Consider the following 144,179-nt stretch of genomic DNA (forward strand, 5'->3'; position numbering starts at 1 on the left):
ACCATAACTTACTCAGTCATTCTCCAGTTGATGGGCATCCCCTCACTTTCCAATTCTTTGCTACCACAAAATGGGCTGCTATAAGTATTTTTGTACATATAGGTCTTTTTCCTTTTAGTTTAAAAAAATCTCTTTGGATTACAAATCTAGTAGTGGGCATATACTGTTTTACAGCCTTTTGGGAATAGTTCAAAATTGCTCTCCAGAATAGTTAAATCAGTTTACAACTCTCCCCATCAATTTTCTCAATTTTCCCACATCCCCTCCAACTTGGGGCATTTTCTTTTTCTGTCATAATAGCCAATCAGATAGGTATGAGGTGGTACTATAGATAGCTTTGATTTTTCATCTGAAAATAGCTTGTTCATATTCTTTGGACATTTTTCAATAGGGAAATGGCTTATATTCTTATACATTTGATTAATTTCTCTATTTTTTGAGAAATGATGCCTTTATTAGAAAAATTTATAAAAATTTTCATTGTTATGATTACTATATATCATCCTCCATCCTATTTCATACCCTGTTTATCCCACTATGTCTTCTTTCATCCTGTCCATCCTGAAAAGTGTTTTGCTTCTTTCTGGTCATCACTTTTCCCAGTTTGTCCTCCATTCTATTGCCACCTCTTCTCCCTGCAATCCCTTTCCCCTCCTAATTTCCTATAGAGTATGAGAGATTTCTATACCCAATTGAGTAAAGCCAATTCTAACAAAGGTAAGGTTCAAGCACTCCCTGCCTCATTTCCCCAATCTTCCTTTCCACTGTAAAAGCTTTTTTGCATTTCTCTTATATGAGATAATTTATCCAAAAATATCTCTCCCCCAACCATTTCCCCAGTGCATTTTTCTCTTTTCCATTAATTTTATTTTTTAAGGTATCATCCCAGCCACACTAATACACTGCTTGTGGAATTGTGAATTGATCCAACCATTCTGGCAGGCAACTTGGAACTATGTAATACTACTGCTGGGTTCGTACCCCAAAGAGATAATAAGGAAAAAGATTTGTACAAAAATATATATAGCCATATTCTTTGTAGTGGCAAAAAATTGGAAAATGAGGGGGTGTCCATCGATTGGGGAATAGTTGAACAAATTGTGGTATCTGATGGTGATGGAATATTATTGTGCTGTGAACTGGAAAGACCTCCAGGAATTGATGCAGAACAAAAGGAGAAGAACCAGGAGAACATCATATGTACAGAGACTAATACATTATGGCAAAATGAATTGTAATGGACTTTTCTACTAGCAGTAATGCAATGATCCAGGACAATCCAGACAAACTTATGAGAAAGAATGCTATCCATATCCAGAGAAAGAACTGTGAGAGTAGAAATGTAGAAGAAAAACATGACTGCACATGGTTTGATGGGTATGTGATTGGGGATTTTGACTTTAAATGATCACTCTTTTGCAAATATTAATAATATGGAAGTAGGTTTTGAACAATGAACATGTATAACCCAGTGGAATTGCTCATCAGCTCAGGGAGTGGCTTATTGTTTTTTTTTAATTGTTTTTTTTTTTTTTATCTTAAACCCTTAACTTCTGTGTATTGACTTATAGGTGGAAGAGTGGTAAAGGGTAGGCAATGGGGGTCAAGTGACTTGCCCAGGGTCAGCTGGGAAGTGTCTGAGGCCGAATTTGAACCCAGGACCTCCCGTCTCTAGGCCTGGCTCTCAATCCACTGAGCTACCCAGCTGCCCCTATTGTTTTTTAAGATATTATTTTCTTCACTATTTTATGTCCTCTTTACCAAGTTGTCTATTGTTTTTCCTGATTTTCCTGCATCATTCTTATTTCCTTTTCCAATTTTTCTTTTATCTCTCTTATTTGGTTTTTAAAATCTTTTTTGAACTTCTCTAGGAATTCTTTTGGGATTAAGATCAATTCATATTTTTCTCGTTGGCTTTGGATGCAGCAGTATTGACTTTGTTGTTTTCTTCTGAGTTTGTGTTTTGATCTTTCCTGCCACCAAAATACTTTCTATGTTGAGATGTTGAATTTCTTTTTTTTATTTACTCATTTTCCCAGTTTCTTATTTTTAACAACAACAAAAACTGTTAATGTTGGACTCTTTTCCTGTGGTGAAGGGAGTATTGCCCCAAGGTTCACATTCTTTGTGCTACTGCTTTCAGAGCTAGCTCCAGGTATCTACGTTTTCACTTCTTCCAAGGTAGTATGGTCTAAGGTCAGGTGTATTTAATAGTCTCCTGGCCTATGCTTTGGTTTGTGAGCAATCACAAGAACTCTTTTGTGCCCTGGAACTGCATCTAGAGTCCCCTGCTCCCCTCTGGTGGCAAGTTTACCATTTCCTTCTCCAGCTCATTTTACAGATGAGGAAATGGAAGCAAATAGAGGTAAGTGATTTGCTCAGGGTCACACAGCTAGTAAGACTCTGAGGCTAGATGAATCTTTCTGACTTCAACCCAGAAATTTATTTACTGCATCTCAGACTAATGTTCAACAAAGGGACCTTCTTTCTCTTTCTCACACATTGCATTCCACTTTCCATTTCCATACCTTTGTCCTTGGTTTGGAATATACTCCCATTCATACCTCACTTTCCTCTTTAAGATATAGCTCAAGCATCACTTTGTACACAAGACTTTTTTTTAATCTTGTAATTGCTGGTCATCCTCTCTCCTTATGTTTAATTATCTTATTTTTATGAATTTATTCTGTATACAATTATCTATGTACATGGTATTGCTCCTGATAGAATAAAAATTCTTAAGAGTAAGGATTGCTTTATTTTTTTTTTATTTTTTTTAAGGAGTATTTTTTTTTAAACCCTTGTACTTTGGTGTATTGTCTCATAGGTGGAAGATTGGTAAGGGTGGGCAATGGGGGTCAAGTGACTTGCCCAGGGTCACACAGCTGGGAAGTGGCTGAGGCTGGGTTTGAACCTAGTACCTCCTGTCTCTAGGCCTGACTCTCACTCCACTGAGCTACCCAGCTGCCCCCCAGGATTGCTTTATTTTGTGTCTTTTTATCCTTAACATTCAGCACAGTGCCTGGCATGCGAAGACTTCTCTGATAGATGAGAACAGTTTGTTCCAGTGGCTACAAAGGTGGAAGAAGCAGGTACTGTGGAGCTTTTATAGCTTGGTTAGATATTGAAAAAGCCAAGTTCATTCACTCCATCTTAAGCCATAACCAGTTATCCTGAATTTCAACTTGCCACTGTACTTCAGTGAACTCTGATAACTTTGTGCAATTTTGCCTCACTTAAATCCAATTCATGCAGAAGTCAAAAGAAATCATTATGATGCCATTTTGGTCCTCTTTGAGTACAAAGGACAATAATCAACCAATCATGGAGATAGTATAAATTTATCTATTTGCTCTTGAGGAATTTAAGACCCAGATAAACCACAACTCATGGTACTGAAAATAAACTGGCATGATGGCTGAGCCACTCTCTGAAAGTCCATAGAAGAGGTGCTATAGGACTGGAGAAGAGTGAATGTTGACTGAATTTTCAAAAAGAGAGGGAAAAGGATCTGTAAAAAGAAGCTGGAAGGTTTAATTTAATTCCTGACCAAAACAAAATTTTTAGACTAAAGGACTGGTTAATGAACATCTAGAAAAGGAAGCAGTGATCACAAAGAAGTCATACTGCACTTAATCATTTTTTTATAAGAATCTTGTAAATTTAATTCCTTTTCAGGAAATATCTAGCTTTCCCCCCATTCTCACATGAAGCATATGTCCCCCCAAATATTTTATCAGTTGCTAACTAGAAGGATCTATCCTCTGATAGAATAGTTTACCTCGATGTTAGCCAAGCATTTGCCAATGTTTCTCAAGCTAGCTTTGTGGAAAAGACAGGGATATGTGAGTTAGCCTTCAGTGGTTAGGGAGATTCAGAACTTGAATGACTAGTTAAACAAGCCGTTATTAAGCCTGTATTTCAAATTGAAAGGAGAAATGCTTGACCCTGTATTTTTCTCCCACATTTTGCACTCTGCTTTCCATTTCAATACCTTTGTCCTTGGTTTGGAATGCTATTTGTATGAAGTTAAACATGTCATGATTATTAAATTTGAAGAGGATACAAAGAGAGGAGATATAGTTAACATCAGATCATAGAATTTTAGAGCTAGAACAGGTTTCAGAGATCAACTAGTCCCAAGGTTTTTTAACCTGGGGTCTGTTAATATTAAATTTTTTTTGATAACTGTTTTTTAATATAATTGGTTTTCTTTGTAATCCCAAATATTTTATAACTTGCAAAAGATTACTTTGCCATTGGATTCCGTGACACAAAAAAGATAAGAATATTTCAACTAGTTTAATCTCATTTTTGAGATTAATAAACTCATGTTATGCAACTTCAAGTGGCTACTTTCTGTTGCTTGGTGATCCTTTTGTTTATCTGTTTATGCCTACATTCTCTTCAGTGAAGCTTTTCCATTTTCAAATCAAGGTGTCTGTCCCTTCCCCTCACCTAAAATTCAGCAAACATCCCTTTTTAACCTTTTCACGAGGAATTAAAGTCACATTTATTATGAGTTGCTTCACCTTGTCATCTCCAAACCTGTATGTATATCTTCACCTTCCCTCTCCATTATTTCTTGTATGGAGGACTTGGTGCCCTTTGACATGCTTTTGACCCCATTCCTTTCTTCTTGACCTCTCTTTATCAATCATTCCTTCTGTCTTGTGCTTTCATTTTCTCCCCCTGTAACCATGGTTCCTCATTCTAAACCCTCTCAAATTGCTGTGCCATTTTTCTCATTCTCTCTACTTGCATTTCCAGATATAACCTCTCTTGTTAGCTTCAATACTAGTATCTCAAATTCATTGGGTCCCCAAATGAACTCATCTTTCCACCTTCCAGCTCATTTCTTGATTTTTCTAACTATAATGGAACCATAATTATATTAATCACATCTTGAAACATTGAGTCATCTTTGAATCTTTCTTATTTCTATCCTTCTCCTTGGGCTTCTATCCAACTACTTGCCAAGTTCTGTTCTATCTATGCATTGTTCCATCTGTGCTCATGTTTCTATTATTGCCAACACTTTGGTTCAGGCCCTCTCACTTCAAATATTGCAGTAGTTTTCAAATGGATTTCCATATCCCTGGTCTCTTATTCCTCCAAATCTATCAAATATGCTAGTATGATTAATTTCTATAAAGCATAATTCCATTCATGTCATTTCTCTCCTCCCAAAGGCTTTTCCCCCAGAAAGTTTTCAGTGTGTTCTAATTGCCAACAAAATAAAGTCTAGAACCCCAAACATTCAAAGTTCTCCACAACATGGCCCCAGGCAATCTTTCCAGATGACCTCTATTCTTTTATATGTTTGCTATCCAGTCATGCCTGTGTCCCCACTTGAAGCTTTCTTGACAAGGGCGCTGGAATGATTTGCCATTTCTTCAGCTCATTTTATAGATGAGGAAATTGGATGAGGGCAAACAAGTGATTTGCCTGGGGTCATACTATGAGGGTCTGAGGTCAGATTTGAATTCATGTTTTCCTGGTTCTAGTCTTGGTACTCTTATCTCCCTTACACGTATCCAGTAGACTGCATACCCTGAATACAGCTACATTTTCCTGTTTCTCCATTTCTGCTCATACTCTTCTGCTTGGAATGATCTTTCTTTTCTATCTCTGCCTATTATAATACTAAATATCCCATCTGATATGACCTCTCCCTTTTTGAACACCCATAGCACTTTGCATCTCTCTTATCATATTTTGCCTTCTATTTATTTCTTCTTCCACTAGATTCAATTCCTTGTAGGGATCTTTGAATGCTTTGTATTACTTATTACAGTATCATATATAATAGACATATTTATTTGTATTGTACTATTTGGTAATGTTTTGAGGATCCTTGTCGTATCAGAAATTCAGGAAGAATGGGATAATTCAAATAACATTAAATATACATTAAGGTTTAATTAATTTGATCTTGTGGTTTCAGTTTTTCCCTACTGTTATTCTATAGATGGTAAGTAGGTGGGCAAAAAAGCAATGATTTAGCAAAATATTTTATTGATGTCACCATGTTTTTGCTATAGAGATTACATCTACATTTTAAATCTTCAGGGATTCAACAATCTCTTGGTAGCTAAATTATGCTGAAAAAAATCTTTTAAAGTACTATCTCAAGGACATAAAGGGAAAAACTCTTTGAGTATGACTTGTTTAGATGATTTAAAGGAATGATTTTCTTTACAAATTGGTTTTGATAGTATTCCTATGCATTGTTATCACTGCTATTTTAACTGTATTTTCACAATGAAAACTTATTAAGCCAATGAAAAATTTTTATTCAAAATATAAGGAAGTCAATAAAAACAACCATCTTGAATAAGCATAAAGATATCAACTATGCCATATGACAAGTGATAATTATTGCCTGTGCACTTATTTACATATGCTATAATCACATTTAAAATAAGTGATTAATCTAAAAAATTTGAGGGCATACATTATGCTGCCTTTAAAACTTATATATTTATTCTTTTGCCATCAAAACAATCTGTTATTTGTATTTTGACAGGGGACTGACATTTTGAAAGGCACATTCATGTTTATAGACAAATAGTAAATGCATAATACTTACATGGTAAAAATATTGTAAAAAATTTACTTCATTAAGAATAGAAAACGGCATTCATTTGAAGTCTACAGGGCTGTTTTAAAACTCAAGTGTAGGTAGCCCAAGGTAAACTGAAGTTTATTTTGTAATAATGCTTTAATATTCCCAAACAGAATAGTTCTTGACAGACGAAATTAACCAGAGAAATATGCCAATTCTGACTTCATTTCCATCTCCCTGAATGATTGCATTCATTCTCTTTAGCTTTAAAGATCTTCATTCTACTGTTTTTCAACACCCGTTATAGAATTCCAGCTTGCTTTTCACCTGTCTCCTAACAGTTTATAACATAGATGGCTGGATCCAGTCCATTGTTCCAATTGTATATAGCTTAAAAAGCTCTGCAGTATTTTACTCTTTCCATTGTATCTGGCTTCCTTGAGTGCTCTGCTCACTGCATTTTACTTGTGCTCTCTGTTTTCTAAACCCATTTATGCCTATTCTTTCTGCAGAGACTTGTTCATCAGGGAGCTCAAATTGACTTCTCTCCTTTCTGTTTCCCTAACTAAAAATGCACCATTAAGGCTGATTGAACTCTTTTGAAGCACTTCATAAAACTGAAAGGCTGTCAGAAATTAGGCTAGCAGTGTTTGCAAATACCTGTTTTCAGCTAAATTGATAGGAAGGAATTAGAAATAATTGGAAACTTTAAAATGCTATTGATATATGTTCACAGGTTACTTTTTTTAAAAAAATCATTAAAACGCTTGCAAAATATTTTTGGGAACAAAACCCCAGAACTCCTGCCCACTTCCCTTCCAGTTTAGAAAGTAAAGAACAAAAATGGATCAGTGAAAACACAAAGATGATTTTTAGAAATTCTTGGAAAAATATCAAGCTAATGTTTTTCAGTAAACAAGACATAACAATGCTAGCTCCATAGTTGAGAGCAAAATTGCTTTGAGTTACACGGTTCTATTTTTTTGGGGGGGGAGAGAGGGTTAAGGGCCAATCAAATTATTATTCCAAAGTTTAAGAATAGTAATTAAGTGCATTTTCTTGACTTTTTAGGCATCATCTTTAAGAACATTTTTTTTCCTTTTGAAGAGCTTATCAGGTATTGTAAATGAAAACTACCAAAACAAACACTTTAGCTGAAATGAAGAACAGATCTTTTAGGAAGATCTCACGTCTTTCATTTTTAAGTTGTATACTAATATAATTAAACAACAATTTTATAAAATTATCACCAGCTGTTCTGTGGCTTTCTGGTCAATATTTATGAAAGGAAAATAAGAACAAATACAGAAATGTTTCTACAAACATTACAGGATCTAACACAATGACACTAAAAATGAACATTCCCTTTATAGGCAATATCCTAAAAATGAGCATCCCCTTGATATCTATGAATAGCAGTAGTAAAGAGAATTTCAGATCTTAGGAGTAAAGATCATTTCTCCCTCTAAACTTGATTGGAGGTAAACTAACCAATTGTTTCTGGTATGTTTTCAACCTAAAAAGGACACATGAAAAAGATATAACAAAAAAAGTATAGGTATAGGTATCTAATTGTTTTGGATGATTTTTGAATCATTTTGTAAAGATTTTGAATGTTTTTGTAGCTAGAATTTTTTTTGGTGGTTTCAAAAGCTAAAGAATTTCATAAATTTAATATAAATAGGCATAGCTTAAATTTTTATTTATATTTGAAAAAATGTTTACTTTTGCCGAATAGAAATTTCTAAGCTCTGAAACTATAGGTGATTCTTTAAAATGTCTTTTGCATGATTTTGCAAAATCTGATCTGGCAAGATAGAAATAAAGATTATGATTATATAATACTTTCAATGCATTGTATTTTTTCTAAAATAGGAACTTAAAGTGGGTTCAATAGTGGTAATTATATATTCTACATTGTGGAACTGCCTTCAAGACTAGCAAATTTTCTTCCACAAATACTCTTTGGAAGAAAGAGGCAACATAATCAGCAAGAAAAATAATTAAGTAACCTTCAGAAGCTATGAGTTTTATAGTAGAGGCATAAGAAGAATCTGTCAATTTCCATTTTTGTATGTGTTAGGTTCATTGTGATCCCCAAGAAGCCTTGCAATGTGTGCTTACTCCTATACTTACTGACATGATGAATAATTTGTTATCTTTTATGGAAACAGTATTTTGCAGAATTCATGAGAACCTGCAATACAGCTAAGGATAAGATTTTTAGAAAAAAATTAAATGCTTGGTAAAATGTGGCACTTCATGAATAAAAGCCAATGAAAATGACAGTACATTAATATGTAAGCATTCTTTAAAAAAAAACAAAATAAATCTTTATTAGGAAAATATAACTACCCAGAAAATGCAAATTATAATGATAGTAAATAAGCAAATGAAATACTTCATTTTTTGACCAAGACAAATGAATGAATGAAGATCCTTTTACATACAAATAGTTCTTTTTCCTTTGCTTATTTAACATTTGTAGCAAGTTTAAGATAGCTATTCTGATGCCTTCCTCAGGGCCAGAAATCTCAAGTTAGGCTCACTCTATTATTTCTAGGCCCCAGACTCAGTGCTGTTTCTCATTTCTGATGAAATCTTAAATAAGTTTTTTCAAGAGTGTCAGATGTTCTATTTCTTTATTTTTTAAATAAAATTTTGATAGCTTTTTTTTTATGCCACCGAAATTTATTAAGGGGTTCTTCCCTTACAGAAAGCAATGCATTATAACAAAGGATTTTTAAAAAGAAGAAAATAACAGTTCAACAAAACTAGCTAATACATCAAAAAAGTCTAACATTGTCAGTTGTATTCCACTTTCAGTCTTCCAGCATTGCAAAAAAAAAAAAAAAAAAAAAAAAGAGGGAAATAAGCATTCTTCTAAAACTACTTTTATGTGCATATGTATATGCAAAAGTACTTGGGGACACACAAACCTGAGTTTTAAAAATTTTTATTTGATGGAAAATAATTTTTCTATCTAAACTTAAATCTGTCACTATATCTGTCATTACAACATTTGAGAGCTAGATATTAGCAAAAACCTATCTTTCTTACAAGATAATTATTTTAACATAAAATAATGATATTCATTTATTATGTGGTGCTTAAGAGTTTATAAAGTATTTTCTTAATTCTAACCACGTGAAGTAGATAGGAAACAGATGATTTAAAAACAGCATTTTCTCCAATGTTCTTTCCAATAAAAATCATCGTGAGCCTGATTGATCTGATTTCATATTTCATATTCTACTCCATTCCTTTAGGGGCCTGGAAATAACCTTGCTCCTAATTAGGCTGCAATACATTCATCATACTTGGAATCTCAAACCTTGTTTAGCCCCTTGGATTTAAATATACCAAAAAATTCTGTCTGATTCTTGTACTTTCTAAGTCCTTTTGCTGGTAGTTCTATATTTTAATAGTTACAAACTACATGGATGTTAAAAATTAGCACCAAGTTTAAAAGCGTCAAAATTACTAAAGTTATGACTCTTTTGAACAAATTCACTAGTTCACCTCTGACATTATTTTAACTTATCAGAGAACGGTCTTACTTTGCTCAAATAATTTAGAGTTTATTTAGTCCGTTCCATTTTATCTTTAGGATGTGGAAGTTGAGGCCCAGAGAGATGAAGTGATTTTCCCAAAGCCTGAGACCAAGAAAATGGTAGGGCTGGGATTTGAACTCGTATCTTCTGCTCTCAAAATATTATAACAAATTTGTTGTTTTAAAAAAATATAACATTTTCCCCCTTGAAAGCTATAAATAGATGATTTAAAAATCGCCATAGCCTTAAATGACAAAGTTTAGTTCAATGGAAAAGAGTAACTCAAATTATTTACCACTTATACGTGTAAAAAGAGAATGTGACCTTCCAGCAAAAAGGGTGTCCATTTCTGTTACTGCAGTTCTGTGGTCAGCAGAAGTACCAGAGCTGGCTTTGAATTTGCACAATCCAAGGATCAACCACGACACCTTCTGGAAGACATTGGAACTGCATGGATTTTTTGAGGGGTGGGGGGTTATTGTTTTGTTTTTAAATAGTCTTACACCCATGTAAATAGCATTGAGGTTTAAAAACAAGCAGAATAAATGCACATTAAACATTGAATAACTAACCTCTTCAAAGGTCTTGGTACTTTGAGAATTAGATATGCAGTGCTTAAAAAGAAATTACATATACTTTGAATTCTGTAAGGTCTAGAATAGTTTTAATGCTATTTATTTTTAAAATTGTAAGATTATAAATGGCAAATATTTTAGCAAAAAGTTTCTTCTATGTTAACAGAGAATATTGTGAAAATTACATCCCATGTTGAAACAAAATAATTTTCTATGGATCTTAAGGTCATTAAGCTAGTGTATTTCAAAATACAAAAAGAGAAATTTTGCAACTTGTTTTATATATTACATTAAAATATACAAGATATTAAAAAACTGCAGCTGATTGCTTGAATTTACTATACTAAACCTATGTATGTAATATAATTTTAAAACCATTGAAAATGGAATTTAATCTTTAAAAATAAAAAAAATTTAGAGGTGGTCACCCAGATTAAACATGCACTTTTAGAATTTGAAATTATTTGTTGTGTGCCTATTGACCATACGTGACCACCATCAAGTTCTTTCTCATTTTTAGGAGCATAAGTCAATGAATGATTCTTCAGCAAAATTCAGGTTTTTACTGGTGTACATAATTCTGCATCTGAAAATAAGTGTGAGATCATTTTGCTTTAAGTGGTAGCCATATTTGATAAGGAATGTTCTCTTGGCTTTTACGAAGCCCTAAATATATATGTGTGTGTGTGTGTGTGTGTGTGTGTGTGTGTGTGTGCACGCACATGCCTCTTGTGTCTGTGTGTGTATACATGTATACTCCAATTCAAAGTTGTTAATTTTTTATAGTTTTCTTTCAGTAACATGTGCCTGGCCAGAATATTATTTCTATGCCTTAAGTAGCATGGAACTAAAAGCTTGACTCTGCTTTGTAATTTCTTTGCATATCTACTTTTTAAAAAATGATGTGAGACATAGCAACTCATTTTTCTTTTAGGTTCAAATATACAGAGAATAGTTCCTGAGAACTGGATTAAAAGTAGGAGATGTTAGCAAACATAAACCACTAAGGGTGAGATTTAGATTATTGCTATATGGAGCTAGAGAAGATGAAGTTATCCATATATTAGTTTTGAATTTCTCCATTAACACAGCGATTAGCTTATTCACATTTTTCATTACCCACCACTATCTGCTAGCTTTTATTTACACTGTTACAGAACAGATATAGATTTCTTGGTTCATGTTCATTTTTCTTATGCAAATTACATTCGATTTTGTCTGGAAAAGTTGTTGCCAGGCATCCTGTAAGAAATAAAATACTTCTTAGTCACACTACTTTGGACTTGGTTTCTTTAAGAACAGCTAACTTGCAGAATAATAAGATAGTCATAATTCATATGGCATGGTTAATTTGATGAGGCATGTAGAAAGAGGCATAAGAATCATATTTGAGAGTAGAGAAAAAAATTCTAGGTTCTATTTTTAGTTCCACTGCAAACTAATATTTGTTTGAGAAGGTTAAGTGGTTATTATTGCTGCTGCTGCTTCATTGTTGTTTTCCTATGTACAAATAAGCAGAGCCGAACACGGAAAGATTACTTTCCCTCCATGTTTAGGTAGGGGTGTTTTTCAACACAGACACTATTGACATGTGTCTGAAACAAATAAAGTCACCTGTTATATTTTAAAAACCATTAAAAACCATTTTCTTTCTTCCTTCCTTCCTCTTTCTCTCCTTTCTTCTTTTCCTTCTTTCTTTCCTTCCTCTTCTATCTTCCTTTCTCTCTTTCTTTCCTTTGTTTTTTCTTTCTTCCTTTCTCACTCTCCCTCAATCATCTCTCATTATTTAACTGATCTATAAATTGCTTGAGATGGAAAGTCAGATTTATAGGACTGAGTAGGATTTAAAGGTGTAATAAAGAATGACATGCTATGGATTTGCAAAGATGTGCAAAACATCTGCCCCACATAATCTCAGATTTGAATTTATGTACTCTTTTATTAATGTAAGAGAGTGACTCATTTTTATATTCAATATGCTAGAATAAGTAGCTAATTTTTAAGGGAAAGTTAAAAAAATGATATCTAAGTCATTTTCCCTGCAATAGTCCACTCAACTAAGAATTATTGTATACTACCTTGACAAATTTTAAATCTTTTGTGTATTCTATGTGAACTATTTTTTACTAAAAATTTTTAATGACGCTATTCTTAGATGCAGAAAAAATTCAAATGGAAGGTGGAAATGCTGCTAGAGAAGAGTAATGCCAAAAGAATCAGGGGAAACCATATTATTTCATAGGGAAATAGAATTTATGGCTAGAAGGAGACATTAAAGATTATCTAATTCAAACTCCTCATTTGAAAGCTTTACCTTCCATCATCTCGGTTGCCTTGGTACATCTGTGAAGAACGAGAAGCAATGTTTACTTGTGACATAAAAGTTGGTGAGATATTTACTCCTCTGAGCTGCTGAAAAGTTATTTCTGCATTGACACTGCGAGGATTATTTGTCATATTTCCTGTATTCCTCGTTTTTCTGTCTGAAATACAGAATTCATGTTGTAGAAATAATAAAAAAATTATTGCTTTTGCATGAGAAGCACAATATAATTATTTAGTTAGCATTATTCTAGATGAATTAACTCTAGATTACATGTTCTCAATATTTTAATATACTTTTACCACTTGGAATATTATTATGCTATAAGAAGTGATAAAAGGGACAGAGTCAGATAAGCCTGGGAAAATTTGTATGAACTAAATAAAGCAGAACCAAGAAAATAATTTAAACATTACTATAATATTGTAAAAGAAAGATGTGAATTATAATTAATTCAATGAATAACCATAATTCAAGAAGACATTCTACCTCTTGACAAGAAAAGTAATGTATTATGTTAAGAATGAGACTGACATCTAACATAGTCAATGGGGAAATCTGTTTTTTTCCACTATTCTTAATTATTATAAGGGAAGGTATTTATTTTTCATTTGTTTAGGGGTATGGAGAGTTATGGGAGAGAGTAGTTATAATGATGTCCCGCTAAAGAAGAAAAGAACATTAATGAAACATTTACAAAATTCGCCGAAAAAAGCCAAGCAAAGCTTAGAAAGAAATATGACAAGTAGATAAGTATGGGAATTTCTGTTAAATTTATTATATACTTTAAAAAACTTTCAAGCTATACATAATTGAGATTCACAGTTTCACATGGAATTTTCTTTTTCTGTTTTTCTTTGTATATGTAAATGATTGTGGTTTTTGATGGCTGCCAAGTTCAAAATTTTAAAAAGACATAAATGCTGACAAAATTATTTTCCACCTCAGATGACCACCCTTGGGGCAAGCTATTTTTGTAAACTGGTTTTAGTAATGTCTTGTTGCCTTAGAGGTCAATGCTACTGGTAAAAACAAAACAATAAAGCTGTCCAGCTGCAACTAATTTAAGGAGTGCTGAAAGATGGATCTAATTTCCCTTCTACATATATCTTTGGTCCTAATTCCCTCCCATGTCTTCTAAGCAGATGTCCCCCACAATTATCCCCCGTCCTCCATTCTTCAAACTCTCCCTATCTATTGGCTCCTTCTCTGCTATCTACAAACATGCCTATGCCTTTCTAGCCTTAAAAAGGCCTTCATTGGCCTTATCACATTTTCAAGTTATCTTCCCATTTCTCTTCTTCTTCTCACAGCCAAACACAGTTAACTCTTATTGCTTCCACTTTCTCTTCTCTTCCTCACTTCTTAAACTGGTAGTATAGCTTATGGTGGTTGTCATGCAACTGAAACCATTCCCTCCAAAGTCACTCAATCGAAGCACCTGTTCTCAGTCATTTTTGAAGTCTCTAAATATTTCACATCTTTTCAGATGATCACTCTTCCCTAAATATTCTTGTTTCTCTGGGTTTTTAACAACTTTGCCCACTTTATTCTCCTCCTCCCTGGCCAACCACTCCTAGGTTTCTTTTGATCTATCATCTTCTGTACCCTGATTTATGGCTGTGGGTCTGCTACAAGCTGTCCTGGGTCCTCTCATCTCATCTTTTCTTTCTACATTTCCTTTCTGCGATCTCATTACTTCTCATGGGATTAGTTATCTTTAAGCAGATAACTCATAGGTTTATATAGTGCCACTCTCTCTCCTGAACTCCAGTTCCGTGTCTACTATCTATTATGTATTTTGAACTAAATGAGGTACCTTGGATTTAATATATTTAAAACAGAATTAAATGATCTTTTGAACCTCTTTTGAACTTGGCTGTTTATCAAGGGTTCTACCAAATTATGGGAGTCTATATAATCAGTCCATATCTTCTCATTCTTCCTCCTCCCACATATTTAATTCATTGTTAAGTGTTATTAATTTATCCTCCAAGACATATTTCAAACCCATATCCTTCCCTCCAGGCACATGGCTACCATTCCATGGTGCCAACCCCACTGGGCTGCCAGAAGGCTCAGCAGAGGTACCAACAGACATGGAGAGGCACAGGTTCCTTCTGGCTGGATGCTAAAACCAGGTGGGAACATAGAGCCACCATTCTAGTCTGTCTTGGTGCCAATCCCAACTTCCTGATAGTTGTAGGCTGAGCTCTTCCAACTTCTTAGTGATGGGAAATCTATTTCTATATCTACCTCCTGCCATGTGATTAATAAGAGTCATCAACCACAATCCTTTCAGTAACATGGACAGAAACTGAGACTGACCCTCTGCCCTGTAACTGCATCCTATGGACCACAAGGGTTCATCCCCTATCCTGGGTTGCAATCTAGGTACTCCCAAGTACTTCTAAACATCCTAAGGCTCTGTAGGACTCTCCATCCACTTTGCAGCTGAGCTCTCCTCTATCTGTTGCGTCTCACAATTAAAATGTGAGCTTCTTGAGAGCAGAGACTATGGCCCTGTTCTGCTGTATTTCCAGTGATTAGTAAGAGCTTTTTCATTCATTTATTTTCATTCATTCATTCATTCATTCATTCATTCATTCATTCATTCATTCTCCTTGGTTCAAGTTCTTCTCATCAGTTGCTGGATTACTGGAACAGCCCACTTATTGATCTCCATGCCTTAAGACTCTCCCTCACCCAATCTAAACTACATGGCTGCCAAAAGTGAGATTTAAAGCACATGTCACTCTCTTGCTTAATGAACTCCAGTGGCTTTTCATCTCTAAGATCAAATAGAAATGATTCAGTTTTGCCTTTAAAACTCTTGTACTGGCCTTCACTTATTACATAATACTACCTCTCCCACTTCCCTACTCTACTTTTCGGCCAAACTAATTTTCTTGTTCTTTACAAAAAAACCATCTCCCATCCCTATAACTTCTGGACAAGCCTCATACCTGCAACATACTCCTTCCTTACTCCTAACTTTTAGAACCCCTAGTTTTCCTCAAAGCTCAGTCCAAGAGCCACTTTTTTCTTGATTACTCCAACTGCTTACACACCCTCCCCGCTACTCTTGATTTTATTTTGCATAAAATGATGAGGTCAGTTCTTATGAACATTCACAGTGTGCTTGGCCTATGCAATCCTTACACAAAATTGGGAGTTTACTAACCATGTGGTGAATTCTGAGTCTTTTTGCCTATTTCTGTCAAAGGTGCCTACACAAACCATGTTTGTTTTCCATCCTTATCTTCTTACTTATAGCATCAGAGCTAAGGTGAATTCAAAGGTTAGCTAGGGTCTTGGCTTTTTTCTTGCTTGGCCATGTTCCACTTAAACAATGGTATAATATTTTTAGACTCAGGTCCTCCCACTTAAGGCTGACATGTAGCCTGTGAATATAGACTTCTGCATTTTTTCTTAGTCTTTTTTTCTTTGTGTTTATACTTTCCTGTTTTAGGTGAAAGAAATCAGAGTTAGCTATGACATTTTGAGCTTCAAAAAATCAAGAGTCCAGGAATTGAAGTCCATGCTAGGATTTGCTAGAAGCCAGATGGAGAGTGGTGAAATCCCAAGTGATTTGCTCAGCCAGATCAGTAGTATCATCTATTCATATTGGTTGTGCTGAGTTTGGAAGTGAATGTGATGGGAATGAATGTTATTTTGCAACTATACTACTGGAATTCATTCTCCCCAGTGACTGAGGTGACATAGAAGACAGCTTATGCTCAAGTATTGGCTAGGAGAGACAGAGAATGTTTATGCTTCTATTCTTGCTATATCCCATTGTAAAAACTAATTGATGATAATTGTCCTAAGGGAACTGGGGCACTATTCATTGGCATTTAACAGTGAGGCAACACACTAGAATGGGGGCTTGAGCCAAAAGCAATAAAGATACCCCATGGTTACTTGGGAAGGGATCTGAGGACCTCTGAGGTAGGAGAAATTATAGCCAGCCTTGCTCTAGGATGATGAGTCCAGAATACTTCTATTATTATTATTATTATTATTATTATTATTATTCCTGTTGACTCCTTAGGAGCATAGGGCCGCAACCATCTCACACCAGTGGACTCTGTTCTGGGCAACTTCCCCCAGCTGGGCCCATGTCATTCTGACTGTTTTTGTTTCATTTTCCGCAGATCTTCGCCAGGTCTGTTTTGGTCTTCCAACTTTCCTCCTCCCTGAAGGGTTCCAGCACAATGCTTGTCTGGCTACTTGTCTTCTGGTTTTTGTAGCGTATGTCCTATCCATCTCCACTTACGTTTCTTTATGTCCTGACTGATGGGATACTGGATTGTTCTTTCCCAGAGACTAGCATTGGAGATCTTTTCAGGCCATCTGATGTTCAAGATGTAGCGTAGACATCTGTTAACAAAGACCTGGAGTTTGTTGGTGTTAGCGCTCGTCACTCTCCAGCTTTCTGATCCATATAGGAGGACGGCCTTTACATTGGTATTGAAGATTCGGAGCTTATTGACGAGGGACAGTGCTTTGGAGATCCAGACAGACTGTAAGGTGTTAAATGCCTGTCTGGCTTTGTTGATTCGGTTTCTGATGTCCTCATCTGCCCTGCTGTCCTTACTGACTATGCTACCCAAAAAGGTGAAGTGGTCTGTCTCCTTGATGTTTTCTCCCTGTAGTTGGATTGGCAGGTCCTGTCTGCTGTTGACTGTGATCACCTCAGTCTTCTTCTTGTTGATCTTCAGACCTGTCTTCTCCGCTTCTTCAGAGAGTTGTGCAAGTTTGGCTTGTGCATCCTGCTGCTTGTGAGAAAGGAGACAGATGTCATCCGCGAAGTCAAGGTCCTCAAGCTGTTTGGTATGAGTCCATTGAATGCCCGTATTGTTGTCCTTGGTAATTCTTCTCAATACTTCTATATTTTTATATAATATCAAAGATTTAGAGCTATGATAGGCATGTGTAACTGGAAGGAACATCTAATACAATTTCTTCACTTTCTAGTTGAGGAAACTTGAGGCCCATGGAGTGGTTTAGTGACTAGCCCAAAGCCATGTTGTCTTTCCAGATAGAATATAAGTTTCTTAAGGGAGGGACTATTTTATTTTTGGCTTTGTATTTCTAGCCCAATAGCTCATAAATAGTAGGTCCTTATTATTTTTTTGATGGATTAATGTGGGCAATCATGGAACATTCAGGTGAAAATTGTCTGAATTCTTATGAAGAATTCAAATCCTTTATGCCTATATGATATTACATTCTTTAGCCTGATCCCTAGACTAGGTCTCTGTTCACTCTTCAGACCTTGTTTGATTCTGGTACCAACTTGTGCTTCTGATCTCAGAATAAATTTATAAAGTAATAGAATCTTAGAGTTGGAAGAGGTCTTGGGAGGTCACCCAGCCCAACATTTACCTGAACAAAAATCTCTACCCCTATCAAAGAAAGGGCATCCAATCTTTGTGTGAAGATCTCCAGTGAGTGGGAAACCTTCTTAGGAGCCCATTCCATTTTAAGGAATTTTTCCTTTTATTGACATGAAATTCCATCCTCTGGAGCCAAGCATAACAAATCTAAAGCTTTTTGCCATGGGACAGTACTCGAAATGCAGACAGCTTTCATGACCTGACCCAAATCTTTTCTTTTCCAGTCCTTAACTGGCACCATCTCAAAGCCCTTTCCTGTAGTGATGACTTTCTTCTGGATGCTCTCCAGTTTATCTATATCCTTTTAAAAAAGGAGTGACCAGTACTGAAAATAATATTGAGATGTCATTTGAATAGAGTAGGTTCAGTAGGACTTTCACCTGGATACTATTCTTCTTTCAGTATATCCTTAGATTGTATAACAGTTCTTTGGTCATCATATGACATGTTGGTGTTTCACAATGAGCTTGCAGTCCACTAAAACTCAGAAAACTTTTTTTCAGATGAAGATTCTATCTTGACCATGAAGATCTTATTTATGCTTGTGAATTTGAGTTTTTTGAACCCAAATATGTCTTCATATTTATCTGTATTAAATTAAATCTTAATACATTTGGTCTATATATACTAACACTATTGCCTTTGACCTACTAGCCAGGACATCTATGTATAACTAACTTCACCAGTTTAGACTTTCACAATAAGTCACAAGCTTCAGTTTTAGCTCTTTTTAAATTTTTTCTTCCCAGTGAAGAAGTCTTCAGCTTATACCATGGAAGACATTAGCTTCCATCCAAAATTGGACAATGCAAAGTCATGAAGCATACATAAAATAATTGTGGATACACCAGAGATACGGATTTTAGATACAGACTCAAATTGTGAGCAAATGTGCTCCTCTCACATTCAGATGTTTGAATAGAAGCCTAAACTCAAGTATTCAAATGGATCACAGGATCATGAATGTAAAGCTGGAAGGGACTTTGGAAATTACTAAGTTTAGTTCCCTCATTTTATAGATGAAGAAACTGAGATCCGGCAAGGTGAAGGAAGGGGCTTGCCCAAGGTCACACTGGTAGGAAGAATTAGTCAGGATCTGAATATGGCTCACCTCGGAGAGGTGAATAGTCTCCCCTAGTGATATATATCATGACTCATCTATACCTCACTATCTTGTGTAATATTCATCCTTCCATAAGCTTTCTAGACAGGATCGGCTCAACATGCTTTTCCTTTGCCTGACATCATGAAAATACCACAGGGATACATGGACTTTCCACTTGTTATCTTTCACTCTTGCCACATGGACAGCCAATATTCCCCCCAATCATGAGCTTCTTTGATTATAATATTTATTATAGTTCTTCATTATAAATTCTTATTTATTAAGTGCTTTTGTCTGTTCACACCTACCATGAGTCTTTCCATTGTCTCTGAGTGATTACAGAGTGAAATTTGAGTGATTTCAATTCTTTTTTTTTTTTTTGAAGACTATGGTGTAAGTTTTAAAATTAATATTCAATGCCTCCTAAGTATGATATTTATAAGGATTTATTAAAACAAGGGGAAAGAGTCCCAACTCACCCTTCACTACACCACCTCTGGTGCCAAAAGACCCCCATGACCATGCAAAAACACCATTTCAATACAGTCCGCGAGAACCAACGACCAATAGGAAAAGGCTTAAGGAATTATGGGTATGGTGAAGGGAGTTTGGGTAATGTAGTTTAAAGGGGTACAAAGTCTTTTCAACTTTAGATTGGTATTCCATGATTCACGTCCATACTATACCATCAATCAATTATTAATATTAAAAGATAGACCTTTTTTTCTGAGTGAAGCTTGGGGCATTAAAATTGCTGTAGCACATCTAAGTGGCACAGTGGATAGTGCCAGGCTTGGAATCAGGAAGACTCATCTTCCTGAGTTCAGTTCTTCCTCAGATACTTATTAGCTGTGTGACCTTGGGCAAATCACTTAATCCTGTTTGCCTTCAGTTCCTCATCTGTAAAATGATCTGGAGAAGGCAATATCTCTGCCAAGAAAACCTCAAATGAGGGTCACGAAAAGTCTGATGTGACTGAAATGACTGACCAATATTACAAAAGGAGCTGTTTACATTTTTCCAGAGGCAATCTCTTCCTTCAGTTTAATTCTAGGACCAACTCAACCACTTTCAATGTCTGTCCAAGTCACGTGTTCATTCAACCACATATCATAGTTTGGGTAATAGGCATTCTTCATTCACTTGATTTTTCTTGAGCCAAACTCATTTGAGTGGCTATGAATATTATCTAGGAGGCTCTGCAATGACACAAAGCTTGATGTAATAGCACAATGCCGTCCATAAACTGAACTTCTGGAGAACCTTATTATCTACATGGAATCCTTCTTCAACTTGCATTCTGATCTGAATTTCCTCCATAAGAGTGGTGAATACCTCAGAGAAGCATACATCTCCCTGTCTTTATCACATCTCAGTAATGAGAGGGTTCTTGAACAAGTTTATCTCGCTTGTTTCCATCTTTCATGGTATCTTGAACAAATACAACAAATTTTAGAATCTTCCAAATTACACTGCTCATATAAAACTTGATCAAATACAAAATGTTTAACAGTGGAAAGTACTAAGTACCTTTAAGAAATGGAAGTGAGAGTTTAAAAAATGAAGTGTTTCATTACACTCACCCTTATTACACTCACTGGGTAAAATATTTTCATTTACAGGAGTAAATGTGAAGTCAGTTCCGAAGTAATGGCCAAGTCCTTCATGCAGAATTACATTTGTTATCTTTATGGGAGGAGCTTTCACTTGGCCATTTTGTCCACAGTCCACTGGAGAGCTGGCAACAGGAACAAACTACATAATAAAATTGAATGAATTAAAAATGCCTCATCTCCCAAGTTCTGATTAATAGGTTTAGCCCTCCCTACAAACCTATGTAATAGGTATTTCTGGCCCTAAACTTTTAGAGAAGTAGAATTTTTGTATTTGGGTGGGCTGAGCTTAGGTGACAATTTCTGACTTCTTTCATGTCTCAACAAACTTTATTATAGATTCTACTTTGTAACTAGTCCTACAGAAAAATACACATTTTCTGAGACTGACCATCATCCCCACTCTCCCAGCGACCTCTGGATGAGAGTTTCTCTTCCATCTCCATAGTAAAATAGAATATTGAAATAATATGTAGGTTGTGAAATTTTCTTCTGAAATATAAAAGCATAAAAATATATTTACATTAAGATGTTTTAATTTCTTCCTTTCTCATATGGCCTTAAAAACAATAGACTACAAATAACAAATCTGAAATTTTTTTCTATTTGTTCACATGAATAATCAAAATAGATAAAAGTTCAGTTCTGCTATAAGGAACCAGAAAAAAACAACAAAACAATCTTCATCTCTGCTTAGCTTTTGAAGCCCTTTACAAATTGGCTTCCACCTACTTTTCTATTGGATAATCTCCTTTCTTTACTCTACATCCAGTCAAACTGGCAATTTTGCTGTTACTCACACATGATGCACTATCCCAACTCCTGGCTTTTTTAATGGCTGTCTCCCATATCTGGAATGAACTCCTACCTTACTTCTATTAGAATTTCTAGTTTTCTTGCAAGTAGTCAAGTGACATTTTATTATCTGTATATACCTCCTTCCTGGGTGTCCTCTAAGATTTTGCTTTGGCCTTCTATTTGCTATTTACTTTGTTGACTTTTGGTCCCATGAGTTTAATTATCTCTAAATAAATAACTCACAATCTATTTCAGCCTTAGTTTTTCTCAATCCAGCTGAACTCCCTACCATGTAGATATTGTATATAAACTTATTTATCCCTCTTATTAGAATGGAAGCTCCATGAGGGCAAGGACTATATTTCATTTTTGTCTTTTTATCTGCAGCATCTAGTACAATGTTTGGAAAACAGTAGATACCTAATAAATTCTTGCTTGCTTGAGTTCTTTTGAACTTCAGTAGAAAAGAGGTTTCTCGTAAAGATAAAATTTTACTTGCCTCCCTCACTTCGTTAAACGGGCATCTTTGTAATTTCAAAATCTGTCCAAATAAGGGTCAACTTTGAAATAAGATGTTTCCTATATCAGTTTGAAAGTAAATTTAATTTTTGTGCATAAGCAATGTGCCACAGATAAGGTATTCACATGCATATCTTTGGATATATTTTAAAAATTAATTGGTAAGTAATGCATCTTTTTTAGGGCAGGTTGAGATTTATGTAATCTTTCCTACAAACAGCTCCCGGTGAGTAAACTCCAACCCACAAAGCACTGCATATTGGCAACTGTTCTGCAACTTGTAGTCTTCAGAGTCTCTTGAGTTATGGAGAGGTTAATTAAATACCTGGGATTACACTTGCCATATGTGTTAGAAGTAGGGCTTGAACTCATCTATTCCTGACTATAATACTAAATGTCTATTAATTACATCATGATGTCTGTGGAATATGTATCACATTAGAGATTCTGTTCCTTTAAGAATTTACTAGCACTGATCTATCAATAAATATATGGGATATCAAGTCCAAGTCCTTGACAATAAAGACCTAATCATTTTCAATTTAAATAATTTAGAAATATGAAGAAGAGACCTACAGGTAAAAGAAGTTTTTAAATTTTTAATTAAAAATAACTCAAAATAATAGGGATAAATGATTATATTTTAAGCTGCTAGGCATAATCTGCAAAAAAAAAAAGTTACTGGTAGCTCTGGAAACCACCTTGTTCCCTGGGGACTCCTGAAGAACTCCTGCTTCTGTGGCTCCTGAAGAACAAGGCTGTTTAGATCATAACAATCAAAAAGTATACATAAACCATACTAAGTATAAGTATTAGGGATAATTTTGCCTATGTAAAAAATAACTATGTTGTTATATTTGGGTATTCTTTTAAAGGTAAAATTAAGATATGAACTCATAAACAGCTTATACCTCTGTAAATAATAAAGGGTTTGTTCTGCTTGATTCTCTTCTTTGTATCTTGAACAGTGATGAAAATTCGTCCTTGATATAAAGGAATCTTAACCCCCTTTCTCTCCCAACTACCTCTCCCCCACCATAACCTCTCTCCCATGTTATCCATATTTCAGGTGTCAGCTGGAGATGAGTAGATGAAGAATTCTTAATGATGTGCTCCAAGTGGTTCTTTTCCTGCCTGCCTAGTCCATGTCACCTTTTTCTGCTAGAGGAATACATGCAGCAGAAAAATAAATTGTCATGGGTCTTTCTTCCACCACTGAGTTGGAAGAGGAGAGTCATTTCTTACCTCTTACAATCACCTTTCACTGGGAAAATAGCAAACAAAAGCAAGTAGATTGGCTAAAGTTAAATCACATGTCACCAGAAATGATCGAACTATGTTCAATAGCAACTAAATAAATATTAGTAAAGAAACTATAAAGCCGGTCTTAAACATAATTAAAACATTTGTTAAGAAGGTGTTGGTATTATAGTATGTGTTTGATAAGCATTTTTCAAACTTTCATTTTATAATGGTTTATACTTTTAAATAAAAAATGTGAAAATAATAATAATCATTACTGAATTTTTCCTTGTTTGGGGTTCAGAGAAGTGAAATTCAGCTCTTGCTCTGTCATCGTAATTTACAGCGATTCCATCTAACATTTGTAAGTTAGGCAATCGATATATCAGCATATGTCGATGTGAAACTTTACGAGAAATCTGAGGAAAAGTAAAATGACAAGTAATCATTTAGAATCATTTTCAGTTAAAAATGCAATCATATTAGAGAAGCAGATTTTTCCTAGGCATCAATAAATGAAAACTAGTTAACATGTTTTCCAAATGTAAGAAGCTTATTAAAAGTTTATTGAGTTGAACAGTTTAATTTTCAGTTCAATTCTCAAACTTCTTTTACGCTATTTGAAAAAATTAATTTCTGAAAATGTCATTGAAGTTGCCATTCAGAGTCCTGGGCTCTCTTGGAAACATCTGTTTTGTTAAGGATAGGGCTTATCAATTTGCTGTAAACCACCCTTCACTCTCACCTTGCTCAATCTTCCTTCTCACCCTGCTTGGGGAGCCTCATGGTGGTGACTAGAAAAAAGAATCAGCAGTATGGGGGGGGGGACTGTGCTCAAAGGGAAAAGGATGAGAAGACAATGGCGGTCTTGCTCTGGATAGAACTGGCTGTTTATTCCATTTAGACAGCTTTGATGCAAGAAAAGCCAAGGTCATCAGCAATCATAGGTGTTTGCCAACAACCAGGCAGTGAGATTATCAAACCTACTAAGTTCTCGCTTACACCAGATCCTTCAATCCAGCTTGAGTGACTTGAATGAGCCAAGACCCTAAATCCATAGTTCCTCCAGCTGCAACTGATGACCAGCCCTACAGAAATATCTAGAGGAACACCATGGGAAAAACAAGGGCACAGACTGTGTATATCCTAGAACTCCCTGGTCTTGATTCTGTGTGTATGTGTGTGTGTGTGGAGGGGATTTGGATCAAGGAATAGCAATTATTATGTACCAGATATTTAAATATTTTATTTATGGATTATGCTCCAATTATGATAAGCTATTTTTTTTACTGTTGGATAAGAATACTGCATATATCATACCAGCATGTATATATATCTGCTTTTAGGGAAAACGAATTCCATTTATGTCAATGTCATGTGACTAGGACTTATTGATAATACAACTTAGCTAAAAAGAAATTGGAATGAACCAATGATTATAGGCTCTGAGCTGATGTTGCTTGGAAATAATAACTGCAAATCCACAAACCCCTACAAAAAGTGGCTTTCCTCACAGAGGAGGCACCAAGGGATGGCAGATCTGCTACCTCTCTACTATAGAGAGCATGGCTTTAATGAAGCACTTCCACCCCAGGAAAGGTGTACACAAATGGCCACGCTGAATATGGCACTCTTTGGTCCTCTGTCCTAGAACTCAAGCAAATCTGTTCCCATAGGTAACACGCTTGCTATCATTTTAAACCTTTTTCTTACTCACTCTTTTGATCTCATGGCTTTCACTGAGACTTGGCTCCCTCCTGATGGCAAAGTCTTCCTCATGGCCCTTCCTAGCTATGTACTTTTACTACAGCTAGTAGTACACACTAGTTGAGTGGGGGAGTTGTAGTATTCCCTGTTTTCTTTTTCCATCTTTCTCTGTTTTACAATTTTTAACCCAGTTCTTAGTCTTCTCTATGACCTTAATTCCTCTTCCCCGCAGTTATCCCAGGCCATTGGTCTTGCTTTGGCTACACTCTCCTCAATGCCCTGTCTTGGCTCCTGGGTGAACCAGTTCAACTCAATATTATCTTCTTCCCGTAAGCTTTTTTGCCCTTTCAACCAGTTGCTGATCATGCTTTGCCAAGTCCCAGCCTTGGACTACTCCTACTCTCTGCCACCTTCATTTCTATTCATCTGCTACTGAAAAGAGTTGGAAAACATGAAACTAATGCTGACTGGGTCCACTGAAAATTTATATCATATAATTTCAGCTAGACTCTTATTGTTGAGCAAGCTCTACACACCTCCTTAATTGACTCATTACCCTACTTGCTACAGTAGTTTTTCTAAACCTTTCCATCTCTCTTCAAACCTCCCATGTTATTCTCTTCCCCACTTCCTCTCAGCTGAGTACCTTGCCTCATATTTTATTGAAAAAAAATTGAGGCCATTCATTGAGAGCTCATTCTTTTTCCTTTCTTCTTGTTTCACGTCACTTGGATAGCTATTCCCACTATCTCCTCTATCAATCTCACATGAAGAGATGGCTCTGCCCCTTGCAAAAGGCTAAACATCTATAAACCACACTCACATTTTTTCAATCTTTAAAAATCCTTCATTGCTATTCCTGTTCAATATTATCCCAATTTCTTCCTTTTTGCAATTAAGATCCTTGAGAAAGCTATCTATACTTGCTGACTTCACTTCTTTTCCTCTCTTTCTCTTCCTAAGTCTAACTTCTGGCCTCATTGATTGTTTGAATGAAACTACTCTTTCCAAAGTTACCAAATGATCTTTTAATTGACAAATCTAATAACCTTTTTTCTCTACTTTCATACTTGATCTTTCATGTCTCTGTAGTTTTTGGCAGTGTTGATCCCCCTTTTCTCCTAGAAACTGTCTAGGTTTTTGTGACACTTTCTCTCCTTTTTAGTAATGCTACCACCATCCTTTCAGTTACTTAGGCTTGAACCTAGCTGTCATCATGGATGTCTCACTCTCACTCACCCAATACTTGTCCTTCCCAATCCCCCATAACTAATCTGTTTCCAGGTTCTACTGATTCTTTCTTTGTAACTATTTCTCTCCCTCTATCCATCCTTCTCTCTCTCTCTCTCTCTCTCTCTCTCTCTCTCTCTCTCTCTCTCCCCATCCATCTTTCTTTTTTTAAAATTAAAAAAATCTTAATAAATTTCCACATAAGTTTTCTTTCTTTTGACACAGTTGATGCTCTGGTGTAGGCCCTCCTCACCTCATGCTTAGACTACTACACTAGCCTTTTGGCTATTCTCCCTGATTCAAGTTTCTCTTCTCTCCAGGCTATGCTCTACTTGGCCAAAGCAATCTTTTGACAGTTTAAGTTATGTCACTTCCCCTGTTCTCACTCCCCACTCAATAAATCCCACTGGCTAACTGCTTTCAGGATTAAATATGAATTCCTTTTGTCTTTTAAAGTCCTGCTTCCCATGATTCCTGCCTCCTTCCTATGTTACTTCTTACACTTCACCCTTCCATATAATCCATAATATAGTGTATCTTCTGTTTCTCTTTTAAGACACTCTGTCTCTTGACTCTGTATTTTCTTTCTCTTTTTTAAACCCTTACATTCTGTCTTAAGAGTACTGGTTCTAAGACAAAAGAACAGTAAGGGCTAGGCAAAATTGGGGTTCAGTGAAATGCATCACACATTTGGGAAGTTTCTGAGGTCAGATTTGAATCCAGGTCCTTCTGACTCCAGGCCTGGTGCTACCTATTTGCTTAGTATTTTCACTGACTGAAAATGCTATCCTTGCATGAAAGCCTTCTCCTCCTCTCTCTGTCTCTTGGCTTTTCTGGTATCCTTTAAATGTAGTCTAAAATTCCACTTTCTGCAAGAAGTCTTTCTCTGGCTCCCTTAATACCAGAGCCTTCCTTTTCTGATCACTTCTAATTTCTTCTTACATTTCTTGTTTTTCTTTCCTCTTGAGAATAACAGCTTCTTGAGGGATGGTACATTTTTGCCTTTTTTTTGAGTCCTCACTGCTTAGCACAATTCTTAGCAAAAGAGTAAGCACTTCAATGCTTCTTAACTTGTTTTAACTTCTTGAATTACACCATTTGGTGATTAAATTGTAAGCAGGTTGTGTTTCAAAAGTTCATTTGTAAACAGGCTTTTCAGGACTCAAAGTATTTTTTCCAAATGGTGACTAGATGCTCAAGCTAGCCCACAAATGCCTATTTAATTTGTAATATTCTATACTTTCCTATTATTAACCTGAGTTCTAGGGTCCCAGGAGCAGTGAGCTATGTGTTGAAAGAAGGAAAAAGAGAAAAGGAAGATTTCTCACTATTTCTTGCATTTGGTTTGCAAGCATAGGAAATTTGTGCATCCCTTTCTCTAACTCTCTTCCATGGTGAGTGTTCTTACCATGTTTTAAGTACTCCTAATACATACTCTACTCAAATTTGTTCTTTATCCTTAGAAGGATTTCTTGTTTCAAAATTTAACTATATCTCTTATCTGATGAAAAGTCTTACTCCTTCAGACAAAAGGCTTTTAACTAACTGTTAGAAGCAACATACCTGAACTAATTAGAGTGATGGCCAATTCACTTCTCAAAAATACTTGAATTTTTAACAAAATTAATATTTAAAAGCATAAATCACTATAAATCAGTAAAATTACAGGGAGTACTAAGAGTGAAGTGGAGAAAAATCAGGCATTGTCAAGGAAAATATTTTTGGATAAGTTTTTTCCTTCATCTGGAAAAAAAAGAGCTTTGACTCTCATGGTCATCTGTCCTAAGTCTATCTCACCCTGGTTCTCACCTTCCCTCATTCCCTAGATAATACACACAGATGGGAGTGACTCCCATTACACTAGCAGCTCAGCTTCAACATGGTGGTGATAGAAGTTGGGGGGAGGCCATTTGTATATCTGGTCATTTTAAATAGAATGTTTGATCCAATAACTTTTTCCTGAGAGAAAAAAACCCCATAGTCATGGAAAAGCAAATTATTGTACATGATTTTATGGTGGTCAGGGTGAAGGGTTTACTATCTTTAGAAGGAGAAAGTACACCTATGCTACTCTAGAGTTAATTTAAAGATGTAAGAAGACAAATCAAATCTACTCTTGGTAAAGACAAGCAACTAATAGCTTGCCTTTAAAAATTATTTTAACACTATGCCATCCCAAACTTTGAAGCATTATGGGATGAAGTATAACTAAAGGACAATGGACACGGAAGAAAGTGATATCGATATGGATTCAACATATAAAACAAGACACAGATTTTTGGGTGATGACAATTTGGGACTTTGTTTTGTCTGACCATACATATTTGTTAGAAAGATTTTTATTTTATGTTGGGGAAAGGTGAGAGGGAAAGAAAATAAATGCTTGTTAATTGAAAAATAAAATAAATTTAAAAAGTGTCATATGACTTCTACTTAGCCTTGGAAGGTAAAAGATTAAACAATGATGGATAACAATGGAAAGTTTATTAAGAATATTGATTTAAAACACATAAATTATTCTATGTGCATTATATAAAAGTTAATAACTACTGAATAATCAATATTTATAATTTTTATGTTTAGAGCATTTTTAATGAAAAATTAAAAGACAGTGGGTAGGCATTTACAAATGATTTTCAATACTATACCCCATCTTTAGGATCACACTGACCAAAAGAGTACAGAATCCTGCTGTGTATGTTGCTTTATTACCACACCAAAAACTGACTTATCCTATTATTTTAATGAGTCTTTTCCCATCAAGAATGTCTAAATTCTTGTTTCTTCTCACAGAATTCTATTTGTAGAAAGAATATTACAAATGAAACCTTACACCCAAGGTCACAATATCCACCCCATCATTTGTCTGACGGCAACTACTAGGATTACAAATACAGTGTTGTAGAAATTATCAGTTTAAAGCAATATGTATATGTATAAGCATATATGTAAATATATTATATATCTTGTATATATATGCGCTTATACATATATATAAAATNTTTATAATTTTTATGTTTAGGGCATTTTTAATGAAAAATTAAAAGACAGTGGGTAGGCATTTACAAATGATTTTCAATACTATACCCCATCTTTAGGATCACACTGACCAAAAGAGTACAGAATCCTGCTGTGTATGTTGCTTTATTACCACACCAAAAACTGACTTATCCTATTATTTTAATGAGTCTTTTCCCATCAAGAATGTCTAAATTCTTGTTTCTTCTCACAGAATTCTATTTGTAGAAAGAATATTACAAATGAAACCTTACACCCAAGGTCACAATATCCACCCCATCATTTGTCTGACGGCAACTACTAGGATTACAAATACAGTGTTGTAGAAATTATCAGTTTAAAGCAATATGTATATGTATAAGCATATATGTAAATATATTATATATCTTGTATATATATGTGTATATATATATATATAAAATTCTTAAAAGCAGAACTTCAAATGAACACTGTGCATATCAATTTGCTCCTCATAGTAATGCATATGGTAATGAGACCCCCGTATAAATTTTCTAGAGATAAGGATAAGATTCTAAAATGAAAACCATACATGTTACTGAAAAAAATTTTATCTGCTTAAAAAACAAAGTTTAACACTTAGAAGTGTTGGTCATAAGGTATTGGTTATAAGATAATATATTATTAGATATAAAATAATAATGGTGAGAGCAGTACCTTAAAATATTTAGATTTAAGGATTTTATGTATTCTAAATTCATTTCAGCAAAAATATATTCTCCTTGGAAATTGGCAAGATTTATGGTTAAAGTGGACCACTTTCTTGGAGGAAGGTAACACGCAGAAAATTCTAGTTTCAAATAATTTGTCAGCTTGTCAAATTAGATGGATGAGGGAAAATCTACATTTTTGTAGGGCTTATATCCATTTTTTTTACTTCTTTAAAGTTTATTGAAAAAGATAATTCATCTCAATTCTTCTTCAATTGACTATAAGAGGTAATACTTTTGTTATTTTATAAACATATACGTAGATTGATTGCTCTGGTGAACTCTATCTACAAAAGTGTTGTATTTATTGATTTTAATATATTTGCTAATATATCAAAAAACACTGAGCATTTCAAATGGTTTCCATAGTTAAAAGAATATTTTTCCACTTGTATAAAAATACACATATTTATAAAACAGCTTAATTAAAATTTAGTAATGTTATTTTCAAGTAAATGAAGGTGAGAAATTTAAATAATTGATTTTAAATAGTTCCCCAATATAACCTTGCTGAATTAAGGTATCTTATATCCAATTTAGAGCTAGAAGAGACCAGGGTGAGGTGTGTGTGTGGGAAGAGTCCATCAAATTCAACCTCTTCATTTTGCAGATGAGGAAACTGAGCTACAGAGAGAATAAGTAGCCTGTCTGGGAATACAGCATTAATAAATGACTGAGGAAGGACTTGAATTCAGGTCCTCCTGACTCCAAGTCCAATGCCTTATTGATTATGGCAGGGCATTTCTTGATAATGATAGCAGATAAGTGCTGCAGCAGATAGTATACCATTTTACAGATGAGACCACTGAACCTGAAAAAGGTTAAGTGACTTGCTCATAAAGTCATGTACCTAAGCAAAGTGTCTGAAGCAAGATTCAAACTCATTTTTTTTTGGCATTAAGTCCAATACTCTATCCACCAGGACATCTAATATGTTATTATTATTATTCTGCTGTTTTGGTTGTATCTGATTCTTTATGACCTCATTTGGGATTTTCTTGACAAAGATCTTGGAGTAATTTGCCATTTCTTTCTCCAGCTCATTTTACGGATGAGGAAACTGAGGCATACAAGGTGAAGTGACTTGCCCAGGTTACTGAGTGTCTGAGGCTGGATTTGAACTCGGAAAGATGAGTTTTCCTGACTTCAGGCCCACCTAGCTGGTCCTAGGACACCTAGTTACCTTCCACCAAAATTGCCTAATAAATTAAAATGTAAACCCCAATTATTCTTAACAGTAGGGCTGACCAGCAGCAAGATTCTCTTTGGTGCACTGGCCTTATCTGTCCATTCATTTCCTAACCTTCCTTGCTTACATAAGGGGGCCAGAACATATGGGATGACCTGTGTGGAGCAGAGATGAGTCAAGCTCTTCCTGGCCATTTCTGAGCATAACCATCTCGTGCTCTTGGTGATGACAACAGGGGGAAATGGCTGTGCCAAAGAGAACCGACTCCTGGGCCAGGAGCTACCTAGTCTGCCTAGAAGGAGAGATAACTTCCTCCTGTACTGTTTTCTTCTATCTCCTAAACCTTTGGCTTAAGACTGGCAATTCTGCCTTGAACTTCTGGGTGGGAGGTGGGATTTCTTCTCTTCTTCCCCAACAGCTTTGGTGGTTGCTGGCCCATGGCAAAGAGCACATGTGTTATTGCATCTGGACCTAAAGCTCCTAGCTGGCTTTTCTGTTTTGTGTTTCTTTCCTTGAGCAAAGGTAACTGAATAGCAACTTTTGAGATAGACATTTCCAGTTTTGAAAGTTTTTCTAGGACTGAAGTTGGTTTGCATGTGGGGGTCACCGCAAGAGCCTTCTTAGTAGGAGAGAGGATCCTAGTCCTCTAATCTCAGGAAATCTGTTTTACATTTCTTTCAGGTATTTAGTATCTTTATTTCTCCTTTTATTCCTCCACTGCCCCACGAATAATTGTTCTGTGAGTTATATATATCTTCCTATGAATTTAAGTCCAGGAGATATTTACATTTAAATATTATCTCTAATTGAGGAATGAAAGGCTCAGTTAAAGTCCTTTCTGGAATCTTCAAATAGTTGGGGAGGTATTTTGGGGAAGTCAAGGAGACCCTTCTTGCTGTTACTGAATTTAACTGTAAACTTTTAAAGATGCTCTGGGCTGGATTAATTAACGTCAAAAAAGAAAGTGAATATACTCACTGGATTGCCATATATTGTAAGCTCTCTGAGGGAAGGAATAAACTCAAGCTTTTCCAATTCTATCAAATCCTATTAAAAAAATGAACAAATTACCATTTGCCTAGCTTCAACATTTTCAAATATAAGACAATGAGAACTAATTATAGCCTCAGTTTAGAAACCTTGACACAGATACATTGTATGAATGTGAGACTCAATAGAAATTAGAATTTTTAGACATAGAGGTTTGTAACTTTTTTTTTTTTAGCAGTGGAGGATATAGTTAGAAGGGAATTTTGAAATTATTTATTCCTAGATTCTCATTTGTTCAGTTGTTTCAGTCATGTCTGACTCTTTGTGACTCCATTTGGTGTTTTCCTGTCAAAGTTACTAGATTGGTTTGCTATTTTCTTCTCCAGTTCATTTTATAGATGAGGAAACTAAGGCAAACAGAGTTAAGTGACTTGCCCAGCGTAACACAATTGGTGACCGTCTGACTAAGGGTTTGAACTCATGTCTAACTACCTCCAGTCTATCCAACTACAATACTTTGCTATACAGATGTACATTTACAGATAGGGAAACTGAAGTATAGAAAGGTTATGTGACTTGCTTAAGCAAGCTAGGTGATAGCAGATTTGGGACTAAAATCCAGGGTTCTTGGTTCCTACTTAAGGAGTCTTTTCATTACTCAAATGCCAAAAAAGTAAATTTTATTTATATACTCATGTTTATGATTTATATATTTACTTATGCCTTAATATTTTCCTTCATATTCACTGACCAGTTTGGGAGAGAAGAAAACTCTTCCCATGCATACCCCCCCTTTTTTTTTTGGACTGTGTATATGTATCATCCAAAAATAAAACTCCCTAAACTATATATGTTAGTCGTACAAGCTTGCCAAATAAAATATTTCTTTTTTTTTTTTTTTTTAACCCTTACTTTCCATCTTGGAATCAGTACTCTGTATTGGTTCCAAGGCTGAAGAGTAGTGAGGGCTAGGCAATGGGGTTAAGTGACTTGCCCAGGGTCACTCAGCTGGGAAGTGTCTGAGGCCAGATTTGAACCTAGCACCTCCTGTCTCTAGGCCTGACTCTCAATCCACTGAACCATCTAACTGCCCTCAAAATAAAATATTTCTGTGTAAGCTAGTTGAGGCACAGACAAATGTGGTGAATGTAGGAGACAACAGATATTACTGCAACTTTGGACAACTCTTGGAACTAAGAAGAGTCCTTCCCCTCCCCCACATGACTTAATTGCATTATTCAACTTGACTGATTTCATTGCCAGAAATATATCATCAGAAACCAAAAAAGGATGAGTGGGCCACTTAGCAGAAGTCCATATTCTTCACAGGGATCCCTGTAATGTTGGAGAAGGGTGAGACATGCTGGGTGAACTTCCAGAGGGAAGGTTTAAAGGAAGATGATATGGTAAGGAAAGGATGGATTTCAGCCTGTATAATTGGATGGAGTGTAACCACAAGGATAAGGTCAAAGATTCATTATAGTATTAAAGCTTGTGCATAACAGAGTATTTATTTACATGGAATAAAACATAAGCACACTTCAGGTAACCAAAAATGCAACACTGGCAAAATTCTCATTACAAAGTTCCCCTTGGAGTTCCTATATGGGAAAGTTCCTTTAGAATGGGAAATTCACATCATGAGGTAAGATTTAAAAGAAAATATCTGATACCTGAATTTTGTTATATCCTAGGTACAGTTTTTCTAATTTTACCAAAGGCTGCATATTGGTCAGTTCTCGTAGTCTGTTTTCTTCCAAATGAAGTGCCACAAGAGCACTCGGCTTAACAAAGGCACTCTCACTGATAGCTCTGATGCGGTTGTGGTCCAGTACCAATTCTTGAAGGGCTGGCAAATTGTCAAGTCCTTCAACTTGACTAATTTCATTGCCTGCAAGAAGATCAAATGGGAATAAAGTGTCAGTGGGGTTTCTCAAATTGCTCTCATCTTTCTTTGTTTAGGTATTTTCTTTTTTTTTTAAACTTTTACCTTCTGCCTTAGAATTAATATTAAGTATGGGTTCTGAGGTAGAAGAGTGTTAAGGAATAGGCAATTGGGATTCAGTGATTTGCCCACAGTCACATAGCTAGGAAGTGTCTGAGGCTAGATTTGAACCCAGAACATCCCCCCCCCTCCCCAGGCATGGCTGTCTATTCTCTGAGCCACCTACTTACCCTCACAGGTATTCTTAAAAATTCGAAATTACAGCCCAAGACAATGAACAAAGCAAACATAAATCATAAAGTAAGGATGTACACAAAAAAGAGAAAAATGGTCTAAGATATTTTCCAGCAGTCAATATTGACTTGGGCATAGTACAGAGATGGCATGGGTACTGTATTAGATAGGGAAATTCCCTTCCCCCTTTCTGTCCTTGTGACTCCCAAGTCAAAGAACATCAGATAGCTACTATAAAGACTATTGTCCTCGAATTGTCCTTTAGGTTGAGATAGAAGAAGAGATACACCTCTAGGCCACACCTTGATAGCCTAAGCCCTGAGGGTCTCTGGTAGACCCTTCACCCCACAGAATACCTAAGTGCTTAGGACTCTAGTCAAGTCCACACCATGACATAACCTCACTTACACACTATTGTAAAGAATATAAAATCCCTGAATTGAAGCATTCAGGAAGCAACTCCTATAGTTCCACTCATGCTACCCTGCCATGTCTTGGAGAACAACCCCCCCCAGAGTTGTTCCACTCATACGGTCTTTCAGGCAAATAATTCTATGTAATCAATTTCTCTTTTTTACTTTTAAACTAAATTTTGGAGTCCTCTCATTCTTGAGAAAGATATCCTTCCCAAACCCAGGGGTTCTTCTCCCCCATATCAAATATTATAAAAATGATTAGTTTTTAAAACTCCCTTGACAACAGTCTTAGAGTGAGTCTCAGTCATGGTTGCAAAGAGCCAGAATGATAGATAATTTAATTGTTTACTAACAATAGTTATGAATAGAGTCCAAGACTGAAGGTAAGGGTATTTTTTTTAATGTCATACAATCAAAGTTGCTTTTTATGATCCTTTCTATCCCTCATTTTGTCAAGTATTCTTTTCCTAATCTATGGCTACAAAAGGTATTTAACTCTGCTGTCTTAGTTTTCTTTTGACATGATCTTATAAATCTAAAGGCCTTATCCATTTGGAGTTTCTTGTGATGCTGCTTTTACAAACCTAATTTTTGTCAAATTACTTTCCAGTTTTCCTAGTGGTTTCTGTCAAATAGTATCTCTCCCAACCAGTACTTGGGATCCTTAGGTTTATTAAACTCCATGCTATGTTTTTTGCTTCTGGATCTTATTTATCTAACTTGCTTCACCAATTAGTTTTTCTCTTTTGAACTAGTAACACTTTTGATGGTTACTGTGTCATAGAATATAATGAAGTGTGATACAACTAGGTATTACAGGAATGAGTTCTTTTGTCCCCACTTGTCCCTCCTCTACCCCATCATTTCCCTTGAGATTCTTTGCCTTTTATTCCTCCACCTGAATTTTGTAATTATTTTGTCTAGTTGTATTATCACTTGGTGTTATGGCAATGAAGATGTAAATGAACTTAGTACCATCTTGACCACCTGGCTTTTTAGTTTAATATCTTTCATAACCAAATCTCTAATTTTTTTGAAAACCATATGTTAGGAATATCAATCAAGAATGCCAAATCAGACTAATATGCTAATAAAATGTTTCACATTATCAGTTCTATTACTTACCCTGGAGAAAGAGAAATTTTAAATTTCTTAGTCTGTTGAGCTGCAATTGCACCAAATTACAAATTCCATTGTATCCCAAATGAAGAACTTCTAAACTCTGCATTATTGGAGGCAAATGCTCAGTAAGACTGGAATCCCTGAAAAGTATAAATATGTATGAGCCCTGGGCCATAATTTCAGATGCAATGTCTCATCAACAGACCAAATTCTTACATATGCTTAATGCAAATTGATTTTTTTATAATTGAATTGTTTTAAAATTCAGAATGTTCTCTTTAATAAACAGATATAGATAACAGCATGCTTTAGTGGCTAGACAGTAACCTTCCAGCTCAGGGAGATTCATATTTGGATCCTACCTTGGATTCTTAGTAACCTTTGTGACTCTGGAGTTTCCACAGCGAGAGTTTCCTACACCAATAAAATTAAAGGTGCAAACCAAGGAAGATTAGGCCTATATATATATAGGCCTAATCTTCCTTGGTATATATACATATATTCAACTAAAAGATCATTGTACAGAATATAATTTAAATACAAGAATAAATTTATTAATGAAGCTAGAGTAAAAAAAAATCCTACTTATAGCTAGGAATGGTGACACATGTCTCCAATCCTAGTTATCAGAAGGAAGCTTGAGGTTGAAATCTTGACTCTGAAAGCTCTAAGTTCTAAGCTGCAATGGGCTATATGAACTGGATGTCTATACAAAGCATGGCCTCAACAGGGTGGCCTTCAGGATCCAGAGGTCATAGAGATAAACCAGGTAGGAAAAGAATAGGTTGACATTCCCATGCTAATTGGTATTGAGATTGGATGAATTAGATGAACCAGTGTATAGCCTCTGAACTTCCAGTCTGGGTGAAATAGGTAGACACAATATTTGGAAGGGGAAAAAAAATTCTACTTGCAGTCTTTTGAATTTGCTATGTGCCAGTAAAATTTACTTTGAATCTTATTCTTATAAAAATATATGGTAGTATACAATAAAATCCACACTGTTTTACTTAAATATCAAATATATCTTCCTCAGAAATCCTGGACTAGTTACATGAAAAATGAGTCATTCTGAGTGGAAAAGATAGAGGAAACTTGCATAAAGTATTAAATTCTTCCTAATCTGACAGATTAATGCAATAAAATCCAAAACAGAAGAAATTTTATAACATTTAGTGAAATCCCAATAACAGTTAAAATCATAAGCCCTATATGCCTCAGGTTAAGACACTGCATCATATATTAATTTGCTCTTAAAATTTTAAATTTAAAATTGAAATTAAAAAAAACTTTGTGAGAAAGACGAATTCCATATTTATCCCATCAGCCAAATGCTTTTCATATAATAAACACTTAATAAACATTAGCTGAAATACTATGATTTTTAAATTACTGGCATAAAATTCATTTTCAAACTCAAGATGAACAAGGATACTAAGAAGTATAATGGTTTTAAAACTGTATTGCTAAAGTAAATAAACTGGAGAGCTATTAAAGACAGCAATAAGGACTAAAAAAAATACAAATGTAGTTGCCAACGTATAAACAGATTATATACCAAAACATTGAGTTGAGTGTTTAGGATTCAACCATTTTCCTATGGAAACAGCATTATAAATCATAGTAAGTTATCAAGTCAATTAACAAGAGCCAACTTAGTCAACAATATGGGTACAGTGGGGTACAACAATGTGGGTAATGCTGCTAATAATTTTGGGCCCTTTAGTTTTGTGCCTCCTAAGCCCAAGGGGAAGGCTAGGGAACTATTTGTACTGGAAGCTGGGAGAGGGGGTTGAGGCAAAGACATCAGCATTTGTGTGGATCTCTAACAATGAGAGAAAGAAGTAGCAGCGGCTCTAGCAAGAACACTGGGGAATAGTTCTTGTGTCTGAAAACTGAAGCTGTAGCAAATGTTCCTTAACATGAATCATCAATAACATGGGAATAATCTTGAATCTGAAATTGGTAAATGCCAGAGAATATTATTCAAGTACTAGTAAGAAGAAACACTAGAAGGATTATTCCATTATTAAATAAGGGGCTTTTATTAGTCATTTGGGAAATAAAACATGGTAGGTAACAGGGATAAGGTCTCAAAAATCTGTAACAATGGGTTGAATCTAATGAGATTAAATTTAAATGACAAATATGTAGGGTAAAATCTTATGCTTAGGTTAGAAACATTAGGAAAGAGGACTTCTGTTTAGTTAAAGCTCATATGAGAAAGACCTGAGAAGATTTTGGTAGGCTTAAGAAGCTCAGTGAGTTTAATGAAGCAGCTAAAAAAATTAATGAGTTCTTGGGCTTCACTAAAGGAGGCTTTGTGTACACAAGGAGAGTCAGTTGTCTTGTGCAATTCCCTGGTTAGATCATATCTGGAATGCTGGATACATTTCTGGGTGGTATATTTTTAGGAAGGACTAATTGTTCCAAAACACTTATAGAGGGTGTTATTAAGGATGATAAAGGAATTCAAAAGTGTGATATGCAAAGAGTGATTAAAATTGCCCCATTTAATCTGGAGAGGAAAAAACCTCAGGGGCACATGATTATTGGCTTCAAATAAATAATGGGCTCTTTTGTAGCCAGAGGAATAGAACTGCTTTGCTTGCCTCCAGAGCCTAGAGGGTAGAAGTAAGTGGCTGGAAGTTATAGGGAAGGAGACTAGATGAAGATGAGAAACAACTTCTTAAAAAACATAAAACTTTTTAAAAGTGGAATGAGTCCCTTTAGTAGTTAGTGAGTTCCTTATCACTGGAGGTCTTCAAGTGGAGGCTGCATAAATTCTTGACAAGGATGCAAAAAAGGGATTACTACTATGGCCTCTACTGGACAGTCTTGAGGTCCCTTCCAATTCTGAGATTCTACAATTACAGAAGATAGACTCAAAATATATTGAATACATAGACTCACTATGGAGAGGCTGATTTCCGTAGTTTTGCTTGAGAATAGTGTGATAATTGGATTAAGTCTACACTGCCCATCTTTAGATTTAATCACCAAAGGTGAGAGCACCTTCCAATTCTGGGAGGTCCTAAACCATGTGTGCTAGAGTGAGTAACCAATTAGAATTGAGGCACTGCCCCTACGCTTTCTATGAGAAAGCATCTATTGTGATTGGACACGCAGGTTAAGGGAAGGCACTGGAAGTGATATATATATATATGTGACCCCTTTGAAAGAGGAGGGAGAGTGAGGCTGCCACTGGTGTGGTGAAGGAGACCTGAGGGAGCTTTGCTGGTTCGTGACCAAGACTATTCCATGTGGTGAGTTTAAAGATTGAATCTTCCTGAACTTCTATTGGGAAACCTCCTTTTATAGACTCTGTGAGTGGAGTTTGCTCCATTCACCTCCGGGCCTCAGGTCCTTTAACTCTTGGCTGAGGGTTAAGATATATTTGGACTAATCAGTGAGATAGATTCTTAATGTCTTTCTCTCTCTCTCTTCTCTCATGTAAATACATTTACATAAAAGTCAATTTTGAATTGAGATTATTTTTAATTGAGAATTGATAATAGTTCAGTCCTCTGGCGACCACCTTTAATATATTGAACCTGTAAAACCCCTTTTTCTCCATTACAATAGGAAGTTATGAATGAATGAATTGGTGTAGGAAAATGCAGTTCTAAATAACAGAAATTTAAACCTACAAGTATTTTATTATGTACCTTTGAATCCTTTCCACATAGAAAGCACTCAATGTACTTTTTGAATGATGATAATTTGAGGCAAAGACATTTCTTTAAAATCATATGAATTTTTAATAGCATTACTATGTATTACTGCTATATTACTTTTTTCCTATTCATTTTTTTATCTAATAGACATTATTTTTTTTAAAAAACAGGCTCATACAGCACCTGTTTCCTTTTGGTACTGCTTGTTGTCCATATCCACTGGAGGTTACCTTTTGATAGAGAAGCTGCCTATTGCTTAAGTGAGTCTGAGGCTTTATTCGGGGTATTATTGATTCTATGTGATTATAGTTGAGACACAATACCTATACAAAGCAAAACATATAAATAAAATATTACAACAAAACCACATTTTTTCCCAAGTCTGAAGCTAGCTTGCTTACCACCAAATGTAAAAAATGACAAGGTGTTCTCATTCTGAAATGTGATAATATTTTAAAATACTGGTGTTAGAATTAATGTCAATTTTTATACCAGTCATTCATTTAATTCTGAAACCATAGCTATAAGATACAGATTAAATATTTTAACCTTTCATCTCTCTGGACATTCTGCTAATCTCAGGTCATTAACATATCTGAAAAATTAAATTAGGAAGATGCAGGTAGTCAACTATGTGAATCAAAGGTAGATTAAAACCCTCAACTACCAAGAAAAAAAGATTTTGTTTATAAATCTTAGAAATAAACTATAAACACAGAAGATCCTTTATTATATTTTGACTTGCTATGATACTCTGGTCATGTCTATAAAGTATTGCCTATTATCTAAATCAAATTTAAAAAGTTCTCTTTCTTTGTCCCCATTGTTTTTTAACATTGATTGATTCTTAGTACTAACACTCTATAGTTTTATTACAACTATATAGATTTTTGTCTTTCCCTTAAAGAACTTCTGTTAATATAATTACATATTTATCTGAACAAAGGGCCAAAGGGCTGCAATGGTATGCCTTGGGGAGCTCTAAGCAGCCTTGTAAAGGGTAGGTAGTTACAGATAATTACCAAGTCCTATATATTTTATTTTGAGTATCTTTGGAATATTTGAATGTAAGTGTATCTGATATTTTTAAGATTCACAATATTTCAAATAAAATAATGAGGTAAAAACTTGCAAGATGCTAAAAAGCTGCCCAACTTTCCTATCTTGTGCCCCAACCAATTTATATTAGTAATAGATAGAATTATCCCTCTTATTAAGGTAGAAAAGACTGAACTAATATATTAGTATAATTTCCCTAGGTTTAAAACACCTTTGATCATAGCAGACCCAGGGAAGGAAGAAAGGAGACAGCTCTCTGTTCTAGGAGATTTGATTTTCTCTAACCTCAATGAAGATAATAATAGCATCAGTAATAGTTCACATTTATATGTGTTTTACAGTTTATAAAGTGATCTCCTCACAATACTGCTAATGTTTTTCTTTTACAGATGATAAACAACAACAACAACAAAAAACTGAGGCTCAGAGTTTATCTTGACTGTGTCAAATTGCTAGTAATAAGTAGAAGGACTGGGACTAGCACCAAAGTCTTTTGACTACACGTCCAGTGTTCTTTCAACAAAATCCTCCTCCTCATGTTAATGAAAACTTACATTTACATAATAGTTTTCTGTCACTGAATAATGCTTTACATTCATCACCTCTTTTGATCCTCAAAACAGCTGTGAAGCATGCAGCATAAATTGTACTTTATAGACTGAGACAGAATGAGATTAAAGGTCTTGCTGAATAAATTGTGGAGCTTTTTGCTGGGTTGTATGTGGTTGGTGCACACAGAAGATGTGAGAACAAATTAATTCTGTCCACTATTCCACTAGGTGGCTATATGCTAGAGGTTGCAATGTGTTATTCCTGGAATCAGGAAGATTCTTCTTGAGTTCAAATCTGACCTCAGACACTTTCTAGCTGTGTGACCCTGAACAAGTCACTTAACCTTGTTTGCCTCCATTTTCTCACCTCTAAAATGAGCTAGAGAAGGAAATGAAAAAACACTTGAATATCTTTGCCAAAAAAACTTCAAATGGGGTCATGAAGAGTTAGAGACGATAAATGATCGAATAACTATTCTACTGCTGATGTTTTAAAGTTCTGAAACAGATCTTACACTCAGAGAAGATTTAGAAATGAGTTTAGATAATCGACTGAAATTGTCATAGAAAGTTGCACTTGTTCATAATTAATGAGTGGTAAGATTAATTTTATGTTTAAAAAAGAAAAGTTTAGAGAAGTTTTATTCCAAAGTAACAGACTACAAAAGTTGCAACAATAATTAAAATTTTTATGAATTTACCTTCACATTAGGCAGATAGATTAAGCCACTGAATGAGGTAAGGTTGTTGTTCTGTAAATTCACATTACTTATATTTCTGAATTGATCAACTGGAATCAGATCCACGGTTCTGTATTTTGAAAAATAATTATACTTTTATAATTGGTGTTTTATCAAGGTTAAAAATTTAGTAAGGTTCATTCCTTTTGTATTTGGGCAAAGTGACCTCTTATCAAAGTCTTCATATAATTTCTCTAGTATATATGTAGTATTTAAAAATTCAATTTCATAAGTGTTACACTTTTGGCATAAATTTATCTAAACAAAAGAAAAACACACAAAGACTAAATTTATATGTAAGTGTTAGTTTCCCAGAGGATACCTTTTGTGATGTAGGTAGGGTAGGGTGGGACCAGAACTCTCCTGGATGGGATTTATTATGTAGATATAAAGCTAAATATATAGGAGATTTGTGACTTCACTTAGTATAATCTGATCTTAGAGGCATTGCTTCTAAAGATCTTTAAGCCTTAACCTGGAACCACTTTTGTGAGTATAGAAGCATTTCTACATAAAATAATAGAATTCTATTTTCCATTTTAAAAGTACTATAATAAAAAAATCATTCAGTATTAAGGTTAAACAGCAAAGTACAAATTTGGAGGAATTGCCCTCAAGATCTTGGTGTTTATCAGGCTCAGAAGACTTTTTTCAACCTCAGTTATAAAGTAAGTGGCCCTAGAGGTAGCCATTTCTATTATGTGAAAAACAGATGACTTTCATTAAATGCACATATAAAGTAATTCTCATAAAAATACAGAAATAAAATATAAATGACTGGTTATATTATTTACAAGAATATATCTACCTATAAAGACTGGATGTAAAGTTTTTTATTGTGGTATAATGAAGTTGTAGATAGAGAAGCTAAAGAAGATTAGGACTATGGAAATAGAATTATGCATACTCTCTAACTCATAGCATGCATAAAGTTTTACATTGCACCTGCTGAGAGCACTCCAATTTGTAATGATTCTTAACTGCCAGATTACTAGTGCACTGCTCTTCTTTAGTTTTCTCTCCTAAATTCTTATTTAATTCAATGAAGAAAGGAGTTTCTAAAAAGGATGCCAAAAAAGAGCTCAATCTCTTCTCTTTCCATTCTTTGAACAAAGGATAAACATAACAATTTTAATAACAATATGAAGAATCACAATTGTCAATGAAAGCAATTAGTACATTTGGAAGAACAAAGTTACCACTGCTGCTAACAATTTTAGGTGCGCCCTACATCATAGACAAAGAGATTTTTGAAACAGTGTTAGGAGAACAGAGTACTTTTTTTGTTGGCCAACTTTTAATCAGAAACAGGGAAATCTAACAAAAGTTACATTTTTAATGAATACTTTACCATAGTATCTTCTAATTTAGGCTGTATACTATACACAAATGAATATTTTAAAATTACCAGACCTGATAGTAGATGTGGTCCAATTTAATTCATGCATTTGGACGAAGCTTGAATGTCCTTGCCTTTCTGCAATCATGTCGGAGGTAAGTCTGCCACCAAATAAGTCTTTTGCATTCTCAATCTCTGGCAATTCCTAAATGAATATATTTAAAAAATTATATTCTCTTCAAGATGGCAAGTTCAGATGAATTTTAAAAGAACTATCACTGGTTGTATGTTTATTGACATCACTGAAAAAATTCAGATTCCCTTTTAAGTAATTAACCACTCAAATCCAAACAATCAAATGGGTCTGTAATTTCATTAATGTAGATATTTTCTCAATATTTACATTACATGGGAATATACTTCCCATTATGTTTCATGTTTCATGTTAAACTAATCAACTATCAACCAATCAATTAACAAGAATTTATTAATGTTAGTCACTGTGATAGGTAAAGGGGGACTACAAAAATAAAAACTAAAAACTAGTTCATATTTTTTTCAGAAGTAAATGTGATGATAAAATTTCTCCTTGGGGGCAGGGCCAAGATGACAGCATAGTAGTAGTAGCCTTCTGAATCTCCTTCCAAACTGATCATTACAAAGTGTCTCAAAAGTACAGAAATCAAAACTAGACAAGGAAAGGGGCTCTCCCACTGGACACAACTTGAAAAGGAGGAAGCAAGTGGTGATTCTCATGCTACAAGGGGGTGAAACTGCACTAATAAAAGTGCAAGCTGACCACCCCTCCCCCACACCACCTACCACACCAGTTAGAATAAGGACCAAAGGAATCTCTAAATTCTCAGGAGCTGGCTGAAAGCACCACAGACTTACCCCTGAGGGTTGTACTAAGCTGTGGCAGTGAGACCAGAGGTAGAGGGAGCAGGGAAGATAGCCTCAGGGCAAGACACTTTAATGTTCCTGCTACATAAAGAATATCACAGATCTACCTGCTCTCACTCAGGTCTCTGACAGGGAAGGGAAGATACTACCAAGGTAAAGCCCTGAGAGACAGAAGCTAAGAAAGCAATGACCACCAACATGCAGGAATTCCAATTCTCTAGTGACAAAAGGAATAAGCAATAGCAAAAAAAGCTCTTTACCTTGGAAATTTTCTATGGAGAAAAAGAGCAAAACACAGAAGCAACAGCAGGGAGTAAGAAATAAGCAAACACTTCCAAACTTTCCAAAAAAAAAAAAAAAGAAAGGAAATTGGTCACAAGCTCTGGAGGAACTCAGAAGCAAATGTAATGTATATATACGTAAATGCAAAATATATACAAAGTGAATGCAAGATAATTGGGTAGAGAGAAGAACTGGAAAAGGCCTCTTATAGGAGATGGTGTTTGAGCTATGCTTTGAAGGAAAATAGCATTTCTAAAAAATGTAGATGAAGGGGCAGCATTCTAAAAATGATGTTAAGGCACAGAGACATAAAGTGGAAAGTCAGACATGAGGATCAGCAGCACACAGGCAAATGTGGAAGAGAATGAATCACATTTATTAACACATTATATGCTAAGCACTTGGGATACAAATACAAAAGTAGGATCATCCCTACTGTCAAGGAGTTTACATTCTAAATTGGAGGGGTACAGGACAGATAGGGGAGTGGTGGCCAGGAAGGATATTTTGGTATGAGAAGTCATAGGGATAGTGAGTAAGAGTGAAAGGCAGTGGATTAATATGCTCTTTACAGTAGCAACCTACTTTTGTCTGAATTGATTATTCTCAAAGATAAAGGTGAAAAACTGGAATGGGATTAGGGGAGAGAGAGGTTTTCCTTATATGGCAACAAAGTTGATGGGCAGAAGTTGGTTGGGTTGTAATAAATGGGTCAGGGGCCTTATGCTGGTAATAAGGGTAGCAGGAGGATGGTGCTAGTTGGAAGGATGGAGTGAGCTGTATCCAGGCTGGGCTTGAAACTTGTTTATAAATGTAACAAGGAACCAACCCAGGAAACTGAATGTCAAGTGAAACTTTCACTACTAGACACCAGGCTCCTTTAAGATATCAAATTACCAGCCCCTTCCCTGCTGAGGAAGCAGCTTCCTATTGGTAAAAGTTAAGCTGATGGGAAGTGGATGTTGAATTTCCTGCCCTTCAGTAATGGAGTTGAAACTGGTCAGAACCCTTCCTGTTGCCTGTTCCTAGTTGACCTTAAATGGTAGTCGAATAATCAAATAACCACAGAATTCTCAGGGTTAAGCCCAAGGGGTTTATTGATAACAGAGAAAAGGGAACAAGACAGTTGAAAAAGGGTTAGGAAGTACTGAGATCTAAGGATGAAAGGTATATCTGCCTAAGGTTGCCAATAGGTCTTGTCTGGATGGTCTTCTGCTGACCTAGGGCAGACAGCCCTGGGTCAGAGTGATGTGGTCTCTGGATAAAGGTTTTGTCAGTTGTGCTAATAGTATTGGTAAATTGTTCTACAGGATTGGTTTAAACCCTACTCTACTCTAGGCCTAAGCTACCCACATTCTCACTCCCACCAACCCGGGGCCCCAGGGGGTAAGGGATAAGTGAGTGATCAGGGGAGAAGTCAGGGAAGAAAGCACCCAGCACTGGGTCTCTAGGGCTTTATATACTCTTGGCTCCACTGGCAATAGGTGCTTTGCCCTATGTCTCATGCCACTGTCAACATTCTAACCAGGGCAACTGACAGGTTGTCCCAGGCCAACATGGTGCAGTTATTAATCCTATATCACAAAAATGTGGAATATGAACTATGATTGAGATTGGCTAGATGGTCATGTCAGTTCACACTCATGTACTTACCAATGAGGATAGCATGAGACCCCCCCAAAAAGGGTGGCCTCTTGAATTCTGCTGGTCTGTAGGGTGCCGTGACAGGTTGGAAGTCAAGAAGATGAACACACTAATCTGGAGAGTATGTGAAAGGGGATAATGTGTAATGCTGATCTCTGGAAAGGTAACCTGGAGCTATGAAAGTCTCTAAATGTCATACAGATGAGTTACTTTTGACCTCAGAAAAATAGGGTAGCTGCTGAAACTCTCTGAGGCGAGGCATGATGTGGTCAGACTTGTACTTCAGGAATCTCTTTGGCAGATGCAGAGAATATCCGGGCACTGGTGTATACATGTTGAATGGCCTAGATAAGCTAACAGTATGGAGGATAGTTGGGAGGACTTTGCAAGATATGGTGAGGGTTTGAATGGTAAGGGGGGGAAGTGTATGCAAGAATTATTATAAAGGTAGAATCAGTAGGACTAAACTGGATATGAGAAACAAGAGACAGTGAGGAATCAAAGACTATGAACAAGGGTTACTGTAAGAATGGTGCTACCACTGCAGAAACTGGATTAAAAGAGAATTCAAGGCTGAAAGTATAATAATGTGTTTAGACATGGGAGTTGAGCTCACTAAGGGAGAAGAATATTTACATTAAAGGGTCAGTCCCACAAAAGGAAGTATATCTAGAGAAGAAAGAGAAAGAATATTTAGAGATGAAGAAGGAAAAAACAAGTGTATAAAAAGCATCAATTAATAAGCATTTGGTAAATGCTTGCTTTGTGTCAGACACTGTAATAGATTCTAGGGATAAACAAAGAATAAATTAATCTCTACTGGCAAGAATCTTACATTCTAACAAGGGAAGACAACAAGTACATAAATAAATATAAAGAGAATAAATGCAAATGAGCACAAAGCAGTCAAACATAAGGTAGTTTGGGAGGGAGATTATTAGCATTTGGGGAGATCAAGAAAAACTTCATATAGGTGGTGCCTGAACAGCTTCCTGAAGGAAGGAAGGATTCCAAGAAGCTAAATGAAGAGGGGGTCCATTCTGGGTATGGGGCATGATTAATGGAAGAGAATGTCAATGTGAAATGAAGTATTATGTGTGAGGAAAAGAGGAGTTTGTCTGATTTCTTGTGTGGAAGGGGGAGTAATATCCAGTGAGGCTCAAAAGATACATTGGGCCCAACCTGTAAAAGGTTTAAATATAAACAAAGTTGTTTATATTTTTATCATAGAAATAACAGGGAGCCACCAGAGTTGACTGAGTGGAGAATGAAACAAGCAGATATAAACTTAACAGAAGCCACTTTGGCTGAAGTTATGTAGGATGGACTAGAATAGGGAAGAAATTTGAGACAGGAAGACCAACTAGGAGGCCACTGCAAATTTAAGATGTTAAATGAGATGTAATGGACCTGAACTAAGGTGGTAACTATTTATGTTAGTATACAAAAGGGGAAGGTTATATGCAAAAGATGTGGAGAAATGATTTGGTAGTTTGACTATCAGAGACAGAGGAAAATTAGGAGAAAAAGATAATGCTGAAGGTATAAATTTAAGTGTCTGGACCTCGCAGGAGCATCCATGGTTAGGAGATATGAAAATATCAAGAATGATAAGCTGGGGCAGGTAGTGGATAGAGTGCCAGGCCTGGAGTCAAGAAGACTTGGGTTCAAATCTGTTCTCACAAACTTTCTAGATGATTGATCCTGGGAAAGTCACTTAACCCCCATTTGCCTAGCCATTGCTCTTCTGTCTTAAAAGTTGTTACTGAGACAGAAGATTAGGGTTTGGAAAAAAATGATAAGCTAGCAAAGAAGTCTGAGGTATTATCAGACAGAAAGAGAACAAGATAAAAAAGTGGTACCATGAAAATCCAGAGAAGAGAGGATCCTAGATGAGAGTCAAGCACTCATGAATTGCTTAGCTGGATGTGAATTTGGTGGGAACAATGCTATATAAGAACTGAGCTAGTCACTTAGGTCCCTAGCTTTCTCCTCTTTCTCAAGGTGTTGTTTGGAGAGTGTGCCATTGAGGTATAGGGGAAATGCCTGTAAAATGCTCATATTATACTCTGAAGAAAAGATTATCCTTTGTAAAAACTAACTGATGTCAAGTGTTTTAATGGAACTAAGATGCTAGTCCCTGTCACCTAATAATGGAGGGAACCAGACCCACTAACCCTTCTGGGTTACCTGCTGGAACTCTAAGGAGAGATAAAGTAGCCTGGTCCTGGAGAGTCAGTGAAACTGTGCTTGTTAAACACATACATATACACTTATGCTACATATAGTACATATATATTATAGAACCTGGCATATAGTAGTGCTTAATAAATGCTCTCTCTAAAATTTATTTTAGAGATATATAGAGATATAAAAAAGCATTTATTTTATCATCTAGAATACTATATATTCACACATAAAAATTCACAATTTTAAACCACCTCTAAAAATTAGTTTTTTAGGCTTGCATTTTTCTAAACTTAATGAGGCTAGGCATCATAGTATAAATGTTGCAAAGCTCAAGATGATTATAGCTAATTAATTTGAAAATACATGACTTGTGCCAAAATACTGTAGTAAAAACAACTCACTACTGAGATTCCATCCAAAGCTTTGAGATCTGGAAGGTGGAAGATTACAAACAACCGGTAGTTTTCTTGATTCCATACAATAAGATTTCCACACATGTCTAAAATGATGAGATTGTATAAACCCTAATAAAACAAAAAACATTTTGAATTCACATAAAGTTGCTCTGTATGCTTTTTTAATTCTCTGAAAAACTTCAGTCACCCTGATCATGAATCATTAATTGATTCTATACTTGAGAAACAATGAGGCACATGCATTTGCTTCATTAAACCTCTTAGGTCACTAGGGTCTCTTCCTTTAATACTTGAAACACAATGATGGGAAGGTGATAGCAAATCATTACCCATAAGAATTAGATAAAGGAACTAATGGTGATGTTTAATTGCAGAAGAGGAAGATTTAGGAGAATATGATAGTTGTCTTCAAGTATCTGAAGGCCTATCATGTGGAAGAAGAATTAGACTCCTTTTGATTGAGTCTGGAAAGCAGAATTAGGAGCAATGAGTGGGATTTACAGAGAGAGGAAAATTTCAGCTTCATAGAACAGTAAGGGTTGGGGGCAAAGGCCCTATCAATTTTGGACCAATGAATTTACATGTGATAGGGCCAAGAATTCTGGCTGAGTATGAAGGAGACAATTATCTTACCTTCTGGGCCCTAGGCCTATTCATATATGGATGATCAGGAAAGATTTAGATTTCAGAAACCTAGGAGTCTCAAACATATAGAACTGATTGGAAATTATTAGGCAAATAACATTAAGTTTATAGCCTACCTTCAGAGATGAAAATTTGGGGACTTTAATGAATATTCATTATAAACTACAAGGAGGTCTCTGATCATAGGGAACAAACCCTGTATCAGGAAAGTAGCAAAATAATCAAAGCTAAGGACCTTGGTAGGTGGGACAATCTTTTTCTTTATTCTAAAGAACTTGGTATCTGGGTATGAGAATCTACTGTTAGGTGGATGGGTGGTCTCTGAACTCCAGACTCTGAGTAAATAAAAGGGAGAAGATTTTTTTTCTTGGTCTTAGGGCAAGGGTGTGTGAGTGTATATGTTTTCTAAACGACCTAACTAAAAAAAAAATAAACAAAATGTATTAAAACCTTTGACTGACCCAAAAGATGGGCAATGGAGAAAGTATAATTAAGTAGCAATCACAGAGAATACACTCCCACAATCCAACGGAGGCTAAAAGACCAGTATCCAATAGATATGTGCCCAGATATCTGGTAGAGTATGGAACACCAGTAGAGAACAAGCTCGACTAGCAGAGTCTACACAAGAACAATTTTGTTAGGTATTGGCAGGAACAGCATGATGTCATCCTTTGAAGGCATTTGTGGCTCCGTGGTGTAGAGCCTTGAGATGTCCTTTTGTATATACGCATTGGCCACATATATTCTTTATGTGCATTTCTCCTTTTTTTTCTACCTGCACACCCATAATTCTAGTTGATATACATATTTATGAGAAAATATGCCACAGGTTTATGGGGAAAATATTTTGTTGCTACTTTTCTTACAATGTCATTTCATTAAATGCCTTTGCTCTCAAATAATTGTGTTCTCTGACCAACTATTACTGGCAAATATACTGTTTATATACAAGTTATAATTTTAGGGTGTGCAGAACCACAGAGTACCTTGAATTTGGGATACTGTCCATGGGGGGACCTAGACTGTGAATTGGGCAGTGTTTTTAGCAGCCATATAATGGACCCTTGTGCTCCCTAAGGAAAAAACTTCTTGACAACTGGAGCTTTATAAAAATAGAACTGGTTACTTCAGGAGATACTAAGTTCCCATTACTACAGTTCTTCAAGAAGGGACTGGATGACTATTTTGTTGGGGAAGTCATCAAGGTAATTCCTGTTTGGTTTAGGTTGGACTAGATGACCTCTAAGATCACTTACAACTGAAGAGATTCATTAATAATATGGTTCTGGGCAATTCAACAATTCATAAATGTTTGATATAGGTACTTTCTCCATCCATGCAGACTACAATTCCTTAACACCTTACTAAATACTCTTTATGAGTTTCTGTGACCAAAAATCTCTATCATCTGGTTACAAATCTTTTGGTGATGAAGAACCTCTTTAAATTATTGTTTGAACAATACAGGACAAAAGAAGAAAAGGCTGGATATGATTTCCATGAGTGTCTAAGGAACTCCACTACTCCTTTCTCAATACCACTGAAAAAAATGAGGCATTTTTTTGAAGATCTAACTGTTGACAATTAATAAGACAGGGTATCTGTAACCTATATTTGTTCTCTTAACCCAATAGGGATTTTCACCATGATACATGGACTCTCTCATTGGGATATAAGTAGGTATGTATGCATGTATGTATATAAATATACATATACTTATATTCATATATGCCTACACTTAAATACACATAAAAGATTTAAATGTATCATCAAATCATTACAAACACTAAAACATTAAAACTTACCTTTAAATTGTAAATCTCTTGGTTGGTAGCGATAAAATTATTGTTTATATATAATTCAATTATGGTATAAGCTTTTTGCAAACCAATCAATGAAGTGATCTTGTTATTCTCAAGTGAAAGGTAATGAAGATGAAGCATATTTTCAAAGATGTGCTTTTCCAACCCAGTAAGGAGATTATTATTTATGCTGAAACGGGTTAGTTTGGTCAGTTTTGAAATGCCTAGGAAAATAATCAAATGCAAGAGAAAATTCAGCACAAAAGAAAAAAATAGGATTTAAAAGTGAAGTTCTGGCTGTATCCCTGGCATTCTTTGGCAGTAACAGAGAACTTGAAAGACCCTGAAGAATTAACTTCTCATTTTATTTTCTTCTATGAAAAAGGAAAAGATCATAGATATGTTTTTGGACCAGTCATATTTTGCTTTTCTCAATTGAGCTATTCTTCCTTAAATGATTAGAAAAGGTACTATTTAGGAAATGGAATTTCGCTTTCAATTCATCTTGAAAGAGAATGAGGACAGCTAGGTAGCACAGTGGACAGAGTGCCAGGTCTTGATTCAGGAAGTCCTGGGTTCGAATTTGACCTCAAACACTTCTTAGCTGTGTGACCTCGGGCAAGACCAATTTTGATCATGAATGCCTAGAGTTCCTACGTATTACCAAAGACCTCTTGTTATTTTCTGAAGATTTCCAAATTATTCAAAGAACTAGAAAATGGCAGAGTGAATGAATAGTGATTATTAATGCTTTGCTATTATTATTTAGTATCATTCAAACTAATTCTATCCTGGTTCCACCAAGTAGTGTATTTGAAAGGCCTGAAAGAATATCTTTGTTGTTTTGTGTGTCCTAAAGAATGATTGTAGAGAAATACAATATAGCTCTGTTTAATAAAGTCACAAAATCAAAGGAGTAGGAAGTCTAGAATAGAACTTCCATTTAAAAAAAAAAACTCCCTGGCATGGATATCATGTTCATGTATGCTCCTATAGAAAAAAGAGGAGATAGCTATGTTCAAATAAAGAGTAGATGCATAGTAAGAATATAGATTAAGACTAGCAGCAGACTAGTCACTCTCCCTTCTACTAGGATTAAGAACAGTTATATAACTGTAAGGACAGAAGGAATAAGGTTTGCTCTCCTCTCTCTGTTCAGAAAGGTTCATGATTAGCACTATGCTATTTAGGAATGGATGGAAGGTTTTAACTTAATTAAAATTATAAGATTACAATAACTATAACGAAACAATCACAACTGATATTTATATCTGAATCCGATGCCAGAATTTTCCGGGCCTTCATGGAACCCTAGTGTTTTACATAAAGTACATAGAAATTTTGTGAGAACACATCAATGCAAAGACTTTTAACCTCTAAAATATAAAATTATGTATGTGTCAAAATGTGGAAATATTTTGGAAATAAACTTAATAATTTTTTTCTATTTTGCTTCAAAATTCACTTGTTTCTTTTTTCTCCTGGATAAGTGGGTGTGTGTAGAAGGGTAGGGTGTCATACCCCACCACAATCTCTTAGATTAGCATTTGGATTCCCTCAATATATTTCAGGCCCTAAGTATTCTTTGATCAATTTAGTTTGGGTATTGTGATATGAAATTTTAATACTTATTTTTCTTTTTGTGTAAATATAATGCAGAGGTGGGAGAGCATGAGAGGCAAGAGAACACCTGATCAATTTAGCAATATTAAAGTATAAGAGCCTTTGTCTGAAAGGTCATATCTCTTAAAGATAGACACATATATGTTTTAGGCCCTTACCCGGAGGGCATAGTGAACACTTCTTATGACCAGGTGCTGCTTCCCAGGCAATTGGAAAGCTGAGAGTAAAGGAGAGGATTCTCGTCCAAGGAGCTGCCCCAAGAGTGTAATGAGAGTAGGAGAGCTCTTATTTAGTGTTAGCAAGACTTGCTCAGTCTCCTCAATGCTGAAGCAGAGGGAATGAAGAAGAAGCTGTTGGAAATGCATAAAGAGATGGCTTTGGTAGTTCTTTAGTTGCACAGTCCCCTTTGAAAGGAAGAAAGGATGGGAAAAAAGACATAGAATAGGCAAGATAACTTGTTTACTTAGTATCTTGTAGTATGTTTGCTGGTCTTTTAGGTCTCCAACTGCTAAAATCAAACTTAAATAAAGAGAAAAATCTTGAAAAAGAGGTCAGGATAATTTTATCCTTCTCCTGTGCCTGAAATTTTGAATCAAGCTGAACATTTTGCACTGCCTCTCACTGTTGTTAAGGCTTTAGTTAATCATCTTGACTCTACTCGATGTGATCCTTATGAAAAATTTCATTTTGTTTCAAAATCTGTTGAATAATTTTTGTTTTTCTTCAAGTCTATAAAACTTCAAAATACAATTTTTCAAATACACATTTTAAAAAGCATTACAACTTTTTTCTTTTGTTTCATGTTTTCCTTCTTGGTATGACAACAGATCTTCAAGGTTAGAACAGAGGCGTATAGCAAGAGTTTGAAGGATATAGAAGCAGCCACCTGAGCATGTTCATTTTTGTAGTGGAAAGAACTTTGGATAAGAGTACCTGGGTTCAAATTCTGGCTCTATCACCACCAGTATTACTTGGGCAAACCACTTTATTATTCTGTACCTTAGTCTTCTCACCTGTAAAATCAGGGTTTTGGACTTGATTTTCAAGGTCTCTTCTAGCCCTAAATTTGTACTCTAATGTACTTCTGTAAACAAAGCACCTTTTGTTACTCACGTCCCCCTAGAGGAGTTGCAATTCTTTGATTCTGATGCAAAGAAACTTATTATAAATTTCCTATGACTTCTTGAGAGAGTCTTGGCCATACACTCTTAGATCTATTTCTGGAGGAGGCCTTAGATAACATCTAATTCAACCAACTCACTCATTTAATGGATGAAGAAGCTGAAGCTCAGAGAGATTAAGTCTTTTTCCCAATGAGGTAGAAAAAGAAGTAAGTAGCAGAGCCAGGATTCAAATCCATGTTTTGAAAAACACTATTATTTTTTCTTGATGTATTTAAACATTTATACTGCTAAGATTTCTCATTTCTGAAACCCATTACCTTCTAGCTTTGAGATGCAGTTTCCATCTAAAGTGAGCTCTTCCAAATTAACACAAGAGTCCAAACCTTCAATTTTTGTGAGATTATTATTGCAAAATGATGCCCATCGCAAATTCACCAATTTTTCCAAATTAGTGATTTCAAAGAGATTTTGTCCATCCAAGTTTAAGGTAGTTATCTATAAAAAAATATTCTAAATGAATTTAGTCAGTTCTTTAAGAGATCAAAATATTTTAAACAAAATTTTAAGATAAGACTATTGATACCTAATGGTTCATGTTTCATATGTGCATACATACATTAAAGGAATTCTATTATAAAAAGAAGTATAAAACTTAAGACATAATTTATATAAAATTAAGTTATGGGAGACCCAAAGGTGTGTTGGTATAACATCTGCACATGTCCAGGAAGTGATATGGGTAGACCAGGAAGCAGTGGACAAACTCTAGGGTGGTAAGAAGGATTGCATTTTGTGTACAGCTCTGCCACCATCTAACTATGCAGCAATCTCCAAGCCTCATTATATCACTCCAGACATTGTGGCTGAATTCTATTGACTTTCTTGAAATTGCTAACAAAGGTCCATTTCTCATGTGTGTGCCTCTGCATTCTCTATATCCTCAATTCTACCTTCTAGAATCTTTCACTTATTTAAACATTCAACTCATGCATTCCTTTCTGTATGAAGACTTTGTCAATTTCCCTCAATTGCTCATGCCTTCTTTCTCTTCATTCCCTCCTTCATTTTTTATACATAGCAGTAGGGTATGGAGGTGTGGTGCTGTATTACAGCAGAGCAGAACAGTCACAATTTTCCCTCTTCCTCTCAGTCTCTCTCTGATATAGGGTGTAGTGACTACTTCCTTTGGGCTTGACTTTTTCTCCCAGCCTTTCCCATGGCCCCATCCCTTGGGAAGGACTTTTATTTTTCAAACCAGAAATGGAAGAAAAAAGATTGTAGACCTTCTCTACCCCTCTTCCCCTCAACTACAACCTAGCTAGTTACAAGAGAACAATATAGTTTGACTTATAGCTACAATTGTTTGTTAGCTGTGATCAGTAAAGCCAAATTGATAATTATCTCTTTTTTTAATCCTTTAAGCTCTCAGAGAACTGCTCTGGCAAACTATTATAGTTATAAATCCATGTCTCTCATTCTCCTGGGCACTCCCCAATGACTCTTCTTTGCTGCACTGGAACAAAGATCAGTAATGTAATATTTACCCTTATTCATCATATTTTAAAAACAAAATCAAGATAAAGACAAACAAATTTGTTAATTTTGGGAGATAGGTACACACCTACTTGGGAAGAGGGAGGAAGAGGAAAGAAGAGAGGAAATGGAAGAATCACATTTTGTGGGTCTAATAGAGGATGGGGTGGGGAATTTTTTTTTTTTTTGGCTATATTGCATCTACCGTAGTGCACCTTATTCACCCTCTAGATGCCATGAGCTCTAAGGCTGGATTCTGGGGCTGCTTCCCTCCATAACTTCATGGCTTACAAAGGTAGTTCTCTTCTGTCCCTACTGTTCTGATGCCAGAATGTTCTCTCAGGTTTTGTATACTTATGCTTATAACCCCTTGGGCTGGGTGGGTCAACCTGTAAGAGCCCTTTCATAAATCCCCAAGTTAGGGCAAATTCTTAAGGTAATCAGGGAAAGAAGCACTGTTTTTTTTTTCCTGCCTAAACCAGGAAGCACCTCTAGCATATTAATTGCTTTGACAATGCCAAGTCAGGGTTAGGGATTTATTCTACATATACTTATATATGTATATGTTATCTTCTCTGGTAGAATATAAGCTCTTTGAAAACAACGACTATTTAATTTTAGTTTCTGTATCCCCTGCTGGCACACTGGAGGTGCTTAATAAATGCTTATTGGTTAAGTGATTTATTTCTTCCTTTATTTATATTTTCTAAAGTTCCTTCTCTTTCTAACATTGTTATTTTATTGGCCAAGGTTACAAAATGGAGAAAGGGAAAATGGTTACAAGGGCTTATTAATATGAATTAATTTTACATTTTTAATAATGTTCTATGGATTTTGTCAAGATTAAGACTTAGCATTTCTTATGACTATTAGGAAACTGACTTCTACTTTTTAGAATTTTACTTTGTAAATGCAGTGTTTGATAGCTCTCTAGTTGTATGGTCCCCGTTTGAGAGGAAGCAAGGATAGATGCAAGACAGACTATCTTAAACCTGATGAAAAGAAGAATCCAGGAAAAGGGGTGAAGATGATGTCTGCACTGATGTGCAGACAACTTGATGTGTAGATAAAAGTTCAATACAGGGGGCAGCTGGGTAGCTCAGTGGATTGAGAGCCAGGCCTAGAGATGGGAGGTCCTAGGTTCAAATCTGGCCTTAGATACTTCCCAACTGTGTGACCCTGGGCAAGTCACTTGACCCCCATTGCCTACCCTTACCACTCTTCTGCCTTGGAGCCAATACACAGTATTGACTCCAAGACGGAAGGTAAGGGTTTAAAAAAAAAAAGTTCAATACACAGCCTATTTAAATACATTTGGGATAATGTTTAATGTTATTCCTCTATTCTTAGATTAAGTTGCTTGTGACAGAAATTAAAGTTTCATAATGAGCCCCAAATGACATGATGTTCCAGTTGACTTACATTGTGATATAAGTAAAAACTGCAACAACAAAAAACAAAATCAGAAATTGTCAGGACTTCTGATCTGCATTCCTTCTGCTGCAACTAAATGATCTTACCTGTTTTTACCTATTGATTCTAATCTGTTCACATTTCTAGACAGTTCCTACCCTTGGTAGGAAGTAAATAGACACATCCTGGCTCCTTTCATATTGATGATTACCTGTAGCTCTGGCCCAGATTCCTTGCCTGACTTCTGATTCCCTTATCTAGGCTTCTTGTCTTAGGTCTTGATTTCTATAGGCCTAATATACTGACATTTCACCTATTAATCTGCCTATTAACACTCCTGCCCCAATACCTGACACTGATCTAAAGATACCAAAACATTCCCTTTTGAGATTATAACCTGATCTCAGATTCCCAGTTCTGTGTGACTACTAGTTTCTGGCAGACTACTTTACTTATGCTTTATCTAGGTTTCTTTGTTTTGAATAGATTTTCTGATCTAGAATACTGATTTCCATGCTCCTTTTTTATCATCAATGCTCACAAAAATCAAATATAAAAGCCTGATGATAAGTAAGTTACCATAATAGCATTAAATTTTACCTTAGAATACCAATTTCCACCTATGAGTAAAAATGGTTCTGATTTAGTCATCTGTGTTAGAATTTTGGCAGAAGGCCAGATGCTAAGTATTCGTGGTCGAACTTCTTCAGTCCTGGAATGGTGTGAGAGGGTTAGCTAAAAAAAACCAACAACAAATACTTGATGAATAAAGGAAATAACATTCAGAGGCCTATCACAAGGAATTTTTTGTTTCATAATCATCATAATAATGAACATTAACTGTTTTGGGGCTTACAAAGCATTATATATATATATATCATCTCATTTTATCATCACAACTCTGGCAGTTAGATATTATTATCATTCTTATTTTATAGATGAAGAAATGGAGTAAAAAAAAGGTTATGTGACTCGCCCAGGATTATACAGCTAGTGAGTATCTGAGGCGGGTTCTGAATTCAGATCTTTTCTGATTCCAAACTCAATGCTCTAATCCACATGCCACCTAGTTTCTCAATAAAATAAAATAACATTAAAAAATATTTTTAAGAGTGGTCTATATCCTGTGCTTTTATACCTTTCTCTATTATTTAGAATATGATTTTAGATGCCTAGATTCATTTTTTCAACTTATTTTTCTATCTAGTAAAAATTATTTCTTTCATGAATTTTGACCAAGTTTAAAATTATATGTGGTTATATCTACTACACACTACTGTCAAAATTTTTTCTATTGGCATCCAATATTCCAAAGATACTTTGTCAAAAGTGTGGCATATAAAAAGAAGAGTAAAATTATCCTTGGAACTTATTAAGGGAAAGTAAGACATAAATAAAACACTTATTAGTATATTTTGATTCTTTTTGGCTATGAAGTACAATTAAATTCAATGATGGAGAAGCAATTCACTTAATACTATCTCAAGAGCTTAAAAGTCTTCAACTACATTCAAGTAATTTATTTGTTTAGAAACTCTAGGAAAGAGTTAAATTGAGTACATAGGTAAGATATATAGAGGGAACATCAGAAGAGGAGTGGGCTTTGAATTATCCAGTAGAGTCATCCCTATAGCTAATAATAGACTCAAATGAAGCATACTTAACAAGAGAAAACAAAATTAAAGTAGCATAATATCTTAGAAATTAAAAAATATACTTGTTTCTCTGATGAGCAAGGTCATGGGCATGAATTTGGTATTTAACAGGGGTTCTGAGTTAATTATGGGGAACAAAAACACATCAAAAACTGAGCCTGAGGTACCACTGACTCAGGCTCTATTATTCCCATATAAGATAATAGTTTCAATACAGTTATGTTTCCAAAGGTTGATGAGATGTAATTGGTGGGGAAGACAAAAGAAAATTTAAAAAATGAACAATCTAGAGCAGGGGTTGGCAACATTTTTGGCCGTGAGAGCCATAAACGCCATGTTTTTTAAAATGTAATTTCATGAGAGCTGTACAGTGCTCACAGTGCGTGCTCCTGTAACAGCGCCTGAAAAAAAATTGACTTTATGGCTCCTGCAGAAAGAGCCATACCTAGCCCTCAAAAGAGCCAGATATGGCTCAAGAGCCATACGTTGCCGACCCCTGATCTAGAGGATGAAATGTATCATGTATTTTTTCAGGATAATAATAGTATCCTATGAATACTCAAGAAATATTAAACGGATATATCCAACCTGGGTAATCCTTGTTCCAGCAATAAAATTTATAGCTGCATTTGTTTCTTCTTCAGTAACCGCAAGTCCATTTAAATGGGTAAGAGTCTTTAATCTGCCAATAACACTTGGTCTTAATGTGGCTGGCTTAGGAAAAACAAAAATAATTTAATTTTAAAAAATATTACAAGTGATATTATGTAAGAGAGTGTTTCATTCTTTTCTATATGATTAACACATTTGTTAACTACTACTTTAAAATTACCTACATCTTAAAGGATAATAGTATTTGTATAGTGGTTTGAGATTTGCAAAATGTTTTACAAACTGTTATAAGTAAAGTTATATGTGTGTGCAGAAGGCAAAGGCATGGGATAGCAGCATGTTTGCTCCTATCTACTGATTCCATTCATGGGTTTTGCAATTGTATACAAGTATAGATGGATTGTTATTGTGGCTCTAGGTAAAATTGAGAGTGTGTTTACTTGGATATTCAGAGATTTGGAGATGAAACAAATGATGGTGTTAATGCAAGTAAAATTAGAAAGGATGGAAAAATGTTTTAATGAAAATCTGGTTAATAATAATGGTAATGGTAAAAATGTTGGTTTTGATTGTAAGAATGTTGTTATGCTTGGTGTTAAAAATCCAGAAGGAAGTGATATGAAAGCTAAAACTCCCAATAGACTAGAAAGGGAAATAGAGGCACTTGACAAAAATCCTGCTTTCCTGTTCCCTTTAAGGGATATGCCTTTCATTTCACTGGAACATGGGGTTTTGCATCTGAAGTCTCATAAGCAGTTCTCTGTGGCGGAGCCAGATGCGATTTAGCGTAGAACAACAAGATTCTTTGATGAACCAAATAAAGTTATTAGAGAGTTTAATAGAGCAGTAAGAATCTATGATCCTGACTAAGCGGATTTCTTCTTGCTTATGGAGGAATTACTTACAAAAAGAGAGAAGCAACAGTTCATTGAACAGACAAGAAATAATCCTCCTTTAACACCACAGCCTGAACACTATGAGGAATTAGATTTAAATTCAGTGTCAAATTATAGAAATTTAAAATAGGCAAAGGAATCCATAATTGAGGTGATAGAAAGAAACTAGATGACCAGATACATGGTCAAAGTTGGAGAAAGTAAAACAGAATATTGATGAAATACCATCAAGTTTTTTAGACCGGTGGCCAGAAGCAGCAGAATTGCAATTAGGATTAGATGTGCTTTCAGAAGAAACAACTGCACATATTAAAAGGTTATTTGTGAATAATGCATGCTCTGTAGTGAAGAATTTTTTTCAAAAATAATTGTCAAGACTGGGAATTACTAAGTTTAGAAGATCTAAAGAGGAAGGCTACCTATGTGTTAAGGATAAAACTAATGAGGATAAGGACACTATAATTGAGGACTTAAAGAGACAATTGAAAGAGGCTAATGGAAGGGCAAAAGATAGAAAATTAAAGAAGTGAAAGCTGTTGCAGCATTAAGATCAGTGCAACCTAAAAATCAGTATGTTTCTGGAGAAAGGAAATATGGAGCTCAGAGGTGTTATCTATGCAATCGTTTTGGACACTTTGTGAGAGATTGTTGCTGTAGGGGACAATTCTCCAGGCAACTAAATAGAAGTAATGGCTATAATAATTCATATAACAATGGATGGAGACAGAATTTTAATGGATGGAAGAATAATGGGAATAATTATCAAAGATAGATTAATTCAAATGGTTGTCCTAATGCATGTTGCCAAGGAGCTCAAGCACTAGATCTCAATACAATGCAGGATTGGGTAAGATCAGGAGAAAGACCAAAGTATAGCCAAGTAGTTAGTGGCCAGAAGGGCAACCAGAATAAAGGGGCATGTTCATTATGAAGGTATACCCGGAGTTCTCAAGTTTTGGGTGAATCAATGAAAAATAGAGTTAAGATTAATGGTATTAGATGTAATGAGAATAAAGTTAATGAATTTGTAAATAATATAATTAAAGAAAAGGAAATTATAATTAATGTTAATGAATGTGAGGAAAAAAGAAAATTGTGATGTAAAAATAGTTGAAAATTCTAATGATTTTGTAATAATAGAAGATAATGAAGAATGTAAAATGGATAAGGAAAATATGATTGTAAATATGAACAATGGAACTAAGGTAGAGGTTAAGGGGACCAATGAGAGTAGTGTTAAATTTGATGAAGGTGATAAAGATGTAAAATCCTGGGAATATTATGCAATTCAAGCAGAAGTGTGTTTGGATAGACAGGAGATGAGTGAGCTTTGTATTGATGTTAATATGTTAGCTCCAGTGTTGGAGACATTCCAACCACCAAATAGCACAGAACCATTTTGCAATAGTTACAGTGTCTATGACTATAGGAGGGGAGATTTATGATCTTCTGTTTGACACAGGAACGAGTAAATCAGCATTGCAAAGTTTTCCTGAAAATTGTAGAGCTGTTGGTATAATGGAAGTAATAGGAGCTACTGGAAGACTTCAAAGAGTAGCAAAATTACAACCAAAAATGATTACTTTAGGTCCACTATCTGTGGAACATGCATTTCTTTGTATGCTAGAATGTCCAATGAATATCTTGGGAAGAGATTTATTGTGTAAACTGTGGGCAATGATCCATTGTACTCAAACTGGAGATATTTTATTACATCTTCCAGAAGAATCTCTAAAAGCCTTCCCAATGCTTTTCTTAGATTCAGTGAGTACAGAGGGTGACTCAGGTTCAGTTTATCCACTACTTGAGGCTATCCCTAAGGGATCTTTGGTCAAAGTCTTCTACCTATGTCAGTTTATTGAAATCAGCTACTCCAGTCAGGGTGAGGATTAAGGAGCACAAGTAACTTGTGCACCTCAATATCCCTTGTCTAAAGAAGCAATTGAGGGCATAAGACCAATCATAAAATTCCTAATCCAACAAGGGATCATTATACCTTGCTTCTTAGAATTTAATACACCTATTCTCTCTATTAAAGAGCCAAAGTAGGATGAGAATGGCAGACGCGTATATCATTTTATTCAAGAATTAAGAGTTGCCAATAATTATGTGATCAAGACTCATTCTGTTGAACCAAGTCCAGCTACTATAATTTCTTCCATTCCAAGCCAGGTAAGATATTTCACTTTGGTAGACTTATGCTCAGCTTTTTTCTCAATTCCCATTCATGAGGATTCTTAAAAGATCTTTGCTTTTACATGGGAAAAGACATAGTGGACCTGGACTCATCTACCTCAAAGGTTCACAGATTCACCAAGCCAATTGTCACAAATTTTAGAGATCTTAAAAGCATACAATTCAAAGAAAGTAAATTGGTGCATTTTGTGGACAATATTCTTCTTGCATCCCCAAATGCAAAAGTGTAGAGATAGCAAGATTCTTTTGTTAGAATTGTATAAGTGTGGGCATAAGATCTCCAAAGCAAAATTATAGTAGATTTTGCCTAGAGTGCAATATCTAGGTTTTGTGTTATCAGAGGGTTCAAGGAGTACCACACAGAAAAGAATAGCTGATATCCAAAACTGACTGCTCCAAAGACCAAAAAGTAGCTCAGAGCTATTCTTGGAACAACTGGGTTCTATAGACAGTGGATACATGGTTACAGCGAAATAACTAAATTACTCTTACAGAGTTGACCAAATCTCCAAAAGGACTTTATTAGTTATGCTGAAGTTAAGAAGAATAGAAAAGAAGGGATAAATGAGAGTATATGGAAGGATAATAACAGATGTTCCAAAAGCTGAACTATTCAACTCTTGTTTTAATTTTATTTCTTAACCCAGGAAATTGATCTTGAGAAGGAGGATGGAATAAAAATGATTAATAGGGAATTGGCATCTGAACTGAGGAGAAGGTAATAGAACACTTAGCTTCCATTAAAGAGTTGCCAAAAACTACTTCCTAGGGTAAGAAATGACAGAGTGACAGAGGAGTCTGCTAAGTATCTCTCAGTTATCTTTGAAAAATCACAGCAAAAATCATAAAACTATAAGTTGAGAAGGGAAAATACTTGATTTTCACAATGGGAAAAAGGTAAACTTAAAAACTACAGGACTATGTACTTGACTTTGATTCCCAATAGAATTATTATAGAGATAGTTTATGAGCAATTAGAAAGGGAAGTAAGTAGTGACCACTAAGAGCTATCATGGCTTTATCAAAAATAAGTCACCCAGACTAACATTACCTTTAGTGATAAGGATATGGACCTTGTAGATCAGGGGAACACCACAGTCATACTAAGCTTACATTTTAGCACATTTGACCAAATCTCTCATGCAATTTTCTAAACAATATAGAAATGTAGGTAGATATGAAGTACTGCTACATGGATTTGAAGCTAGTTAAATTAAGCATGAATAGATTTATATTATCCTAGGAGAACGTATTAATAGGAGTTTTTCAAATCTATCTAGCCTTGGCCTAATAATTTTATTAATGGATGAAGGCAGAGATAGCATATTTGTTAAGTTTTCAAATGACACAAAACTAGGATGGATCACTAACACACTATATGATAGTTGGCATCCAAAGGATCCATTAGCTAGGCCATTGGGTCAGATTTAATAAAATGAAATTTTAAAAAGTGATAAGTGTAAAGTTCTATATTTAGGTTTGTAAAAATCAGCTTTACAATTGAAGCTTGGATCAGCAACAATGTATATGAAAATCATTAAGGTTTTAGTATACAATAAACTAATATAAGTCTGCACTGTGACATGGTGTCAAAATTCTATATGTCAAAGCACTTTATAAGCCAATAAAAATGTGTACTATATAAATGAGTTATTATTATTAGGCATTCAGAGTGAAGAAAGTTATAGTTTTGTTGTATTCTAATCTAGTCAGATCACTTTTGGATGATCTATATCCAGCACTAAAAACTATATTCAAGAGGGACTCTGAGAACCTGGAATTTTCTCCCCAAATGCTTATTTCTTTCCTTGCTAGAAGAGTAAGCCCAGGAAGAAGAGAAACTAGACACCATGATGTATAAGAATTATTGGAAGAACTGGGGATGTTTAGCCTGGGGAAGAGAAAATTTAGGGAGAAAATAGTTATTTTTTTCAAGTACTGGAAGCATTATTATAAGGAAAAGGATTTGACTTATTGCTTAGCCTCTAAAACCTGAATTAGATCAGTGGGTGGAAACTGCAGAAAAGCAGATTTTTGGCTTGATATTAAGATGAATTTCCTAAAGATTAGAGTTGTCCAAAAGTCAAATATACTTCTTTAGGAAGTAGTATGTTCCCTATCACTGGAAATCTTCAGGTAGACATTAGATGATTACTATGTCAGGAGGTTATAGAGGGCATTCAGAATCATGAATGTGTAGGGATTAAAAGATTATAGTAAAGTTTTAACAATAATATCATTGACAAGTCTGAGAGAACTGAAGTGGTTTATGCCAGAAAAGAAATCTGAGATTTATTCCTGGCATAAACTTTTGTTTATTTTGAATACTAAATTTAGTTCATTTTATCAAATCCTTAATTGGTAGCAAATTTATAAAAAAAACAGCTTGTGTATTTCTTATAAAATATCATTGAATGGTGAAAGATTGCACTGAAACAAATATTATAGTTGTTCTGCTCATCATAAGGGAATAGAATATTTTATTTTTTAAAGTTTTAATTCTACATTTTTTTCCTATTAAATTTTTTATTTTTAAATTTTTTCCATGATCAGATGATTCATGTTATCTTCCTCCCTTCATCCCACCCCCATCCCCCACCCCCTTCTGGAGCTGACAAACGGGAATAGAATATTTTAAAATAAATATATCTGATACATACCTTCTGCCAAGGATTATGTCGAATATCAAGATTGAGAAGATTTGAAGTATGTTTGCATAAAATATTAATTTCATCTCCAGTTTTTTTCAGTTGATTCCAGCTTAAGTCTAAATATTTCAGTTTCACTAGACCTCTAAAACCTTCAAGAGTTATCACATGGTTGTGGCTTGCATCCAAATATTCAAGATTATACTGAAAAAAGATGTACAATAATGATGTCACTGCTACTGCTAAAACATAACTATTTACATTAATATAGTTCTTTTTCTATACTCAAAAAGTCTTATATGTGCTGGAAGGCTAATTCTCATAATGGTCATAAGTGAATTTTTCCAAAGAACTTTTACCATTTATTATAGATATTTTCTTACTGATTCTTATTTTACCCTTACCTTACAAGATAAATAAGAGGAAAGTTGCTTTAACTTACTTTAAAAAAAAAGAGCAAAGGCACAAAATTAGTTATATAGAGTGGATCCACAGTAAAGAAGACATTAGGAAATGCACTTCTTCAAATCAAATCAGTTTTTAAATTATATTTTATATTCATATAGCCTTGTAAAAATACATTCTACATTTTACAGAGGTTGAAACAAATCCAGATAAGTTACATTAGTATAATTAACCTTTATATAACTACCTCTGTAACCTTGGGTAAATCGCCAAAATTCTCTGTACCTCAGTTTTCTCATCTGTAAAAAGGGAATTAGAATTGATGATCCCTAAGGTTCTTTCCAGATTGAAATCCTTTGATCCTATAAATATATCAATTCAGACCAAATGAGGAAGAGATTCTAGGTATAATGACTCCAAATCCATTCTCTATCAGTAGTTACCAGAAAAACATTTTTCATATTTTAAAAATAGAATATTAAAGTACCCTCAGGCAAGACAGATATTATTTTCTGCAACACTGGAATCATCCATAATTCCACATTATCTTTCATTCTTCCATATCCAAACTGCTGCCAAGGCCTCTTGATTTCACCTTTGCAACATCTCTCGAATATTTCCCCTTCTTTCCTCTGACACTGCTACCAGTTGGGTGTAGGTCTTTATCATTTTATACCTAGATTATTGCAATAGCTTGCTGGTGGTTCTGCCTGCCTCGGGTCTTTCTTCACTCTAAACCATCTTCTATTTAGTCACCAGAGTGATTTTTTCCTAAAGCACAGGTCCCATGATGTCCCTCTACCTGAAATGTAACTGCTCTTCACCTCTGCCTCAAAGATGCCTTTTCTTCCTTCACGCTGTAGTCCAAGCACCACATTACATAGGGACACTTCCCTGTTCCCTGAACTGCTAGTGCTTTGCCTCCTCAGTCATGATGTAATTATTTTGTATTTGATCTGTAGGTATTTAACATATATACATGTTATCTCTCCTGTCTGAATGTCAAGATCCATGAAAGGAGGGATCTTTTCACTTTTTGCACCAGTATCTCCATCACTTAGAAGAGTGTTGGGAACATAACTGCTAGGCATACTTTCTCAAATTCATCATCTCTTTTCCTCTCACTCCACAACTAGCCTTGCTCATAGTCAATACCTCTTGCCTGGACTATTGCAATCATCTTCTAACTAACTTCTAAATAACATCATCTAAATCACCTTTCCTTCAGTCCCTCTTCTCTCTATTCCATACTCCACAGATACTGACGTGACAACTTAAAGCAACTTTTTGAACTCCCCCACCCACCACAATAAGCTCCAGTGTTTCTTTAGCACCTCTAGGACGGAGCCCAACCTTCTCCACTGAGCATTTAAACCCTTAACAATCTAGCTCTTAACTTCCATTTTAGACTTATTCAACATTACTTCCCAATTATATCATCTATAGGTCCACCCAAATTGGACTTCTTGTTGTTGCACAGACAAGATATCTAATCTTTTGATGAGGTGTCGCAGCTCAAGCTGTCTTTCATGCTTGAAATTCACAGCCTCCACATATTTGCTTCTTTGTACTGAATCCCTAGTATTTATCACAGTGCCTGTGATATCCATGTCAATATGAAAGAAAAGGAAAACAGTATAAAGGAAAATGAAGATTACCATGTGAAATCTAGATAGAAAGGATAAGACCAAAAAGAAGAAATAATGGCAAAGAGATCCAAATAAAATAAAGTCATAAAGGAGATAATAGATGGGAAATGATAAATGAGGAGGAAGGGAATGAGGAAACAGAAGGGCTTTTGGAGGCTATGGAGTCTAATTCCTTCATTTTTCAGAAGATGACACAGAGGTTAAAAAGTTAAATGACTTGCCTGAAGTTACAGAGAGGTTAGTGTTTGAGATATGATTTGACCTCAGGTGTTTTCCCCACTCTAAGCTCAGCATTCTATTATTGAATCATCTAGTTGCCAGAATCTTATTTACAAACAAAATTTGGCCATTACAAAAGGATGAATTTATTTTATTTAAAGAAAGCAATGCCAGAAAAATTATTTCTTACCAAATAGTATACATCATCTAAACATGTAAATTCATTAAAGCTGATAATGAGTTTTTGGAGCCCTGTTAACTTGGAAAGATCCCTCAGTTTAGTCAAGCTGTTTCCATGCAGATTCAGACTCTAGAAGAATGGTAAAAATAAAATAAAATATTATAAAAAATTAATTCCATACTGCTTTAGTTTTTTTAAAGCTAAAGATTTAATTTCTATATTAGAAAAATTTTAAATTAAGTATTATTTTATTATAAAGCATTCCAAAATGTTTATAGCAGTTCTTTTTGTGGTGGCAAAGAATTGGAACTTGTGGGGATACCTATCAGCTGGGGAATGGCTTAACAAATTGTGGTGTATCATTTGGGATGCAATGCTATTGTGCCATAAGAAATGTTGAGCACCTGGGAAGACTTATATGAACTGATGATGATAAGTAAGTAGAACCAGGAGAATATTATACATAATAACAATAATATTATACAAAGATCAACTGTGAATGACTACGTTATTCTGATCAATATAATGACCTAAGACAATTTATAAGGATTTAGAATTAAAAATACTATCTACCTCCAGAAAAAGAACTGATGGAGTCTGAATGCAGACTGAAGCATAATTTTTCACTTATTTTATTTTTCTTGCCTTTTTTTTTTTTGCAAAATGGCTAATGACAGTAATATGTTTTACATGATTCCACATGAATAATTCATATCACACTTCTTCCCTTCACAATATGAGAGAGGCAGGAGGGAAAGAATTCAGAACTCAAAATTTAAAAAAAATGTTAAAAACAATAGTAATATTTTAAAGTATTGGAAAATATTAAGTATTGCAAATTAAGTATGTAAGCATTGTTAAAATTAAGAAGCTAGTCATTATATAATAGTATTTTACATATAAATATTTAATGTAATAACCTAAAAAGTGAAAAAATTAAATAGGAAACCATTAAAAGATTGAATTCTGTTCCTGACCTATTTAATACTAATTAATTCTTTGATCCTTTTTAAAAAATTATTTTTTATTGTGAAAATATATTAAGATAAAAATTAAGAGTATTTTAGAGTGAAAGAGTGGTTTTAAGTTGACCTAATTATAGGAAAGGAAACAGAAAAGTAGGTATTAAATTCACTGTAAAATGCTACAATATCAGCAAGTTATGGAACAGTAATTAGTTTTCTGAATGAATCAAAAAGCAAAAAATAGGATTAAGTTTCAGGGTAAACTTTAAAAATCAGTTCACTGAATCCAAAAGGTACTCAGTTCCTTGCAGGAGGAGCATAAGATACATAGATATTAAGAAAGGGAAAATATAAGAAGATACTTGGATCTGAGAAAGCAAAAGTATAGGCAGAGACAATCAACATATAGGGATGAGGACTGGACCATGGGCACTGATCTTGCATGAGGTATGTTGGAAGAGAAGCTGTGTTGCTGAAACCATGGACTCTAGATTCTTAGGTGAACATGCTCATACTCTATCACCCTTCCCTCTTTGGATCTCTTTCTTGGAGCCAGCAGTTTTTTTCCTTTGAGCATGGGAAATTTTTTTAATCTTTGTTTGAAATGTTGACTTTTTATTTATAAATTGTGGTAATCACCAGCAATTACTACAGGAGTTTGAACTTCCTGGAAATACAAGTGAGAGGAAATAGGAAGGTGTGAAACATTTCTAGAGAATAGAGATAGTTTTAAATATTGAAGTGTTTTGAGAAAAGCCTGGTCTCTATCCAGGGGCTCAGAACTAATAAAAAGATAAAGAGAATTACATATCTTTTATTACCTAGAGTAACAATCAGTAAAAAAAGAAAAATGTAAAATAGTTATTAATCCCATTCTGTACCACTGTGTTACAAATAAAAAGAATGAAACAATCCATATTTAGAATGAGCTTGTATTCTAATGAAGAGATAAGTAAACATGTAAATAAATGCAGTACAATATAAAGAGTATAACTATACATATTACAAAGTGTAAATACCAAGTAATTTGGGAGGGAGGGCATTAGCAGTTTGGGGGGGATTAGGAAAGGTTTCATGTATAAGATAATGTCTGAACTTCATCTTAAGGAAAAGAGGGATTCTCTGAAGTGGAAGTATGGAGAGAATGCATTTCAAGCATAGGAGACTGCAAACACAAAGGAGATGGGAGTACAGTCACAGAAATGAGGACTAGAAGGCCAGTTTGACTGGATTGCAGAGTGTAGGAGGGGTAATAATCTACAGGGAGACTGGAAAGATAGATTGGGGCTAGGCTCTGGAAGTCTTTAAAAGCTATTTTATTCTAAGGGCAACAGGAAGCCACTAGAATTGGTTGAATAGGGTGCCACATAGTCAGATCTATGCTTAAGAAAAATTGTGTCAGAAGCTTGTAGAAAGGTGGCAAGAGATGAGTCCAAGTGGCCAATTGAGGAACTTTTACAATAATCTAAGCAAGAAGTGGTAAAGGCTCATATTAAGATGGAAATTATGTGTGTGGAGAAAGAGAGTTGGATATGACATGTTGGGCAAGTAGAAACGGCAAGATATGGCAAATGACTGGCTAATGAGATGAGGAGTCAAGGACAATGCTGAGATTACGAAGCTGAGAGACTGGAAAGATGGTGGTGTCTTTGAAAGAAATAGGGAAATTTGCAAGAGGAGAGGGATTAGGAGGAAAGATAATGAGTTAGAATCTAGACATGTTGAAGTTTAAGATTTTACACTGGGAGAGCCAGTGTGAAATGCCTAATAGGCAACTGGGTCATAAAAGATTGATGCTCAAGGAAGATTCTAAGCTATATATGTAGATCTAGTAGTCAACTACACAGAGATGATAGTTTAACCCAGGAAGGCTGATGAAATTATTGAGATTACAGATGGAGAAGAGAAGAGGGTCAAGGACAGAACCTTGGAGAACACTCTGAGTTAAGGGTAATGACATTAATAATGAACTAAGAAAGGAGGAGTGATCAGACATGTAGGTGAACCAGGAAAGAGAAAAGAGTATCTTTGAGGAAAGGGTTATTAAAGGTGTCAGATAGGTCAAGAAGGATTAAGGCTGAAGAAAAATCATCTGAGAAAAGTCCTTTTTGATCTCTACTTCTAAAGTGATGGTGGCCAAGTGCTTAAAAAGGGGGCAGGGAGGCTGAGGATGTTAAGAATCACATTTTTAGATTGTCTAGAAACATTAATGTTGATACTCTAAATGTGAGGTCTTTGTCCATTGACCAATAAGTAGCCATCCTATTAGAGGAAAAAAAATATTGATCTTGACATTCTTGATATAAATCAAACAAACAAACAAAAAAAATTGCAGCTAAATGAAAGAACAGTTCACAGGTTCTCCTTGTAGAAGAAAATAAAGGAGTTGGTGTATAGCTAGTTTTATTGTTATGTCCGATAGAAATTTGAAAAATAAAATCATTCAGTAGGATACTTGGTCATTCGGTATAAAGGTGCTTGTGATGAACATTTGCAAAAGAACAATTATAAGACAACTGATGTTCTCTCTCTATATATATATATATACACACACACATATATAAATATATATTGATATATAATTGATGTATATATATGTATGTATGTACATATTTGCAGAAGATAAAGAAGCAGAGATATTCCCTTAAGAGGAAAATAATAGGATCATGGGATGTAGAGCCAAAAGAGACCTCAGAAATTATTTTGTTCAATCTCTTATTTTATGGTCCACAGGATCACACATGTTTAGAGCTGAAAATAACACTTCTAGTCATCTTGCCCAACCACCTCTTTTTTTATAGATGATGAAATTGAGGGTTAGAGATTTAGTTAAGTGTCTGCAAAGGTCACGTGAATAATATATTGGGAGTCAGTATTTGAAAAAAGTCTTTGGACTTCAAGTGAATTACTCCTTTCACTGTCTCCCAGTATGATCCAAATTAAATCAGCATTAATCTCCCCCATACTGACTTAAATGCTGAAATGAGCAGAGAAGGATGGCAAAAATTAAGTTGAAAACATGCCTCAGGAGTGGGGGTCCCTAAGCAAGAATTAAGGTTGTAAATATTAATAATCCAGGATTCAAGAAAAATAATTTTGCTTGCAATTAATCAATAGGAAAAAGACCATAGAGTTTATTCATTCAACCTTAAGTATGGAAGAGGGAAGAACATCCTGGGTTTGAAGTTCAAATCACATATTTATTACCTTTGTGGTCCCAATTTCCTCATCTTTAAATGAAGGGAATGAATTAGATGACATCTCTGATCAATTCTAGTTCTGAATCTATGATCCCATGATCCATCCCTGAAGTCAAAGCTATTATATGAGGAACACAACTGCCTTTTCTTTTTTTTTTTTTGTTTTTATTTTGAATATTTTCCCATAGTTACATATTTCATGTTCTTTCCCTCTCCCCCAAGCCCCCCTTAGCCGATGCACAATTTCACATGTATCATTGATCAAGACCTAATTCTATATTATTGATAGTTGGACTAGAGTTATCGTTTAATGTCTACATCCCCAATAATATCCCCATCAGCCCATGTGTTCAAGCCACAACTGCCTTTTCATTCACAGCTCTCTGACTCTCTCTCTCTCTCTCTCTCTCTCTCTCTCTCTCTCTCTCTCTCTCTCTCTCTCTCTCACACACACACACACACACACACACACTCACACACACACACTCACAGCTCTCTTCACAGTGAGATAGAATTTAGAATAATTTTGTTACTAACAGTCTCGAAATAGAATTGCCTGCAATTCAGATACTGATAGCTTGTTCTGTAAAACTGAAACTTCTTTATAGCATGCTTATTAATTCTTAAGAATGTCTTGTTTTTTTTGTATCTATGTATTAAATAAATATAATCTACTTGATTATTCAGGAATTAAAATCATTTTGTCCTCCAAAACCCTTCATCTTACTTAGAAACAAGAAGGTTAAATTGTTTTGATATGTATTTCAATTCAAGTAAACTATGAATATGATCTAGACCTCAAATGTCAGATGCTGATTCCAAGTTCTTGGTTCTGGACTTCAATTAAAAATTTTAACAATACTTACCATTATTTGGCTGTAAATATTAGTCTTGGTAAATGAAAGTATTACTTTTTCATCCAAATTATTAAGTTTTGTTCTAGACTTTAACTTGGGCTCCATTTCTATAACATCCTCATCAATTTTCAAGTCATGAGACAATACTGATCCATCTATATTTTTTTTTGCTCCTTCTGCAATAACATTGTTGAGTGTAGAAAATAAAGAATGACTCTTGACCTAAGCAAAGAATATTTATTAAAATATGTTTAAACATTAATTTATGTGAAATAGTACTATTTTTGAACAGATAAAATTAGAATTTTAAAAATTTAAGATTTTATTAGTAGCAAGAGAGGTAAGTCACTAAAACAATGAACCTCAGTTTCTTGAGTGGCTCAAATAAGTTAATAAATATATTTTATACACCTTAAAATGCTATATAAATTTCAGTTATTATTATTAATACTACTAATTTGTTAAAAGAAATTTTTACTTCTGAGTAGTGGTATTTCTGATTATGAGAATCATAGTAGTTCTGATATGAAAATCAAGAAATGATGCTCTAGTTAAAAGTTCCCATATTTTTTTTCCATCATCTATTCTGCAGATGGATCCTATTATAATAACATTATTATGCTGGTTCAGAAATAATACATAAATAAAATCATATCACATACTTGAAAAACAACTATGCATACTATATCAACAGCTGAATAATTTAGTTAACTCATTAGCTCTGTATCCCCAAAGGAGTTTTGTTGCATTTAAAAAAAGAAAGAAAACAACACATACCAGTGTTATGTACTCAAATTCAATAATGTACTCTGGCAAGACAAGGTCATGATCAAACACAAACCACTTGCTCTGCCGAAGGTTGCAGTTGCAGTTTCTGTGTGACAATAAGGAGCCTAATGTAAAAAGATCACAATTTCAAAATAGAATAAATTTTTCCATTTCAGTTTACATGTAGCAAAAAAGTTTAAATAAAAACATATCTCTTAAAATTATGTATGTATTTTCTTTTTCTTTAAATGAACTCCCCCAACACCCATATTCAGGCACATGCATTTGAACTATTTTTCTCAACACTATGATTAATGTTGTTTTATTAACAATATTTTAAAAATTGTTTTACTTTTTCCTTCCTTGTACTCTTTATCTTTTTTTACCTACTTACCCAGTTCTTCACATCTTTTTGTCAGATATATAGCACACACTACATCAAACCCTTTATTGCCTCAATCAGTACATTTACATTCTTTGATGACTTTATTAGCTTTCACATTTCCATACCTCTAGGTTGGGTACATGTAATATTGTATACATGCAATAATTGAGGAAAAGAGAGATAATGAAGGAAGAAGGAAAAGGGTTGAATCAGTTCATAAACAACGAGTCATTTTTTATGGAAAAATTTAGTGTTGTGAAAATTAGGAATTAAAGAGTTTAAAATGTCTTACTAAACACAAATGGCAGACATACTTAGTAAACACTTCCGAGGCATGAATACTGAATTAACCAGTGGATAGTTGACTTTACAGATAGGATCCTGTTCACGAGCCTGAATGCTACGTCCCAGAAAAACTTTTGCCATTATGAGTATACCTAAATGTGGAAAAACATACTTTTTACTCAGAATATAATAATAATTTCATGATATTATAATCTTGTTGCTCATGTTTATGAAAACATTTTTGCAAAGTTTCCCATAACTGAATAACTCCAAAGCTTTGTCAAAAATAGTCAGTGAGAATATAACAATTTAGGTATACTTTATTTTTAAAAAATTTAATCAAAAGAAGAACAATCTATTGTCAATTAGGTTAATTTCTCATTTAAAAGGGGGTTACTTTGAGTCATTACACAAATTATGAATCCAAGCAAATCATCACTGTGCATATTACTCCCTGGGACCAAGTTAAGAGTTTAAGGAATATTACATAATATGAATTACATGTTATCTGGATTAAATACCATTGGTTCTCTCTTATTGTGATGTAAGTGAGGAAATATGGGAGAAAAGAAATAGCAGTTAGCAATATTACCTCAAGAGGTAATAATTCTCTGAGTCTAAAAAAAGTATGTGATCCTTGATTTCTGGTTAAGCAGTAATTGGATAAAGGATGTAAAATACATGTGGTCTACATTCAGGTTACCTGAGCAGAACAAATAGGCTTAGAATAAAGAAGACTGTTTTTCCCATTCTTATACTTACATTAAAAGGGGTCAGGATGGAAAGGCAAAACCTTAAGAGAAGGTGAGGTACTACAAGGTAAATAATATACGAAGAGACTGCTCATCTCATCTATTAGCCTCCAAACTCAGTCTTAGGTTGTGAACCCTAGAGAATTTTGATGCTAATATGTTCCCTTCTACCTCTGAAGAATATTTTGTGGTTTGCTTTTTCCAGATTCCAAGCTATGGACAAAAAGGCTAAGGTTGGTGAATTGTTTCATGGACAGTTACTATATAGAAAGCTCAGATGTGTCATGATATGCCCCACTGTGCATACATACATGTAAAGCAACTGATATCACTTCAAATTTGGTCATAGTTATACTTGGGATTATGAGGAAATAAAGTCTTTGTGGACAATTTTTCAGGGCAATATCCTGAATGACTGCCTGCTGTCCTAGGTAATGTTTTTTTTTTATATACTTTGTTATGCCAAAATAACATGGTCTAAGTTATTCTCTTTCCTAAAAATGTGGAATGGATTCATTTTGTTCTGTTTCCATTAAAAAATTTTAGTATTACTAAAATGAATTAATGTAGAAAATTAAATTTTATTTAAATTGGATAAAATATTGAAATGAGGCTCATTCCATTTAAGTGTTACACTGTAACAGAAAAGAAATTGCTCAGGTAAAAAGACAAGAATGAAATATGGCTTTTTTAAGATCAAGTTTGAATTTATGAATACATATGATAACTTAAATAAAATGTTAGCGCTATAAGGTTGTGAAATATTCATTTACATTACCATGCCTGTACAATTCTGGATCAAGAGAGTTTTTCTTTTCATCTTTCATTTGCTTCTGTATAAATTCGATTCTGGGACATTCACACAGACTAAGACTGTTAGCAAGGATTACAGCTTCTCTTTTGTGAGACTGCAAAGATTAAAGCAAGGCTTGAGTATGTTCACTTGACTAGCATTTTTTCAGTTTTTGTATCTTCTAAATAATAATGCTTATTATTTCATTTGAAAAGTATCTATGAAGCACACTTGAAGCATCAACTTATTTGAGGGGGATGAAAATCATATAAATGCAATTTTATTCTACAAGTATGTAATATAATACAAATTATGTGAAATGTTCTAGTTGAATATAAAAATAGGTTTGTTAAAAATGGTCTAAAGCAAAAGATTCCTGGAAAAATAGCCAAAACAATGACTGATTATTACTATATGTAAGGGACAACTGAATGGCTCAGTGAATCGAGAGTCAGGCCTAGAGATGGGAGGTCCTGGATTCAAATTTGGCCTCAGACTCTTCCTAGCTGTATGTCCCTGGGCAAGTTAATTAACCCCTATTGACTAGCCCTTACCACTCTTCTGCTTTGGAATCAATATACAATAATGATTCTAAGATGCAAGGTAAGGGCTTAAAAAAAAGACATTACTATATATAATAGGTACAATAGCATTATAATTTTTAAAAAATTCCAATAAGCCTGTATAGCATGCTATTGCTTAAGAATATAGGTCTTCTGATGTCAAAATCTTATTCATAATTTATACTATTCATTCATCAAATCCATTAAACTTTATTACCAATATCTTATTCTATTAGACTGTAATATTCTTGAGGAAATAATACTGTTTTTCATCTTTATATATCCAGTACAAAGTCTTATAAATATTAGAGGCATTAAGGAAGTTAAATACACTAAATTTCCACAATTTGCAAAGCATCTTGGATGTGCATTCTATAAAATTCAATTGAAAGTTATTAAATGCTATACAAAGCAGAGTGACTTACTAGGTCCTAAGGATACAAAGATGAAATGATTCCTTCAAGGAGTTTATAATCTTTATTTCTCATATATTAAAAAAATAAAGTAAAAAATATACTTCAATATGCACTTAAGAGTTCATGAATTCATTCTCTGGAGATGGATAGCATTTTTCATCATAGGTTCTTTGAAATTGTCTTGGATCATTGTCTTGATCAGAGAAGCTAAATCTTTCACAGTTGATCATAGTTACAATATTGTAGTTCTGCTGGTTCTGCTTACTTCACTTTGCATTAGTTAAATGTAAGACTTCCTGGGTTTTTCTGAAACCATTCTGCTCATCATTTCTTATATCATAATATTATTCCACCACAATCATATATCATTCCTATTAAAAAACACTAGAAAACATGACTTATGATGAAAAAGGATATCCACCACCATAGAAGGAACAGATGGAGTTCAAATACAGAGTAAAACATAGCATTCTTCACTTTATTTCCTCCATGAATTTTTCTCTAGTGTTAAGCAGTATGTATCTTGTTTCACAACATGACAAACAGGGAAATATGTTATATGATAATATATGTACAACCTATATCTCATAATACCTGCCTTCTTAGGGAAGGATGGTAGGGAGGGGAAAAATAAAGAATGAGACATAGACTTTTGGACATATGAGAATTTGGAATTATGAGAATTTGACATATGAGAATTCTCTTGGATAAGCATATTTATTATCATTTGTTACATACCTATAACAAATATTTTATTGTCAAGTTATATATTATATTATTATATATATAAATAGAAGTAAATGGTAACAAAAAACCTAGAGAACAACAGAATTAAATACTATAAGATTAGAAGTTAAGCAAAGATGTTCACTATCAACACTTCTATTCAGTATTGTACTAGGAAATGCTAGTTAAAACAACAATAAGAAATTTAAGGAATTAAAAGTGGTAATGAGGAAATGATGGTATACTTAGAGAATCAACCAGGAAACCAAATGAAACAATGAACAACTTTGGCAAAGTTGCAGGATATAAAATAAGCCTAAATGAATAATCAGCATATACTACCAATAAAGTCCTGCAGCAAAATATAGAAAGAGGAATTCGACTTAAAATAATTATAAGTCAATATAAAATACCTGGGAGTCTACCTTCCAGGACAAACCCAGGAACTTTATGAACACAACCACAATAAAAAACACAACTTGTTCAGTCTTTTCTAATCGAAGGCATCACTTCAATTTTCAATTCTTTTCCACCACAAAAATTTTTGCATGAGTAGTCCTTTTCCCTTTTCTTTGATTTCTTTGGGATACAGATATTCTAGTGGTATTGCTGGGTCAAAGGGTATGCACAATTTTATTGCCCTTTGGGTGTAGTTCCAAATTGTTCTCCAGCAATGGTTGGACCATCTTAATAAATATCATTTGTTGAGAACTTCTCCCTAAAGAGGAGAAAAATTTTCCTTAACATCTTTTGAGACACCTCCTAGGTTGTTTCTAAGTGGACATTAGGAAAAAAAATAATAATATGTTCTTTGATAAGATTCTGTTTATGTAGAATGGAGAAAATCTATACTGACCATTTTATTCCTATTTGTGTGGTCACTGATCTTTTTACTGATCAACTACTGATCTTTCTTTCCTTGACACACAAATGTTTCTCAGGTTGTAGTTGGCTCCTTTTCCCTACCTCTTCTAAGTGTTCTGGGGAGTAGCCTGGGGCAATATGAATAACTGTCCAGTGGTTTGAGATGAAGGTGGTATATGAACTGAAAAAAATGTGGGGTGCCTAGCCTCAGCAGAAGTTCTGACATCAACAGGAGATACTAAACATGGAAAGAACAGTTTCTATAGTCAGAAGAATTAGGTTAAAAACTTAATCTTTGTGATATTTCAAAAGTCACTTAACTTATTTGAGCCTCAGTTTCCTCATTTATCAAATGAGGAGTCAGACAATGTAGCCTTTGAAAACTCTTTGATCTTTGATCCTACCCAGGCACTGAGAGTTGAGACTCAAGCTGGCAAGCATTTACCAAAATAAGGTGTCACGAGCCTACATGTAGCTAAGGAAAAAGATCTGCTTGCAAGGTATGCGAGACTGCATGGTTCCAATTGCACCAGAGATCTCTCTTCAGGGAGCAATGCACCACAGATGCATTAGAGGAGCGCTCTGGTCTGGAGAAGAACTTTTGAATAGAAAATATACTCAGTATGGTTTTTCTACCCATGCTGTTAGAAAGCTTGTCCTCTGAGAAGAATAGGTATAATCTGCTATAGGCTGAAGAGAACAAAATAACTGCAACAGCTGTGGTCAACAATAGGTAAAGGGGCTAGATTTTAGTTATAGAAATAATGTTGAGTAGACAGAGGGCTGAGGGCATGACTACCAAGGTGGAGGGAGGGAACCATGACTACTCTCTGATGAAGCCCAACCAGTGTAACATTTGAAACTCTCTAAAACATGATTTTTGTTGAGTTGTACACTGTGGTTATCATTACTTTCTACAGGCCTGGATGGGAGTCTTTTTGGATTTTGTTAACTTGTAATTAAACAATTCATATTTTGAAACTGTGTCCTTTTTAGGGTATTTAGTGACTATGTCCTGTCTTTTTTGCAGTGGTGGGGGTAGGGCAGGGAGGAAAGGAAGAATGGAGCTCTCAAATACAGAGGATCTCAACATCTCGGTGGGAAAAATGAGCCAAATAAATTATTATTATTATAATATTCCCAGGCTTTTTGTGTTAGGAGAATCTATGACAGAATGTTTAGCTTTGTAATACACTTTCTTCTAACTTGCTATTTGATGTAAGACACTTTTGGGGGGTTTACACTTGATATTTGCTAGGTTTACAGAAACCCCTTGTCTAGAAATGCTCTTTACAAATGCACACCATCATCTTGTAGACGACATTGTTTTAGAATATTGCTGAAGTACTGAGAGGCTTCTAGACAGTTAGAATGGGTCACAGGCAGGGTTGGACTCTAAGGGTGGCCCTCTAACTCTTTAGCACAAGCAATATTCTAATATTAATATTCACCAATAGGAGAAGGGGGTCAGCATGATAAAGAGAAATGTCATTGTCTGAAGACTATAGAGGTTCACAGATGTTTCCATGTAAGAAGGCCACAGGTATTAAGGCAAGTTCCTAGGTAAGAGCTCCACCAAGGTACGGTGTTCAAGTCTAGAAAGTTGAAAGTGTAGTTGGAAAGGGAAAGCACTTGCTTCCCATTTATATCTTGCTGTTGTATATGCCTCTTCTCAATGTCATCCTATAAGTTTATCAAAGGAATTCCATCCAATGTGCTAGAAGTTGTCTTCATGTTTTCTTTATATACCAGAAGAGCCCAAGGGCTGTCCATCAAGGGATCCCTCACTTTTGCTATGTGACCAGACCACTGTTGTTGTTGTTTTTTCTTTTTCACTGATTTCTCTGATGGCATCTTTTATACTATTTCTGAATTATTTCCAGCTTGTAATGTGTTTCAGACTGCTCTCACCTGTCATGTCCTTTTGAATAATTCTCAGCTTCATTTCTTTAGAGATCTCCTCTGTCTCAAAGTCATACAACACCCATAGCTACCAGTGTCTTGTGTTGATGCCATTATACAGTCCTCTCTTGGACCCAGTCCTCTTTTGGTGCTTTTCTTCATTGCTTCTTTACCAAAGATCTTAAGCCATCTTAATGGCTTGATACTGGGCATTTTGCTGTTCTCTGTTAAATGTGTTTCAGTTCTGGTTGGTCTTTAGCTATCTAACTTTCTTCAAGGTCACTTAATACTCTGCCCTACATCAACTTGGGATGTTGTAGTTAGCATGCCTGTTTTTTTTTTCAGGAATAACTCTGTCAGTTGAGATGCCTAACTGAGAAGAGCAGAAAAGAGTTTCATAACTATTGAAAGAAGTTTAAGGATAGAAAAGCGTGGGACTCTGAAGAGAGCACTCATTTGAGGACTATAAATGGCAGAGTAGAAGGCAGAAAGTATAGTAGCCCTCTTTGAAAAAGAGATTTGCTAACCACAGCCCTTACCAGTGCTGTCACAGGGACTAAAAGAGCCCATTGACAGAGTTTTCCTCAACTAGGTAGCACCAGAAGGTCACCAAAGCCCAGGAAGACATTAGGCCTATTCTTTGAAATCTGCTGTTTTCATTTTTACTTTCTTCTCTATTGTCTCTTATGAGTCTCTTTATTCAGCTGATATCTAACCTATGACCAGAAACTCATTTTAGTTCTTAGGTTTTAACATATCCTTCTGCATAGGCAAATGTTCCCAAGACTTGACTTTCTCAAACAAAAAAGGAGTGGAGAGAAATTGTGGTGATAAAACTGTTTTAATATTCCCAAACCATGTTCCTTTGTTTTATACAAAAAAGCATAAATTAAAAGGCTTTGAACCTTTGAATCACTTTTCCTCTAGTAACAGACTTTTCTCTTCCATGTCTCCTGCACTGATGTTTGCTCTTTTATCCATTCTCCTTTTTGGGACATCAATGGCTTACTTAAATAGAGCTGGCTGGCATTATTTTCATTTTTGACCACTTTTATTCTTTATCTGAGTTGGCATTTTTTATTTCTATTCTAAAAACTAAGTTTTGTTCACCTGTAACACAAAAGGTTACTTTGGGGAAATATTCCTACAATGGTAAACACTAGTTTTCTTTCAGTTAAAAACAGAACTAACTTCTTTTGTGTGATGTTATTTTGTGTTTGTCATATCTAGTGCTTCATAATACTTTTCTTGAAGGAAATATTCATGATATAGAAATGTGAGGATTTTTAACCATTTGCATCTTTTTTGGTCTTTCCCATTTTAAAATCCCAGACCAGGCTTCCAAACATGTTGTTAGTTGTCTTTTCCTATGCTCAGCTTTGTAGCAGAGTCAATAAATACCAAGGAATGTGTTGATTTAATCTGGAAAATCTTAAACAGTTCTTTAGAAAATTTTTCTATCTCTTCATCCTCTACAACAGATGTTAGTACATAAACAGCAATTATCTTCATTGTGGTATATTTGGAAGTGCTTATCGTGAGCACTGCAATAGGAAGTGAATAATCATATCATAAAAATCATGTATCCTGCTTTTCTTGGGTTCATGATAAAAACCAACAATGCCAACTTCTTTATGTCTTCAAGGAGAATCAGCTATCTTTTCATTTAGCTGCAACTCTTTTTTTGTCTTTTTTTTTTTTTTTTTTTTTTTTACAGTTGGGCCCCTACTGATACCCATTCCTCTCCTATAAATCAGCCAGTTAGAATTTATTAAGCACTTACTATGTGTCAGGCACTGTGTTTAGCACTGGTGATACAAAGAAAGACAAAAGACAGACCTTGCCCCCAAGGAGTTTGTAATCTAATGGGGGAGACAACAAGCAAACAAACACCTGCAAAACAAGCTATATACAGAATAAATAGGAAATAATAAACAGAGGAATAATAAATAAATAATAAACAGAGGAAGTGAGAAATGATAAATAAATAATAAAGAGGGAACAGGAAATAATAAACACATTTTAAGAGAAATTTAGGAAATGCTTCATGTAGAAGTTGAGATTTTAGTAGAGACAAACCCAGGGAAGGGGATAAGTGGAGAGGAAGAAGGAGGGCGTTCCAGGTACAGGGTAGAGACAGAGAAAGTGCCTAGAACCAAGAGATGGAGTATTTTGTCTGGAGAACAGCCAGGAGGCCAGTCTCATTCCATCACTCAAGTACATCATAAGAGTATAAAGTAGATGACTGGAAAGAGAGGTGTGTGTGTGTGTGTGTGTGTGTGTGTGTGTGTGTGTGTGTGTGTGTGTGTGTGTTATGAAGAGCTCTGAATGTCAAACAACTGATTGTGTACTTGATCCTAGAAGTGATAGGGAACCAAAGACTTTATTGAGAATTGGGAATGGGGAATGACATGGGAAGACTTGCACTTCAGGAAAATCACTTCAGTGGCTGAATGAAGGATGGATGGAAGAAGCAGACAGACCCAGCAGTCGGCATGTGGAGAGGAGGGCCTGCACCAGTATGATGGCAGAGAGGGGGGTGTATTTGGGAAATGTTGCTAAGGTGAAATTAACAGGCATTGGCATCAGATTGGATATAGACAGAGCTATCTGAGTTGAGGATGACACCTAGCTGAGGAGCCGGGGGAATTGGAGGACAGTGTTGCCCTCTACAGTAATAGGGAGGGTAGGAGGAGGAGTAATTTTATGGGGAAAGATAATAAGTTCAATGTTAGACATAAGACATTAAGATGTCTGTTGGATATCTAGTCTGAGATGTCTGATAGGTATTTGGTGATCCAAAACCAGAGGCTCATTGAGAGGCTAGGGATGGATAAGTAATTTGTGAATCATGAGCACAATTCGTGGAAGTGGATGAGATCTCCAAGTGAAGTAATATAGAGGAAGAAGAGAAGACTTAGTTCAGTGTTGTCAGATGACTGGTAATTAGCCTTTCTTAGAATCAAAGGTTTGGAATTGGAAGGATCCTTAAAGATCATCTAGAGAACAATCTTCTTCAAGAAGGGGAAACTGAGGCCTGCAGGTGTTTTGTCAATTGCCTGTGGTCACCTATGTAGTAAGTGGAAGAGCTAGGATTTGAACCTAGGTTCTCTGACTTTATATCTAGTGATATCTCTACTATACTACACTGTACTTTCTGTGTTTAGGAAAGAAAGCAGAAGTGCTATTGCTAGGGCTATATTTGGACTTTCTAGTTGGGTAGAATTCCTAGAACTTGCCCTCCATTACGAGGACTTTCAAGAACCCAAATGACTTCCATGTCACAATGAGGCATTAGTGTAGTGCTCTTCAGATATTTAACAATGAGTTACTGAAATAGCCCTTTATAAGTTAAAAATTAAAAGGAAGAGCAGAGGAAATCACATAAGCTGCTTGGCTGATATTCTCTTATTATGGTTTATTAGGGAAGCATAATTTTTATGAATTAACAATTACCTTTTTATAGAGCAGCAGTTAACAGGATGATATAGAGAGAAGAAAAAAGAATATGGGAGTAAGGCTAAATCTACAATCAACAACCACATAACAGGCCAAGAGAGCTATTCTATTGACATTTTCAGTTACCCTGTTTGTTTCACTCTCTTTGAATCCTTTCTCAAGCATTTGCAGCAGCTGTTTTTTCTTTAGGGGAACTTCTGGATCAAAAATATAAAAAAGGTATTCCATCATCTTTCGGTGGTTCCTTAAGAATAATTTGAAAAAAAGTTTAGAACTGATATCATAAAAACGCAAAAGGAACAAAAAGAAAGTACTATTAAATGGTATGTATTCATCTGCAAGGTGTAAATTAAAGGAGGCAGTTCCTTTAAAACAAAATTAAACTATGACAAAAATATTCTTTGTAAGATTAAACTTCTTACTCTGAATCATTAGCATCATCATTTTCCACAAACTTTTGGAATTTCTCCTCAAATTTCAGTCTCAGAATACGGTTGTTCATTTTAAAAATGCGATTTATTTTTATTCCTGTAATACCATATGCTCTGAAGTCCCAGGTACAAAACCGTGACAGAATTAACTCATAGCAGCAATTAAACCTATATGGAAATAGAAAATATGCACGATTAAAGAAAATCGCACATTTTCCTTTCCCAACATATTAAGGGAAAGAATTCCATGAAATATTTATTTTACTTTTTTCCCATTGGAGAAATGTTCTATCAAACAATATAGCTATTTTATTGAAAAGTTTACATACTTATGGTGAATTGGTTGAGTCCTTCATTCTGCTTCTGAGATCTCACTCTTTACTTTTCTTAAATAATGGTTTAATTCTATTCTGGGCAGGAATTATCCACCTTTTAGAGTCGAGGAAACTAAGGCAAATAGAAATACAGTGTCTTGTCTAGGGTCATAAGGTCAACAAGATCTGAGGTAGAATTTGAACTTGTCTTTCTGAGTCTAAGGTCAACACTCTATCTATTCTGCTAAGATAATAAACCAGTGGGACCCTACAATTGAGCCCTGTCCTTTGAAAAGCAAAGATGAAAATAACATTTTGTTCTAAAACAATGACTAAATTCTTTAACTCCATCTTTAATCTCATAAGTCATAAAAGTCCCACCACAATCAATTCTCAAATCATCAATTTGTTATTGTTGTTCAATTATATCTAAACCTTCATGACCTTATTTGGGGTATTCCTGTCAAAGACTTTGGAGGGCTTTGCCATTTCCTTCTCCAACTCATTTGATAGATGAGAAAACTGAAGCAAACAGGGCTAAGTGACTTGCCCGGGGTTAACAGTTAAAAAGTATCTGATGCTTCCCAGTGAACTAAATAGCTTTATAAAAAATAAGAAGTTGATCTACATAAAGCATAGGAAATAACTAATTGCCAAAGCTGAAGTCATTCCAGAATTTTGAGTCACTGACTCTTTAGAGCAAAAATGAACACCAAATTAGAGGAAAGAATAAGATGAGAAGAAACTGTATGAATTATAATAGCTTTAAAACTAATATATTTTTAAGCTGTTAAGTCTGAAAATATAAAAATAGATAACATTAGAAGCATTGGCTCTGATTAGTCTTGGATTAATACCACCATCCCAGTCTACCACTTCTACTTGTTAAATGGAGGTAGAAGAAGTCATATAATCATAGCATTATATTAAATTGATGCCATTCATACTCGACTGGTCTCTCACTTGCAGAGGACCTTAACTTCTTCTGAAGGAAGATATAATTGAGGTCAGTGGTTGTATGCTCCTTTTTCTCTTATATTCAAAATCAAGTGATATCATTCTACATTCTTTCCTTCTTCCTACTGAGCGAGATGGAATGAAATGTGTGATTCCCAAAGTAAAATATTTGGTTTGCCTTTCCGCCCCCCAATATTCTCAGAGCAGAGGCTCCCAGTTGGCTTTCCCAGGGGAAGCATTTGGCTTGTTGCAATTATGTTAAATTCAGAAAGAACATTTGATTGTTTATCTAAAAATTCCCAGGACAAGTCTGGGAGGAGGTGACTAATAGCAGGACAAACAAGCCTGGGAAAAATATAAAAGCTCAAGGATGAATGACACAACTTAGTTCCTTATCTCGTGAGAATATTGGGGGTATGTAACTGTTGTTGGGGGTACCTAATTCTTCTTTTGCATATTGAAACCTAGTCCACGTGCTCAAGATTTGTACATCATAGCTCCCCTCCCAATAAAGGGAGCTGAACTACTTCAACGATACATATATCTTTTGGTGACTGCTTCATTGATATATATGGGTCATAGAACATCATGATTACCTAAAAGAACAAAAATTATAGGTGATTCAAATAACAAGGGAGAAGCACATGATGGTCTCAATAGGTTATAGAACACTACTTCAATGATTTGCCTACAAGAAATATAGATAACCATCACATGTATTATCAAGAAAATACATGAAGAGAAAAAGGGGGCAGATAGGCCACATAGTAAGAAATAACAGACAGAAAGCTTAAGTTTTGTATTGATAGCCACAAAATGTTAAAGACCTAAAGGAAAGTCTCCTCCGTGTTAGGAAAAATCTTAATGAAGCTCTTATTGAATGATATGGACAAAAACAGAACAGGATGATACAGCTTGTATGAGTTGCAATCTGCCACAGTAAAGAGGTAGATCCATAGAACTTGATGAAATACTATTACAGAAAAATTTTAGGATCGGTTAAAAATTAAAATTATACATAAGAATTTTGATATTCTACCTCAGTCAAATCCCAATTAATGTAGATTCTTCCCCCACCTCATACAACCCTATCAAGAAAAGTTGGATGAATTCTCAGTCCATGTGATCTGTGTACTTGTTAAAAGCAATCAATATTAACATACACCAGACTTTCTTCTCACTATTAGCACATATGCAAATGAATAAATGGCCTATTTATAAAGTATAATAATGAAACCACGCTAAATTAGTATGTACATAACAAGGCTAACGACACATGGCTATTTAATAAGTGAATATAAAGTATTGTGCTAAATGCTATATATTACAAAATACATATGATAGCCCCTGTCACAAAAATATTATAATTAAGTTAATTTGCAGTTACTTAGACATTGTTTTCCAAGTGGCATAAACTATTTACATGCATAATACTTGAAATATAACATTTCTATCAATTTATGAAATGTATGTTACATATTTTTCATCTGTTTATAGTCTCCATAAATAGATTGTAAGTTTCTTGAGGGCTAAAACTATATTCTATTGTGATATCAACTCTACATAAAACAAACACAATAAAATGTTGGTGACTGACATCAGAACCAATTTCATTGGTAAGAATCAAGAAAGAGATATGTAGAGATTTTTTGGAAACCACAATGATTTTTTTTTCTTAAAGGAATTACAAAAAGGTGATTTTGGTAAAAAAGAACATGTTTGATTTTATTTTTTGCTTTTTGTTTTGTATTTGGGGTTCTATCCAAATTCACCAGTTCTATGTTCAAATGCTAGATCCTAGACGAGAAAAATAAAAGAAATTAGTATTTAAACGTAACTGAAACTATAAAATGATTTCTTAAAAACTGGCAGAGGCTATAGCCTTACTAATGTGCAGTTAAAAATGTTCGAAGTACTGGGAGACTATATCTCCCAGGGCTCCCTGCCACAACTTCCTCAGACACCTCCCACTTATTTTGTGGGAGGTGTCTGAGAAAGTACAAGAGAGAGGCACCAGTGTTTCTGGCACCTTTTTTGGGGAAGTACCTTTTCCCCAGACCAAGGAGATTGTTTTTTCCCCTCAGAGCCTTTCCTAATGTAAATAAACCTTGCTTATTCTATCCCTAAAGTGTGACCTGATTTTATTGAGCTCGATGGGCTCCGGTCAATTTCCCCACCAGGGGTGGGGGCTACACTGGCTACCTTTCCTTCCTATTCCCTACCTTCTATTCCCATCCTTTCTCCCATCCTCCTCCTTCCTTCCTTTCACCCTGCAATACTAAGATTATACTGATGCTGACAATAGTACTTAAATTCTGTCAATATATGTATGATTTTTTTCACTAATAAAGTGTCAAAGCTATTCATATTTTAAAAAAAATATATATATATATTTGTTAGTACTTTCAAAAACCAATTAAAGCTATTGAGAAATTTATTTACTTGATTACCACAATTATCTAAGTAGATCTTAGTCATTTTACTTTTACATAAATTTCTTTTTTTAAGAGCTAATTTTGTATCAAGTAATAGAACCAGTTGATATAATTGTGTTTCACATACACTGAACATAGGTGAAAATCTAAAAAGTATTATTCAGACCATTTATTTTTCAAGAGCCTTTCATTGCTTACATAGGAATTAGCATGAATTTTGGTTATGCCATAAATACCTAGCAGATTCTAACATATTTGTGTATACATTTTTTCTTTTTTTTTTTTTAACCCTTAACTTCTGTGTATTAGCTCATAGGTGGAAGTGATAAGGGTGGGCAATGGGGGATCAAGTGACTTGCCCAGGGTCACACAGCTGGGAAGTGTCTGAGGCCAGATTTGAACCTAGGACCTCCCATCTCTAGGCCTGGCTCTCAATCCACTGAGCTACCCAGCTGCCCTTGTGTTTACATTTTTATAAGCACTGTGTATGCTGTGAGCATTATTCAATGTACTTTGATAATCTCAACTTTTGTTCTACAGTTTTGTCCTCCTGGTTCTTAAATGCCTGCCTGCCTAGTTTCAATGCATATTTTTCTGTTACCTGAAATATCTATACACATTCTGACAGTCCTCTTAGTTCTGTTTTGATTGTGGACTCCTAAGGATTTCTGTGGGTCAGTCCATATTCCTACCAGCTTTCTACTCTTCACTCCTGGGCAATTTACTTTTAGAGTTTTAATCCACCACTACCCCTGGCACTGCTACTAAGACCCATCAGATCTTTTCAATTCAAATTATAGTCTGCTCATATTTATTTGAGTATTTGAGTAGTCAGAAAAATTATTTATAATTCTATATTAAATTTCAAACAGTCTTACCAGTCATGTGATGTTGAGCCTTCTTCAAACTGGATATTCCCCACTGTTTCCAATTCAATGAACAAAAATGGCACTAGTAAACCATGCTTTTTCTTCTTTCGTTTGACTTCATTTTGATAAAGTATTTCAATTCTATCGAAGAAAAAAATATAAGGATACTGCAATGAATGAAAGATTATAATATACACAAAATATACTTTACAATAGTAGTTTTATAAGTTAAAAAAATTTTAATGTGACTTTTGTGATCCACAGAGCTTAAAATGTCTTTTTTTAAAAACCCTTATCCCTGTATAATTGATACTATGTATTGGTTCCAAGACAGAAGAGAGGTAAAAGCTAGGCAATTGGGGTTAAGTGATTTGCCCAGGGTTACACAGCTAGGAAGTGCTTAACGTAAGATTTGTCCCAGGACCCCCCACCTCCAGGCCTGGCTCTCTATCCACTGGGCCATCTACCTGACCCTAAAAATCTTCTTTAATGGGGAAAAAGCTCCAAATAAAAAAATGAAGTTTGGTTCTAAAATTTGATTATATATAATAAATTTTTTAAAGTGTTCTATCTTTAGTAATTAAAAAGACCACCATAAACTTTACTAATTTCCCAACTATAGTAATCTTATCTTACTTAAGACATAAATAAGAATAAAGTCATATTCTTAGCCACATTTCCTATCCCTTTTATTTCTAGTGGATACTGCTGATCTGAGTTTATGTCAAAACAACAAATTGTCATACATAATGTGCTATTCATTCAGAAGCATATTATTCTCTATTAAACGCTATTAAGACAAATAAATCTGGTTATCTTGAATCTGACTAACCAAATGATTCTAGATCACATGATTCAAATTGTAGTTGAACTGATCCAAAGTGAATTAAAAAATTAAGGCAGCTTTGGCCTCAGTGGCATCTCTAATATTTTTTAGTCACCTCATTTGCATTTGAGCCCTAAAGTCTGGTAGGGTACCTTTCCCCCTATTTATTGGGTTCTGGCATTCCTAAAAATGCCAGTGAAAGAAGTGTGATTGGTGAGGGTAGAAACCACTATCTTAAAGGTAAGGACTAACTATGTATCTAGGGACTGAACTAAGAATATATATTTGTTTTAATGATACTATGTTGGAAATATTTTCTATTACTGAAGCCATAGACTTGATTTCAATTTCTCATCTACATATCTGACATTTTTAGCATAATGCAATGTTTTAAAATGCAGCATCTATGTAATTCAACAGACATACTCATCTAATTTTTTGTTCCAGAATGCTATTCTTTCATTGAGTGCATTTCGTTTTTCAACATATTTCTTTTCAAAATTTGTTTCCTCATTGGTCATTTCACTGTTAGATTTGTCATAGTGAGCCTTTTTACCATGATGAGATTTTTCACTGTGTATTTTACCATTTTGTCGTTGTTCTTCTAATTCCCATTCCAGCTGCAAAAAAACATGCCATGTCAATAACAGTTAAAAGTAAAATATAACATAACAAAGCCCATATTTGCATGATAGGCATAACATTTTTAATAGAATTTAAGATTTTTCAATTCATTAAAATATACACTAAAGTCCTACTCACCGTTTATGTGGATGTCCTACAGTTCTCAAGTATTCCACTAAAACATAAATAGCCTGTGTGCTTGTTGTCTGAAGACCAACCTACATTTAGAGCGATTCCTCACCAGAATAGCTACCAGATGATGAATTTTGTTGGCCATAACAACTCATATTGCCTACACTAAGGTAAGAAAGACTTGAACTCTTTAAATAGTATCATACACAGATACAGCTTACATATTTGGAAGAATTGAATTAAACAGTTAAAACTCTCTATTTTGACTTAACCCAGTATTAATCTAGCTGGTGTGAAGAATGTTCTCAAAGGCTCTGTCATCAGAGGTCTGAAAGTTGAAGAATCCATTTAACTATTGACATTGACAAATATCATGTCAGAAGTTTGATTTTGACTTTCTATTTATAACAGTCAACAGCATTTTATTGTCTACTATGTGGACAAAAAAAGAGTATGGATATTTTCATTATTCTTGATTTATTTAGCAAAAGAATACAATAAAATAACTTTGTATCATGAAGAAAACTTTAAAATAATATAAACTGAGTATACCAAATGTGGAAGTAATGCAGGCAGGATTCCCTTGCTGCTTCAGTTGTCTTGGAAACAGGAATGCCTCAGTTTGGGAATATTTTCTCAGGCAGAAAAACATTTCACCTGCAAGTCCTTTATATTATAGGTGGATTTCCTGGTTAGTATCCATTACTCCTAGTTACTGAGCTGTCCATTGGCACAATTCAATTAAATTAAACAAATATTCATTAACACAACAGGAACTTAAAAATTCTTGGGGTAGGATGTACATTTTTATTTCAAAGTAAAAAATTTTGTATTAATTGAAATAGAAGACCTTTTAGTATTAAGTATCTATTATGTGCAAGGTACTGTAGATGCCAGAGTTGCAAAGAAAGACATGAAAAAAAATAGAATTTGTCTTCAGGTTAAATGACTTCTACTGGGGGACATATCATGTAAAAGTAATAATATAATTTGATAAAGGAAAGAACATAATAACTGAGGACTTATAAAAGACATCCTAGAGTATGATCTCTGAGGCAAGACTTGGAAGAATTCTGAAATGTAGTAGTAAGTGGGGAGAGCACGCATGGCATAGTGGACAATCTGTGCAAAGGGGGAAAGGTCACAGATGGGATGCCAAGCCTGGGAAATGATTGGTAGGCCAGTTTGTTTGAGACATAGGAGAATACATAGAGGAATAATGTGTAGGTTACAGACATAATTTTGAAAGGGTGTTAGAGATACTGAATATTTCTGGCTGGCAGAATGCTAGATTTGTACTTTGGGAAGATTATTTTGGCATCAGCATGGAGGATAGAATAGAGGAGGGAGACCCGATGGGAGATCATTCAACAGTTCAAGAAAAAACTGAACTAGAGTGGTGACTATTTGTGGAAAGAAGAAGTTGGATATGCAAGATAGAGAATCCACAAGACCTGACAACTGATGAAGGGGATGTAGGGAACAAAGGAGAGGCTAATTCTGAGTTCTGAACCTGGGTGATTAGAAGAACAGTGGTACCATCAAAAGAAATAGGAAAGTTTAGAGATGGGCTGACTTAGAAGGGAAGATTAAAACTATTTGAAAAATAGTGATTTCTAGATATATCCAGATATAGAAATTGAGTGGTAAATTAAAGTTCAGGAGTGCAAGGAAGCCTAGATAAATAATTTGGGGAGTCATGTCTAGTGCTGATAAGTAATATCAAAACAGTAATAGTTAGCATTTATATAGCACTTTAAGGATTGCAAAATACTTCATGAATGTCTTTTTTTTGATGCAACAAAAACATGTGATGAAGGTATTATTATTATCTCCATTTTTACAAATAAGGACACAGGCAAGCAGAGATTAAATGACTTGCTGGAATTCACATAGTATGGGTCTAGGGCTGGATTTGAATTTGAGTCCTCTTGACTCCAAGTCTAACACTCCATCCACTGTGTCATTTAGCAAATGAACTGAAAATAAATTCAATTACCAAAGGTGAAAAACTACAGGGAGAGAAGAGGGTCCAGGATAGAACTATGAGAAGACACCCACATTTAGGGTTGCAGATGATAAAAAAGCAAAGGTCACATAGAAAATGTGCTCAAAGAAATAAGAGATCCAGGAAAGAACAGTGTTATGAAAACAAAGGAAAGACAAAGGGATGTCAAAATGATAAGACAGAATCTAAGGAGTTTGGAAGGGTGAGAAATGAAGGAGCTAAAATGAGAAGCCTTTTAGAGAAGATTGATATGCCTGAATTTCATTTGATTTTGCTGTTTTTTTAGTTTTAGTTGTGTCTGACACTTCATGACCCTATTTGAAGCTTTCTTGGGAAAGAAATTAGAATGGTTTGCCATTCCCTTCTCCAGTTCATTTTATAGATGATGAAACTGAGGCACAAGGTTAAGTGACTTGCCCAGCATCACACAGGTCGGAAGGGTCTATAGCCAGATTTGAACTCAGAAAGAGGAATCTTCCTGACTCTAAGCCCAGCACTCCATCCAGTGGGTCATCTAATTGCATTTTACTTAATAGATGACATTAAAGTTTTTCAAAAAGTGATGGTAATATACAACAGAAAATGCATTCAATAGGGAGCAAGGAAAATTCTTGGGTCATTTCTCACCAGCTAAGAGACTATGAACCAAATCTCTTAGCCTGTTTGCTCTTCTGCAAAATCTCTTACCTTGCTCATTTCAAAGGATTCTGATAGGGTTCAAAATAGGAAATGGAAAAGTGTTTGTAAACTGAAAAACACTACATAATACATATGCATGTGTGTATATATAAAACAAACACACACATATAGGCTGTAGTTATTCTTTATAATTATTCTTATTTCAAGGTAGCTTTTAACCATTTTGTAAATAAAAAAGAATGAAGCATTTATTAAATGTACAAAACAAAGGAGGCAATTCAAAAAATGTCAAAAAGTATGACAATTCTTGCTCTTGAGGTGCTCATATTCGAATAGGGAAACAATACATGTGGAAGAGTTTATTTAGCTAGAGGCTAGAGGAAAGGTTCCATGGCCCTTAGCAAGCAATCAGAAAGTTGTGACTTTTCTTTAATGTCATTTCCAAGGATATCATCACATAAGTTTCTGATGTGGAAGCAAGCTTTTGAGTGTCGGGGCCTTTGGTGGCAAGAATTTTTTAAAAATCTTTAGAACATGTGCTTTAGTACCTACAAAAGTAGTTGTCAGGATGCGCCTCCACAAGGGTTGCTTCCCAGGATGATGGCTATAGACAATGGGTTGGAAGAACAGCTTTCCAGGAGATTCTTGAATGATGACTTGAGGTATCTAAGCTCCTTGGACAAAGATGATTCCTTTTCCCCACCTTTTTTATTATTAAGGTATGTTTTCCGTAATCTTAACTGTAATCATGGATCTCATCCTACTAAGTTATCTCAGTGATATCCATTAGGTCAAACTGACTTCTTGCATTGAGATTGCTAGTTCCTGTCACCTGTAACCTTTAGTTGTGCATATTTGTTGTAGACAGCTGAAGCTTTGGATTTGGATTCTTACTTGGATTTTTTTCTCCTGAGAATTCTGAGAGTTTCTAATTCTGAAGTATGCAGAAGTAACTGGAACAAAATAAAATAAACTACTGATTTATACAATAGTCCTTTCAACTTATTACATATTTCAAAATAACTTTTAATGTGGAATAAGTCCTCTTTTTGCTGAAATGTCTTGGTTTACATGATGACAGAGTTCACAGGATCTTGACACATATTCTTTAACTCTTGGCCACAAAATTACATTTTTATCACATGGATATTAAATGTACTTTTGAAGAACAGTTCATTTCCACAAGCTTAGCACATAGGTTTTTTTTAGGTTTTAAATTGGGTCAGTTCCAGGACATTATTTTGTTTTCATCTTTTAGGTAAATTTCTTAATCTTTCAGAACAGGTGGAATGGTGCAAGATCACATTGGAATTGTTTGAATCTAGAACAATTCTGCTCTCCAGCATAACAATATGTTTGTCAGAGTTCCTTATTTTCTTATGGGCATAAGAGCACAAACCCCACTGGAAGTAAAAACAAATGTCCCCAATTTTTTTTTGCTTTGAAAACTTTACAATCTGATAAAGATGTATAGATCTTTTAAGCTCACACCTGTCTTCTGGCTACAGAATTGCTATAATCTTGAATAAAAGAATGAGTTTCATACATAAAAATGATCTTTTCCCCAATCTTCAGCATTATAATCTTTGTATTATCTTGTGCTAAATACAAACATTTTTTCTTTATAGGAGCAATAAACAACTTTTTTTACTTGCTTTCTCACTGTTCTCCTAATTCCAAAAAACCCATGCCATCTATAGAGGAATCAGTAACAACCCCTCAAAGTTCCAGGTCTCTCTGAAAGTCTTTGTTTTCTGAGAATTAGTCTGTTTTGCCACAAAAGCATGTCAATATGTGATGTTTTTCAATTTTGTCCACACTTTCCTTTGTACTTCAGTAATGATGAATCCTGTTTTACTGTGGTCTTAAATGATTATCAGACACTTGATTTTTCCCAAACCAATGCTTATACAATATCTTTAAAAGTTACTGACGTGTGTTCTTTAAGACATTTCTTTTGAGTAATAGCCATTATTAAAAATATAACAAAAGAGGGCAATAAAATTTGTTTATGGCATGAAATCCAGAACTCAGCTAATAGACAGAGAACTAAGTAAAAGGTCAGAAAAACTGATTAATCTGGCTTTGCCTGGTCAAGTTTAGACAGAAGAAGCTCATAAGCATGCATGATCTATGCTGATATAAAATGAAATAATGTCAAAATTATTCCTTGTCCCAATTAATTTGCACATTTCTGATTTCTTTTTACATTTCATTTTACATTTACATTACATTTTACATACATATTCCATGGTATGTTTGGTCATGATACACAGTCTCTTATGGAGTTAAAAATAGGAAATATAAATGTACTTTTAAACAGAAAAACCCTACATACTGTTTCCCTTTCTTTTTCACTTTAAAGCACTTTTGATAAACTTTAAAGGCTCCAGGTAAATAAATTTTCATCTGCCCTTGTTAGGCATAACATATAAAAACCTAGATAGGAATCCATCATTCCTATATTTTAAAACATAGTCCACAGATCCAAATCTTTTGCTCAGGTAATTTTACTAACCATCTGTTCACTTCCCAAAACTGCCTTTCTCTTTTGACTCTATTCTATCTGACTGAAAAGTGATGAAAATAGCACTTGCATCCTTTAACCTTTAATTGACTGCTCAAAGCTTTATAAACTTTAGAAAAAGTTTTGTGTATTCATGAATCACTATAAGACTATCACTGTCATAAGATTTGATTATGGGAGATTTTCTGTTACTTTCTGAACAAATGTCCCAAGATGAGAGATTGATTTTCTGTTTTTTCAGGTTAACAAATTGCTGCCTCACTTCCCTGAACACCACTCTTATTCATTGTCTTCTCTCTTTGACCTTACTGGATGATCTCACACCTGATGGCACCTATGGATCCACAAACAGTTACTTTCTCCTCAGAGGATTTGACTGCTGTATCTTCAGGAAAGGCAGAAGACATGTGTATGTGCATAACTATTTTACAGAACTGAATTTATGTAGGAGTCAGTTTTGCAAAGATATAGAGATTTCTGTTTAGAGTCAAGAACTGTTTTTGCAACCTGCCTCAGATATTAGCTGTATGAAGAAAAAAAGGGAGGGAGGGAGGGAATAAGCATTTATCTAGTGCCTACTATATACCAGGCACTATTGGCAAGTGATTTTTATGGATATAATTTCATTCAGTCCTCATAATAACCCAATGAAGTAGGTATTATTATTATTATTTCCATTTTACAGTTAAAGAAACTGAGGCTTGGAGAAGGTAAATGACTTGCATGAGGTCCCACAACTAATTGCCTGAGGCTGGATTTGATCTCAAGTCTCTTGATTCCAGGTCCAGTGCTCTGTCCACTGTGCCACCAGACAGCCCTACACTGGGCAAATCATTTAACCTCTCTGAACTTCAAGTTTATTATCTGTAAAATAGAAATAATAATAGCATTTACCTCAAAGAGTTGTTGTGAAAGCCAAGTGAAATCATATATGTAAAGAGCTTTACAAACTTTAAAGTGCTCTACAAATATAAGCCATTATTGCTGGCCTTTATATTGATATTAAAGTATTTGAGAATGCCTGTAACATGAATGAGTGATCAGGAATATGTTCATTACTTGCTAAATCTGTCATTACTAATATATAAAATTAATACATATATGCATATATGTATATACTATTTTATACATCTAAAGCTATGACTTCAAATCTTTAATTAGATAATGTAAATAATAAAAATACTTAAAAAACTCTGATCCTACAGTCAAGTATAAAAATCTGATTCCTAATTCATTAAATTCATCTTGCATTCAATAAAACTGAAGCTGTTAAATTTCAAATGATCAGATTATACCTTTTGGGTCTCTTTTTAAAAAATTTTTATTTTGTCCCATAGTTACATTTTTCATGTTCTTTTACTCTCTCCTCCAAGCCCCCCAACCCCCCTTAGCTGACACACAATTCCACTGGATTTTACATGTATCATTGATCAAGACCTAATTCCATATTATTGACAGTTGGACTAGAGTTATCGTTTAGTATCTACACCCCCAATAATATCCCCATCAGCCCATGTGTTCAAGCTGTTGTTTTTCTTCTGTGTTTCTCCTCTCACAGTTCTTCCTCTGAATGTGACTAGTTTTCTTTCTCATAAGTCCCTCAGCATTGCTCTGGATTCTTGCATTGCTGCTAGTAGAGAAGTCTGTTATGTTCAATTGTACCACCGTGTATCAGTCTCTGTGTACAATGTTCTCCTGGATCTGCTCCTTTCACTCTGCATCAATTCCTGGAGGTCATTCCAGTTCACATGGAATTCCTCCAGTTCTTTATTCCTTTGAGCACAATAGTATTCCATCACCAACAGAAACCACAATTTGTTCAGCCATCCCCCAATTGAAGGACATTCTCCCATTTTCCAATTTTTTGCCACCACAAAGAGCATGGCTATAAATATTTTTGTACAAGTCTTTTTCCTTATTATCTCTTTGGAGTATTCCAAGCAGTGTTATGGCTGGATCAAAAGGCAGATAGTCTTTTAAAGCCCTTTGAGCATAGTTCCTTTTGGGACTCTTAAAACGATGAAATCCAACATATTCTAATAAAAAAGGCACCATGGTATACAATGAAAAAGTTGTGGTTTGGTTTAAAATTCTTACTTTATTTTATATCCTAATAGCAGCAAGGAAGTATTTTAGCAGGGAAACTAGAAAATATATACTGCATATGCCTCCTTAGTTTCCAATAAAAATGCAGCAGAAATATAGCTTAACCAAATTTACTGCTATGATACATTCATAGAATTATACTAATAGACTCATTTTTAGCTATGACTTTTTATGTATTTTGTACATAAACCTGATTTCTTTTTTGTTTGCCAAAAATCATTAAGCACAAAATGTAACTAACTTAAAGTCTTTGACCTAGTACTTGAATATTGTTATAATGAGGGAATTCAAATCTTTAAAATGCCTACATGTGCAAAGCATGTCTAAGGTATAAAAAATATAAAAACAAAAAGGTAGTCATGTTTTCAAGGAACTTACATTCCACTAGAGAATATAACACATGAACAAATTAAGAAAAAATCATTCATTTAGGAGCACAGGAGTACTAGCCAGGAAGATCAGGAAAGGCTTCTTATAAGAGATAGTATCTAATCTGAGCCATGAAGGAAGCTAAAGATTATAAAAAAACAGAGGTGATGAGTATTTTACACTTATATTCTTGTTATAGGAGATAGCATAGGAAAAATCTCAGGATCTAGGGATGAAATGCTGAATTCTGGGAATAACAAGTAGTCCAATTTGGCTAGAATATGAAATATGAGGAATATTGGGAAATAAAAATGGAAAGGAGCTAAACTACATTATAACAGGCTTGTAATGACAGGCAAAGGATATTATGTTTTATCCTAGAGTCAACAGGGGCTCACATTAACTTAAAAAAACACAAAACACAAATTACCATTATGTTTTATGGATTTTTTTAAATAAACAATTCCTGAGTTTTGAAGGCCACGAGGAGCAGGAGTTTGAAACCTTTGCTATAAGATGATTATTTTGGTGGTGGTGGTACCTTACAAACCTAAATGCTAGTTCTAGATGTGTAATACATACTTATTTTAGAACAACCTAAAATAAAATTTTTCTTATTCAATTAAAAAAACCCAAATTTGCAGTATTACTGTTTTTGCTTTTCCTAAACTAATCTCTTTAGAATTAAAACAAAATTAAAACTCACATTTTTTATAATGAAACTAAATAATTTTATACGTTCTTCAGGCAATTTCTGCAATTTGCATTTTCTTTCATTCAGCTTTTCAAGTTCCTCATTAAGGTTCCTATGAACAGTTTTTATTCGCATAGTATAATACATTATTTTCTTCATTGCCGTTGTCTAGAAATGAGAAGAAAAGCAAATAAAAATTAGACTAAGTCCATGAACAAAATTATAATTAAAAATATTGTTTTATTGATTAAACCAAACATTTGTGATCAGGGCAATTTCTGTAACATGCTCTATACAAATACTCCAAAGACTTAGCCTATATTATTTTTGGTTACAATGATAGTTAAGGGAGGTGATGACTTTGGTCCTACCACATTTCCATTACTATGTTCAGTTTTATATGCTACATTTTAGGAAGAAATTTTATATTCTTGCTAAAACTGAAAGTCAAAGATATAAAGAAGTTGTAGAGAAATGGACAGATGGCTAAAACTTTTTCTTGAAGAGGAAATAAAGGAGTTAGTGGAGCTCTTAATGCCTAGAACAACAGGCATTTAATAAATTCTTATTGAGTTTATTTCATTGACCTTCAAGGGTACAAGAAATTACATTTTATGGGGCATTTTTATCATCTTACCTCATGATTCTCATGATGAGAACAAGTTAAAGAATATTATAAAACAACTGTGGCTTCTGTGACATTTTTTGCAGTGAGTTTAAACAGAGGAATTTTATAAAGAAATTGTCAGATTCTCCAAACTAAGTCAAAATATACCTTTATATCTTAATAATTTCAATTTGAAGAAGGACGTTAAGCAGGGCAGTGAAAGGCATGTTGGAAAATATGATTTAGAATTATGAAATGAAAGTGACTAACCACTTTTGGATTCCTCAGAAGTCCCACATTTGTATAACATTAACACTTTCTTTAAGAAGAGAGCTGTGAAGCACTGGAAATACTATGTTAATAGGGAAGGATTAGTTACTGATGTGAATAATGTAATGCAGGGTTTCTTTACCATTAAATACACATTTATTAAGCATCTTCTGTGTGCCAAGAACAGTGTTAAATGCATGGAATACAAAAAAGAAGAAAAAGACTGTCCTTTCCCTCAAGGAGTTTACATTCTAATGAGGGAGACCACAAACATATATAAAGCCTCCTTACACCTATCAGACTGACTACCGTAACGGAAAAAGAAAATGATAAATGTTGGGAGGAAGTGGGAAAATTGGGACATTCATGCATTGCTGGTGGAGTTGTGAACTGATTCCACCATTCTGGGGAGCAATCTAGAACTATGCCCAACGATTTATAAAACTGCATTCCCTTTAAGCCAGAAATACTACTACTAGGTCTGTATCACAAAGAGATTGAAAAAAAAGAGAAAAGAACATATCTGTAAAAAAATATTTAGAACGGTCCTTTTTGTGGTGGCAAAGAAATTGAAATTGAGAGGATGTCTATCAGTTGTGGAGTGGCTGAACAAGTTGTGGTATATGGTTGTGATGAAATAATACTGTGCTATAAGAAATGACCACCAGGAGGATTTCAGAAAAACCTGGAAAGATTTATATGACCTGACGCAAAGTGAAGTGAGTAGAGCTAGGAGAATCAGCAATATTGTACAATGAACAACTGTGAATGACTTAGTTATTGTCAGCAAATACATTGTTATTGACAGCAAATACATTGCTTCAAGACAATTCCAAAGGACTCATGATGAATATCCACCTCCAGGCAAAGAACTGATAGAACACAGGAATACAGATTAAACCACTATTTTCACTTTAACAATTTATCAGCTTATGGAGGAAGATGGAGGATGCCCCTGGTTAATTTTAAAGATGCCTCATAAGGGGGAAATGTAATGGAAAAGTCTCAGATCTCCTCTTTAGGGACCCCCTTATGCTCTAAGGATTGGCTTTGCAAGGTTCTCACAACCTGCTACAAAGCCTGCTACAAAGGGTTGATGGATAGCCTTTCCTGCACCTGCTAGAAAAAAAGTTGTTCCACTTCATAGGGCACTGTTACTCCCCATGCTGTGATGTAACAAATCCATGATGGATAGCTATCTTTGCCGATGTTCTGATGCCTGTACTTGCCTGCCATGTAACCCATTGTGCATGTATCATGTAACCCATAGTAACCCCTGATTGGGTATGTAATCTAGAAAATACCTATAGTCCCTCACCTGGGGCCCCCAGCCCTTAGAGGAATGAGCATGCATAACAAACCTCCTTCCTTCCTTACTTTTGAGTGACAACTGGGGTTTCCTACATGGCTAAACTGAAAATTCCGCAATACAAATGGTAGAATACACTACTTGCCAATTAGACCTAATTACCTTATGTAGAAGATATAAAAGGGAAATTCAATTCTTTGTCAAGATATTCAAAACAATAGGTGCTTCATCAGAAATAGGTTGGTCTAAAAGTGTCACAGTGAAATAGAGAACTGAAGGATTATACAAAATATTCGGGTAAAAAAAAAAAACTCCAACACACTTTTCAGCAAAAGTTTTTAGAAAATTACAAAAATTTTAATTCCACAGAAGTGTATCTAAATTATTCATATGATTAACAATCTTCTTTAATACATATTGTGGACACACAACTACAATAAGAAAATTACTCAACCAGACATGTTACGTTAATTAAGTTTAGTTACATTAGTTACATTTATGGATATACTTACATCAGCCAGTTCTTTGATTTGTTTTGGTGACACATCAAATGTGTCAAGTCTTTGAAGACGAGGCAAATGATATAGCACATGTGTAGAATAATGACAGAGCAGACAAACTGGATTAGGTTTATATTGAGGATCATTCAGACTCAAATCTTTTAAACGGGGTAACTTGGTTAGGTGAGTGAGTTCCTAAAATAATGACAGTTACAAAGCATTAATCAATGGCCTAGATAAGGTATCTGAACATATAAAAAAGACTACATCTATTAAAGTAATGGAGCATAATCATATATGTACCTAAAATGTAAATGCGGTTTGGGTTTAGTCATTTCGGTCAAATTTAACTCTTCATGACCCCTTTTGTGTTTTTATTGGCAGATACTGGAGTGGTTTGCCATTTCCTTCTCTAGCTCATTTTACAGATGAAGAAATGGAGGCAAACAAGATTAAGTGATATATATGCCCAGGGTCAAAAGCTTGGAAGTGTCTGCGGCCAGATTTGAGCTCATAAAGATGAGTCTTCCTGACTTCAGGCCTGGTACTCTATCCAATGCGCCAAACTAGTTGCCAGAAATACAATTTAGCTATCTATGGGTGTATTTCTCTAGTGAGAAAATTTTGTATTGGCTAAACTATATGTTGAAAAACCAAAAAATTTATGTCCAGTTGTATGTTATTAAAGAACATGAAAAAATAATTACTACAATATTCTAACAGAGAGTTTGGAACTATTTACTTCTATGAAGGGACAATTTGATGGATCTGTGATCTCATTAAAAGAAAAGATCATGTTGTATAGGGAAAAACACTGAATTTTGAGTCAGGCCATTTGGGTTTGAATCCAGCCTCCGTCACTTATTACCTGTGTGATCTTGGGCAAGTCACTTTACGCCATTTCCCTACTCAAGAAGCTCTAGTGCCTCCCTACAGTCTTTGTGATACTCTTGTCTGGCATTCAAAGCCCTTCATGAACCTAGACTGCTTGCTTGCCTTATCATGAAAGCAACATTCCCTGAAACTTCTTGGCCTTTGCCTAGAATCTACAAATAATTAGCTGCTCTGCTATTTCTCTAGCAGAGCTTAATTGTAAGTGATATCTCTGGAAAACTGCTCTGGCAGCTGTTTTGGGGCAGCAATCTTCATCTTCGAGAAGAGTTGTTCTTTTCTTTGCTTTACTAGAATCTTGATAGCAACAGCAACATTCAACTACCTTTCCTTACATCACTAAACTTTCTTCTTTCTAGGGTTCCATTCTCCTTGACTTTCTTCTTCTTAAAGAGCCCTTCCTTTGACTCTTCTTCCCCTTGTCATGTAGCCCAAAGTCCTTCTTCAACTTTTCTTCAAATTTACCCTTTATAAATCCAATTCCTATAATTTTTTGTAATTCAAAAATCTTTCAAAATTACTTCTTTTTAGCTTCAATTTAACTGCTTTTGTTGCCTCTTACTTGACCCAGCCTTCTCATAAAGCTGGAAGTGAACAAACCAGCTAATGTGATTATGGGCAAGTTGGTTAACTTCATCGGAAATTTTAGAATTGGAGAAGGGCTAGGTAAAAAGCTCAGTGTTGGCCATTGCTGAGTTTAAGCTGTACTATCATTACTATTGAATGCTGAGATGTCCAGCAGGCAGCTGGAGATGTGAGAATAGAACTTGGGAGAGAAGTTAGGGCTGGACAAGTAGATTTGAGAATGATAAATCAAGAGATGATAACTGAAACCATGGAGTTAATGAGACTGACAAGTGAAATAGTATTGTGGGAGAAGAGAAAGCCCAGGACAGAACCTGGGAACCCATGCTTAATGGACATGAGAAGGACAAAGATCCAGCAAAGGAGACTAAGGAGGAGAGAACCAGGATAGAGTAGTATTATGAAAACTTAGGAATATGGAGAACAGGGTGATCAGCGGTGTTAAGGGCTACAGAAAGACAAGAATGTTGAAAAAGGTCATTAGATTCAGCAATTAGATCATTGAAATCAGTGGATTAAGAGTAGAGTGAGAGGAGTGGAGGCATACAGTGTAGAAGGTCTTCTTAATGAGTTTACCTGGAAGGATAAAGAAACCCAAGATGATAGTTGGCAAGGACAAATGGATTGAGGACTTTTTAGGATGGAGAAGACAGGGGCATGTTTGTATAAGTAGAGATGTGGTCAGTAGATAGGGAAGAACTAATGTGAAGTGAGAGAATAAGGATGACAAAGGGCTGTCTGCTGAAAAGATACTGTTTTCAGACCTCTTTTACCTCCATAATTGGTGATCTCATCCACTTTTTTCTTTTTCTTTTTTAATTTTAAACCCTTAACTTCTGTGTATTGACTTATAGGTGGAAGATTGGCAAGGGTAGGCAATGGGGGTCAAGTGACCTGCCCAGGGTCACACAGCTGGGAAGTGTCTGAGGCCGGATTTGAACCTAGGACCTCCCGTCTCTAGGCCTGACTCTCAATCCACTGAGCTATCCAGCTGCCCCGATCTCATCCACTTTTATGGCTTCAATTATTACTCCTGAGCAGATAACTATATCTGTAACCTCCAAATGCTGCACCTCCACAAGGCTTTCCTTCTCCCTACCACTTCAATTTCTGTTGATGGCAGCACCCACCACTTTGACCCATAATTTAAGAGTCATCTTTGATCCTTCCTTCTCTTAATCCCCACATTCAAACAATTGTCATCTCCAGTTTATTCCATCTCCACATTATCACTCACATTTGCCCATTCTTCTTAATTCTCACTTCAAATACCCCTGCTCAGGTCCACTTCTCTTTCTCAGAGATTACAGATATAGTCTCTCTTAGTTTTTATAGCACCCTTTAATATGTGGCTCTTGGAATGGGGTCATTTGTGCATGCAGAGAGGTTTGCCTAGGCAAGAAGAAAGTCTACCTTTTTCATGTGAGATACAGATGAAGGAGGAGATTGTGGCAGAAGGCATCTAAGTGATGTGAAATGAAGAGAAGGGGATAAGAAAGAGCCCATTAATGGATGGCATCAATATTTTCAGTAATTTACAAGCCAAGGTTCTCCGCTGAGGTGAGGTGAACAATGAGATATTTGAGGAACAATGAAAAGATTAGCAAATGCCTGTAGTGATTAGGAGAGTAAGTCTGTTTAGAGGGTGAGGACCAGTAGAGATTATATAATGGGTCCATTAGGCATGGTTTTTGGATTTCTTCCATCTTATTTTAGCAACACATAAATAGGAATGAAAGCAGTGAATAATGGGAGTAATCCAGGATAAGGTCTAATAGAACAATGTTTACTCCAAGAGAAAGCCTTAAGGGATTCTAGAGAAAAGGCCAGTGTAGAATTGAATTGATTCACGAAGTAGTCAAGAAGAGAGGAGAGTGTAGTCAGGGTAGAGGTGATGAAGTTGGAAAGAACGGAGGGGTTGGAGGTCACAATGAGGATGAAGAACAGGGTTTAAGATTGTAAACAGAGGAGAAATGGAATGACGATTGTGATCAGATATGAGAATTTCAGAGTTAATGATTTGTTGAAGGACCTACCTGTACAAAAATATTAATAGCTATTTTTCTAACAATAGCTCAAAACTATATGTAACCTACATATACATCATAGTATATTAATATAATACAATATTGTTATGCTATATAATGACAAATATGAAAAAAGACCTAAAGTGTATGACTTCAGACAAACCATTTGACCTCTCTGAATATCAATTTCCTCAACCTTAAAATGAACAGCTTTGACCAGAGAACCTTTAAGTCCCAACCAACCCCAAGATCTTTTTCTCTTAAGTGACAAAAGAATGTCAGCAAAATAACAACAAACACATTGGCTTATAACAATATTTAAAAACAACAACAAGGAAATGGATCTTTGGAAGGCATTCAGCACAAATAAATTTAATTTTTTCTGTCAACATATATATGTATATATATAATTGCAATCAAATTAAGAATAATTTGTATATTAAGGTTTTATCTGAAGATGTATTACACATTTAAATTTGTCCCAATTCTTTATTTTTATTTGTTTATTTCATTTATAATAAACATTTAAAAAACAAAATGCCATTAATCTATCACTGGTAAAATTTTCCTCCTAAAATTTAAGTTTAAAAGATCAGGACATTTTTTAAACAGACATTAAGACTTGTGCTTGTCTTAATTGTTGAAGGTCCCTAAGACCCACAGAGTAAATTGCCTGGAGTAACTTATGGGGCAACAACTAATTAATCTACCTTCCAATAATGTATAATACATTCCATTTCCATCAGCAAGATTGCTTCTTAACCTACTTTTTTTCTTTTTCCAAATAAAAAGGAAATGTTTATTTAGACATACCCTGAAAGAACATATTTGATTACCAGACAGGTTTAGTCTTTCTATTCGTTCGTTGAGGTCCAAGCATTGTCCTTTATTGAAAAAATATACATATAGTAAAACAAGAATGAAATGTCATTTTATTCACTGTGATATTTTTATGTAACACACAGAAAAAATTAACATTTTGATAGTATCACTGCAATTAAAAACTGATCAATCTGTAATCATATATCATCACAGAAATAGGTTAACATGCCTCTTACAAAAGAGTAGACTAAAAGTCAAAAAACCAACATTAACAGTATAGGGATAGGGAAGTAATCTGTGATTTCACTAGTATAGGGAACACCCTGGTGAGGACATTCTCTCTACTAGTAGAGTTTGGTACCTTCCCTGTGTGTGGAGTGTAATTTTTTGGGGGGAGGGCTCATCCCCCAGAAATCACTCTAATGAGCAGACAGGAGACAATAAGATACTGGCAGAGAAAGGCTGCTTTATTTGAAGAAAACAGCAGACAGCAGGGAAAGGTGGAAAAAGGGGAGAAGAATGGAAGGAAAGGGATTCTGCCCACACAAGCAGCTTGCTCAGAGCAAAAATGTCTTCTTTTCTTCTAGGTACAATCACAGACTTTTATAATAATCCTGATGCAAGATTTTCCTCTCCTCTGTCTAATCCCCCCAAAAGGGGGGTTGTGACATTTATAGTCTTGAGCTCATGATTTTCAACATTACATACCCCTAAAGACCCTTACGATCCAGAAAAACAACATGACTATCATGGGATTCCCAGGCTGGGACCATAATGATACTTTTAAAACTTATTGTACTTTCCCTCCTTCAGCTTATCTTATAGTTTGGTTTTCTTCCCAGGGTATAGATAAACTCTTCTCGAGGTTTTTGAAAATAGGTCAGGAAAACAAGAAGTTTTACTGGGGTTGGGGCAGGCAGTTTTAGTCTAAGGAATAGTAACACTAAGGGGTCTTGAGTATTGGGGTTACAAGCCAAACAGTACTCTGAGAGTCTGAGAGAGTTGCCTGGGACACCCCAGAGGTTAAATGATTTGATCAGTCATTTATATGGGTCACATATAGGACTTGAACTCAAGTCTTCCCAGCAACATTAGGCCATATAGCCTCTTTAAAATAACTTAGTTATTTCAGATGCAAAAGTAAACATTACCTACCAATGCTACTTATAGAATTTCCAGCAAGATTGAGGTCTTTCAAATTCTTCAAATTTTGCAAACCCTATAAAATTTAGGAAAATTATAATTTAGATGAAATCATAAAATCTGTATTTGTAAATCTTGAGATAATCAGTTTTCCAATTTCTTCTCTGATTTCTGAGGATAAGTTCTCCAAAAGAGTGCAGAGATTCCTTCTTAGCAGCTCCTTTGGGAGGCTTTTGTAGAAAGGCAGGGGGAGAATCAAAATCTTATTACTTTCCATTATTCTCTCATAATTGTTCTATTTTCTTGAGTAAAAATGTCCACATTTATTAAATCATAAATATGATGATTAGTCTAGATGATTTAAATTATATTTAGTTTTTATATCTTTAGCTAAAATATGGTGTGGGACATTTCTTGAATATAAATAACATTGCTTAAATTTAAGCTCTATAAGAAATTGGTCTAGTTTACAGAAAACAAAACAAATCTCTTCACAGTACTCATCCTACCTCAATAGCTCTGATTCCATTGTGATTCAACCAAATGACCTCTAGCTTTGTTAGTAGCTCCAAATTTTCTATTTTGGTAATCTTATTATAATACAAGAATAGTTTTTCCAAATTTTTACATTCTTGTAGACCTTCAATTTTCTGTAGAAAAGGAAAAAGATGATCATTTGTGGAAGTTATTTCAAATTCAGATTTTTCTCTTTAAGATAAAAGTGTTAAAATCTAGTCTTAATTTTTAAACTCAAAGAAAAAATTGGTCTCGGTGTGAAATCACTGCTGACTAAAAACTGGAGGGAATGACACTGAAGTAACTAATAATTATTGCTGGAAAAGCTTTAAAAATATAAAAAGACACCTTTTCCCTCTTAATTGCCCTCTCCCTCCTACCCCCATTCCAGGTATAACTAACACCACAAAAGTGAATCAATTCTCCTTATTTACAGATGGTGTGCAGAGAATCAACAATAGAATTGTGTGAATAGTTCCACTAAAGCATTAAGATACAAAAAAATGTACAAAAACCATCATTTCCATATAGAACTAGCATAAATGCAAAATATAAAAGGAGAATAAAATAAACTTCATTTAAAAAACTACAAAACATAAAATATTTAGATATTAACACAAGATTTATATAAATACATCCACAGTTTTTAGAGAATTAGTCACTGATAATTATTAGACTGTCAATATAATGAAAATAAACATTAATATACAGATTTAGTATTATAGCAACCAAAAAACCAAGAGTTATACTTCATAGAATGAGACAAAACAATAATAAAATTCACTTGTAGGAGCAAAAGCATAGACTGTCTCAAGGAAAAATTAAAAAACAAACATAACAGGAAGAGGTCAGATCTCATAGTACATTACAAAGAAGGAATCATCAAAACTATTTGGTATTGGTTAAAAACAGAAAAGTAGATCAGTGAACATATATAAATATAATATTAATAATATATAATAAAATTAATAATGTATAATTATAATAAAAAAGAATCAGAAACAACTGAAAAAAGAGTAGTTTTCCAGAAGTATACAGTATATTTTAAGCCCCAAAACATCAATTACTGGAGAAAGAAGTATCTATTTGAAAAAAAAACAATTGGGAAAAATGGAAATTATTTTATGAAAAATTTGATGTAGAGCAAACCTAATACTAGATATCACAATAAGCTAAAAATGGTCACATTAAAAAAATCTGATACCAATATAAAGAGGTACTTTTCACAATCACATTATTCTTAACCAAAGATTAGAAATGATAAAAACTAAATAGACATTTTGACTACATTATAAAAGGAGGTTTCAAAGAAGGAAAACCAATGAAAACAGGGAATGAAAAAATAAACTATTGTATGTAGAAAAAACATTTTCAGCAAATATCATTGATAAAAGTCTGATACAGAAGGAATGTTATTCAGTTCAACTACCTGTTCCAGCCCCTATCCTAGATTACCCTTATCATATCTATTTTCCCTTTTAAAAATTCATGAGAACCCTTCAGCCAATCTTTTCACTCTTTGAAAATCATGCTGTCCACAAAAGCTGTTCTAAATTCTTTCTTCTTTCATAAATAAGTCTGTATGCTACTTCTATTTCAAAAGAGAGGTTCTAACCTCTGATATAAAATATTATTGTTCTAGTAAGTATCACTTTATATTTTGTACTATTAAATACTATTGAGGAAATAAAGGCCATTCAAAATGAGCTCTCACTTCACTATTTTATACTTCAAAATCACTGAATCTCCTATTCTTTCTTCTAGTCTCAAGATAAAGAGGACTCTTCAAGGACTAAGCCCTCTACTTGTGCTCTAGATCCCCTCTTCTCCAATCTGCTCCAGCAGACCACCTAGCCATAAATTTGTTTTTCTCATTCTCAATCTCCTGACTCCTTCCTTGTGTCAAATGCAGCTACTATGAGGCAATCTTGCTGTGATTGCAGTGCTACAAACTGCTGTTTAAAAAAAAAGGAAAAAAAACTGGCTACACCTGGAACCTGAAATTTTGACCAGATGTTATCACACATCAGGATATGGATATTTTGTAATACAATTTAACCCTTGAGCACTCCTCCCAGTTGCTGGCCCTCCAAGCAGCCTTCTCAAAAGACTTTTGACTGTAATGCAACAAATTCTCCAAGCAGCACCTTGCAAGAGACTCACTCTCAGGGGAAATGTATTAAAACTCCTGTTTCTCCAACCCTAGTGGGCATGTTCCTTGTCTTGATGATGTGTCCCCAACTGTAATCCCCTTGCCTATTATTGCTACTTTGGTAGTCTTCTTTAAAGCTGATACTTGCTACCTAAAAACATATTCATCTTCCTCATCTTTTAAGAAACTTTCACTATTGTTTTTATTTCCTTTTCATATCACAGCCAAGTTCCTAGAAAAATACATGCACTTTTATTAACTCTACTTTCTCTCCTTTCTCTCCTCAAGCCTATGCTTCTAAGGATTCTAACCTTATCACTCAATTGAAGCTTCTCTTTCCAAGGTTACCAAATCTCTTAATTACCAAATAGGGCAATTAGATAGCACAGTGGATAGAGTGTTAAGACCTGGAGTCAGGAAAATCTGAGTTCAGTTCTTGCCTAGTTGTGCGACATTGGGTAAATGACTTCACCTGCATCTGCCTGTTTCCTCATGTGTAAAATGAGGATAATAACAATATCTACCTCCAGGGATGCTGTGAGGATCGAGAGATATTTGTAAAGCACTTAGCACAGTGCCTAGCACATAGCAGATGCAATATAAAAGCTACTATTATTATGGATATAATGGTCTCTTCTCATTATTCATCTTTCTTTTTTTTTTTTTTTGTTCCTCCAGTCTTGCTGCTTCTTTTGTTTTTGTTTTTTGCTAGATCATCCTTTGTGCCCTACTCTCCCATGTATGAGTGTACCTCAGGGCTCTGTCATCAACTTTCCCTCCCTCTCTATCATATTTCTCTTGGTGATCTCATTAGCTGTCATTAAGTTAAACTATTATCTCAATGTAGAGGACTTCCAGATCTATGGATCCAGACTTTCTCCTTATCTTCAGTCTCATGTCACCAACTGCATAGTAAATGTCCACAATCATCTTAACTTCAACATGTTCAAAACATAACATCTTTTCTCTCAAACTTTCACTTTTTCCCAACTTCCCTATTTTTGCTGAAAGCACCACCATTCTTGTGGTCACCATGATTTTCAACTTCAAGGGCAGTCTCAGTGATTCACTTTTCTTCACCATAATAAAATATCAATTCTATCTCCATAACTGTCTCATCTGTCCCCTTCTCTCCACACATGCTTAAACTCAACCTTGTTCAGAACCTCACCATTTTTCATTTGGGCCTTGGTGCAATGACCTCTTATAAGTCTCATCCTATCCAGTCTCTCTGATCCTATCCATCTTCCACAGATGTAGTAGTGATATCCCCAAAATGCAAGTCTGACTAAAATATTCTCTTGCTTAAGTAAGCTCAAATAGTTATCTATGATTAAATATAAACTCTTCTGCTGGCATTAAAATCACATTGCTCTTTCTCTGGCCTATTGCTAACTTTCTAAACATGCCATTCCTGATCCTGCCTTGGTGTCTTTTTCTACCATTCCTGGAAATCTTTAGTTCCTCATTTTCTCCATGTAGAATTCACAGATTCTTTTCAAGCAGAAGAGGCAATTTGGTAGGGCAGTGTAGAGTGCTGGACCTGGAGGCAAGACATGGCCTCACACCCTTACTAGCCATGTGACCCTGGATAAGTAATTAGAGCTTAAGTCATTGTCTGTCTCATCTGTAAAAAGGAGCACTTATCCCAGGGTTGGTGTAAGGATAAATGAGAAAATATTTGTAAAGTGCTTTGTAAACCTTAAAGTGCTTTATAAATGCTAGCTATTATCTCAAAGCTATGAGTCCTATCTCGATCCCTCCAGGAGCCAGTCTCCTCCTCTTAGAAATTAATTTGTATCAAACAAAACAGTACGAATTATCAAGGGCCTGCTATACCTGGGCCTGGGTTAGATGATGAGGATAAAAATACAAAAGTGAAATAATTTCTGACCTTAAGAGTCTTACATTCTATTTGAGGAGACAGCTTGTAAGTATACATCCATAATGTATGTCTATGTGTTATATACTTCAAATATATATAGAAAATGTATATACATACACGTATATAATCAACATATCATCTCCTTAATAGTCATTCTATTATGTAATATAGGTATACCTGTATATGTGAATGTATGAATAGATAGGTATATCTACAAACATATATATACAAGAATATGTGTGTATAAATACAGTTTATATATATATCTTATTTTTCATGACATAGCAGTGTCTGTGCTAAATCTTGAAAGAAGCTAGACATTCCAAGGGAATATATGACAGGCCTGGGAGACAGCCTAAATACACAGACATATAAATAAAAGAGGGAATATATAAGAAACATCTGGATAGCCAGTTTAGCTAGACTACAAAAGTTGGGAAAATAGAGTAATATGTAATAAGTCTTGAAAGGAAGGTTGGGCAGATTATATAAGGCTTTAAATGCCCAGAACACTATATTAGAGACTAGAGAAAAGAGGGAACCACTGGAGTAGAGGAGTGAACTGCAGCAATCAGTCCCCTGTTTTTGAAAAATCACTTTGTTAGCTATATAAAAGACGGATTAAAATAGGCAAGGATATGAGGCAAAGAGACCAATTAGAAGGCTTTTGTAATAGTTTAGGCAAGAGGTGATGAGAACCAGAAAGGATTTTGTGTGAAAAAACAGGATGCATATGTACTTTGGAATAAATGACCTCTAAATGCACAACATGGTCTATTTTCAGTCCTTTGGCACTGAACTCCAATCAGAAGATTTTATATTTAATCCTGTAGGTAATAAGGAGCCACTGGAGTTTACTGAATGGGAGGGGAAGGAAAGTAACAGAACCAAGCTTGTACTTTAAGAAGATCAACTTGACAGAGGAGTAGAGGATGAAAGAATGTAGGAGGTCATCCAACAGGCTATTAAAATAGTCTACTCTTCCATCAAAGAGACTTAATTTTATATGTAGATCACAAAGTTAAGTTTAACTTGATGCAGTCAGAATCCCTTCTTATAAATTAAACCCCCATAGCAAAAGGAAGAGAACATATTTGTAAGAGGGAAATTACTACTATGTTCAATACTCAGTGAGGTTGTGCCCTTGATATTTGGCCAAAGAACAAAGACCAGAATTGGTAAAGAAGTTAGTAATATTGTCCAAATGGGATTATATTTTGGAGTCTATACCATTTCTACTACACAGAATAGCATTTTTAAAAAAATTCAACAGAATCAAGCTATTCAAGTTAAAGATAGTTTGTGCAAAAGAGGGGAGAAGGTGGTAAAATTCGATGAAAATTGGTAACTTCATTTTCTATATGAAGGAAAAAAATGGAGTATACTGAATTCTTATTCTGGGGAAACTGGGGCTGATGTTTTTAAATTCCACCCATCCTGCCTGCCATCTCTACCTCCAACAAATTCTAAGGAAAGGAATAGGTACTTTGTATTCCTGGTCCCACACACAGAACATAGATCTAGATAATATGTCTTCTAAAGATACACTTTTGGAGGGGAGAGAATGGACACAAAAAAATAACAAATCCATAAATTAGGTATATTTTCCACTCTAGGAAAAAACCATCCTTGTAAGTTGTACTGGTACCATAAAATTTTTGTGCTTTTCTATAATCTTGAGGATTTAAAAATGGAAAATATTACTTTTGTAGAATTTATGAGAGGTTAAAGAACTATAAATAAATAAATATGTGTAGGAGGTTAAATACATTTATAAAAATATATGTATAATTTTTTCTCAAAGCAAAAATATGAAATATACATAAGAACATTTAGACCTACCGTTAAATGGCATTCTGCAATCCAAAGTTCTTTAAGCAATAAACATGACTCCAATCCTGAGATTTTGGAAATATTTTGAGCAACTACTGTGAGACTTGTTAAATTAGGAAAAGATGCTAACCCTACAATATATGGATACCCTGAAAAAAACATCTCCAGTTTCAAAGTTTCTGGTCCTTCTTGATCAATTGCATCAAAACATAAACCATTGCATGTGCACTGTTATAAAAGAAAAGATTCAGTTATTATATATTATCTGACAATTATTCTGCCATTACAGAGTATAATTCTTGATCACTTATATATTTTTTCCTCTCAAGACAAAACTGCAAATCATCCTACTTACACATTTTATTTCTGAGCTTATAGAGGCCAGACTCATGGTTAGAAATCTGGCTTATTTCTTTCTCCCAGAAGAACAAAAGAATTCCTTTTAATATCCCTTCAACCCCCTTATCATTTCTGCTTTCCTCCAAATCCTATACTTTTCTATGTATGTCATATGATGAAATTTGGATTGGACTTACCAGTTCTTTAACGATATCGTCTTGGTTCAGGTTTTCACTTTCAATCATCTTCCATTAAAAATAATAGACATAATAAAGTATCTGGGAAAATGAAAATCTATACGAGATATGAACAAGTTTCTCTAAAATTTAATAACTGTTTCTTTAATTTTCAGTTTTTCCCTTTCAATATTTTATTTCCAAACATGTCATTTATAAAGTATAGAGAGCATAGCTTTTTAAAGTGAGAAGACATAATTAGTCAATCAGCAAGTTTATTTGAATGACCACTCTGTACCCAACACTAAGTTGTATAGAAAAACAAAACAAAGACACTGTAAATATCTTGAGGTCTAGACTTTTGATTCAGTTATTTAGAACTTTTTTGTTGTTGTTTTGCTCAGAGCACTTGTAAAACTTTGCATATACTTCTTATAAACTATATAAGTATTTTTCTACCATTTGAAAATATCCTTATAAAATTTCAGTTGCTTTTGTGGTTCTTGGGAAGCACAAAAGAATGTTTTATATACACACATAATTGAAACAGTTATTAAATATTTATACATAGTAAATGCTTAATAAATGCTCTTTGATTCATTCAAATAAATTATCTGAATTATCTCATTTTTTCACATAAGAGGTGTTCTATTCTAGACTAACTCTCCCTCAAATCTGTATAATGAGGTCAATTAGGCCACAGATGGCATTGACAAGCTGTCTTTTTCCAATATGGGGGCTTATTTTGTAGAAACCAAGGTCTTCCCTGCAAAATGAGGCTTTAAATTCTTGGAGCTGCACCTTCTACCAAACCTGGCCATAATCTGGAGAGGGTACAATGGATCACTGCAAATCCATCTTCTCTAATGCTTAAAGAGTTTAAAATACATGCCCTACTGACATGCCTTCTACAAAGGACGGGACAATTAGTATACTTATTTCTCTCAGCCCAATTCTGGGAATGTAGCAAGAATTTCAGAAAACTCTTTTAAAAAGCAGCTTGGTGGTACTGTGGAAAAAGTGTGGGATTCAAACTTTGGAAGACCTTGGACATCGTCTTTGTGACTAGTCTCAATTTCTCCATCTCTGAAATATGGCTAACAATAGCACCTATCTCAGAGTTGCTAAGAGGATCAAACGAGATTACCTTATGTTTAATGCCCGCTTTATAAGTGCTAGCTAATATTATTTTTCTCTAAAGATGGACATTTAGGTGTTCCAGTGCATAGAGCACTATCAGGAGTCAGGAAAACTTGGCTTCAAATCTTCACTCAGACACTTACTACCAGTGTGAACTTTAGCAAGTTCCTTCACATCTGCTTGCCTCAGTTTCTTCAACTGTGAAATGGGGATAATAGCACTTACCTACCAGGAAAATCAAATGAGATAATATTTGTAAAAAGGACTTAGCACAGTGCCTGGCACAGAGTATGTGCTGTGTGAATGCTTATTTCCTTCCCCTTTCCTCCTCCACTCTAAAGATGACTTGGTCCCCATAATAGTAGGGCTCTATGCAAATGCTTATTCCTTTCCCTTCTTCTCTGCCCCTCACTCTAAAGAGACCTGAGACTCCATAATACTATATAAATGCTCATTCCCCTCCCACTCTAAAACTAGGTCTCCATAGTAGGCATTATATGAATACTTATTCTGGGAGGTAGAGCCAGGATGGTAGAGAAGCACTCAGTTAAGTTCTCCCAACATTTTCCTCCAAACAACTTTAAAATAATGCCTCAAATAAAATTAGAGAGTGGCAGAGTCAACAAAATGTCAGAGTGATTCTTCCAGCTGTGGTGAGGAGCAACTGTTTGAGAGGCATTCTGAACAATATTATTTTCAGCTCCAAGGGCTCAGGGATGGTGGAAAACAGTATTTTTTTCTGATCCCAAGGAAGGAGGGGCCCTGAGACGGAACATCAATTGCAACTCCAAAGGATCATAGGTCTGAGTAAGTACAAGGGTACAGACAGAGAGCACTGATCTCCCTCCGGATTATACCACTTAGAAAACATTGAAAACTTCCAAATTCCCAGAATTAGTTCTGAAATTAGCAGCCTGAAAAAGCCTGAGGCTTGAGACAGAGCCCCCTGTCTCCCATATCAGGAACAGAAGCTAAGTAACAAAATGTTCCAAACTAAGATATTGGGTAGAAAGTGAGCAAACAACAACAAAAAAATTTGATCATAAATAGTATTATGGTGACAGGGAAGGTCAACACACAAATTCAGAAGAAAACAATGAAGTCAAGAAAAGCATAACTAAAGCCTCAAATGAAAATGAAAAACAAGTCTGACAAAAATTCCACAAAATTAACCAAAGAGAAAAGGAGGTACAAAAAGTCACTGAAGAAAATACATTGTTTAAAAATTAGAAATTGGGCAAGTAGAAGCCTAGAAACAATAAGACAAAGTCAAAAGAAAGAAGAAATTGAAGCAAATGTGAAATATCTCATTGGAAAAAATAACTAACCTGAAAAATAGATCAAGAAGAGATAATTTAAGAATTATTGGATTAACTGAAAGCCATAATAATAAAAAAAGAGCTTAGACATTAGATTTCAAGAAATTATTGAGGAAAACTTCTGATATTCTAAAACCACAGAATAAAATAGGAATTTAAAGAATTCATCAATCAGTTCCTAAAAGAGCTTTCAAAATGAAAGCTTCCAGGGGGGGCAGCTGGATGGCTCAGTGGATTGAGAGCCAGGCCTAGAGACAGGAGGTCCTAGATTCAAATTCGGCCTCAGACACTTCCCAGCTGTGTGACCCTGGGCAAGTCACTTAACCCCCATTGCCTAGCCCTATAACAAATAAAAAATTAATACAGAAGGATATATATAAAAGATATTAGGGTTTAAAAAAATTTAAAAAAAAATGAAAGCTTCCAGGAATAATATACCCAAATTCCAGAGCTCTCAAGTGAAAAATATTTCAAGCAGCAAACAAGAAATTATTCAAATACCATGGATCCATAGTCAATATCATACAAAATTCAGTAGCTACCACATAAAAGAAGCATAGGGTTTAGAATAAAATACACCAGAAGGCAAAAACCTGGGATTACAACCAAAATTAATCTACCTGGCAAAACTGAGAATAATTTTTCCAGGGAAAAAATGGGTATTTCATGAAAGAGGACTTACCAGTATTTCTGATGAAAAGACTAGAGTTCAAGAGAAAATTTTACTTTCAAATATAAAACTCAAAAGAAGCATAAAAAGCTAAACATTAAAGAGAAATCATAGGGGATTCAATAAGTTTAAACTTTCTATGTACCTTTGTACCTTTCTATATGGGAAGATGATACAAGTATCTTCTAAGAATGTTATCATTATTAAAGCAATTAGAAAGATTCTACATAGAAAGGGAATGAAGCAATAAGTTGATTATGTTAGGATGATGTAAAAAAAATGAATAGGCAAGAAGGAGGGATGCCCTGGGAGAAGGGGTAAAGAAAATAATGGTGAAAATTCTCATACAAAAAGGTGTATAAGGAAGAACTTTTATAGTGGAGGGAAAATGGGGTAAAGGGAAGGGCTGGGCAATACTTGGACTTCACTCATATCTAAATTGAAGAACAAATCATAGAAAAAAATCAATTTTTTCATTAAAAAGAATGAGACGACATTTCAAATTTGTGGGATGAATGAAAGTACTGCTTAGGAGAAATTTTAAATCCCTAAATGTTTACATCAATGAAAGAAAGAACAGATCATCAAACCTGGCAGGCAAGTAAAAAAACAAAAAAACTAGAAAAAGAACAAATTAAAAATTCCCAAATCAGCATCAAAATGAAAGTCCTAAAAAATCAAAGGATAGATTGATAAAACTTTAAGTAAAAATGTCATTGAACTAATAATAAAACTAGAAGCTGGTTTTTATTTAACCACTCCACCCCAGTAAAATAGAGGTTCGGTTAATTTAATTAAAAAACTAAATTGCTAATATCAAAAATGAAAAAGATTAATGTGCCACCAATGAAGATGAAACAAAGCTATTATTAGGAATTATTCTGCTCAATTATATGCCAGCAAAACTGACAACCTAAGAGAAATTGATGAATATTTATAAGAACATAAACTGTCCAGATTATAGAAAAGGAAATAGGATAATTTGTCTTAGAAAAAGAAACTAAACAAGCCATCAATGTGCTCCCTAAGAAAAAAATCCCCAGGACCATGTGGATTCACAAATGAAATCTACAGAATATTTAAGGAACAATTAATCCCAATACTATATAAACTATATGCAAAAACAGGTAAAGAAGGAGTCCTACCAAATTCCTTTTATAACACAAATTTTGTCTTATTTTTATATCTATTAGAGTAAAAAAAGAGAAAAAACTATAGACCAATTTCCTTAAAGAATATTAATGCAAATTTTTAAATAAAATACTAATAAGGAGATTACAGCAATATATGACAAAGATCATATACTATGATGAACAGATCGGATTTGTAACAGAAACACAGGGCTGGTTCAATAGTAGGAAAACAATCAGCATAGTTTACTATATCAATAACAACAAAATGATCTGATTATCCCAATAGATTTAAAAAAACTTAGACAAAATGCAATTTTGCACATTCCTATTAAAAACACTAAGAAACATAAGAATAAATGAAGTCTTTCTTAAATGGTAAGTAGTATGTATCTAAAACCAAGAGCCAGCATTATTTGTAATAAGCATAAATGAATACTTCCCCAATAAGTTTAGGGAGGAAGCAAAGATATCCATTATCACTATTTCAGTATTGTACTAGAACTGCTAGGGATGGCAATAAGATGAGAAAAAAAGGAACTGAAGGAATAAAAATGGGCAATGAGGGAAAAAAACTCACTCTGCAGATAGTATCAATCTTAAAAGAGCATCAACTAAAAAACTAGTTGAAATAAATATAACAAAGTTGCATGCTATTAAATAAACTCATACAAGTCATCAGTATTCCTATATGGTACCAATAAAACAAAGCAAAAGATAGAAAAACAAATTTCACTTAAAATAACTGCAGAAAAATTGGGAAAAAACTTGTTACAGCAAGTTTCTGATAAAGACTCAATTCTCAAATATAGAGAAATGAATAAGAATTTACAAAAATAAGAGAGCCATTACTCAGTTGAAAAATGGTCAAAGGATATGAACCAGTAATTTTTGGAAAAAAGAAATCAAAGTTATCAATAGTCACTACTGATAAGAGAAATTCAAATGAAAACAACACTGAAGCACTGCTTCACACTTATCAGACAGACGAAAATGACAAATACTGGAGGGGATGTGGAAAAACTGGGACATTAATGAACTTTTCATGGAATTGTAAGCTGATTCAATCCTTCTGGAGAACAACTTGGAACTAAGCGCAAAGGCACATAAAACTATCCCTATTCTTTAACCCAGTAATACCACTACTAGATCTATATCCCAAAGAAATCAAAGAAACGGGAAAAGGACCTATTTATATAAAAATATGTATAGTAGTTCTTTTTGTGGTGGCAAAGAATCATTAATCAAGGAGATGCCTATCAATTGGGAAATGGTTGAACAAGTTGTGATATAAGATTATGAATGATTATCATAATGATTTCAGAAAAACTTGGGAAGACATAGGAATGGATGTAAAGTGAAGTGAGTAGAACTAGGAGACCGCTGTACATAGGTAACTGCAATACTGTAAGGACAATGATCAATTGGGGAATTAGCTACTCTGATCAAGACAATGATCAAAGAGAATTCCAAAGGACCCAAAATGAAAAAAGCTGTCCAACTATTGAGAGAGAATTGATGATCGAATTCTGAATGCAAATTGAAGCATTTATGTTTTTTAAAAAACCTTTATTTTTATTGTTTTATTTTGTTTGTGATTTCTTTTGCACTATGGCTAATATGGAAATATGCTTGGCATGATCTCACATATATTATCAGAACCAAAATGCTGGCCTTCTCAAGGAGAAGGGAGGAGCAAGGAGAGAATCTGGGACTCAATTTAAAAAAAATGATTGCTAAAAAAGAAAAAAAAATGCATATTCATTTTCTTTATCCCTCTCACTCTAAAAATGACCTGGGTCCCCAAGTGGGCTCCAGATAAAAGTTTACTCCTCTCCAGTCCCTCGTCTCACTGTAAAGACAACCTGGAATCCCATAGAGGGCGCTATATAAACGCTAATTTCATTCCCTCTCATTTTTAAAATGACTTAAGTCCTCTTCACCTCCCTCAATGACCAAGGCTCCCGAGAAAGGAAAGCATCATTAGCCCCACTTGCAGGGAGGAGGAGGACAGCGGATACCTCCCACCCCGGGCCTTCCGTTGGGCTTCAAACCCCTTTTCAGAGAGAGTCGCAAAGTTGAGGGCCGAGGGGTACACTCACCTTGTTCAAAGTGGGTCGGGGGCTTCCAGTGTAATTCCAGACCGTCCCTGACTCTTTCCCGAGCTCCCAACCTTCCCGCTCTAGCAAGCAAGGGCCCTGGTTCCAAAACCCTGGCCTGCTGCGTACTAAGAGCCTCCTCCCGTAGGCAAGGAAACCAAGAAGCTTCTCTGCCCCCAGCCTCGCTCCAGGCGCGGGCACTCACCCCCACCCCCCGAGGGGCGGGGGAAATTGAACTAGCAGCCAACCAAAGACACAGGTGTCACGTGAGGACGAGCGTCGACCAATCAACTAAGGGAACCAGTCAGTTACTTGCTCCAAGTTGGGTTGCGGTCAGCGTAAAAGAAGAGTTGTCTTAACACTCAGTTTTTCCTTTTGGACCTGGTTTTCACTTCAGCGGTATAAACGTTCTGGGCAGAGATGAGGATGTGCCCTCGTCGTGGTCACAGAAGTAATGAAGTCTTCCGGAGTTTCTCAGGCACCCTCGGGTCTTTAACTCGTGCCCCACTGATAGGAATAATCTTTCATCTACGGTGGTTTAGAAGGATACACTCACGAGAGAATGGTGCTGTGAGATCACAAGGCAACACTGAAGGCTGGGGACCCTTGGGGGCAGGGCAGAGGTTCCGAGCATTCTTAGATGTAGGGAAGGGACTTTAGAAATTGAGTACCCCAAACCCAGCATTTTACAGAAGAGGAAACGGAGGCCCAGAGAATTGGAAGTGAATTAAACAGGGTCACCCAGAAAGAACAGAGCTAAGGTGCAATCTAGGTCTTTTTATTCCAGGTACAGGACTCCGGAACATCACATCGACTACTCTAGAGCAGGTTTTGTGCCATGGGACTCCTTGTCAGAATGTTTTATGCGTTATACTTAAGAACTGCAAAGGGAACCGTTTATAATGAAAAAGTTATCTAAATAGTTTTTAAAAAGGTCGTGTATCTTAGATTTCTTAACCGCTGCTCTAATGGCCTCAGTGTAAAGAAATAAGTGGAATTGGCATTGATTTCCTTTTCCTCTCCTAAGAATTTTCTTGTTCATTAGGGCTTTGGCTATTTTGTCTTAGTCATTTCCAAATAAATACAATTGGAAAATGTGTTCAAGAACAAAAAGGGGGTGGGAAATAGATTTTTTTTTAAACTCTTAACTTCTGTGCTCCTTGGTGGAAGAGTGGTAAGGGAGGGTAATGGGGGTCAAGTGACTTGCCCAGGGTCACACAGCTGGGAAGTGTCTGAGGTCACATTTGAACTTAGGACCTCCTGTTTCTAGGCCTGATTCTCAATCTACTGAGCTACCCAGCTGCCCCAGGGAAATAGATTTTTAAAGGTGGTCAGAGAGGCTAAGGTTGAGATATCTGTAAGGGTGATGTAATTTCATATAGATTCATAATATGTGTTGTGGGCTCTAGTATCTTTTGGAGTAGAAACTTTTGGAATGTTCCATTTACTCAGTTAATCAGTACCATATTGGGTCACCAGGTGTCATCCTTATTCTATATAACAATAGTCGTACATCCAGCATACTTTACTGCTGTTTGGAAAAAGATTGAGACACATGATTTGAAATATTTCAATTTCTCAGTTAGCAATGTACCTTTATGTACTCCTATAAATTGAAAACGAATAACCAACACAATTACAATTATAAATATATGTATGCATATGTAGATTATAGATATATAGCTCCCATTGTCATTATTGATGGGCACTTTTGTTACCTATTCATTCCCTAGTTAAAAGAAATTTAGAGTGTAGAGATAAAACAAGTCTACTTGAGATTAGCAAGGTGAATTTTGAATTTTTAAATATTTGAACAAAAAGATAACAATTTTCAAATAGAAAAGTGTTCATTTTCACATAGTTGCTGTGACTGGATTTATATTTGGGAAAGATGTCTAGAATGCTTAGGGAATAAACTCTAGTAGTTCCCTATTATATTAGATTTAGAGATAGAAGGAAACCTAGACTCCATCTAGTCCAACCTCTTCATTTTACAGTTGAAAAACTGAGGCCCAGAGAAGTTAAATGACTTGCCAGGTAATAATTAGTAGAACTAGAAACAGCCTCTGTTCTCAAGGAGCTTTTGTTGTATGTAGGTGAGACAAATACATATATAAGTATAGACCCATATATATGTGTAGACATAGGGTGATGGGGAGAAAAGGAATTTATACCAGCAACAAATGGAACTGGGAAATGCTTGATAACTGGCAATTATATAGTGTGTAGAGTTTGAAAATGCTTTACATATATTATTTCTTTAGATCCTTACAATACTATGATAAGAGTACTATTATTAACTTACTCAGGAACACTTATAATTTACACTCTTTTCTCATTTTTAGAATACTGAACATTTCTTTTTCTCCACTGCTGTGGTACTTCCCCTGTTTTTGTTTTTTGTTTTTTGTTTTTTATTTTTTATTTTTTAATCTACTAGTTGGGGCAGAACCAAGATAGACAAGAAGGTACACAGACTCAGACCTGCCTGATCTCTGCTTAATTATCCTCCCCCCAAATTATGACATAATACCTCAAAACAAATTCTGGAACAGCATAACCCACAAAAAGATGGGGTGAAATAAAATTCAGCCCTAAACAACTTAGAAGGCAGGCCCCAATCCTGTAGTGGGCCTTGGAGATATCTTCTAGAGCTTTTAACCTCAGACTTTAAAGGGGAGCCAGGGTCAGACAACTGCTCAGAAGGAGATTACAGGGGTTTCTTTGCTGGCTCTGGGTACAATATTCTTGTTGCATTGCCCAAACACAAATCCAGATTGCAGTCCTGGGTCACAATTTCATGGTGAGGAGGAGGCCACAGGGAGCAAGGGACCCTGGTAATAGCTCCAATGTAGAAAAGAGTACTTGTAGTTACTCACAGACCAGAGCACAGGCTGGGAGAATATTAAACAAATCTCATTCTATTTTGGAAAAACTGGAAGCAAGATAGATCCACAGAGTTAGCTCTCAAGTGGGCTGCACAAAGACAAAAATCAATACTGCTATATCCAAAGTCTCCAAGAAGAATGAGAATTGCTCTCAACCTCCCCACCCACCCCCCAACTAATAGAGGAACTCAAAAAAGGATTTCAAAAAAAAACACAAGAGAAATAGAAGAAAAATTGGGAAAAGAAATTACAGGAAAATCATGGGAAAAGTCAATAGCTTGATAAAGGAGACAAAAAATATTGAAGAAAATATCTTAAAAAACAGAATACGTTAATAAGTAAAAGAGGTAAAAAAAATCTACTGAAGAGAATTTCTTAAAAAGCTAATGACTCCATGAGACATCAAGAAAGAATAAAAACTGAATCAGCAGAGGGAGGGGGCTCTCAGAGTCTCAGCCTTCAGTCTATCACATTAACTTCCAAGAAATGAAACAGGTAAAAAACCAGAAAATAAGCTGACAATAACATCAGGGAAGGAATGAGATTTAATAGGGTATCCCAACTTCCCAGAAAACAGAACCTACTTATAATTAGATGGGGAGAAACTTCCGGGTTAAGATGGCGGCAGAGTAAAAAGCAGCTGCTTAACCTCTCCTAACTCACACATACAGGACTCCTCAAGAAGACTTAAAAACAAATCCAGATAAACGAAGGGACCCCATAACAGGGCACAGCATTGAAGGTATGTGGAATCGGGACATTTCCATGCTATAAAGGGGTGAAACAGCTCTCACTAAAATGTGAGCTGAGCAACCCCCTAACCCCCACACCGCCTACAGTGCCAAAGCCAGTGCAAAAGAGTTAGAGCAAGTTTGGGGCACCCATTAAGTTCTTGGCAGCTACCTGAGATCACCAGGGCCTGCTCCTGAGAGCAGCAAGACTTAAGACCCTAAGAGGCTAAAGAACGCACAGACTTTGAACACAGATCCTGAGCCCAGGTGCAGACAAAGGCACAGACGTGGATCCTGAGCGCAGGTGCGGACCTTGGGTGGGGACCCAGTGCAGAGGGGTGCTCAACTGTGGAAGCAGCACCCTGAGACTGTTAAAGGAGGAACAAGCAAGGGGACCACCAGGAGGCTTGACCCTGAGAACAACTAGACCTGAGACCTCAGGAGCCTAAAGAGTGCAGACAGACCCTGAGTGTGAGGATAAACCTAAAAGGGCACATGGCTCACAATGGCAAGCCATCCACAAGAACCCCAAAAGAGAAAGATCAACAAGAAGAAATCTTTAACACTCGATAACTTTTACACATAGAAAATCCAGACAACAGAGCAAACTGCAGAGGAGAACAAACAACTAATCATATCCAAACCTTCCCAAAATAATGAAAACTGGTCACAAGCTACTGAAGAGTTCAAATCTGAGAAGATAAGAAAGATGGAAGAGATCTAGCAAGAAAATAACAGTTTAAAAGGCAGAATTTCACAATTAGAAAGTGAGGCAAGTAAATTGAAGACCAGAAATGACCAGATTGAAAAGGAAAGCCAATCCCTAAAAGCTAGAATTGAGCAATTAGAAGCTAATGATCTCTCAAGACAGCAAGAACAAATGAAACAAAGTCAAAAGACTGATAAAATAGAAGGAAACATGAAATATCTCAATGAGAAATTGACAGATCAAGAAAACAGGTCTAGAAGAGACAATTTGAGAATCATTGGTCTTCCTGAAAAAGCAGAAATTAATAGAAATTTGGACTCCATACTAAAAGAAATTATTCAGCAAAACTGCCCTGAAGTTCTACAACAAGAGGACAATATAGATATTGAAAGGATCCATAGATCACCATCTACACTAGACCCAGAAAAGACAACCCCCAGGAATATAATAGCCAAATTCAAGAGCTTCCAAGTAAAAGAAAAAAATCTTAAAAGAAGCCAGAAAGAGACAATTCAGATATCAAAGAGAACCAATCAGGATCACACAGGATCTGGCAGCCTCCACACTAAAAGAAAGCAAGGCTTGGAATATGATATTCAGAAAGGCAAGAGAACTGGGTTTACAACCAAGGATCACCTACCCATCAAAACTGACTATATACTTCCAGGGGAAAGTATGGGCATTCAGCAAGATAGAAGATTTCCAAGTATTTGCACAGAAAAGACCAGGACTAAATGGAAAGTTTGATATCCAACCACAAAAATCAAGAGAAACATGAAAAGGTAAATAAGAAACAGAGGGGAAAGAAAGAAAACTCTTATTTTTTAAATTTGCCTCTTTAAGGCCATCAATAAGATCTAATTATTTGTATTCCTATGTAGAGAAATGTTATGTGTAATTCTCTGTAGTGAACTCTATTTACTATTATAGTATTCACTATTATAGTAATTAGAAGAATTATTCATAGGGAGAGGTTGGAGTACTAAATGGTCTAAGATGATATGGGGGGGTGGCAAAGAGGGAGGTGAATATTAGAGGACACCAAGAGAAACTTGAATAAATAAGAAAAATTGGATATTCTATTACACACAAAGAGGGCATGGGAAGGGGAGGGGATGAATACTATTATAAGAAGGAGAGGAAGAGAGCATTAAGAGGTAATATTTAAACCTTACTCTCAGTGGAATTAACCCTGAGAGGGAAGATTAGCTAAATCCATTGGGATATAAAACTCTATCTAACCCTACTGAGAAAGTCAGAAGGGATAAACCAAGGGGAGCAGGGGAGTGGGGAGGTCAAAAAAGGGAAGGGAGAAGAAGGGGGAGGGAATTCATTAGGCCTTAAAAATAAAAAGAGGGGAATAATAAGGGACGGGGTGGAAAGGGAAGTAAATCAAGGGAGGGGACAAGGGTTACTGGCTTAAAGTATAATTAGATGGGGAAAATGAGCAAACAACAAAAAAGCATCTAACTCTAAAGAATTTTTATGGAGACAAAGAACAAGGTACAGACACAGAAAGGGACAGTGAAAGCAAAGGAAACACACACAAAGTCCAAAAGAAAAATATGGATTGGACAGAGATTCTGGAAGAACTCAAAAAAGACTTCAAAAACCAATTAGGAGAGGCAGAAGAAAAGTGGGGAAGAGAAATGAAAGTGATGCAAGAAGAAAGGAAAGTGATGCTAGGAGAAATAAAAGCAATGCAAGAAGAAATAGGTCAATTGAAAAAGGAGAACAAAAAATTGACAGAGAAAAATATGGTCTGAAAAATCAGAATTGGCCATCTAGAAATGAATGATTTCATGAGAAATCAAGAAACAATACAGCAGAATAAAAGGAATAAAAAAAGAGGAAAACCTGACCTAGAAAATACATCTAGGAGAAACAATTTGAGAATTATTGGACTACCTGAAAGCCACGATTAACAAAAAACCTTGAACGTCATACTACAAGAAATTCAAATACCATGGAACTAAAATCAGGATCACAGAGGACCTAGAGGCTTCTACATTAAAGGATCAAAAGGCATGGGATATATTCAGGAGAGCAAAAGATTTGGGGAGCATTTAGGTCTATGACCAAAGGGCTATAAAAGAGTTTGTACTCTTTGACCCAACAATACCATTACTAGGTTTGTAAAACTAGGTTTGTAAACCCAAAGATATTTTTTTTAAAAAGGGAAGGACCTATATTTACAAAAAATATGTAAAGCAGTTCTTTTCTCTAGGTTTTTGTGACACTCTTAATTAGCTTTCCCATCTATTCACTCACTTATCACAGGTATGCCCCAAGGCTTTGTCATTTGTCCTCATTTATACTTGGTGATTTCAGCAGCTTCTGTGGGTTTAGTTATAAATATATATAGATAATTCCCAGGTATATTTATCTAGTTGTAATCAGTAATTGTTAGTTGGAATCTCTCTTTTGAGTTTCCCCCAACTACTTTATGAACATCTCAAACTAAATGTTCCATCGCCATCTCATGTCAAGAGCAAAGCTCAAACTTTTCCCCTACCCCAATATACCCCTCATCTGAATGTCCTTATTATGGTTGAGGGCACTTCCACACACCAGGCACACCACATTGCTGTCACTCTTAATTCCTCTCTCTTATCCACATATATAATTGTGTCAAATCTTTTTCATTTTTTTTCTCTGTAGCATCTATCACACGCATCCCTTTCTTTTTATTTACACAACCACCACCCTAGTTCAGGCCCTTGTTGCCCCTTACCTGAGCCATTGCAGTAGCCTTCTAACTGGTTTCCCTACTTTAAGTTTCCTCCCACTTTGATCTATCTTTTGCTAGTCCACTAAGGGAATTTTTCTAACATCTAGCTCTTTAGTTCCAGCAGTATCTCTTATTCTTTCATGAGTCCCTCTCCTTCCCCTTTAGAAGACTTTGGTGGTATTAACAATCATACCCAACAATAACAAAAATGGAAAATAAACTCTTTAAGTAAAGGAATCAAGATTAGCAACAACAACAAACATTAGGGCACAGTGAAAGATCCATATAATAAAGATAGGAAATTCTAGGGGAAAACCAGTAGTCTCCATCACCAGTAGAAGGTGAAAGAAGATTCTAATCAACCTCTTGACTGCTCAACCAATGGGGAAAAGTACCCCCCTTCCTTACCTGAACTGATTTTTCCTGTGGCTGGTGTTTATTCTGCCTACAATACACATCTGGTCTGCTTAAACATTTTCATCTTTATTTCACTCATCTCTCTGTTTCCCACCACTTCTTGTAGTTGCTAGATCTCATCACCTCTAGATCCAAACTCATCAGCAAAAATAGAAAACCTCCCCCAGGGAAATACCTTATTTTCTCTTGGAAGCTTGTGGGAGGATCTACATTGAAACACACTATTTGGATACAGTCTGATGTGGGCTGAAAGGTTCATAATAACAGCCCCATTCTGGTGTCCAAAGCTATCTAGGTTGTCTACCTTGCTCTTATAAGTATGTGTGTGTGTGTGTGTGTGTGTTCAAACTTTGTAATTGTAAAGAAAGACTATCTTCAGATTGTAGGTTGATCTGGAACCCGATGGCACATTTATAGTAAATTTCTTTCATCTATCTATTTGTGTATTTAGTCATTCCTTTATTCCTTTATTTATTTGTTCATTCATTCATTTAAATAACAAATTTCCACAAAAGTTTTATGAAGTTATATGATCCAAATTGTCTCCCTTCTTCCTTCCCTCCCCCATCCCAGAGCTGGCAAGCAATTCAATCTGGGTTATACATTTTATTATCACATAAAACACATTTCCATATTATTCATTTTTATAAGTGAATAATGTTATAAAACCAAAACTCCACGATGTATACCCAAATTAAAAAAATGAAAAGTCATATGCCTTCATCTGCATACCTACTCCAACCATTCTTTCCCTGGAGGTGAATAGCATTCTTTGTCATAAGTCCCCCAGAATGTTTCTGGATTATTGTATTCTTGAGTGTAGCCAAGTCTATCACAGTTGATCATTCCACAATATTGCCGTTACTGTGTACAGTGTTTTCCTGGCTCATTTTACTCTGCATCAATTCATGTAGGTCTTTCCAGCTCTTTCTGGAATCATCCTGTTCATTATTACTTATAGCACAGTAGTGTTCTATCACCATCATATTATCACAATTTATTCAGTCATTCCCCAATTGATGGATATCCCTTTAGTTTCCAATTCTTTGCCACCATAAAAAGAGTAGCCATAAATATTTTTGTACAAATAGATCCTTTCTCATTTTTTTCTTTTTGGGATACAGATCTAGTAGTGGTATTATTGGACCAAAGAGTATGTATTCTTTTATAGCCCTTTGGGGATAATTCCAAACTGCCCTCCAGAATGGTTGGATCACTTCCCAATTCCTCAACAATGCATTCAAGTCCCAATTTTGCCACAAGCTCTTCAACAGTTTTCATTTTTCTTTACTGTCACATTGGCCAATCTGATAGATTTTAGGTAGAACCTAGAGCTGTTTTAATTTGCATTACTCAAATCAAGAGTGATTTATAATCAATTTCTTGAAAAACACATTGTCTTCCTTCACATGGATTCCTTCTTGAATAGCTATTCTAGAGTCTTGTATAATATACTCAGAGGCAGAATGTATGTTAGAAAGAAGGCTGATTTGGAGTAGCTTCAGCACATGCTAACTGCATGGTTTAGAGCAAGCCACTTAACCTTCCTATGCCTCAGTTTACTTATGCACAAATGAAGAAAATAATATGAGGCAGCATGAAATTGGTGGATAGGGAATTGCATATACTAGCTGTACATAGGCAAGTTCACTTAACCCACCCCAACCTCTCAGTGTTCTGAAGTAAGTTCTCTAAGACTTTAGGTTGCAGGTGAGTAGTATTCACTAGTGGAGGGAGTCTTCTATTCTAATTAAATCACAACTCTCTGTGCTGCCACTAATGACATTTAAAATACCTACCTCAAGAAATATGATTTATGCATCTTAAAATACCACATATACAGAGATATATACATAAATGAACATATGTTGGAACCACTTAAATAAAAATACAATAAAAGATAGATTTTGTTTATATGTCCAACTATATATTGCCCAACATAGTATCTGCCTAGCCCTATTTGATGTGATACAGGCAACATTCAAGGTTTTTTTTTTTTAAACTTTCTATTGGATAAGCACTATTTTAAAGACATAGAAAATCCTTCAGTACTCTTTCTTTAGGTGACTAACATGTATTTATGCATATTGTGAATGTATTATATATGTATTAAATTATGCTATATTCAGTAGGATAATAGAATATGGAGACAGATTTTAGTCCTGTATTGATGAATAAAATTGATATAATTGATATGTGGAGTTTCCCTGATTTATAACTTATGTCTTCTTTTGAGTTACAGTTTGCAAAATATTCTATGATCTTTTTTACATGTCTTTATGAGCATGTTTCCAGAAGAGATATTTATATCTAGAAACTCTTAGATGAGTATTCAAGGACTATACTATTAGTCCCTCAAATTGAGTGCATTTCTTGGAGAACTTAAAATATAGCTTATGATAACAACTTCCAAGTTTTTGTTGTATCCTTTAGATCAGTGGTTCCCAAACTTTTTTGGTCTACTGCCCCCTTTCCAGAAAACTTAGCGCCCTCTGTCACATACTATCACTGCCCCCTTACAGTTATTCACTGCCCACAAATGCACCTGTGGCCATCACCACTTCCCTGGATCGCTGCAGCACCCACCAGGGGGCGGTGGCACCCACTTTGGGAATCACTGCTTTAGATGATCTAAAACACTCTGGATAGAATAAAACTGAATCTGATACATAAATCTCTATGCTGTTTATAAGGAATGATGCACAGAATACAATATACCTTGAATTGACCAGACATATCATCATGTAGTAATATAAGTTTGTATGCTTTAGATTCTAAGAAATCATTAGATGAATGGAAACTTAAGAATTCATTCTCATTTTTTCAGGTGAGGAAATGATACCCAGAAACCTTAAAGGACTCACCTAAGGTCACACAGCAAAACAGAACAATCTTCCATTGATCTTTAGTCAGCAATACCTGATCTATAGTTGTGAGACTTTGAATATGAATATGTTGATGCTTTTTTATGTTAAATGTAATATCTCTTAAACTTCTTTTTTCCTACCACTTCAAGTGTAAACATCTCTAGTTTTAACCTAAAACCATATTGTAAATCAGGTAATACATGGTAGATTATATTTTTCAGTATTGTGTTCTAAAGTTGTGGTATTAAAATCAGATAGAAGTGGAGACTATTGCAGTGTATATAAGGATACCTGAAGTTGCATTTTGGCTTAGAAAACCACATATTAACCTGATCTGTGTTCTATTGTATTTTCATTTACTTTAAAAAATAGTTTCAAATTACATTTTAATCTTATTCTGGCCAAACTTGAAAGTGGTGATACCTTTATTCTATAGGACTTCAAAAATTATAATATTGCCAGTGACAGAACTTTGATTCCATGATGTCTGCTGTTACATCTTTGTTCTTGAAGAGGATGATAAATAGTGGCATTTCCTTTTTCTGTTGTTTAATTTCTATTTTTAAAATTAGTTTATTCTGAGGTTGTAAATTTCCTTTAAATACTACTTATTTTTTAAAATTATATAATAAAATTTATACTTTACTTTGAAAACTGTCATTGTCACTGCTTACTTCTGAGTATCCTCCTAGTCTCTTCTGTTCATTAAAAATATTTCAATGGCTTTCTTCTTTTTTTGGAATTGTAATTGATAATCTACCTCACCACCCACACCCCCAATTAAAAACCAAAAAAAAAAGACAAAAAAAAAACCAAAAAAAATCCCACTTTTATAACAAATGGGCATAGTTAAGCAAGATACAGCTACACAATGGTATTGTCTAAACTGGTAGCTCTCCATGCATATTAAAGTGATTACTTCCCTCTGAAAAGGTAGAGTATATATAGGTCATCTAAGATATAATAGGTGACCGTCCTTGATCAGATTTTTAAAGTTTTAATGGTGGCATTTCCTTAATGATCCAAATATTAGTCCAGTGCTTTAGTAACAACTAAGGAACAGTTCCCTTTTCTGTTTAAAGCTCTCAATATGCACAGTTAGACAAAGATTGTTTGTCCTGTCGTTCTAAATTTCAGGTAAGCTTCCTCGTTCTGAAATGGCTATTGTGATTTTATAATGTCCAAAAGCCTTATCTCAGGCAAAATTGTGAATTTGGCAAAGTTTGTATTTACCCTATATCATCTTTCCCTTCCATGCCTTTACCCTCTTCTCAGCGACCCAAAACTCTCCCTCCCTCCATACTCATACACCTGTTTTACTGGCAAGTATCATTCCATTAGTCTTATAATTCTTCCCAGGAGTATTTATATTTTTTCACAGGGGTCTTCTTGAAGGTGAAAAAGTCAACAAGATTCAAAGGAACAAATGTCATTATCTGACATTATGATAGGTGATGGGAGTATATTATTGTTCACTGCAATATTGTCCAACACTCAAGATCACACCACTTAGCTGCCAAGACAATACATGACTAACTTTATTTATGCATGTTTATTTTTTGTTTTGTAGTCTCATCATCTAAATCAGAAATGTTAAATAAGAAGTCCTAAGGATGTGTTGTGGCCTGCAAAATTCCTAAGTAAAAACTATAATTGGGAAATATTAACCAAATAAATAAAAATACAATAGAACATAGTTAATAATAACATGTGGTTTTCTAAGTCAATATGTGACCCACAGGGATCCTTATGTCCCACTTGTCTATTTGAATTTGACACCTTGGATCTATATAGTTTGGAAGTTATTTATTGAGTTTCTTGACAAATGAGGCCAGAAGAAAACAGAAGGAACAAATTTATAAGCCATCCTTCACTAGAAAGTCTGTCTTTCTCTCTNTTCTTTCTTTCTTCCTTTCTTCCTTTCTTCCTTTCTTCCTTTCTTCCTTTCTTTAAAAGGATTATTATAATTTTGTACCATAGGCTTTCCATAGGCCTTGGAAAAGATAAGGTATGTAAGCTTTGTCTTGGTTGCTTTCCCACCTCCTACCTATCCAATGTTGTCCCCTAGATTGAATTTCTTAGTCAATATCCTGTTCTTTGGATCCACCTTCTTTTAAAACATGGTCTCAACTAGTTGTCACCCACCATATAAGAAAATTAAATAAAAAATAGTTAGCAAAGTGTGAATGATGCCTTTCTGTATTATTATAAGTTGAGAGACATGCATTTTGAATAAGGAATAAAGATTTAAATAAAGGGAAAAAATCTCAAGTTATAAAAATTCAAGTATCAGTTATAAATTAGAGGTGTTTTCTTTGGGTGGAGATACCTTTCCCAAATCTCTCATCTCATATTATATGGATGCTAGGCTCCATTCTTCCTTTAGATAAGGCTGCCTTTGGGGAGCATCATGACACTGATTATTTGCTAAATGTGAAGTAGAATTCCAGTTATTTTAAATTCACAAAAGTAATGTTTACCCATGATAGTTTACCCATGCCTAGCCCTACTTGACATGAGATAGGCAATGAGATTCAGGATCTTTTTTTCTCCTATCTTTTTGCTATTTTCCCTATGGGTTGAATACTACTATTCATAAAGAGCTTGTTGTTCCACCATTTAGTCATATCTAACTCTGGTTCCTGTTTGGCTATTGACATGAATAAGTAGGTTTTTTTGCTTTTTGCTACATGTGTTCATTATGGAATTGACATTTGTTAGGAAGGGAGTCAAGCCTTGGTATAGAGCTCAGAGTTCCCCTTTTCCTTTTTTTTTTTTTTTGTTTGTTTTGTTTTTTAAACCCTTGTACTTTGGTGTATTGTCTCATAGGTGGAAGATTGGTAAGGGTGGGCAATGGGGGTCAAGTGACTTGCCCAGGGTCACACAGCTGGGAAGTGGCTGAGGCCGGGTTTGAACCTAGGACCTCCCGTCTCTAGGCCTGACTCTCACTCCACTGAGCTACCCAGCTGCCCCCCCTTTTCCTTTTTAAAAGCAGCAATCAGGTATTTACTTCAAACCTTAAAGGTTCAAGCAAAATGTCTCCTAGATTAAAAAATATTTAAGGGAACAGATATATATCATTCTAACTTTCTCTCTGAGGAGAATAGTGTAGCTAGCTTCTGATCCCAACCTCCTGCTTGCCTTCCTGGCAAGAACTGAATTTTCCTTTGGAGAAGGAAAAAGGGGAAAAGATGCTAGAGATTGGTGGTCTTGGTTCCCCATGAGCCTACATCAAGACGGCTTATATCATCTGGGCAGTATATATTTGTCCAATAATCACAAAAAAAATTCTAAGTTTCAGGGTTTCTATATTAACTATATTAATTTAATTAATTACATTTATTAATTTAGTTAACTCTAAGTTTCAGGGGTTCTATATTAACTCCAAGGTTCTCTGGTTAGAAATATGCAAATGAGCTTCTTGGAAACAAGGCACTGAGGCCAACTTTGCTCTGAGTAACTGCATTGTTTCAGTGGGTAGCATCTTTATTGTTCCTTTTATATACGTATTAAATTTGTCCTTGTCTTTGTCCCTTTCAGGAAACAAAATTATCAAAATTTTAAAAAGGCATTAACTTATATAAGGTGATCTCAGAGGAAAACTCACTAGAAGCTAAAGAGGAAATGAAAAAGGCTTCCTGTAGAAGGTGCTAATTGAGATAAGCATTTGAAGAAGCCAGGAAGGAGAAACTGTTAGGAAGCAATGCAATGAACTCTTCTCCACAAACTCTTCCTAATAGAGCCAGAAATGCACCACACTAAAATCTGATGGGGAAATCCACTAAAAGTCATAGTGAGGGGACAACCAGATTGCTCAGTGGATAGAGAAACAGACCTAGAAATGAGAAGTCTTATGTTCAAATATGATCTCAGATCTCAGATACTTCCTAGCTGTGAGGCTCTGGGCAAGTTACTTAATCCAAATTATCTAGTCCTTACTGCTCTTCTGCCTTGGAACCAATATGCAGAATTGATTCTAAGACAGAAGTTAAGGGTTAACAAAAGGTTATAGAAATCCTTTGTCCAATGTAGTTTGTCATAGAGAGAAAGACAGGGAAGTCTTCATATATTTCAGACAAATCAGACCAGAGGCATTCTGTCCAAAGAACTCCTTTTGAGAGGATGTGAATCAATTTAAAGAAGTTTCAAACTCATACCGGGGTTCTTCCAGACCTACATTGGGGGTACTGTAACATGTGCCAACTGGTAGCTTTGTTGCCCACTATCCAGTCCCAGATCAAAGATACAGGGTGGAATAAGAAGAGGACCTGTGCACATTCCAGATAGGGAGGCCCTGAACACTGTAAGGAGAAAGGAACAAGTTCAAAAGCCAGCAGCAGCAGCAGTAGCAACAGCAATGTGGTTCAGATCTCAGGTATAAAACAGGATTTCACTTCTCAAATTTAGCCCAGCCTTCAGAGGACTACTCAGGGCCAAAGGTGACTGACGGTGGCCTATAATTCTGCTGCTTTGAGCTAAAAGAACTTTCCAGTTGGCTGATAGGGTGGAATCTGACAGAAATCTATTATTACTCAGACCCAAACCCAAGTCAGAAACTTGCAAAGTTCAGACCAGGAAAGCAGTAATCAGTCTTTACCTTGGATCAGATCACTTTTGGGACCACAAAAATTTGCAAGTCCTCAGTAGCAAGTCTAAGCTATTCCTGAGATTCTGGAATATCACAACCCTTAATACCCTCAAAAAACAATAGGACCAGTCCAAACCTTCTTTCAAAAAGTATGTCAGAATCCAATCCTAATATCAAGTCCAAAGTTAGAAAGTTGACTGGAAGAAGGGGCAAACAAACAAAAAGTACCCTATTATTATGAGTTATTATGGTGATAGGGACACTGAAGACAAAAATGAAGAAGATAATGACTTTGAAACACCTGCAAGCAATACCTCAGAGGAAAACAAAGCTTGAGAGCAAACTCAACTAGAATTATTAAAAGAAATAATTTCTTTTAATAATTTTAATAAATAAAAAATTTAAAATTTCTTTTAATAATTTTAATAAATAAAAAAAATTTAAAAAGTTTAAAATGTTTTGTTTTAAATATAATGAGAATGCTTAAGGGTGAAAATGGAAAAGAAATGAGACCTATGGAAGAAAGAATTGGAAAGGGAGTTAACAGTTTGGCACAAGAGGTACACAATCTCGCCCAAGTAGACAAACTCCTTGAAAATTCAAATGGACCAAATAGAAGCCAATGACTCTATAAGGCAACAAGAAATGTTAAAGCAAGGTAAAAAAGCTGGAAAAATAGAAGAAAATATAAAGTGCATCATAACAAAAGCAACTTACATGGAAATAGATCAAGGTGAAAAAAATTGTCATTGAACTATCTGAATGCCATGATAAAAAAAAGATTAAACATCATATTTCAAGAAATCTTAAAAGAAAATTGCCCCTATCTCTTGGAGCACAAAACAGTATATATAAAAGAGTACAAAACAGAAATAGCAATAATCTACCAGTTACCTTTTAAAATAAACACCAAAATGAAAACTCTGGGAATGTTGTAGCCAAATCCAGATATTCTGTTTCAAAGAAAAAAATATAGCAAATAGCCAGAGAGAATTCAAATACTAAGAAGCCATAAGTCAGGATCACCCACAATTTAACAACTACCACTAAAAAAAAGTGGAGAATTTGTAATACTACTTTCCAGAGGGCAAAAGATTTGGGCTCACAGCAAAGAATAATGTACCCAGCAAATAAATATAATATTATGGGGGAGGTAACAGATCTTTAATGAACTTCTAAGTACTCCTTCTGTAAAGATCAGGGTTGTGAAGATCAGAGAAACTTTGAAGTTCAAACCCAGGAGAGAAGAGAAACATTAAAAAGTCAATATGAATGAACAATATTAAAGGACTAAATAAAGTTAAACTGCTTACATTTAAATATGAGATGACATATTTGCCTCCTCAGATCCTTATCTTAATCAGAGTTCATAGAAGGGGTCTAGTTAGTTAGACAAAGCTTGGGAGTGGCTATAACTATCTTGATAATCTTAAGAAAAGAATAGAAATGTAAGGTCAGAAGAAAGAAATTAGAGATTAGGGAAAATTATCTCACATAATACACAACTAGACATCTATGCAAACAAGCAAGAGAGAACAGAGAGGGAGAGACTGACATTTGAACTCTATTCTCATATGCACTGGTCAAAAGAAGGAAGAATGTATAAGCATACAGTGCACAACTGAGTGCAAAAATATGCTCACCCATAAAATGGAAGTGGATTACAGAGTATATTAAAATCCAGAATCCTATGATTATTTATGAGAAACACAATTGAAGCAGGTTCACACACACACACACACACACACAGAATAAAGGTAAGGGGATGGAGCAGAATCTATTGAGCTTCAACTGAGATTAAAAAAATGGAGAGGTAGCAATCATGATCTCAGACAAAGCTAAAGCAAAAATAGATACAGTAATGGGCAAACCACTGCCCATAGGCCAGATGCGGGTCCCCTGAAATGTTCTATCCAACCAAGACATTATTCCTAATCTGACGAATACAATGAGTAGGATACAATACAATGAAAACTTCGAAAGAGTTCCCTTAGAAACTGACAGATGAGCATTTCCTTTCCTTTCCTATTTAAAAAGTTTGCCCATCACTGGACTAAGAGATAAGGAAGATAATTACATCTTCTTAAAAGGTAGTATAGACAATGAAGCAACATTAATTCTTAACATATAGTTTCCAAATAGTATAGCCTCCAGATTTTTAGAGAAACTAAAGAAGCTTAAGAAGGAAATAGACAGTAAAACTATACTAGTGGGGGACCTCAACCTTGCCCTATCAGAACTAGGTAAATCTAACTAAAAAATAAACTAGAAAGAAATAGAGAAAGTAAATGAGAGAACATTATACAATATACAATCAATCATTCTGATTATATTAAATTAAAAAAATTTACAGAAAAAAACCCAAAGTAACCAAGATTAGAAGGAAAAACACAAACTGGGAAAAACTTTTATAACAAATTTCTCTGATAAAGGTCTCATTTCTCAAATATATAAAGAACTAAGTCAAATTTGTGAGAATATTTGTGAATAAATACTTTTCAGATGAAGAAATTGAAGCTACCAATAACCATATAAAATACTTTAAATCTCTCTTGATTAGAGAAATGCAAATTAAAACAACTACAAGGTACCACCTCACATCTATCAAATTGGCCAATATGACAGTGAAGGAAAATGATAAATTTTGGAGGGGATGTGGCAAAATTGGGACATGAATGTATGGCTGGTGGAGTTGTGAAGCAATTCAACAATTGTAGAGAACAATTTGGAATTATCCCCAAAGGGCTATAAAAGAATGCATACCCTTTGGTCCAGTAATACCACTACTATATCTGCATCCCAAAGATATAAAAAATAAATGGTAAAGGACCTGTTTGTACAAAAACATTTATGGCTGCTTTTTTTTTTTTGGTGGTGGCAAAGAATTGGAAACCAAAGGAACATCCATCAATTGGGGAATGGCTGAATAAATTGTAGTATGTTGTGGTGATAGAACAGGATGATTTCAGGACCAGCTGGAAAGACCTACATGAACTGGTAAAATGAATAAAATGAGCAGGACCAGGAAAATACTGTACACAGTAACAGCAAGATTGTGGAATGATCAATTGTGATAGACGTGGCTATACTAAGGAATAAAATGATCTAGGAACATTCTGAGGGACTTATGACAAAGAATGCTATTCACTTCCAAGGAAAGAACTGTTGGAATAGGAATGCAGTTGAAAGCATATGATTTAAAAATTTTCTATTTGGATATATATTGTGCAGTTTTGGTTTTATGAGTTTAATCATTTACAAGAATGAACAATATGGAAATATGTTTTGTGTGATAATACATGTACAACCCAGATTGAATTGCTTGCCATCTCTGGGATGGGGGAGTAAAGGAGGAAGGGAGTCAAATTAGATCACATAACTTTGGAAAACTAATGTGGAAATTTGTTATTACACATAATTGCTAAAAAAGGAAATAAAATTAAAACCACAATAAAATAAAATGAGGTACAGAAGTGAAAAAAAATGTATCAAGCACTGTGTAAGTGCTGGAGATACAAAGAAGGACAAAAAAAACAATCTCTGTAGTCAAAGAACTCACTGTCAAGTGTGGAAGACAAGTAATCAACTAAGTATAAACAAAATATATGATAAATTAGGGGTAATCTCAGAGAAAAGGTACTAATATTAAGGAGGGCTATAAAGGCTTTTTTTTTTTTTTTTTTTTTTTTGCAGAAAGCAGGACTTTATATGAGGCCTGAAGAAGACCAGGAAGCTAGAATTCTAGAATATTAAGAAGGAAGTCCATTTTAGGCATTGGGACAGCCAGTGAAAATGATTTGAGTTGGGAGATGGAACTCCATGTTCTAGAAACAGGAAGGAAGCCAGTGTCACTGGATCACAGAGTGCATGGTAGTTGGGGGGAGTAGAGTGTTAGAAGGCTAGAAAGATAGGAAGAGACCAGGTTCTAAATGGCTTTGCAAGCCAGAGAATTCTGTTATTCTTTCATATTTATTGTTTTTTGGACTCTTGTACAAAGTGGATAAAATAATTGTTTTTTGTAATTGGATATAAGATATTTTGAGAGATTTTCATTGCACATGGTTTGAAATATGGTAGGATCCCATATTTGTGGGGAAATGTTCTAAGATCTTCCATGGATGGCTGATCCTGAAGATATAAATGAAAACCTGCTGACCCCTATATACAGGTATAATGTGATTTTCTTATACATACATACATACATACTGTTATATTAAAAGGAGGTGCTACTATCTATTAGATGTATATGAAGATGGAGTACAGAGAGAGGATAGGATGGCACTTCTTTATAACAGTTGCCCAGGCAGGATCCCTTAGGTCAATGTATGTTATTTCCTTCAGGACCCACCTGGGGTTAATTGATATTAATTATTGGGCTCTTCAGCTGAGGTAACATTGGTAATCTGACTGCGTGACTCCCTTCCCAAATAAGCTTTGGAAACCAATTCAGGAAGGTACTTTAAACTTTGAATATATTTGACACAGAAGGATAATGGTGTGGGATAGAGGTAATGGGAGACCCTACTTTAAATTGATACTAATGAATCTCTAACTGCAGGCAAATGAAGGAATCAAGATGATAGCTTCTCTCTGGTACAGCCTGGCCAAGGCTAAACCAGAGCAGGCAAACTGCTGTGAAATCTTCAGCTTCTTCTTCAGTAGATCTTAAGCCTAATCAGTTGAGATATCCACCCTTTATTCCACCCCCTTCTTCTTCTTCTGCCTACTTCCTGGATCCCTCCTGGGCCCTGGGAAGCCTAGATGACTAAGATGATGGACTTCCTAATATCTAGGGGCAGTAGAAACAGAGATGGTGGTCTAATACAGGTTGATGAAGGTACAGGAAACACAGGAGGAGCTTGTGAGGTTGAGTTTGCAAGTCTCTATTTCCCCAAAGACTAGGATCCACACTGATCTCCAGCCTCAGGGACAGGTAAAGACCCCAGAACCTCTGTCAGGGTTCTCAACTGCTCTCTCCTGAGTCCGCATGCCTCTCTGGGGACATTCCATCCAACTGATTCACCTGTCAATCAACAGTGAACTTTGAGCTCCCGGAGATTCAATATAACAATACATACATACATACATACATACATACATACATACATACATACAATAAAGTTTGAAAAATTAAGCACACAGTAAGACATTGCCAACATTAAGTACAGTAATAATAAAATATGTTGTACATTATTATATGGTACTGTACTGTAGTACCCCCTTATCCACAGGGAATAGTTCCAAGACCCCCAGGGGATGCCTGAAACCAAAGATATTTCTCTCTTTAACACCTTTGTGAACTTTATAGGGCTATATTTTTCTCCCTACTTTGGCTCTTTGGCTCAGTGCTTCCATGACTTCTGACTCACCAAACCTTCCAAGTGAAAACAAAAGAACTGATAGTTGCATGGGTCAGACCACTGCTTTGGGAGGACCTTAGAGGTAGAGAAGACCTTTGTCCCACTTGGCCCATCATGACTGGGTAACTGAAACCATGGAAACCAAAACTGAGGATAAGGGAGGCAGTGTAGGGAACCACTATGTTCAGTATGATGCCATCACTTTCGAATGTTCTTAAATTATTGTAGATAAATGTTGTTTATTCAGTCATGGGCTTCTGTGTGTAATGGATTCTATGTATATTCCAATATCTGACACCATTGGGGATATCCTTTCCCTCTTGCCTTTTCTCTTAACACCATTACCCCAGCCCAACTGAGATGTCCCAGAAATCATCCAGGCTTTAGGAAGACCTGCCACCACCACCACAGAGGTGCCCAAAGTCTTGCTTCCCCTTTTGTCTTCTCCTCCATTCTGGGCTACTCAGAATCCATCTGAATTCTTTCACATGAGGTTCTTCAGTTTTTTTTCTTTCAGATTTTAGTAGCTTCTCAACTGAATCTATTTCATTTACTCTTGGATTAGGAATAAAGATAAATTTCATGATTGCCTGACACTGGTTGGCAAATTGTTGTCTTGTTCTTGTCTTTTTAAATAGGTTACAGCTTGAAATGATCCCAGGATCTCTGTCCTGCTATTATTCTCTTACATAAGCAGATAAAATAATGTTTATCATTGCTGAACAAAGTATTAAGGTGTAATTACAAAATTTTTAGGCTCACTGTTCTATACATTACCTGTAGTACATAGGACACCAGTGTTGGCATGCATCTTATTCTGTTCTCACATGATGTTGTTCACCTCTGTTGGTCTCCAATGTGAAAGCTTTTTGTTTCTCATGGCTTATAATAAGCAGTTGATATAGTCATATATTATTAAATGTTCTGAAGTTTTTCTGGTTAAGTGTTATGTCTGGGTGATTGTGGACAAGTTTGGTCTATTATAGCAGTGACTACTACTCTATAATCACAAATAAGTTCACAGGGCAGCCATTTTTTCTTTGTTTGCACTTTGTTGGCTGAGTTCACTCAGATATCTCCTATGGAGGGCTTTTCCATCCCACTCTTAGGTCATAGTTATTTTGTAAGCTTCCTTTGAGGAAAAATCATTGTTTCCCCCCAATCTACTAGTGTGTATCTGTTACCAGCCACTATTACTTAATGAAAATATTTCAATAGGTCTTTGATTTGTTTATCACATGCTCCGATTATAAGAATGCCTATCAAATCTTCCTTTTTAAAGGAAGGGTGCATCTTTCTATAGCTGTCTTAGCATGATCTGCCTTAGCATTTGTTTCAATAATATTGCATAGGCATTTGGTATGATAGTTTCAAAATCAATTATGGTCCATGTTAAAGTTCAAAAAGTATATTTTAAAACTGGCTTTGTGTTGGTATTAGTTGCTTTAAGTGTTCTTCCCATTCATCTTTGATTTCATGATGCTAGTAAGTCTCTTAATTTATTCTTCTATACCAGGGGTCGGCAACCTTTTTGGCCATGAGAGCCATAAACGCCACATTTTTTAAAATGTAATTTTGTGAGAGCTATACAGTGCTCACAGTGCGTGCTCCTGTAACAGCGCCTGAAAAAAAAATGACTTTATGGCTCCTGCAGAAAGAGCCATATCTGGCCCTCAAAAGAGCCAGATATGGCTTGAGAGCCATACATTTCGGACCCCTGTTCTACACCCTTGATTTTGGTATCTTTATGCTTAATATGTCTTGCCTGGAAGAGATCAAGTTATTTGTACATACTGTCTTTTTCAGTTGGTTCAGTTTGATCTTTGGATTCAAGTTCAAAGCATGTAGGCAGCTTTCTATATTTCCTTATTATATGGAAGAATTTTATACTCATAGAGTTTTCATGATACTTTAATATCATATTTAGAAAACATTTCATAAGATGAGTACTTTAATTATAGCAGAGAAGGGTGGAGCCATATAGTTTGATATCATCTATCTAATTAATGATCGGTTCAAGTTGCTTTCTAATTTGGAAGTCATGCTTAGTTTTACTTAGGAGAGGTGATCATAGATTGAATCTAGGCAAGACTAAGAGTTTTAAACTATTACCGTGGAAAAAAAGCGCTATGCTTTATATCAACTGTTCCTAATTTTTTGTGTTGTGAGCATATCTTAAATAGTTTTTTTTAAGTTATCATCAAATTCTCTCTTGCTATCTTCTATCCCCAAGTCTATACTATATATACAGTACATAAATGAACTCAAAGTACAGAATTGTTAAATAACAATAACAATAAAGATAATGAGAATAATTCTCCCTTAGAGAATATAAGGGCTTTTAAGAAAAGGACTATGGGGCTATTATTTTGTTGTTGTTGTTTTGGTATCCTTAGTACTTAGTACAAAATCCAGAAAGAGTTAATACTTGTTGAAGGGATTAGGGTAAAAGTAGGGAACCAACATTCTTCAACCTACTTAACTACTTCACTTGATCAGACCTGAACTGTAAACAATGGAGTATGTCCATAAAGTAATCCTGGGATATGCTGGTTCTTCTATCTGCAATCTAAAAGCGAATATACCAGTTTTCTACTGTCTTTAAGGTTCCACCTTAGCAACTAATACAGGCCGGCCTCAGGGTCTCTATGTCTCTTATTTGTGTTCTTGGTCCCAAGACATCATTCATGGTTCAGTAGCCTAAAGTACTTCAGGGATAATGTGGGGCTGGGGATTTTTTTTCTTCTTCTTCATAGTCACATTACATCCTTTCCCCAAATGAGAAAAAAAAAGATTTAAGTAGATCACTCAGACTCTCCCTAATCTTGCCTGCTAGAGCCCCAGGCTGACGTGAGCTTTGGAGCATTTTAAGGAAGCAAAAGCCATTTTCACCTGCGTAATAATAGGTTCTGTAGTAGCGAGTCAGCAACCGCGGCAGGAGGAGGAGCAGTAGCGGCAACAGCAGCAGGACGAGGAGGAAAAAGAGAAGGGGGAGGAGAGGGAGAAGGAGGAGCAGCGTGGCAGCAGCAGCAGCGGCTGTGTGATACTGCAGCCTCCCAAAGTCCCTTATACAAGCAGCATCAGAGAATAACCCAGCCCGCCACTACCTCTAGCCAGAGTAGCCTCCTCTACCTATAAGAGAGAAGTGAGAGACTTGAGTCCAGCAAAACCATGTCTGTGCCGCCGGATCAAAAAGACGAGCTGCTGCTTCTGGCTGGCTCTGGGTCACAGTGGTTCGGGGATGGGAGGGAGGAGGAGGAGAAGGAGGAGGAGGAGGAAACAGTGACGATGAAAGGGTTTCACCGGCCACCGTCGCTGCCTCAACAGCAATACCCGGCAGGAGAGACTTGCTGGAGCGGGGGAGAAGGGGAGCAGCAGGAACTGAGCTCAAGCAAAGATCGCCAAGAGGAGAAACACCCTCCCGTTGCCATGGAGACTGCATCCACAGGTAAAGGCGAGGTGCTTAGATGCTCTACAAATCTGCGTAGATTCTTATTGCTACCTCTCCAACCCCACTATCCTACCTCTGCTTTCTTCCACCTCAAACTCCTTTTCCTCCACTTCTTTTATTGCGACGAGAATTTGGAGATATTAGTAGACTAATAAGAAATGATTGTATAAATGTAAATAAACGTAACAAATAAAAACAAAATATTTTAATCTTCTTTTGGGAAAAAATAATATATATATATGTATAATTGGCCTCCTAGGCTCATTGCTCAGAAACAGCTTTAGCTTGCGCCGCCGGCTCAAGTTTCTTCTCTTTCCCTAGGGGTAGGGGGCTTCTCGTTTAGCTTGTAGAGATAATTTTTTAGGGCGTGTTTCCACATAGCGTGGGCGCTAGCAACAGGGGCTAGAACAACAAAGCGGAGCGGACGGAGGCCCTCAGCTCCTTTACAGTTGTTGTTGGGGTTGATTCAGAAGAG

General features: G+C 35.2%; 2 protein-coding genes across 3 annotated transcripts in view; one reads left to right on the forward strand and one right to left on the reverse strand.

Moving 5' to 3' along the window:
• Positions 1 to 11,829: 11,829 nt before the first annotated feature.
• Positions 11,830 to 113,673, reverse strand: LRRC9 (leucine rich repeat containing 9). Its single transcript, XM_044659962.1, is given in 34 exon segments — positions 11,830 to 11,920; positions 11,922 to 11,939; positions 13,012 to 13,180; positions 21,111 to 21,282; positions 23,978 to 24,118; positions 32,550 to 32,618; positions 34,235 to 34,452; positions 36,282 to 36,418; positions 40,139 to 40,278; positions 42,267 to 42,375; positions 43,719 to 43,849; positions 49,065 to 49,187; positions 51,533 to 51,753; positions 54,594 to 54,771; positions 57,823 to 57,957; positions 59,466 to 59,591; positions 65,242 to 65,433; positions 67,693 to 67,812; positions 72,715 to 72,927; positions 73,483 to 73,598; positions 74,173 to 74,295; positions 75,674 to 75,803; positions 82,062 to 82,064; positions 83,745 to 83,862; positions 84,041 to 84,217; positions 88,634 to 88,765; positions 89,877 to 90,070; positions 98,562 to 98,717; positions 101,248 to 101,430; positions 105,552 to 105,622; positions 106,716 to 106,779; positions 107,213 to 107,353; positions 113,099 to 113,317; positions 113,626 to 113,673. Coding segments are annotated over 34 exon segments (4,578 nt in total).
• Positions 113,674 to 143,424: 29,751 nt separating this feature from the next.
• RTN1 (reticulon 1) overlaps positions 143,425 to 144,179 on the forward strand; it is a 272,390-nt gene continuing 271,635 nt past the window's right edge. For both annotated transcript variants that reach the window (XM_044662023.1, XM_044662024.1), the window contains exon 1: positions 143,425 to 143,701. In XM_044662023.1, coding sequence (XP_044517958.1) covers positions 143,425 to 143,701 — 277 coding nt within the window. The remainder of the gene's footprint in view (positions 143,702 to 144,179) is intronic.

The sequence above is a fragment of the Gracilinanus agilis genome, chromosome 2, assembly GCF_016433145.1.
Source record: "Gracilinanus agilis isolate LMUSP501 chromosome 2, AgileGrace, whole genome shotgun sequence".
In the NCBI taxonomy this organism is placed as follows: domain Eukaryota; kingdom Metazoa; phylum Chordata; class Mammalia; order Didelphimorphia; family Didelphidae; genus Gracilinanus; species Gracilinanus agilis.